Source organism: Populus alba, chromosome 18 (genome assembly GCF_005239225.2).
Source record: "Populus alba chromosome 18, ASM523922v2, whole genome shotgun sequence".
In the NCBI taxonomy this organism is placed as follows: Eukaryota; Viridiplantae; Streptophyta; class Magnoliopsida; order Malpighiales; family Salicaceae; genus Populus; species Populus alba.
In genome coordinates this window covers 2,838,003-2,954,926 of record NC_133301.1, presented here as the reverse complement: position 1 = coordinate 2,954,926, position 116,924 = coordinate 2,838,003, and the positions used below count along the sequence as shown (strand labels likewise).

Here is a 116,924-nt window from a genome sequence, read left to right as displayed (position 1 = left end):
AATATATTTTTTAAAAATTATAGGGATAGGCAATCTAATTACTTAAAAAGATGAAGGATGAAAATGGAATTTTCAAACAAATTACATCCCTGCCACTAATATTACCCTTTTTTGTCACTTTAGTCCCATCCCTTTTAATTTAATCCTCACTTCTAAAAAAAAATGCAATTAGAATCTAATTTAAACTTAAAAATGCTCAATTATATATATATATATATATATATATATATATATATATAAAATTCAATGATTAAATTTTAGCTTTATACTAGATGACGAGAGCCTCAACGGCACCATGGCCCTTGTACCTTTACCATATCTTTTAGTTTTATTGTGATGTAATTTGCATGGCAGGTGAACAGGTAAGCAAATAAAGTCGACAAGACATCTTGGGCACATTTTCATACAAGAAAAATCACTTTTCTTTAATCCAAATAGATTTATTTTCTTTAATTAAAATCAATTATATTTTAAATTTATTTTTTAAAAAATATTAATTCAAGCCTTACAAACTTTAAATTTATTAAAAATTTATGAAATTATCAACTACAGAATTTATAAAATTAATCAAATGCACGCATACAAAAATAAATATTAATAATAATATAAAAAAAACACTTTCTCTAGTCAATGACATGATTTTTGTGTTTGATATTGAAACCAGGTCATGATCTACGAGTGTCGACCAAAAAAAACAAAAAGATGCTATTAATCACATGAATGCAACGGCGCCACAAGAATATCACGGAGGGTAAAGAAAATAAAAATAAAAAAACAAAAGAAACGATTGATAAAGTTGAGCTGTCCAAACTTAATAATTAGCCTTTTAATTATTCAAAAAAAAAATGTCTAGTCAAAACACACAAGTTTTATCCTCTTGGCAAAGACAAAATCAATTCTTCCATCAACAATCTAGTACGAATTTCAAACTTGTCCAAACGGGCCGATTAACTGAACCTGCAACCTAGTTAACTCAGTACACTGACCGCAGGTAATGGCCGTGAGTCGTGACCGCTCGCCAGCCTTGTCGTTTGGTGACCACTCGCTCTAGATAGGGGTAAAGAAGTAACTGAACTATTTCCCCTTTTCCATGTTTCCCTTTTGTTTTTACTTCAATGTATGTTCTCTCCACTTGCTTACTTTTAATATTCCGGTACCATTTGTCAGTACCTCTTTATTTTTATTTTTATATTTTAAAAATATTTTTTTAAAATTTAAATATTTTTACCCACATCTGATCACCACAGTAGGAAATAAAAATTAACCACTGTACTACCTAACCTTTTATGGACTTTCAGCTTTATTTGAATCAATTTTTTTTAAGTTACTGTTTTGTTATCTTAAAATAAAAATAAAAATGATAAAAATATTTGGAGAAAAGAAATGAGATAGAGATATAGTTGTATTTAATAATATTATATAAAAATAGAATAAATACTTTTATATATTATTTAATTGATAAGAGATAGATTAAATAAAATATAAAAAACTGTTATATATCACTATCAAACTTGTAATGTTTGAAATAATAAATAGAAATTATTGTTTTTTGGTATATTTTTTTAACGAACTTAAAATAACAATTTCTTTACTCATAAAAATAATATTAACAATTTATAATAACCATGAAAGAAACAATTCATTGTCGAGAAGATAACATAATTAAATTACGATTCACTCAATTATTAAATATATTTAATGATAAAATAAGTCTCATATCAAATGAAATATTTGTAGCTATAATCTAAAATGGTTGAAAAGGTTACATAATAATTTCGTCACAAATACATGTTTTTGTTATCATTCAATCTCCACCTCTCCATTATTAAAACCAATTTATCCGAGAATATGACTAATTTATTCCTCTATATTATATATGTTTTTAATTATTATATTAATTTTTCAACAATGATATTGTTTTTTTTCTCTAGCGTTAAAAAACTCACTCATTTTAATACACGCACATCTAACAAAGCATATTTGAGAATGGGCAAAATAAAAGTATATAAAATATATAGGTTTAAGCATATGTAGAAGTGTGGTTATAATTGCTTTTTTAAAATGTTTTTTTATTTAAGAATACATCAAAATGATACATGTATATATTAAATTATTTTTTATATTAGTGTATCACAATAATCTAAAAAAATTAAAAAAATATATTAATTTAAAATAAATAAAAAAATTAAATTTTTTTTAAAATATTTTCGAAACGTACAACTTGATCTTAAAATTAAGCTCAAATGTATTTGTTAAAAATTAAATAAATGACGTGTTTTTTACTTGAATGATGCGTCGTTTATTACGGTCCTTTCATCCTCTCGTTAATTTTAGGTGTTTTTTTTTATAAAAAAAGACGTGAAAACATTTGTTGCAGAGGACATGTCGAACCTTAATAATGTGATGAGGTCTCCCTGCTGTTTTGTCATCGAGTAAAACGCGTTTTTCTGCATTGAATAACAATTCATATAGATTAATGTAAAAAATTGGAAAGTGGAAAGTGGAAAGTGGAAAGTTGAAAATTCAAAGTTGGGTTTTAGTTGACAAGTATAAGAAGGATGAGAAAATCTACATGATTGGGGAAAAAGAGGATAAATAAAAAGGACAGGGAGAGAAACCACCATAGGATTAAGGCCGTATGTTTTATGAAAAATTGTTTTTTAAATTTTTATTTGTTTGTTTAGTATTTAAAAAATTAATTAATGAAAAATACTTTTTAATTAAAGAAAAAATTAGTTTTATTTCTAAGAAAATACTTTCTAAAGGTTGTAAAATTTTTAGAAATATCATGTTATTTGTTGGTTATATCAAATTTAATCATCAAATTTTTGATGTATATTTATTTTATTTTTTAATTTTATCCTCTAGAATTTGATTTTTATATCAACTTTGATCCTTATTTTATGATTGTTATTTGTTTTTCTCTTATTATTTTTTTAATTAAAATTTTTTATCTATCAGATTCGGTTCTTATTTTTTTTTATTTAAAATAATTTATGAAGTTATATTTTTTTTTAATTTCATCATATTTCAACTTTTTTATCTGTTAGATTTTATCTTTGTTATTTTTATTATTATTTATTTTATTTGAGATAATTTATGAAATTATTTTTTTTCAATTTTATTCTCATTCGGCTTTTTAATTTATAAGATTTGTTCCTCATTATTTTAACAAAACTTGAAAAAAAATACTAACAATTTATTTTCTAGTTTATTTTCCATGATATAACCAGATACTATAAAGTATTTTCCAACTTATTTTCCACGATATTATCAAAAATCGAAAAATAATTCCCTTTCTAGGAATTTATTTTCTAATAAAATTATTTTTTAAAAATAAACTACTTTCCAGGAAACAAACAAGATCTAGATGATAAAGATTAAAGAGTTCAGAAGAAAAAAGAGTATTAATTGCTTAATTACAGTAATTATCTTGCATGTTGATATTGGCATTATGGTGTAATATATTTTTTTAAGTATTAAAATTTTTTTCTAGATAAAATATTAATTTGATATTTTTTAAAATAAAACATATTTTAATTTTTTTTTTCAAAAGTAAAAGTTCTCTCATTATCATTCTTTCATTAACCATACAAGATGAGTGTTAATGACTGTTGCTAAATGTGACTGCCACTAGCATTCCCATTAATAATTTGGAAATTTTTTCTTTTATTCTAGTTAATATCATTTTTTTAATTATCAGATATTTTTGTGTTTAATTGATAGGTCTATTTGGGATAAGTTTTGAAAATATTATTTACATCAAAACAGTATATTGAGAAAAAAAAATCATTCTTATTATTTTCTTTTAAAACATGATAACCCTTAAAAAAAAAAAGAGTAAATTTTTTATCCGAGCTTGTTCTATAACTTTTCAAATAATTTTTTATGTCAAAATATATATTAATGATATTTTTTTTATTTTTTTAAAATTATTTTTAACATTAGTATATCAAAATAATTTGAAAATACTCAAAACATATTAATTAAAAATAATAATTTTAATTTTTTTTAAATAATTTTAAAATATAAAAACAAACAGAAAAAAAAAATCAAACCTGTAAAAAATGTAACTATCAATGTACGCTTTCGAATTTACCGTGGTGACGAGATTTGTTTAGCATGGATGCATGAACCTTTCATTAATGGGATGAGATTTGGAGAGTAATTGATAATCTTTTTTTTTTTTTTTAATAAAGAACTGTATACATCAGTTGACTATTCATTCAAGGGGTAGGGGTGGGTATTAAAATATAATAAAAAAAACTAACTGTGATCAGATTTTTACTGTGCACACTCGGTTTAATTCATACAGTAAATTGATCGTTTTACCCTTGTCAGTCAAACCATTTACCTTAGTTAAGAGAGTAATTCAATTTTTTTTCTTGGAATGCAAATGTCACTATCAAATTGATATAACGGTAAGCTAATACACAGTAACATTACTAAATTGCTCTCGAAAGTTATTTTCAATTAACCAGCATTAGGGACTTTTTTAGCCTTTTACATTATTTTAAAATTTAAAATAACTAAATTGCCCCTAAAATTAAATTTTCTAAGTCTACCCTTTGTGCCCCCCTCTCTCTTCAAATAATACCATGTTCTCTTAATTGATATATTTTTTATTTGTTTATATAATTGATTTTTTATTTTATCATTCAATAATTAATTTATTATAATCTAATGTGCATGATTTTTTAAATAATTTTTAAATCTAATTTGAAAGTTGATCTAGAATAAATACCAGGTCATGGATCGAATGAATTGACCCGTGTTAACTAAGTGAACTAAATATTTTTATTTTATAAAAAAGTAAAAATTACATCATTGTAAAGGAAAAAATAAAACGAAGGAAATAGCCAGCTGGTTTTGAATTAGTTTGCCCCAAGTTTACTAGGACATGACTCAACCCCTGTTTTTAACTGTTTTATATTAAATTAATTTTTTTTAATGTTTTTTGAAATCTGATCTAGCCTAGGCTCTAAAAAACTTAGATAGTAGGTCAACCCATCAGGTCAATTAAATTTTTTAAAAAGATAGTTTTTTCAAATAAAATGCTTTGAGTTTAGTGATTAAATAGGATCATGATTTTAAAAAGTTAATATGAGTTGACATTGCATTGCCTTCCTAATCACATAATTGAAAGTTGTTTATTTTCTTTTAAAAAACAAACTTTGTTATTTTCTTCTATTTCCTTTTAATTAAAGTTATTTTCATATCATAATCCTGGTACGAGGTTTGATAGAGTGATCCAAGTTTTTTTTAGATCATCTTTTTTACTATTCTCTTTTATTTGTGCTTCAAAACTTCATTATTTTTAAAATTAAATTTTGTTTTTTCTTTTTAATTTTTTATTGAGTTATCCTGATCAAATAATTTTGTTTGTGAGTTTTAGCAACTTCATCTAGATTTGCTGATACTCTATTTTTAAAATTTTATTTATTTATTGATTTATTTTTCCTGATTTTATCTTTATATGTTTGAATCATTGAGGATTGATAATTGCTACTTCTTTCAATTCTCTTTCTCTGCTATCGAGTAATGAATTTTTTCTTCTTCTTTAAAATACACTAAGAGAGCTTGGGCATCAATTTTTTTTATGCTATAAAAAAATCATCCTGATATGTAAGAAAACACGGTTCACCTATTTAGTTTAGACTATAAATTATTATTTTAATTAACTATACACATTAGCTCGTTATCATCTAATTATTATCTTAGGATAAAAAAATAAAGACAACATATCTAATCTGTATTTCATGTTTTAAAAATATAAAAATTTAGTTTGAAATTGTCATCAGCCATGGCGGAGGTAGGGGGTTGATAAAGACCCCAGCCCCTGCAAAGTTTGTGTTTTTTCTTGCCTTTATATGAATGATTTTAACTTTTAACCCTAAAACTAGCAAGTTTTAACTCCCACCCCCTAGATTTTTTTTTTCTTAATTTGTTCCAAAAAACAAAATTTCTCAGCTTCACCCCTTTCAAAGAAACATTATTCTATATTTTTTGTCTGTTTTCTCAATAAAACATCTCTTTTCTTCCTATTACAAGACATTAACAGGCTATTTTTTTTTTTCATTTATTCAAATTCACTTTATCTATCAAACAACCAAGATGATTGGATTTTTTACCCTTTAATTCAGGAACTTGTTCCTAGAGCTCGGACTTAGCTTAACGTGACAAATTCATGACTTGACTTAACGTGACACCTTTATTTTCCAACATGTATTTCCCTTCACATGAAAAATGAAAGATACACTGGTTTAAATCACACATTTACATCTAACTTCATATATTTTTACACGTAGCAAGTCACGAGCGGTGATCCATCCATCTCTATAGAAAGGAAAAGATACCACTGGCTTGGTCTCGTTTGCCAAGACCAATACGAGATTACCCATTTATTACACTAATTACTCCTGCTTTATTAAAGTCAAAGACTGTCTAAAGGTTAATTACAATTCAATTCATAGCATCATTACAGTGAGAAAAGGTATTGATTTATTTAATGAAGCACAGAGAGAGGAGAATAATAAAAAAAAAAGAAACAAAATGGGGGTAAAATGGTGTAGAGGTGACAAAATGCGCATACCTACAAAAGTAGCTGGTAGGGTAGGTGTATTACGAGTAGAATTTAATGTTTTTATAATGTTTTAAGGTGTTATTATTAAAAATAATTTTTAAAAAATAAAAAATATTTTAAAATATACTTCGACCCTACCAATCAACTATAAAGAGAAAAAGAAACCCGTGGGCTAAAGACAGTATCTGCATACGTACTTCCTCTGGAGAGAGAAAGGAACAAAGAAAGAAAGGAGGTGGTATGTAATGTATATTAATGGAGAGAGAGTGTGAGTGTGAGTGTGTGAGTTAAGTGAGTGGAGTATTTCAGAAGCTCACTGCTTTGCTGATTTTGAGGGATAGAGATAGAGAGATAAAGGAGTACTGTGCAAGTTTCAACAACAGACACATAAACAGTCCAAGAAATTGACAAAAAACCATATTTTTCTTTACTGCATTTGTGTCTTTTTCCTTAAAACATCATCTCTCTCCGTGGTTTATTGAGGAAGAAAAGAAAAAGAAATCTGGTATGCTTTCTTTTCATTCTTTTGAAGATGGTGATGATCATGACGCATTGTGTTTTCTTTTTCTTGATTTAGTTTTATTGTTTTTTTGGTCAAAGTTGATGTCTTGATGATGTTCTTATGCACTGCTGGTATTTTTTTCTCGGAGGCTTTTCAATGGATTAACGAGGTTTTATCATCTGGGGTTTTTGTTTTTTGAGTGATTTTGATTGTGGGAGCACGGTTTTGCTTAGAAAATGTTGTGTGATCTTCAAGGTGGGATTTTGCTGTTCCTTCTTTACTTTTTTCGCAATTCTTGATGTGGGTATTTTGGGATTTTTGAGGTTTCTTAACTGGAAAGATCTTCCTTTGAAAGTTTTGATCCTTTTGTGTTTTCAAGCTTTCCTTTTCTGTTTCTTCAATGCAGTTTAATAAATGATCTTTGTTTAGTCAACAGTTTCATGTTGATTCTAATTTAGTTATGAATACAGTAGCAATTCATTGACAAACACTTGTTTGGGTGCAGATAAGGGGAATTTTGGTGTTTCCAAGAAGGGTTTTGTGGCAATGTTGAGGAAGAGAACGAGGTCACTCAAGAAAGATCAACAAACGGGTCAGTTGACAATGTCCGATTCTGGTTCCGAGTCATATTTCCAACCTGATAATCACATGGGGCAGAGTCACAAAGCTAACTCTTTTTTCACTGTCCCTGGCTTGTTTGTGGGGTTAAGCCATAAGGGCTTATCAGATTGTGACTCTGTTAGGAGCCCTACATCGCCCCTGGACAGTAGGATGTTTTCAAACACAGGGAACCCCCATAAGTCCCTAAGGTCATCCCATGGCGGGCAACAGAAGAGCTGGGATAGTAACAAAGTAGGTTTGAGCATTTTAGACTCACTTGACGACGACGACGACGACGACGATGGGAAAGGATATGGCAAAGTTCTCCAATCATCGGAGAGTAAGAACATTCTTTTTGGACCCCGAGTGCGAAGTAAAACCGCTAGTTTTCAATCCCATACCGATCCTTTTCAAGCACCAAAGTCATTGCCAAGAAATTTTGCAATTTTCCCTCGCACCCTCACCAAATCCCCCCTTCAAAAGGACAGCTCTGATGTTCTTTTTGAAATTGGAGAGGGTCCTTTTGAATCTGAGCCCTTTGGAAAGATTCGGTCATGTTCATTGGACTCATGCAGATCATTGTCATCCATGTCTCGATTGGCTGGCCAGAACTTGAAAGCAAGTTCTCTGAATTTTTCCTTGGATAACATAACTACCCAAGTTGATTGCCCTCCCCAGTTACTTGGAGGAAGCTCAAATACGAGCGACTTTTCAAACACAAATTTGACTTATACCCCCATGCCGGCGAGCTCTGGCAATGGATTTATCAGTTCTCTCTCTGCAAGTGAGATTGAGCTTTCTGAGGATTATACATGTGTAATTTCACATGGTCCCAACCCCAAAACAACTCATATCTATGGTGGCTGCATTTTGGAATGTCACTCTAATGACTCTAGTAATTTTGGCAAGAACAAAGAGAAGGAGATTGGATTGGCCCAGGCTGCTACTTGCTCAAAGATTCCAAGTTCATTTCCCTCTGAAGGTTTCTTGAGCTTCTGTTACTATTGCAACAAGAAACTGGACGAGGGAAAAGATATTTACATATACAGGTTCGTGCCAGTTATCTATAAACCATTTTATTTAGTCAATGGAGGATTTTGATTTTAAGATGCCAGGTTGAATTGATTTTATGCAGAGGCGAGAAAGCATTTTGCAGTTTGAGTTGCCGTTCAGAGGAGATTATGATTGATGAGGAGTTGGAGAATACCACCAGTAAATCCGCCGTGGATGCCCCCCCATCAAGCAACTGGAAGGGACTTTTCGAAACCGGCACCGTTGAAGCTCCATGACGGCAGTGGCAACAATTACCAGCTGCCGCCATGCCCGTGGTTGATGAAGCTAATGCGGAGGTAGGCACCCCTGATCATCTGTTTATAAAGAGCTGTTTATGTGCGTCTCTTGGCAGCCATGGATGGTCGTTTTGTACATTGTTCCCTTCGCAGTTTATGTTTCATCATTCATGGTTATGGCTTGTTTTTGCTTTCCATAATTCAGGCTTGTATTGCCTTGCAATTCATGTAAAACTGTTGCAGCCGATTACTATGGCTGCTCAAATTATTTATCCTTGACCTCCATTGCAGCATAAGTTACTGTATAAGTCTGCAAACTCAACATGTTTTTGACTGAATATATAAGATGCTACTTATTATATAATACTGCTCATTATTTCCTGTTAGCTTCATAATTTATCATTGTCGATTGTGGACGCTATTTAGCAATACTCTGTTCCTCAAAAAAAAAAAAAAAAGTACCTTCATTTTGTGGATTTCAAAAATATTTTTTTATTTTGAATTAATTTTTTTTAGTATTTTTATATTGATTTGATGGAAAAGTAAATTTTAAGAAATAAAAAGTATTATTTTAATATATTTTTAATTTTTTTTTTTAAAACAACATTGGACTATACACCAAAAGCGGCGGCTGATCGAGATTTACCAGCAATTTTATAAAAAAAAAAATAAAAAAAAATCACCAACAGGGGCAGTACCCACCTTGGAAAAGGTGGTACTAGATCTGTTTGATACCCTCCCTGTACGACAAGATTTCCCAAGGCTTCTGATGCAAGCTTTCATGGCTATGTGATTTGACCTTCTCCACGGATTTGAAGGTCATTTGCACCTGAACGGAACTTCTTGCTTGGCTGCTAGTGAGGTCCAAGAGCAGTGTGGGGATCTCTCATTGTTATGAGATTTTTCGGCCTTATTGATTTTATATTTTAAAAGTATTTTTTAAAAAATTTAAATTAATATTTTTTGATATTTTAAATTATTTTGATTTGTAAATATTAAAAATAATTTTTTTAAAATAAAAATATTATTTTGATATATTTTTTAAATAAAAAATATTTTAAAAAATAATTATAATAAAAAATCCTAAAGGGTTATATATATTGAAATTAAAGGTTTGAGGAGTAGGACTGTAAATAACATATTTAGTGCTGCGGTAAATGCTATTTTTTTATATATTTATTTTAAAAATATTTTAAAATAATATTTTTTATTTTTTAAAATTTATTTTTTGATACCAACATGTAAAACAATTAAAAAATACAAAAAATAATTTAAAATTTCATAAATGCACGGGCTCCATGTTTGATCTGGCAATAACCTGGTCGCTTGCCACTGGCATTCACTAGCTCCATGCTTACCAGGCTATAATCTTTCATTTCTTCCTCGCATCCTGCTGCTGCTGCTAACAGAGAGGAGCAAGAAACCCAATTGAATGTTGATGGTTCCGATGAACTCCCTCTTCCAAGCATCCAAATCGGAAGGCGCCGGAACCGCGGCAGATCATGTAAGCTTTTTATCACCCACCTCTCCACGGCTGCAAAAGAAGAGAGAGAGGAGAGCTGACAGTGACACAGCGAAAGATTAAATGTTCTCTGCAGAATCCCTAACTTCCATGTGCTGCTATTATTGTGGTCCTCCAATATATCACTACAGAAGACAATCTACAGGCTTTCCTTTTGGTGATTCCTCCCTTTGCATACAGTGTCGAGCAGGGCAGGTCCCAGCAATTCATCTCTTCTTTTTACCTGCTTTTATGAAGCTTGGACCCCAATCACATGGCTGTGGGGTTCTTATACTCGGGGGGGAGAAGGGAGCTAAGTTTCTGCAAATTAATAAAAAAGCTTAAAGAGGTTGAGAGTATAAGTTTACATAGATATGGATTCCTATTCACCCGATTATGATCATTAATTTTTTGAGTAATTTGAAAGTTTCCAAAAGATCCATCGGTAATTATCTGAATTTTTAGGATAATTCAGGCTTTTAACATTGTCTTAGCACATTATAAATACTATTATCCTTGAAAATACATAATGAGGATAACACCATAACAGTTTTAAATGTTAATATGAATTGATTTTTATATTTTTTAGATTTTATTTTAAAATTATTATATTTTTTAATTTTATTTTTAAATATTTGATTTATTAAAAATTAGTTTTTTTTTCTCACTTTTTTTTTGTGGTTAACAGGTTAACCCGAATTGATAAAATTTATTTTTTCATTTCTTCCCGATTTCACTCTTGAATATTTAATTGTTTTATAATTTATTTTCATGTTTTATTCCGTTTGTTTCTAATGAGATTATTTCAATATAACAACCAGATCGTGAATTTGACATACTAACCTAAATGAACTTGATTATATTTTTTGATCTTTTTTTTTTTTAATTTCTTCTATCAATTTATTTATTATTGTTATATTTTTTATTATTTAAATTAACCAAATTTATTAAACCAAATCAAATTAATAACAAAGTTTCGGGTTTTATTTTAGCTTCTTTTTAAACGCTTGCATTGCCTTTGTGTTTTTTTTGAACATCTAAAAACATTTAGGCTGCCGGCACCATAGCAGGGCCACAATTACAGAAATTAGCAATCTTCACCACCATTTATCAACCGACCTTTCCTCTGCTTCACCAGGGATGCGGTGTCTTCCCTGAGGCCAAGGTTTTAGAGATGCAATGCCAAACTCATGAACAGCTCCGTGATAAGGAAATTTATTAGAGTTGAAAATATTACTTCTCATTAACCTCACCACCTCAACCAGCCTCTAACTTGGCCGAGGAGATACTACCACGCACCTCATGGAGCTTTCATCAACCAGTTCTTCAAGCAAAGCTAAGAGTTTATTGAATTATTTCAAATCCTTGAAGGCACAGGGAAAAATCTCATAACAATTCTACAAGCTGCCGCTTATCCTTGACTTATTTTCCTCAATGCAAAGATGCACATTTTTTTTTTTTCATTTCCAAATCCCTCAACTTAGCACAAGCCGAAACCAAACTAACCATGGTTATCTCATCCGGTAAAACCCCACTAACCAACATTTCATCAAATAAATCCAACGCTTCTCTATACCTTCCCTTTAAAACATAACAAGAAATCATAGTATTAATAGAAACTAAGCCTAGGGAGAAAAATATTGTTGCTGAAATATTGATTGTAACAATGATTTTTTTTAAAAAATATTAATTTAATCCTATAAACGTTTTTTTTTAGTATAATTAAGTCATTTTGAACCAAAATTAGCACCCAATTACTTGTTTTTTTCAAGAGAGGATTAATTTGAAAGTAGGGGACCAAATATAAAAATACAAGTAAAATGAGTGCTGTCTTTTTAAAAATATCTCAATCCCTTATATTTTTCAATTTATAAATGTCTTTCTTTAGTTTTTAGAAATTTAATTTTGATATCCAAAATTCTTTTTCTTATTTTTAGTTCTTTTTTGTTAGAAAAAAGAGATAAAAGGTTTTTGAAATTCTCTAATAAAAAAGAGAGTGACAGTTGATGATAATTTTGGCCATAAAAATATTGAAATCGGTGTTAATGAATCTCATTTAAACGAGAGGAAAGTTTCACCTATGTGTTTTTTCATTTTCCTTGTCTAAGCAAGCAAATATGACCGTAAAAACTTTTTTGAATTTAGTTGATTTTAGTATTTTGGTTTTGAATAGATTTATCAAGATGTTTGGAGTATTTTTTTTTTAAAGTATTTAGATCAAATATATTGAAAATAAGTTTTAAGAAAAAAAAAAAAAAAAGACCATGTTTTTTACACGACCTCTCTGGTGTTTAGGATGGAACGACATGTTGTCTATTTTTTTTTAAAATAAAATACTTGATTTTTTTTTTTTTTTATAATTCACATGCTTTTTGCCTAGATCTTTTTGGGTGTTTTGTTTTTGCTATTTTATATTTGATTTACAAAAAAATTTGGAACCAATTGTTTTTTTTAGCAAGTTAATGCTTCACACTTTATTTATGACCCTTTATTTTAAGAAAAAAAATACAATTTTATTATTTGTTATTAATGATGTATTTTCACTATCTCGGCAACATGCCTATCATAATTTTTTTACATCTAAAAAAATATTCAAAAAAAATTATTATGTGTTTTATTGTAATGTAATTAAAAGAAAAATAATTTCTTGGATAAAAGATTTATTGAATTTGATAACGTACATGACTTGCATCATGATTTTGTTTGGTTGACTTGAGTTCAAGTTTTTTTTTTTTTTAAGTAGATACTATATTTTATCAATTTTGTTCTTTAACATTGAATTAATTCAAGATTGATTTCCAACATGTTTTTACAAGTAATTAAAATTGTATTTATATCCATAAAATTTAATCGATTTAAGTCAAGTAGTTCATAAGATTTAATTATTTAAAAAAAACCAAGTTTAGATAAAAAATTGAATCAGAGGTTATAAATTCATCTGTGCCAAATTTAACAATATTGTAAAAAATTTTCTGCATTCTTAACATTTTATTTTATGTATTAAAAAAATTTGGTCCACGGATTGCTTGCCAATGGACTAGTTCTAACTAATAACATTTCTATGAGTCCTTTTCTCCAACAATGACATACGTACAAACCCATCAAATTGTTGTTCAAAGACTTATTTCTGCCAAACCTACATTTTAAAATTCTCCCATGAACTTCACTTTCCAATTTAACATAAATATACTAACAGAAAGCAGGAATCAAGAAGTGAAAAGTGAAAATATATCTAGCAACACATCCCTTCAGTTAATAACCCTCAAAACACTTCTAGCAGACATCCTTCTTCGAAGCTTGTTTTCTAAAAGGGTACTCCAAATTATGGCTTCTGGTTCACGGGTAAAACCTAAAATTTGATGGGCAAGACTAGAAAGCCAAGAACTTGGCTTGGTGAAAATTCTCTAATATTCTAACAAGAGGGTTATAAATGAAATTTATGATTTCCATCTGGTTCTTGATATGTTCAAACTATATTTTTTAAAAAATAAAATTTTTATTTATTTATTTTTAAATTAATATTTTTTGATATTTTTAGATAATTATAAAACGTTTATTTCAAAAATAATTTTTTAAAAAATAAAAAAATATTATCTTGATATATTTATGAATGAAAAATACTTTAAAAAGCAACCATAACCACACTTTAGACAGGCTGGGATCTGAAATAATTAGGCTGAAAGAAACAACTTTTTTTTCTTTTCTTTTTCTAGTTTTTTTTAATAAAAAATGTTCATTTTTTAACTTTTAAAATAATTTTTAACCTTAGAAAAATAAAACTGTTTTTATTCAAATTAAATTTATTTTTATCAAATTCTCTATATTTCCTTTAAAAATTATCATTATTTATTTATTTACCAGAAATTCTTTTAACCATACTTATAAAAGACAATCAGGAATCCTGAAAAAACTAATCCACTCTTAAAAAAAAATGTAGTAATAAAAAAATGCAAGAATAAACAAAACAACTTTGTAACGATATTGTGGCGTTTGATGGTTAGCCGTCGGTCCCTCCTTTCGAGATTGGATTGTGCTGTTGAGTTTACAGTTGTGGCCCATTTAACTGTGAAAGAAGAGTATAAGCCCAATATATTGGGCCTCAGCCTTCTCATGGAGGCCCAAGAGAAGAGTTACTTGGCTGGGCTATAACGTTCAGTACTCTAGCAGTAAATCTTCGATTATTTTAAAAAACAAGGAAAACAAAAACTAGAAACGGAAGCAACAACTTTACTTGCATGACCACCTTGATTGGTGGTTTCTTGTACACAGGTCAATTGGAGAGAGGACAAAAAGGAAACAAAATGATCATGAAAATGAACGAAAAAATGAAAAGCAGAGGCAAGAACTCAGTGAAGTTTTCATATTGACAGCTCATTCAGCATAGAAGCTATCATCATCTTCATCATAGAAGTTATCTCGGCCTCTGGGCCAAAGATGACAGCATATTAAGGCCATAAATTGGGCCAGGCCCACAATTTAATAATCTCATAGCCTCACTCACACAGATATCTCCGAGCCCAAAACTATAAACGGATTCAGTGACCCAAGAGAGAGGAAGCAAATTGATGGCGTGGTCACGCGGGATGCGGTGAAGCAGAGGAAGGGGATCCGCTCAGCTCCGCTCTCTGTACAGGAAAGAAGAGGCGCCGACGATTCGGCGACGAGAGACGTGAAAGCTTTTGGGTCCAGACTTCACGGGTCCTTGTCTCTCTCATTACCATGTCCTTTTCTCGGACCCCGCTGCTATCAGTTCAGATGTCATGTCACTGGTTTGCTCCAGTGAGGGTACGGCTCAGCCCTGCAACTCAGCCAGTTTCTCTCGCGCTGTTCACGAGCCTGTTGAGCTCACAAGTTGTTATTAAAAATATGATTATGAGTTAAGGTATTTTTTGTTTAAAAAAATATTAAAAAATATTTTTTTATTTTTAAAAATTATTTTAATATTAGTAAATTAAATGATATAAAAATATATATAAAATAATTTAAAATTATAATTTTATCAGTGTTTTCATATCACTAATAAAAATATAACTCAAAGATGTTCATTCCATTTGTTTTTTGTGATATATATATATATTTTTTAAAAATTTGAATTATTTTTTTTTAAATTAATCTTTAATGTTATCAAATCATTTTAATGTGTTGATATTCAAAATAAATTTTAATTTTTTTTTAAAATATTATTTTTATACATTTCAGAACAAAAAAGTACTTTGAAAAAAAACCATTACCACACTTTCAAATACCTCTAAAAAAACATGATAAAACAAAAACTCTCAAGTAAAAAATTTATACAATGATTCATATTTGTATAATTCTTAAGTAAAATTTTATTATTCAAAATTTGTATTTTCTATCCTTTGCTCACGTACGTGCAGTAAAAATAAATAAATATGATTTTAGTTCATATAGAATAATTTCTTTGAGATAATTCAGCCATGGTCTGATTTATTAAAATCCCCCTGCCCTCGTCTTCCAGCACTCGTCATAATTTTGAATTGTTTTAATATATTAAAGTTAAAAAATTAAAAAATATTATTATGATATATTTTTAATTAAAAATAATATTTTAAAAAATAATTATTATCACATTAACAAACAAATAAAATCTAAATAAAGGTTAAAAAAGAGGTTGTTGAGTCCGGTAGATGAGGAGAGTAAGACGCTGCTACTGCCCATAAAAGAAGTTTTCCGGCAAATGCTGCTATCCCACCTCACTCGTCTGACTGAGAAATTGTAGCCTTATAAAGACAAGGGGATTTGCTTGCTTCTATCGGATGCCTACTCGTTTGATTCAAGAACCAAAAATAGAGTAGGGCCTACACGCAATATCTTTAGGGTAAAAACTGTGGATGGCCAATGTGAAATTGCTTTGTTCCAAATTGTAGGGTAAGCTACTCAGTTCACAGGTGAACATTTAAAGTCTGTTTTGAAGTCTAATTATAGTTATTTTTAAAATATTTTTAATTTAAAAATATATTTAAATATTTTTTAATTTTAAAAAAGTATTTTTAATATCAATACATTAAAATAATTTAAAAATATATAAAAAAATTATTATTTTTTTAAAACACTTTTTAAAACAAAAAAAACAAATAAAACCTTGTTCTGAAATGCAGTCAAGCGAGCTGTTTGTCAGGTCAATTTGATCTTAAAGCTTTTTTTTTCTTTTTAATAAAAGGACATGTTACATGTAAGCTGGTCAAAGAATACTATTATTTGTTTTGCAACGCTACCATGGTGTGTTTTTTATATTAATAATTTTTAAATTTTTTTTTTAAAATATATTAAAATTATTATTTTTAAAAAATATATTTTTAATATCAGTATAAAAAATATTAATTTAATATTTTTTTAAAATAAAATATATTTTTAAAACATAGATACAAAATAAAACGTTACACAATTTCAAGTTGTCACATTGATATACCCATCTTTTGTTTGCAATTGCATTCTAAATTAAAATTTATTTATATATATATTTTTAAATTATTTTGATAGATTAATGTTAAAAATAAATAAATAAAAATTTATTATATTTGATAAATAGTAACTCGAATCCTTATGTTTGACAACAGATTACAACAAAATACTGTACTTTACGAATATCTAGAAAGTAACCTTTTCATAGTCGTTCCCGTGTGCAAGAGCTTCAAGCTGTTAGGCTTTTGGTTTCTGTGGGGATTTTAGCCATGGGCAGAAAATAAAGCCGAGTTATTATGAGAAAGCAACACCAAAAAGTCTTCATTTTTATCTCACATTGGCTTTCTGTTGTGACTTAGCTGCAATTATTTATATTTCTCATTGCCTTCATAACTAATCTCAAATCCAACGCCATTTCTTCCGCCTCCAAAGTCTCCTCCTCCATCACCACCTCTCCTGCTCTCTGTCTATATCTTAAAAAAGCTGAAAAAGACAGAGAGGGTTCCGTTTGATATTGTATACAAACAAATCCATGCATGCTCACTGGTGTCTGATGAAGGAAAAGATTCACATTCTTCCATTCTTTACCACTCTCACTCTCATTGGCTTCACCGCTGCCCAACACCACTCTTTTTCTAGCAATGCTGGCCCTCGAGACATACGAACAACACATGTTGAACAAAACCAGAGACAGCTTTTATATTACAGAGGAGAGGAGCTTGATGGGGAAGATGAGTATCTGATGTTACCACCTTGCCTCAAATTTGACAACCCAAGACTCAGAAGTGCCTACATTGCACTCCAAGCATGGAAGCAAGCCATCATCTCGGATCCCTTGAACCTCACGTCCAACTGGGCGGGACCTGATGTTTGTAATTATACTGGTGTCTTCTGTGCCACAGCTCTTGATGATTCGTCGATCCAAACCGTTGCTGGGATTGATCTAAATCATGGCGACATGGCGGGCCACTTGGTTGAAGAGCTTGGACTCCTGACAGACATTGCCTTGTTTCACATCAACTCCAACAGATTCTGTGGGAGAGTACCGAAAACTCTCAAGAAACTAAAACTCCTCTACGAGTTGGATCTAAGCAACAATCGTTTTGCAGGCGGATTTCCTTGCGTTGTTCTTGATCTTCCAAAGCTCAAGTATCTTGACCTTCGATTTAATGAGTTTGAAGGTGATTTGCCGAAAGAGCTGTTTAATAAGGATCTCGACGCGATATTCGTAAACCACAACAGGTTTGCTCTTGAATTACCGAATAATTTTGGTAACTCACCTGTTTCTGTTATGGTTCTTGCGAATAATAAATTCCATGGATGTTTTCCGGCGAGTTTGGCTAACATGTCCGAGACCCTAAAGGAAGTGATTCTTATGAACAATGGCTTGCGCTCATGTTTGCCTAGGGAGATAGGATTGCTAAAGAAAGTTACGGTTTTTGATGCAAGCAATAACAAACTCGTCGGCTCTTTGCCTGACACTATCGGAGACATGGAGAGTCTAGAACAGCTAAATGTGGCACATAATATGCTGTCGGGAGAAATCCATGATAGCGTTTGTTTGCTTCCACATCTGAAGAACTTTAGTTATGCTTATAACTTCATCACTGGTGAGCCACCGGCATGTTTGGATTTGGAAGATTTTGATGATAGCAGGAATTGTTTCAGGGTAAGGCCCAAACAGAGATCAACACTGCAATGTAAAGTGTTCTTGTCTAGGCCAGTTCATTGTGAGGCTTTTAACTGTCACGAGTTTGATCCTTCTCCAACATCACAGCCGCCGCCGCCGCGCGTTACTTCACCTCCTCCACCGGTTTATTCTCCGCCGCCGCCACCCCCTTCACTATCATCGCCCCCGCCCCCACCACCACCTTCACTAGTTCCTCCATCAGCACTTCCCTCACCTCCCCCTCCATCATCAATGCTGCCGCCACCCCCAATACACTGTGTTCCATCTCCACCTTCACCTCCACCACCTCCTCCCTTCTACTCACCTCCACTACCCCCACCAAACTCACCTCCTAATTCACCTCCGCCGCCACCTATTCATCAATCACCACCTCCTCCCTTCTACTCACCTCCATCACCCCCACCAAACTCACCTCCACCGCCACCTATTTATCAATCACCACCTCCGCCAAACTCATCTCCACCACCTCCCTCATGTGCAGAACCTCCTCCACCTCCATCACCCCCGCCATGCCAGGCGCATCCGCCTCCAATCCAATACTTGCCACCTCCACCTCCTCCAGTTTATAATCCACCACCAGTGCCAGCTCCAGTGTATAATGGTCCATTGCCACCAATTACTGGCATATCTTACGCATCTCCACCACCTCCATCAATCAGCTAAACTGACAACTCTTTTGATAGATTTCTCCTTTCACCAGCCCTACAAAATCACAATTACTTCCCATGTATTCTTGTTAACAAGGGGCAAAGACCGGACCTATGTTATGGTAATCATTCAAGAATTGTTTCACACCATTCAACGCAGCAGAACTGATATTGAAAAAGACATTTGGAGATAGAGAAGAAAAGAAGGAAGAAAAGTGTGCAAGGAGATTAAGGCTTCCCGTGCTCTTATAATTGAATTGCCATGCTTGTTTTTGAGTAGTTAATAAGAGGAAAGATGTAGAGAGAAAGACAGATTGTAATTACAGATACGAGATTCATCTTAGCAATCTTTCTGTGCTTTTCAATGGAAGGATCCATTGTCCACTTCAACGTCACTGTTTATTATGTTCTTATATTTCTAGGATGCAGCAGCCTCATCACCCCGGGGTTTTTGCTTCTCTCTACTTCTGCACTCATTTCGCCATAAGGCGAAAGGGAGCAAGAAAACATCTCCCGAGTTGCAACCTTATAATATTAGGTTCGATTCCTATCAAATAACACTTAAAATATATTTCGATGCTCATTTGGCTTGTTAAATTGGTGTGACAGATTTCAGGTTCATCCTTTGAAACATGAGACCTAATCTAACGAAAATCAAAGCGCCCTCAGATTCTTCAGCTTTCGCCATTGAATCACTTCCAAGTTGAAATTCAGGTTTCTAGCACCAAGAGAGTGCTTCAAGCTCCTTTTCTACGGTAGCATATTTCACTTGAAATTTTGAGTGCACTAAAAATAAGATAGATCAAAACCATGAAAATAACATGACAAATGCAAGGCAGATTTTTCAGTTGATAGTCAAGAGTCTTCTCAGATATGGTCTCCTGCTGTATATTCATTTCTCAATAGATCGTCATATCTTTTACAGCTACCTGGAAGATGTTTCCCTTCAACGATGCATCAGATTTCAACGTTTCAATGTTAATCTAGTTTTAGGAATTATTATGTGAACTTATGGCAAGAAGTCACTTAGTTTTTGGAATTATTAAGGATGATTTGGTCACTTAGTAAATATTAATTGATTATAATTGTTTGTCCCTTATATGTGATTTCTTTACACTATTTGTGTGAGAAAATTTTGATTTGTTAGAAAAGTTTTCAGAGGAAGTGTTGCTAGTTTTTTGAAAGATTATACTGTTTTTTTGCCTTTATATTTTATATTTTAGTGAGGTCGAGGAATTAAGCATATTAACATAGTGTATTATAAGAGTGCTATAAATTATTTTTTAATAGTCACTTTTAGTTTATTTTTATTTTAAAAGTGTTTTTTAAAAAATTAAATTAAATTAAATTTTTTTTTTTTAAATTAACATTTTTTTTTGGTGTTTTTAGATTATTTTAATGCGCTGATATAAAAAATAATTTTTTTAAAAAATATAAAAGATATTATTTTGATAAATTTTTAAGTAAAAAATACTTTAAAAAACAACCGCAATTACATTTTTAAATAGACTTTTAAATTTAGAAAAACTCCTAAAAAATAACTCTAGCTTGAAACACATTGTTTTGCTTTATTTATAGCTTGTGAGTTTTCATTCAAGAAATAATGCATGGAAATTTATAGAAAGTTAAGTGCTATTGATTTCACTTGACGCATTTTTGAAGCAGATATAAACCTACAAATTGGTTTCATGGTCTCTTGAGGATGGGTTTATGAGTAACGACAAAACATGTATTAATTATTATGCAATTGAAAAAAAGAAGAAACCAATGAGGGAAAATAGAAGGAATGACTACATGAAAAAAACTCACTTTTTTTTTTTTATTAGATTAATATGATTGTTTGTGTTTAGCTTGCGACTACATTTTTAACTAATCTTTAAAATTAATGACCATATAAATTTTCTAGTGACTATTAATATTAACAATTAGAGCTTGATTCTAAGACTAAAAAACAAACTCCTTGAATTCAGAGCCTTTTTACTGGAGCAAAAAAAAACTCATTTTGATTATGTTACAACAATTACAGGAATCCATGTGAAAAATCCATAGGAGAAACCATGCTAACAAAGTTTGTATGGAGACAACAAAAAATAAGAGCTATAAATGGTCAACAATCTTTTACAAAAGTGATTTTAGGGAATTTTTTACCATATTGAATTATTTCAACAACAAATGTGTACTTAGCTAAGGAGCACAATAAAGTGAGAAACAATAATGTTGAGGAAATATGAAACACACAGTGGCCTGCACTTGTTATTTCATTTGCCCGTGTATAATTATTAGCTGAATTTGCTCCCAACACCTGAGTGGCTTCCATTGATTTGGAACTTTTATGTGCTGTGCGCACGCCTCTTGAAAAAGAAGAAGAAAGACTGGCCATGCTTAACATTTTAGCTTCATAGAATTCCATGGAAACCTCAAGATCCATGAGTGAGTTCTATGAATAATTAGAAGTGTATAGGAGTATTAGATCCCCAACAACTAGTTTTGGATCAAGGCTTTGTTGTTGTTAATTGGAGACTTGGATCTTTCTCGCTATGTGTTTCCAATATCCCTAAGGCAGAACATTTTCGGTTGCGAATCAAGAAACACAATATCAGTAACACCCTTTTACTCTCTTGTATGTAATTTATATTTTCTAACTTCAAATAGTACAAGATGTTCTGTATCAGATATTTGTTAGAACATAGACAAATGATTCGCTGCGAGTTCACATTTGTTAGATCCTTGCCATTATAGCTCTGCTCAACATTTGTCTTCGACAGGATCCAGAGTACAAGCACAAGCTGAAAGAGGCTTCTAACTCCATGTGTTATACATCACTGAAACGACATTCTCTTATTAGATTACGATTTCATGTTTTATCTTCATTGTATTTCATAATTAACGAAACATCTGAAAGGAACTCGCTCCAGTGGAGTACATAAACCATACCATCAAACTATGAGAGATGGCAGAATTCACCAGATGAGCAAAAAAGAAACAAAATAATAGGTCATTATATGATGACTACGGATAAGTACCGTGTGATTCGGGCAATATAACTTTGTCCAAAATGGTCAGATCTATGCTCTTTTGAAGCCGTTTATGATCATCCTCTTGGCCATTGGTACAGAAGACAAGACCTCATTCAGCCAGCTTGTTCCTGTTTGACAGCAAGGAAGGTAGATTTTTGTCCTGAAAATTTTGGGACTGTAATTGAATTTTGAATCTTATCTATCCAAATGGATTGCCTCCCCCTGAAGGAAGAGAACTTGAGGAGGTTGGGAGCAAGTATTCGTTGGTTGGTTGTTGAGCCATATCCAATGACCCAAAAGGAAATCCCTCACTGCCAAGGTCGCCTGGTCCTTGTGGCCTGAAAGGAAATTCAATAAAGTATGAATGATTTCTATTCCATGTGAGAGGAGTTATCATCGTGTGCCTTGGTGAACCTAGTCATGCAAGTATGGTGACTGCAGACAAAGCGTTATGCTTTCTTTCTATACATCAGCATAATGTGGTTTTGGATGTCCATGGTGTGGACAATGCATATGAAGAGAGCACCTTGTAGGATAATCCTTGGAAGAACATCACTGCGGTTTATACAGACCATGTAAATTCAAAACAGTGTGTGAATCCTATTTCTCACCGACTTTGACTCTCCCCCTCCTATCCTACCAGTCAATTGGGAAGTCAGATCCTTAAGACTCAATAGGCAAATTAAATCAAGCGACATGGTGAGATCTAGTGAACTGAATAATAAAGATGACCAAATGGTGAAAAGTACTTTGAAAGAAAATGATGAGACTGAGGATAAAGAATGTTACCTGGAATTAGGTAAATTCATGTATGCTTGTTGTCCCATGTATCCACCTAAGATATAGAAAACTGAATATGACGACCAGATAGGGATCATTTATCAGTAGGTATTGAAGATAGGCAGAAGTGGATTTACCATAAGGCATGGCTGATGCATAGGATGGGGACTGTGGAGGCAATGCGGAAGTATGCATTGGGAGACCACTGTGCATATTTCCCATGGAAGGAAACTACATCAAAAAGAGTATATATATTTAGAAATTTACACAACAGGCCTGGATTTAAAAAGTTTATTCAAGAGAAACAAAAGAGCCTTGCAACAGCTCTGAGCAAGAACAAAAATATTGCCTGCGGTAGATATGCTTTCTAATCTTGATATGTTTATGATAAAACACATCCAGGTCCTTGGCATGGCTATAAAGGTTATTATATGCAAATTGCTTCTTGTATATGTTAAGTATTGGTGAATTCAGCATGATCATACTAGTCATATCAGGATATAATGCGTCTTGTGGAATTTATTTGAGTTTCTGTTGGCTTCTTGAACCATCTTTTATAATCTGAAAACTTGTTTTAATGCCAATCTAAGAAAAACTCAAAGACACCATTACTTGGCCGTGGTGCAAGTTAGATACAGATCAAAAAAGTGTACAAAGACACATGATATGTCCAAGTAATTTAGAAGGAAGAAGAATTCGTACAGGCCGACATGACCAAAGTTTGATCTTATGAAGATGTGCCAAGAGCTCAACATCAGCATACCAGAAAAGAAAATAGGCAGGATAAGAAAGGTAAATGCATGATAATATCAGTTCGAGCGTTGTACATACAGGTGGGGCTTGTACCGAAGTGGATTCTCCATTAAGATTGAACGGGTTCGTTGATTTTGCTGTGTTGGGATATGCTGGCACGGGCTGTAAAAGAACCCGATAAACAGTCATCAGCATCTATATGTTTCACAGGTGAAAAATCGAATTCCTTCCCATTATCATTTGTTTAATAACATACCGTTGCATTAGGATAATATTGCATGTTAAATCCCATGCCATAAGATGGAGAAATTTGCCAGCCTGGAATTGGGCCTGGAGTGGGTATGGTTGTTGTAAAAAGGTCCTGCAGAAAATTGAATGTATACCATTAGAAGAATATGAGAAACAGGGGACACCATGTTAGGCAAGGCAATCACCACTGGAAGTTCCATTCTTCCACCAGATTTTGTTTCTGATGCAAGAGGCTTCGATTTGGCATCAGAATTGGATTCATGGGCTGGTGTCGAGACATCTTGAGAAGGGTATTCCCCGAGGAAATCTGGAGGTCCCTGAGCATGAGGAACATTTGATGAAGTCCAGATCTGCAAATTTTAAGAACAAGCACAAAAGTTATAAATAAAATTACCTGATATCAGCATCACCACGCAGGCATGGATGCATGTGAGACATAACAAAGGATTTTTTTTAAGACAAGAGAACATAACAAACTTGAAACTATAAAATTAAAAAACAAATGGTAACCATAGCGATTCCCACTCATTTTAGTATCTCTATCTGAGCCAAATTTTGGGGTTGTTATTTCATTAAACAATGGATCTGGAAAAAAATCATCAGGGGTCGCCTGCAGGGACAAAAGTGATATGACAATTCACATATTTAAGACATGGAAGTCCTTCTGTGGATGCTCCAGAACATGGTCTTATATCTTGTGGATAGAGTTAATAAAAACCTTGGACTCTGAAATAACATGGTTCTAGATATTCCTTAAACTCCTGAAGCTCAAACTAAGTCCAAAAACTAACCTGGTCATTTACCCCCCCAGCTGATGTATTAGTAGTCTGTTGTCCAGTAGAGCTTTTATTGGCAGGCAGTGCAGAAGACTGTTGTTGCATGGTGGATATCTGCTCCCCATCAAAAACCTTGAAAGTTGAGTCACCATTGTTATCAAGCGCAGCTTGTGGAGGAACTGCATTAGAAGGTTGCACTGGCAAAGAAGTATTTAAAGGGGCTATGTATGCATCAAAAGCATCGATTAGTGTCAATGTCTCCTCCAAGGGCACGGCTGGTACAGGGTCACCTTCAGGCAGGCTGATCCCAGATGCAGTTGCTGTCTGCACCACAGGTGCAGCTAGTGAAACACTTCCCACAGTCATGGTGCCTCTAGACACGGCTGTAGAAGCACCAGCGCTACTGGGCAGTGTTAACATCTGCTCCACAGGTAGTGAAACACTGCCAGCAAGCATGTTGTCTCCAGATGCAGTTGTAGAAGCATCAGTTGCAGAATCCACACCACTGCTTGGTAATGCAAACATCTGCCCTGAGGGCCCAGATGCTGAAGCACCACTACTCATGAGTATATTTTCTTCAGATGTAGCTGATGAAGGGTTATCATTAGTTGGTATTTCAGATGCATTATCAAAAGGAATAACTGAGGGAACTGACAACTCCATCAGTAAAAATTCCAACATATTTGGTTTTGGGACCGGAGGTGTGTTCTCCTTTCCAGAGGATTCATTTGAGCAGCTGCCTTCTTCACTGGATGGAAGATTCTCCAGTGCCACTGGTGCTGCCGCGGCATTGGAGGACTTGGAATCAGCATTTAAATCAACTGAGCTTTCTGAATTATGACTTTTCTGTTGCACAGGATTCCCATCAGCAGATGCCATAGGGCAGGAAGAAGTGGGCGTCTGCAGTGAGGAACACACAGAATTTCATAGGACTAGAAAGTAAATAGTCTACAAGAAGAACTGACTGTACATATCAAATTGTGATTTGCAGAAAACTACAAAATGCAAGTTTGTAAAACATCAGAGTCACACACGAGTTTTTATTCAAAATTGTATCTAGAGCTGATATATGGAATTTCAGATCGTTCCACCAGCATTCCTTGTCATTGGAAATAAGCCTTCAATACAGAAGGTGAGAGAATCCACGAAAGAAAAATGATGAGAGTCTAGCAACAATTGCAATGCTTCTATTCCATCTCAACAAGTCCTGCCAGTGCAGCTTGCATGTTCTATGCCACGTTACCTCAGTCCTCACTAGAATTGACTGGGATGGTTTTATACAGATTTTATTACGTAAAGTAAGTGTACTCGGCCATTCTATTGTTACCACATCAATTTAGATATTACCACACCTGACTGTGAACAGATGCATCCTTCCCGTTGGGTGCTTTAGAATGCTCAACAACCTGTAGAGGCGGAAGATTCTGCCCCAGAATATCTTTAAGAGGGCGCACCACAGGGGCATTATTCTTTTGAATGTCAGATGACCTGTTCCCAAACCTGGACCCTGTCGATGAAAACAGGTGGACATCAGTCTGCCTGACACTTCGTATTTTGTCATCTCGAAACCTGTCATCAACAACCTCAAAGCGAGCAGGACTTTTCTTAAAACCTCCATATCTTGTATTTTCTTGGGAATAACGAGGACTTCTTCTTTCATCATCATAATATCTGAAAGTCTTGTCATCAGTTCTTCCACTAAAACCACATCTTTCACTCTGCCCTTGTCTATCTTCATAGTTCAGAGTTCTAGATCCACCAGAATATAAAACAACCCTCCTGTTCTCACTAGACTCCTCCTTGTCAGTCTGCATAACAGCCACAATAACCTTTAACAAAATTTTGGTAGCTTTAATTGGAGCACACTCAACAGATTTCCCATTATTCCCAGGATTCCAATTCGTGTGGTCCAAATTGTTGAATTCACTACTTTCAATATTACATACTGATAAATGTTGCCCAAAATTTAACGAAACAAAGAAATTATGTATATGTAACCAGATCTATCTTTGGAGGGATTTACCAATCTCAGCCTTGAGAGTTTCTCTTCACTTTTCTCTCCAGTGTATCTTCTATCCACGTAAACATGCTTGATAAAATCTCGAAGCTTTTGTAGATTACTAGAAGAAGCAAACTATCAGAACACATTACTCAAAATTCCCACAATAAAAATATAAATCCAATTTCCAAGCACAGTCGCATGCACGAATGTGCAATCTTGTGATCCCCTTACACAACGCAAACCGCACAATCATGATTAACATTTCTCTTAAAAATAAACATATTGCACACCAACATATAAAACCACCTGCCATCAGGAAGCTGATTACGCTGCGGATCCCAATCCTTCAAATAAATCTGCCTCGCTCTCTATTGAGAAATAAAAATAAAAAAGTTGGACAAGGAAATTAAAAAATTTCCAATAAAAATACCGACATTGTTAGCTATAAAGTAGTATTCAATTTCATGCCTAACCTCATTCCCTCCTGCTTGGAGAGCACTAACTTCTTCCGCGTTAAATTTTGCCATCGAAACCGATTTAACTCTATGCGTAAATTCCCGACTAGAAAAATTTATCAAAATTAAATTCATCTCTCATGCTTAAATAACAGAAAATTCAACAAGAAATAAATAAATAAATAAACTTCGCCCAACAATTAATAAATAAATAAATAAATAATATAATACTCACTGAATTCCACTACAGCTTGTGCAAACAAATGTGAAGAAGGTTGTGCAAACATATTGTGGTCCCTGCAAAAAAAAACAAAAAATAATTAATTAAATGAGATTAAAAAAAGAAAAACAGAAAAGAAAGAGAGGGGGGAATTACCAAGCTATTGCAATTAATGCAACGACGATTTTCAGGGAGTTTAAGAAGACCGCGAATTATCTTCTCAATTCTCTCCTCTTCTTTGTCTTTCTTCGTCATTTTTTTCTCGTGATGACGCAGCAACAAGAATGATTGATCGATCGAAACCGAAGCGTTGTAAGGATTTGAGGGTCTGGAGATCGAAGTTGAAGAAGAGAAACCCTAGAAATTGAAAATGGGGATAGGAATACATAGGAGAATTTGGTGGAAAACAATGTCTTGCTCGAGCGAGGTTCATGGAGGGAAAATAGCCGAGAGAGACGCTTCGTTCGCTGTATTTTTCGCTGATTTAAATTTAAAAACCATGTTTTGGGCTTCATGGCCCTATCATGGATGGGCATTAGCCAGATCCAGAAAATAAACAGTAATCATTTTTTTTACTCCATAACCAGACTAATTGAGTTAGAAAACAAATCCCTTAGCACATAACTTTTAAACTTTAATATTAATAAGTTTGTTTGAAAAATGTAGTTGTAATTGATTTTTAAAGTATTTTTTATTTAAAAATATATTAAAATATATATTTTTTATTTTTTTAAAAATTATTTTTAATATCAGTGCATAAAAATGATCTAAAAACACTAAAAAAAATATTAATTTAAAACAAATAAAAAATTTTAAATTTTTTAAAAATACTTTTAAAATACAAAAATAAATTCAATCACTTGTTGTCAATCTATAACAGGCTGATTGAATATTTTAAATTAATTTAAGTTAAAAAAATAAAAAATTAAATTGGTTGGTAGCTCAAGTTGATTTGGTAAAACCAAATCAAAACTTGATGATATTACTTGTTAATTTAAAAAAAAAATTACAAAAAACTTTGTGTTGATATATTTGTTTTAAAAAAAATTATAGTTCATTCGGGTGAATGCAAATTTACCCTACCAACATGTAAACAAGTTCTCGCCCCAAGACAATCCCCTGTGTTTTTATAACTTTGCATGCAATAATTTCTTTTTAGGGGCGTTGTTTGAAGGCGTTGTAAAGAGAAATGCTATAAACAACCCACGTATTCCACCTTAATTCAATTCTCCATGAATACACAAAGTGATTCTACACAAATAAATGCAATCTTATGGTGTTTTATTTCTTTCTCTATTAGCAATTCATTTAATCTAAGGCCTTTGTTGATGAAAAGTAATTTTTTAGAAATTACTTGTAAAACTTTCATGTATTTATTTATTATTAGAAAAGTTGATTAATAAAAAAATTATTTTTCAATCAAAGAAAAACTTGGCTTAGTTTTTTAAAAAGTATTTTTCTTTTGTTTTAGACAAAATAAACTTTTCTAGAAGATGCGAAAAAATAAAAAATATATTATAATTTGTTGGTTATATCAAATTTTGATTGCTATATATTTTATTTCGAGTCTTTTTTTCCTTTTTAATTTTATTTTTTAGAATTTGATTTGATTTAATTTGATTTTTATAAAATTTTGGTTTTCATTCTTTTGATTGTTATTTGCTTTTCTCCTATTATTTTCTTAATTGAAATTTTTTATTTATCAAATTTGATACTTATTTTTTTGATTGCTATTTATTTTATTTGAAATAATTTTTTTAATTTAATTATTTTTTAATTTTTTTATCTGTTTAATTTTTTTATTATTTATTTTATTTAATATAATTTATTAAATTAGATTTTTTAAAAAAATTCATCTAACCTTACACACACACACAGTGTGCTAAAACCACCGCCTTTGTGCGACAACCAGGCTTCCAAATATTCTAACATCCTTGGTTACACCTTGCTTTCCATCTTTTCTTTTTCCTTTCCACCAATATTTTGCTATTCAATTCAATTGCTATTTTAGATGTTTTAGGGTTTTTTTTTTTTTTTTTTTTTTTTTTTTGTGTTAGCACGATCTTGATCTTGCCGCAAACGTTTTGTCACATGATGGTGCGTGGCAGCCGTTGGAATCTGATTTTTAAACTTAAATTGGCAAGGTTGGCAAAGATGGTGAGGTTTCAACACCAGATATTTGTGATGATTTACCGTGGTATTAATCCTTTATGTTTGTTTTCTGGGTTTCGGGTTTTGTTTGCTTAGTTTCAATGGAAGAGAGTGTTTGGGAACGCGGTGCAAACTACATTCCCACAAAATTCAATTTTTTTTTTGTTAAAATTTAATACGATTTGCTAATGTCAAAAATAATTTTTAAAAAATAAAAATATCATTAACATGCATTTCAGCATGAAAAGTTATTTGAAAAGAAACCGTTACCACATTACCAAACACGCTCGAAGACTGGCCGAATTCAGTGGTTGAAGGTACTACGATTCGACTTGCTAGCCAGCCTAAATGCCCCTAATCCGAAAAAGTCAAAATGGAAGCAGAGCTGAGGAATGAAAGCAGGAAAGCAGCCTCAATTGCTGTTCACTCTTAGGGCTAAAATTGAATCAAACACAGTCAACAACAGAGAGTCAAAATTGATCAACCAGACATAACCGCAGGCATGCATAATGCTAACTGATGTTATGGAAGTCGAAGATTTTGAATCAATTACATACTGATCCTGGCATTAAGTGACCATAGACTTGAACGGGTCACAAAGAACTTACATGAAACTGATCCCAGCTTCATATCCATGATATCCATGCATGTTATGGTTTCAGTTCACCCTAGTAGGCATACGAGGCCCCTGCTGCGGGGGAGGGTCCTGGCCGGACTCGTGCCGACATTACATCGCATTGCAGGCACCCTTCCCCTTTACCACAGAGACAATAACAAAATCTGGAATCTGGAATTGTTGAACTTGAGGATTTAGAAGTTGCAACATGGTTCAAATCGTGATCTAAAACAACAAATGACAATCAAAACATATTGACTGGTGAAGACAGAACTTCGAAAATGTGAAAGCAGCAATAAGTGACCGAGCTGCCAAGCATTATCACCCCAACAGACCACCACATACTCAGACAAACACTCCATATCACCATCAGATGTCACAAACACGCAACTACAAAGAAACTCACAATCACTACTCCCCCGACAGAACACTCGTGTCCACCACATTATAAAAATCAAAGTGCACTTGAAACGGGCCTGTACAAGTTTTAACAGTTCAATCACAAATTTGCAACCCATTTTCTGTAAGCTTAGGTCTCTCTGTTAGGTTTTGATTTGGTTTCTTTATATGCCAGAGGTAAAAAGGAAGCATGTGATTAGTGAGAGACCGCAAAGCTGAAGAGCCCATGAACTCTCCGTGATTAATTATTGCTTAAAATAACTAAATATTGACAAGAATATGAAAAGATATCAGAGAGGCAAAGGCCACAAACTTTCCAACTCTCTGGCATCTAACAAAATATTGACAAAGATATGAAACAAGGATCCAGAAACACATTCTAAACCTCTACCGAGTCTCTATGGAAGATTATGAGAGATTACTTACAGAATTTTTTCCTCTTCTATTTTCATGGATAATGTATTCCGCTGGCACATATCTATCTAGTGAATGCTCCAGTGTTGAATCAGATGGGAACTTGTAAGTCGAATCCCGGGGTGTCATATTATTTCGGCCAACTGCTACTTCGATATTCATGGTTAAGGGAGAAAACAAAAAGGAAAAGGAAACAAAGATCTGTACAAAGATCTGCAGCCAAAACTCCAGAAAAACCCCCTTCACAAGCAGGAACTGTGCAGGTGAACCAGTTACCAGGAAAAAAAAAAAAAACGAGTGGGTATAAGACCTGGCAAGTCCTAACCAAAACTGCCAGATTGATGGCAGATTAATGAGGCAGAGGCAAAAAAAAAACAAAAAAAAACCCTTCTCCCTTCTAAATGCCACAGCACCTGTTAGAAACCTGCTGGAAAGGCTAATGACAAAAGGCCACTGCCACGGATGATAGAAACACCAGAGTGTTCCGGCAAGAACAATGTAAAGTCTATAACTGGATTCTTTGGATGCAGACATGCAAGCTAAAGGGGCTGGCAAATTCCTATCATCTCATATATAGTTTTTCTCATTCTACCCATCAACATTCGTGTCCTCGGAAGAAGCTTTGATTGCTTCAGCATTCATTAGAGCAACCACAGCCTTGTGAATTGCAAGATCTGCCCTGTAAAGCAATCTCTGTGCCCTATCTCTCTTGAGCTTAGCCACATTAAGTGCATGCTTAGCCGCACCAGAAGCTTCACGCAACCTGAGCTCATCAAGACCTGAATCATTCAACTGTTCACGGCCATGCCTCGCATATCCATCTGTCCGTTGATGTCGCTGGCTAGGCCAGTCAGAAAACCCCAAATTCCAATGATGAAATCCATTTCTCTGATCCAACATTCTGTGATTATATGAAGTAGCCATCTGAACATCATAGGGAGACACAAAGGTACCAAGTTTCTTTGACTTGGTCCTGCAAAGTTTCTGGAGATTATTCCTATCATAACCATCACCAGTCAGTGAGACATATCCACGGCCATAAGCATCTCGTGGTGAAAACACCCTGGGTGATATCTGAGGCAACGGGGAATCATCAAAAGATTCATTGTTATGTACTGAATATATTGTCTTTTCATCCCCAGAAGCAAAGCCATTTATTCTTCTTCCTATGAAAACAAACGTAATATGATTAAGGTGAAAGTTGAGAAGCATATCAAGGATGGGAAAATGGGGGAAAGGAAAAGAAGAAAGAAAGAAAGAAAAGAAAAGAGGGGTCAAAATCTCAAAGGGTAAAAAACATTTACCATAAGGGTGCAAGCCGTCATGATTTCCTGCTAAGCCATTGCTTTGTCCAGCAACTGAAAATTTTTTATGCGACCTTTGTTTTGATCCCTTGTTAGGCACTTCCAAACCCCTTGGTTTCAAACAGAAAGCATACATGGGTGGCTTGTCAGAAAGTGCAAACTTCTCATGGCATCCATTAGGGATGCCTGTGTTACTTCTTGTCATTGCTTGCTCCCACTCCCTCAATTGCTGCTGATACCTTTCCCAAAGTGGCGGCTGCATATAACCCATAATTGCACATCAAGTTAGACCAAAAACTATGTTAAGAGAAAACAAATCAGCATACAAATGACATATACAGAAACAAAACATATTATTAAGATAAACCAAGTTCGATGAAGTTATATGCTGGAACACAAGATTAGAGAACTGCCTGGTCAAATTAAAGCATAATGATAGATCCTTTATTCCATTAATATAGATATGAATAGTGGTCATGCAACTGATGACAATTGAATAATTCAACAGAAAACTTGTAAGAGAATAAAATCATAAAAAAGCTACATCAGTAAAAACAGTGGCATAGTTTCCCTGCACCCTTCCCTTTGGTTCAACAGAAACCACAGCCTACTCATTGATTTTGCAGACCAAATATCCCAACATAAATCTATAGAAACTGTACTTCGTTCAACAAAACTAGAATATATGTTACTCAAATGACTGCAAAACAAAGAAGTGATATAAAAGAAATTTATTATATTCACGATGGATAGGGAGTCAAAAGAACATCCATAACCAGTGACAACACCTCCAGGTTAATGGAATGGCATCAGCTGGGTGTTTATTTTCCTTTTCTGTTTGGGGGAAGGGGGGTTTGCATTTCTGAGAATCAACAGACATCATTATTATGACCATCGCATCCACCATCAAACATTTTTACCAGTGTGATGGCCAGCAACAGAACAAACAGAAAATACATCCTCGTATATTCTAGAGGATAATTTTGCATAGGTTCTTTAACTATGATGCATTGTTTGCACTAATCTTTTTGAAGTATCCTTTTGAGTAAGAAGTCCATGTGTCGCCATGCCCTGAGACATTGGAGATTGAAATCAAAGTGTTCAAAAATAGCTGTACAATCACTGAAGGATAAAATCACGTCCATTACAATCTCAATTTAAACTTCTTGAAGGACTCCTAAATGTCACATCTACTACATATACCCCAATTAACCTTGACTTATACTGAGACTTCTTGACTGGGATTATTTAATCAACAAACTAGTCCATCTATTCCAATGAGTATTAAACCAACCAACTATAGCTCCAAAGGCTCCTTTTAGAGCAGAGTTGTCTTGCTTCCTACCTTTTAGAACCTTAAAACCATGACTTTTCTTCATGACTCAGTTTATTAAAATATAATCCTTTATTGTTAATAATCTCAAAATCATAACTATTTCATCAAAAACAAATATTTCTACCAAGAAAAATGGCAAATCTCAATAACCTTAAGTTGCACAGAAGACCAAAAATAGCTCAAGCACAATATAATAATGTAAAATAAGCAGAAAATATCAGAAGGTACCTGTAGATGACGGATTAAAGGCATTCTCTTCCTCTGCCTCTTATGCTGCCAATATTCATGGATGGTTTTGATGGCTTCTGTGGGCTCAATTCCAGTCATAAACTCGACCATTTCATTGAATGTAAACTGGTCCCGCTGTTGAGAATATGCAGCCTTCTCAAACCTGTCCATTGCCTTCTCAAACATTTCTTCTGAAATCTGCCATGAACTGCTATTGACTTCTGAAGAACTTTGATTTTTTCGCATCCACTGTTCATCATCACTGTCCATATCATATAACACCCTTGATGGATCCAAAGCCATCTCAACATCTGATTCAAGCTGCCGAAAGTACTTACAACCCCGAAAAAATGGTACTTCTACTCCATTATCATCATTTTCCTCTATCAGGCAAACCCCAGGAATCGGAATGTTTTTAACTGATGCAGCACGTATATTCCGATTATAGCATTCTTCATGCATCTCTTTAAAAAGAGCCCACTGACTCCTATCAGGAAATTCCAGTGTCCAATCTTTCCCTCCTTTCCACATCATAGCATGTGTAAACCGATTTGTTGACCCAGTTTGCAGAAACTGATGTGCCTTGTATGAATACTTTGTAGTTCCAGAAAGCTTAACACCAAGCCTCCACTCATTATGATCAAAAAGCTCTAGTACAACCTGCACCCCACATTCTCTCCATCCTTTATCACCATTTGTAATCAAAACATTTGCATCACATGACAACAACTCTAAGTTTCTTTCAGAACCTCTGGAAATGAATGAAGTCCTCTTCTCAGTGGCTGTCCTGATTCGTTTAGGTGGAAACCCTTTTTGCTGATATCCTTTATTCCTTGGGCTGTAATCAAAACCTCCAAAAGGCAATGCATAAGAAACCTGTGTCCGTGGCTTCTTCGGTCCATTACCAAAATTGTTTTGGAGAAAGTCAGCCCTTCCTTCAGACCATCCAAAAGATGCAAAATTACTTCTATTTCGATGCCAGGTACTTCGGCGAGCAGTAGGGTTTGGACTTGGAATAACACCACCATTCATATTCCAAGACAAATCAGAAGACTGCTGAACGCCTTGTAATTCCTTATTAACATGCTGGTCAAATTGATTAACTGATGGAATATCAACCGTGACACCATTTGAAAGAGCATGTGAACCAGCACCAGTCTCATCTTTGTTAACTGACAGCCTTGACAGCAAGTCACAGGGCTGTGACTCTGAATGGTTGCATTCCAAATTCTGCAACGGGACAATTGCACCACTTCCTGATTCTCCAAGATCTCTGTAGCTAGCAGAAATTTCAACGTTTACATCACCACTTTGGTTTGATAAGGATTTTTTCCAATCCCCGCCACTGCAAATGGAGCCATCAACACTTTGTGACTCTGGTTTGGCACAGGAAATGCATCCATCATAGTCAGCACCCCTTGTCAAAGCCTTGAAATCATTACCGCTTGTGCAATCTAAACATGCTTTGGAACAGTCCTCTATGCTAGTGCAGCTATCAGCCACTAAACCACTGGATTTTTCTGGATGTTCTATTGAATTGTGATCCTCAGTGTTAATATGCATCACACTATGTTCCACAAGCATCTTTAAATGCAAACCAAAAAAATAAGTAGGAGCGGCAGTAAAAGAAAGTGCAAATGAAGGTAAATATCTGTGATTCTTGTCAGACTTGAAAGAAGACTGGCTGCCATTAACACAAGTAGATTCTCTGGTGACCCCCGTGAGGCTAATACTCTGCCTAGATCTCCTATGCAGGACCTGGTTAACATTAAATACCACAGTAGTTAATAACAATCATGAAAAAAATATTGTGTAGCCATTCAGAACTATGGAGCAAAGGACAGCACAGCTGTCCCAAACAAGGGTAACTATGCTGCAGCTATTGGTTTCATCAGTTCAATAATTACAATGATGAAAACATGAATGAAGAAATAATGTAACAGGAAACAAATAAAAGCCACACAATGCATGTGTTAAGATATGGAAACCAGCAGACAGTTATATGGATAAATAGATAAAGAAAGGAGGGAAGAGCATTATGGAAAGGAATTTCTTTTCTAGGGAAAAAACTGGAAGCAAAAATAAAAGCTACAAGTCACCTTCAAAAGCATATTTAACCACATAATGTGAAAGTACCTTATTTAAGGTGGCATCACTGCAGACCAAAGGACTGAAAAGTTGATTATTTCCGCATTGCAATGCCTTAATGTTATCATAAGTGCATTCGGACAGAGATAGTTGTCTATAAGCCAGGCAATGCCTTTTGAGCTTATGGTCCAAGTACTTCCACTTTGAATTCTCCACTTCAGAGAAGTTGTAGAATGAAAAGGCGAAGTGCTTTCTCAGATCTCGAATGCAAGAGAATCTGTACCTGATTGAAGTTATTGGCAGCTGGAAGTCAGCACATTTCCCCTTCTCTCTAGGTTGATGAAATACTGTTAAGACCAGGAATACAAAAGCTACAGCCTGCATCAAGCAACCTTCAAACAAGAGAAACCTCAATCCAACCATATTATCCACAAAAAGCATCTCCAGATGAATTCTTGGCCATTTAGTCATAAGCATACCATACTGAAGCAGTAGCACAGCATGGATCAACCAAACATTTTCAGAGCCAAATGAGTAGTAATTCAAGAAAGAAGGCAATTGGAAGCTTAACTTGAACCTCAACCATCTTGGTTCTGTGGCAGAAATATTTAATCTCAACAACCCTGCATTACCGGTTGACCATAAAGGATCAGAAGAATCCAACCTATTCGAATCCAGGTCACGATCCAATCTTCCAAGAGAAGTATAATGCTCTTGCAAAGCCCAAAAAGCAACAGTAAGAGGCACAAAAGAACTATCAGTTTCAGGTGCACTGGCAGAAACACAAATGCCCTTGGATTCATGACACAACACATTGCTTGTCTTGCGAAACCGCTTCCTGTAATAAACAATAGGGAGCTTGCTATCTTTGGGGAAAACAGGGCTCTCCATCACAGGCAAATCACTCCTTCCATCAGTGGCTACACTGTCTGATGAAGCAGAATTATATGATAACTTGCATTTATCTCTTTTTAGGGAAGACAGTGGTGTCATAGTAGAAGATAGATAGGATGTTTTCTGTTTCTTCAAGGCATGAAGAGGAGACGATTTGACTCTATGAGTAGATCGAGCCAACCATGAGATGATAGGCTCCGACTCCATATATGCCCCTTCATAGCTATCATCCTCTGTCATCAAGTCCCTCTTTTCTTTTCTGGATGTCAGTTTTTCTTTCCACCCATCAGAGCTCTTGTTGCTTGTTATTGATCTTTTCCTTCGCATCTTACCTGGAACTTCACTAGGGAGCAGCAAGAGTTTAAATCTTTCATTTTGGAGATTAATCCATTCCTCATCCCGATCATCATATTTTATGTGATGAAGCTTCCTCTCTTTGTCATAGCCACCAACAAGACCATGATACCATCTCTGGTCCAGAGGCCAAAAGACCTTGATTCCCCGGTTCAACACCCAATGAGCATCCAAGTCCCCAGAGAAAACTTCATAATAATGGCGTCGTTTCCTGGTGCTACCCTTCTCTTTGTTTTGTTTCCTGGGTCGCAATACTCTACCATCGGTATCAACAGATGAAGATTCAGATCCAGAGACATAGCTTGACCCATGAGCAACAAATTCTTGGAAATCATTTTTAGATGGCGAGGCTGAGGCTTTGCTGTTTGAAGAAAAGCCCGTGCAGCTTGGATCGAATCGTGATGATAGCATCATTGCTGCATTCTCTTCAAGATTCTCCTCCTCATCATCATGCAAAACACCACTCATCTTCATAGAAGTATCAACTGTTGGGTCATCCTCCTTGGTTGTTTCCTTATCGAACACCATGTCCTTTTTCCTGCTCCGCTTCCTCAGTGACTTTTTCAAAGATAAATCACCATTGTTATCAACCAAAGGGCCATTGTGAGGCCTTTTTGATGATGAATCTCTTTTTGTTGCAACTGAATGGCCCTCATGCCCATGGCCCTCATGCCCATCGTCCTCCTCCAAATTTCTGCTTGCATTCAGTTCATCATTTCTATTTTCTTTCAAGTCATCAGAACCTTTCTTCTGTTTAGCCTTCAAAGGTTCAACCTGCTTGCCCTTATCTTCAACAGTTAACTTACTAGCCTGATCAACATCATCCACTTCACCACCAGATATCCCCACTGCTTTCAACTCTCGACCATCATTCTCAACCCATTTGCTATCATCTTCACCAGTTGGCTTATCAGCCTGATCGACATTGCCCGCTTCCCTGCCAAACCCTCCTGTCAGCTTGGAGCCTTCACTGCCATTATCCACTTTCCTTCGCCCCACAAAACCCCGTTTCCGCCTAGGGATTTTAACAACCCCACCATCCAGAGGTAAGGAAACACCACTAAATCCATTACTATCAGCCAATCTCTGAATCAACCCAGACTTCGATTCCTTCAAACCTGAACTCAAACTCCTATTATACACTTCCTTTAAACTCTTCCTATAGCTACTGTTAACATTCTTATTCTTAAAACTACTAATAGAAACCTCCTTTCTACTCTTCTTCTTCTCGTGTCCCTTCTCATCATCACCTGCACCACCACCCTTCCGCTTCAAATTATTACTATTTTGATCCCCTTTAGGATTTTTAGATTCATAGAGACTTTTATGATCCAAAGATCTTGAATTTTTAGGAATCTCCACTCCATGAGACTTTCCTACTCTATTTTCCATCAATCCAAACACCAAAACCCAAAACCCCTGATTTTCAAATCCCTATCATGCATTTTCAGATCTGGAAAAACACCAAAACGACACCAAATCACCAAAATTACCCCCCCTAAATTACCAAAATTCACAGATTAACCCACAAATCAAAGCAATCAAGCACTAACCATCACAACCAAACCCTGAATTGACCAAATAACATCAAAAGAGACAAAGTACAAAACGTACCTGGATTGAAATACCTCGAGCATTCGATTTATCGAGAGAAATATGAAGATCGCGTGCATGAAACATGGACCAGAATGTGAATCTATGGATTACGAATTAAAACCCTACAACAATTGTTGATTTTAGCAACTAATTTCCGGTAATTTGAGGAAATGTATTTTTTAACGTGGGAAACGGAGAGGAGCTAGGGTTTCTTTTGGTTTCACGAGAAGAGGGGTTTTGATCGAAAAAATTAACAAAATAAAATTAAAGTAGTTATAAAAATAAAGAAAATATTTCCGGTGCTTTCGGTTATGCTACGTGGAAAACCATAAACCGTCAGATATTAAACTGGTGGGGTGGGTTATTTATCCACCGTCAGATTAATAAATAAAATCAAGAATTTTGGTAGAATGGAGGAATACGATCAAGGTGCCTATAAGTTTCGTGACACGTGGAGATGTGGGATTAAAAATTGGTTAGAGAGATGAGTGGTAGTTATGCGACTCGATTTTTGCTAAATTTGTGTATTTCGTAAGGGAAAATTAAAAGTACTGGTTTTCTTTTCTTTTTTGCGTTTGGATAATTGGTCCTGATGATTCAAGCAATATCGAGAATGCCACCGGGCTTTTAATTTCTGAGGCGCCATAAAGGGAAACTGAAGAGCTAACGCGACGGAGAAAATTGGTAGAGATGTACTCGCTTTAAGGGAGTGAATCGTGGATTTGAGTGAGGAAGTGTTGCTCACGTGAGCTTGAAGCGATGATTGGATAGAGTAGATTAACAATGGTAGAAACTGGAAGAGACAGCGAACTGCAGAGTGCAGAGGATTATTAGAATTTGGTATTGATGGTTTTAAAGTATTTTTTATTTTGAAATAAATTAAAATAGTATTTTTTTGAGTTTTAAAATTTTATTTTTGATATTAATATATTAAAAAATTTATAATAAAAAATATTAATTATAAAAAAAATTAAAATTTTGGCAAATACACAATCAGTCGCATTGCCGAACGGGTTCTTACAAGATTATGAATGTAAAACTCAACTCGAGGTAAACTCAGGTCACGAATTAGAAAGGTTAACATAGGTTAACTCAACAAAAAAATATTATTTTTTTGAAGAAAAATATTCAAGAAATTCTTTATTAATCAAATATTAAAAAATAAAACTGAAAAAAAACACAATCATATAAAAGGATTAAAAAACAGTAATTAAAAGAACGAATATCAAAATTAAAATACAAATTAACTTTTATATTTGATTCGATGATTAAATTGAAAAGAAGATCGATTTAGAAAAAAAAACCCAAAAAATCAAAAGAATAACTATCAAAATTGACATGAAAAATAAAATAAAAATTGATTGCATGGTAGAATTGTAAAGAATAATGACTTTTCCAAAACAAGTCAAGAAAAAAAAAATAGAAATCAAAACAACAATGATCAAATTAGAAAACATGATATCATCAATTTAGATTGGATGATGAATTTTAAAACCAATAAAACTTTTACAAAAAAATCAAAAAAAAAATAGAAATTAAAAAATAATGATCAAATTATAAAATATTATATTCGGTAAATTGGGATTGAAGTATGCAATAGAAAACAATAAAACTTCTACAAAAAGGCCCATAAAATAAATTAGAAAACAAAGAATAATGATTGAAGTTGAAATATCAATAATAAAGTAGGTCAAATTGTAATTTTCAAGGGCGGAGATAAAAAATAAGAAAAAAAAATGTCTATAAGTAACAAACCAGACTATTAACACTGACACGCATTGCTCTAAATGGAAGAGGATATGACAATGTTTCTAACAATATTGTGGAAGGGCAATTTTTGATACCGGAAGACTTTGCACACTTCACAAAGAGTGCTTGGACACTTCCCATAAGCCTTCTAATGTTATATACGCACTTATCCTTTTTTATCTAGTCAAATATCAAATTGTGTTAGCTGATTTAACAAAAAAAAAAAAAACATTGAGCAAAGATGAAAAACCCTTTGACTCTAATTATAAATTTTTGCTTTTAATGATATTTTGGTAATTTTCACTATGTTTTTTATTTTTTACATGGTCAATATATCGAATTATTCATTAAGTGACATTAAAATAACAAAAAAAACCATAGTGAAAATACAAAATGCCCCTTGAAGCCACTTTCATTTTTTGCAAGGGCATTTTATTTATTTTATTTTATAATTAGAATGAAAAAAAAAACTTATTTACTCCTGGTTATTTTGATAATGACTAATAAGCCTTGATTTTTTTTTTTTTAATATCCTTGAAAACTAATATTAAAGTTTTTGGATGGAGAGACCTAGACCTATTATTATGTTGTTTCAATAAATAGTATAAATAAATCTACAGTTATAATATTCCCAAAGTTCAATTAGTTTTTTGAGTATGCTTATAAACATGGTTGTGATTGCTTTTCAAAATATTTTTTTATTCTAGAATATATTAAAATAATATATTATTTTATTTTTTAAAAATTATTTTTGATATCAGTACATCAAAAATATATTAATTTAAAATAAAAAAAAATTTAATTTTTTTTTAAAATACTTTAAAAACATAATGCCAAACAGTTATCTTACAAAATAGCAAAGGACTTTCCATGGTTAGCATGATGTGAACACAAGCAAAAACACAAAAAAAAAAATAATTAACTTTAAAAAATTTGGGAATGATAGATGATCTTTAGGTATTTTTTTTAAAATTATTTTTAAAGTATTTTTATTTAGAAAAATCTTAAAATATTTTTTTATTATTTTTTTTAAATTTATTTTTAACATGGTTTAAAAATATAAAAATCTAATTGAAAATAAAAAAATTCTAAATTTTTTAAAATTAAAATTGAAACACCATAACAAATACCTTTCGTAATCTAAAAAAGAAAGTTTAAGGATGCCAATTAAGGAGATTTGATTGATCGGTAAAAAAACTATCATGGTGGGGCGAAGATAAAGGGGCAAGTGGGTTGGCTCCTAATTTTTTAAAAAAATCTTGAAGGATAATATACATATTTTACATCCGTTGCCTAAAAAAAATAAAAATAAAATTTTAATCCTTTTAAAAAACTATCATAGTTTTAATCTTTCTATGGAAATATTATAATTTTTTTTAGAGATAATTATTTTTTATTTAATTCGATTTTTATCAAAAAAAAATTAATCAAACTGAAATTTTTTAAAAAAAAAAACCAAAACCAGCTTCAAACCGACCAGTTTTTGGTTCAGTTTTTTAGAACAAAAATCAGCTTGACTTAGTTTTTAGTTGGTTCTATTTTTTTGATTTGGCTTGATTTTTTTTCGGTTTGAGTTTGGATTGGTTCGGTTTTTATTTTTTATTTTAGACTTATAAAATCAAAACAGAACTGAATTAGTCAATTTTTTAAAAAAAAATTATTAGTTTTTTTCACGGTTCAATTTTTTCAATAATTTTTTTAAATTTTTTTTAATTAATTTTTCAGTTTTTTTCTCACTGCGGATCCTTTTCCTTATCATGAACAATCTTCAACCCCTTTTTATTTTTTACATGATTTTGGGACAATTGACTGATTGCTCATAAACCACTATCAACGAAAAATTACAGAAATATAAAAAAAAGGCATAAAAATTCTGTTATATTTTTCGTAAATTGCAAATCCTTAGCACGACGCCGTTTCTAGCAACTACTAACCGTAAATAAAAGATTTTAATAAGGGCAAGCGTTCAATAAAAAAACGAACCCTATAAATTTCACTCTCTCTCGCATTTCTTCCACCCTCTTATTACGTTATCCAATAATACCACAACAACAAGCAAGCCCTACAGCTTCGCTCTCTCCATCTGTCCCCCCCCCCCCCCTCTATCTCTCTTTTTATCTGTTAAAAAAGAAAAGAAAAGAAAATAAAAACATCCATTAAAACCCTAATTTTCCCAGTCACCGCCGCTCATCACCCACCATCGCCGTCTTTCATCGGAACTTAATCTCTCCCAATTACCACAAAAAACCCTCATTTTTGTATAGAAATCATCGAGAAGCTCTAGAAGTTAAATTTCATCGATTTGATTCTTAATCGATTCGTCAAGAAATACAAAATTACCACTTAATAATCTTGTTTACTAGAATTTTAATTCATATTTTTAATCGTAATTTCTCTGATCTTCGTTTCTTGAAATCCTAGGAACTTCTTGTTGTTTGTCGATAAGATTTTCCACAAATTCCGAATTTAGTCCCTGAGATTTCCTCGAAATTACAGTTTTGTCTCTAAGTTGGTAATCATGGCGGGTGGAGGAAGCAGGAGAGATGAGGGATCGTTGGTGATTAACAACACGAACGTGTTTGCTGCGCTTGAGACGTTGAGGAAGAAGAAGAAATCTGATAAGGAGCGTGGGGGTTCCAAGAGTGGAAAAGGGGGTTCTAAGAGTGGGAAAGAGCAGCAGTCGAAGGAGCCTGAGCCGGAAGTTTTTTGGGCTCCGGCGAAACTTACTGCTAAATCCTGGGCTGATGTTGATGATGAAGATGACGATGATTATTATGCAACGACGGCTCCGCCTCCTTCTGTCTGGGGGTCCTCGCAGCAGCAGAAGAGTGAGGAGAAATCTGCCCATGTAGAGGTGAGAGGATGATTTGAACGATTAGAGTATATATAAGTGTGCGTATTTATAGAAACGGATTCAAGAGTTCTTCAAAGTTGATGTATGATTATTATGGCGTGGATGACGATTTTATTATGTTTTGGAGTTTGATGTTTGACTGGCATATGCTATATGTGATTGATTGATGTGTTATATTGTTAGGTATAAGTATTTTTTTTGTTAATCCAATCAGATTTGCCATACTTGTTTGTGTCTGCCTGTTTTAGTTTCATGTGCAATGCTCAAGGTTTTTGTTTTTGCATCTTTTTAATAATTGGATTTTTGGTGCTGTCCTATTATATACTGTGATTACATGGTGATACATATGGACTGTTATGATTGCCTTTCCAAATTGGTGGTATGCTATTTCACTATTTTTATCCTTGAAATGAATAGAAAAGGTACATCTACAGAGAAAACAATAAGCTGTGCATCATTATATCCTAAATACAAGCTCAACCTGAGGCCAAAGAGAAGTTCTGGATGATTATAGGAAGGCTCAATTATTGTGACAGCACATTATTGTCATAAAAGATTTTGATTTTGTGCTTCTATAACCGTGAATAGTTATTATGACACATTTGTTTCCTACTCGCTTCATGCATGTACTATTTTTGTGTTAGAGGCTTAATATTTATTTGTCTTTCACTACCCCATGCAGACAGATAGAACTTTGAAATGGTTGATAAAGACTTTATTGTTCATTGGCATTCACTGATTGCTCTCTTTTTTCTGTGGGGTTGCAGGAAAGTGAGAGTGAAGAAGATATTTTGGATGAAGGTGATGATGATGTAGAGGAAGAAAATGACCATGAACCAGAGGCTCCGGCGCAACCTGAGCCAGTGGTGAAGAAGGTCCTGGAAGTTCCTGTGCTGCCTAAGGAGACAGAAAGACAACTTTCAAAGAAGGAAAGAAAGAAGAAGGAACTTGAAGAGCTAGAGGCCCTTCTTGCTGATTTTGGAGTTGCTCAAAAAGATAGCAATGGCCAAGATGAGTCTCGTGGTAATTCCAGTTATATGATAAAAGCTCGAAAGTATCTGCTGTGCTTTCTAATTTTTGCTCTTAAAATTGACCCAAATTATGGATAAGTGTAATTGGCACAGTTTAAAATCTGTCAATGCATCATATTTGTTTTAGATAAGTTTTTATTAACAATGACCTGGATGAGTACATGGCTAGTGCCAATGAAACATCATCCAGGGTCTCTGATTGTTTGCAACTAAAAAATGTTTCTTAAATACTATCTTGTTGTTTGAGCATTATACTTTGTTCATTCATTGATAATCTTCATTACTTAACAATGCATATTGAAATTGTAACTTGGATAATTGGATCATATTTGTTATAGGCGAGTCAAAATGTATATTCTAACCATTTTGTGCATCATCAGGTTATTTGCAAATTAGTAGATAATCTGTGTGCACATTCACCTGTTTTGTGCATCATCATGTTAGTTGCAATTTAGCAGATAATGTGCGTGTGTGTGTGCATCGACCTGTTTCTATGTCCCATGACTCCGAAGTGTTTCATAATTTCTCTTTTGCACCTTACTGGTATAGAAAGGGGTATTTTTCTTGTTTTGTTCAGTTTTTGCTTGGACAGTGGAAGTGTAAAGTGCAGTTGTTCCCTATTATTTTTTTAGCCAAGCGTTTAGCTTTAGATATGCATCTGGTGGTGAATCTCTTCTGAGCCAGAGTTTTTTTGACTTGCGACTGCAGAGGCTGCACAGGAGAAGAAAGATGGGGAGACTAATGAAGAGGGAGATAAGAAGGAAAATGTCGCCGGGGAGTCCAAAAGTGCTAAGAAGAAGAAAAAGAAGGAAAAGTCAGCAAAGGAGCCCCAAGATCATCCCGCCAGTTCAGAAGCTGATAACGGGCCAGAAGAAGCTGCTAGAGCGGAACAGGCTGAGGAGGATGCTTCTGCTGTTGACGTGAAAGAACGACTAAAGAGGATGGCATCTGCAAAGAAGAAGAAGTCTAGTAAAGAGATGGATGGTGCTGCAAAAGCCGCTGCTCAAGAGGCTGCTGCAAGAAGTGCAAGGCTGGCCGCAGCCAAGAAGAAAGAGAAGAATCATTACAATCAGCAGCCAGTACGGTAAAAGGCCCTTTTCATTTGGCACACATGTATGAACATGTGTTTCTTGTTGTTCATATACCAATGCAGAATAAACAGTGGGCTCTTGGCTCTGGCTTCATGAAAGATGACGTTCTAGTTGTATTGCTGTCGACTGAAAAAAAAAAAAAAAAAAAAAAAGTTTCCCCTTTGGCGTTTTGGATCTTATCTTTGGTCGGTTGTCATGGAAAACATAGTTTTGGCAGTTTTGTTAATTGCAATTCTTCCCAGGACAGTAGTTGAACTTGAATTCTGTGTAATGATGTAGCCCTTTGAACCTCAAGTCTTTTCCTTTTAATGGATGAGCGCTAAGTGAACCTCTTACAGTTTATTTAAAAATATATGTTGGAAAGAGCAATTGAAGGTTTTAAGCTGGTGAGACAAACTTGATAGCGCTTGTAAGTTGCTTTAGGTCCTGTCGTTTACTTAGATAACGTGACTCTTTGTGATCACATTTTTGCTTCCTTCTTTTGGGTTATGTATCATGTATATGCATTTGTCAAAGCTTAAAAGGCTGGACTCAGGTTTCCGATGGAAGGTCTGCCAAAATGTGTTGGACTGTGTGGCTAATCTCATTTGAAGTTGGTTGGAAAGAGAGCATTAATTTTTTTTTTAAAAAAAAAACACTAAAACATGAAGGGTTTTCACTGCTTTTGAGTGAAATCACTGCTCAGTGATTTTATGGTTTTGCTTCTCTATTAAGAGAACTTAATACTAGCTATTGGAGTATATAGGATTTTTAACATAAGCCAAAAAAACATTAAAACTTGTGTCAAGGGTAATTTCACAAAGGTTATTTTTCCAGATGCAGTATGATATTTGATCCAATATATATATATAAAAAAATAGGGAAATAGCTAAAATATTTTTAAAAACAAAAGTTTTTAAGGTAGTGTTAAGGGGTTTATTTGTCTTTATGTAATTTTTTTTTTTGTTATTTGGTATGTTGGGAGTGCTTGGAAGGTATTTGCGCTCTTTGAGCAATGTCTTGCAATGTTAAAAAATATCCTTTTATAATATCGTTGGAAGTGCTGTTGCGTTTTTTTTTTAGTGGCAAAAAATAAAAAAATAATGGTAAAAAAGCCTAGGTATGCAAGGTTGGCTTGGGTGACCTAGCGTATTTATGCTTAGAAAAGCCGAGGCCTGTGGCCTTCTCACGCACTTGAGTTAACTTTATTTTTTTACTATACAGAGGGTGGTTTGTCCCTAATTTTTTTGAAAAAAATTATGTAATTATGACAAACAAACTAGTCTCACGTGACTAAAAGGTTGGCGGAAATTCAAGCGAAGGGTTTTTTATCCAATAAACTCGATTTCAACCTATTTTTCACCTAAAACACCTAAAAACCACCATATACATCTTGACAAACCTATCCATGACCCTAAATCACTCAAAAAACAAATAGAAATCTACTTAAAACCAAAACACTTTCCAAGCTTAAATTTACCATCTCAAGTAAGGTGAAGAACAAAAAAGACCTAGGATAAACTTCTCTCGTCGAATATAACCTACTGACATCAAAATTAACATTTTTCGTAGCCAAAACGATGTCAATCAAGGCTTTTTCTTTCTATCACTAGAATTTAGCCAGTTTGTCTCTTATCTCTCAACTCAGGATTAAAAAAATAAGAAAAATAAAATCTTGTACCAAAATTATTTTTTAAAAAATCAAGGAACTTAAAGGTTTAAATTTGAAAAGTAGGAGGACCTAAGTGAATATTTTGACCCAAATTACAAAACAAACAGTATTTTCTGTCTTTTTCATTCCGACCCTTTTTCTTTCAATCTTGCCCTTCCTCGATAAATTTGAAGCATTGGCCTTCAATTTGCTATAAAAGGAAAATATTGTCCAAAAATAAAAGTTCAATGACTAAAATGAAAAAAAAAAAAAACAACGAAGTATGAGAGCATGTCCATCGTTTTTGTTTACAGTACTTTCCCACAACATTTAATGTTTCTTATAATTATAATAATGTGTTTTGGAAAGAAAAAGACCACAGAAAATCATTTAATGATAATTTATTTCTTGATTTATTTTATTTTTTAATTTAGTCCCTCATTGTTTTTAGTTTTTATACAAGATTGGTCCTCATTGGTTTTATTGCTATTTTAAAAAAAAAAAAATAGATGACTAGGAGTTTTGCTTTGGGGTTTTTTCATGTTTGTCTTTTATAGAGTAATCAACTCAAGTCTATTTTTTAGGTTTATTTTTTTAATTTTATTCTTCGACATTAGGTTATTTGGCCTTGAATTTCATAAATTTTTATGTTTTTTTTTTCTATAAGATTATTTAAATTTTATATTTCGAGTAATGACTTAGTCGAATTAACTTGAATTAACTTTTAAAAAAATTATATTAAAACAAAATCAACCTAATCCGTGGCGTAACGTTAGTCACTTATCTGGTGAAATATAATTTTGCACGTCTGTATCTTAATGCAACAATTTGGACATGCGATATCCTCCTGAGCTTTTGGATGTCTCTAATCCAGCGAGTAAAGTGAACCAAATTTTCTAAGACTCTGTTTGTTTACGTGGTTGCGTCCACATTTAGTTGCGTTCACAATTAACAATGTGTTTGATTAACAACGGGCCACACTTTTTGATGCATGGGTCCCACATAAATATGCATTCCAAACACAGGAATGCAGAAGCAAGTCTGTCTTGCTTTTAATGTGGTTACTGATTAGGAAACGTGGAAAATAGAGAATGAGAATAAAGAAAGAGAAGCTTGAATGCAGAGATTCCAGATTAGTTGATGTCATTATTTTCTTATGATATTTTTATATTAAATAAGTATATTACTATTTTAGAAAAAATTATGATAGCTTTGGAAAAGAGATATATTTCTCGTATAAAATTTATTTAAAAAATTAATTTATTTTGTGTATTATTTATAATATTTTTTAATTTTTTAATTCATCTCCAAAAAAATACTTAGAGAATAAATAAATAATTTGTAAAATAAAAAGGTATTAATAATTAATTAGTTTTATTATATATATATATATATATATATATATATAAAATAATCGATTTTGGATTATATGTGTGGACCTAACACTTTGATTTATGTTTTGAAATTAGGCGGTAAAATACTTTATATAAAGTATTATTTATTTCATGATATAATAGGAATAATTAATTCTACAATATTTAAATTTAAAACCATCAATATTAATATATATTTTTTAAAATTATTTTATAACCTTAATTTCAAAAGCATTCTTAACTAAACACATTAAACTACTTTTTATTTAACCTCAATTTCAACCACAATTTTAACCAAACACCTATTTTTTCAAACCAACCTCAACTAAAAGTACTTTTTATAAAACAATTTTTTTTAAACCACAACCATAACCGCTACCGCAATACCAAACACACTCTAAAAAAAAAGAATTGTCTGATCATATAGTAGAACTTGGTCTAACTATTTCTCTTAAACACATTTCCTTCTTCAATTATCGTCTTCTTTTTAGGCTATCGTAAACTCACACATGTATTTAATTAAATAAATTGAAAACTATTTATACCAATAAATATAAAAAAAGTGCTAACACGTCTACGTGGCTTGTTTTACCGCAAGTTGAATAATTTTTTTTCTAAAGCAAAAAATTTGAAAAGTTGATGCTTATATATAATGAAATAAAGTGAGGATCATATGCATTAATAAATACAAAAAAGAGTTATCGCAACACTACATGTAGGATCTCAAGTTAATTTTAACGTAGTAGGAAAATTGAATAATGTTATAAGGCATTTTACTTTATCATAAATCTCTTAATTGAGAAACATAAAGACATTGTTTACACTAAACAAAACATATCATAGAATCTACGAACTGATAAACTGAGAAAGAAATGTTAATACTAATCAAATTCTAAAATAAAAAAGATAATCATTCATGTAAAAGTAAAAGATAGATAAGTATGATATTTAACCCAAAAATTTCCCTTTAATGCACATGTTTTTTTTTTTCTTTTTATATAAAATGCACATTGTTTTTACCAAGTACATATAATTTTTATTTTTATAAACACATAATGAAAATAAACTTTATTTATATAGAACATAAAAAAATTATAGATGAGTTAGAATAATCTCTTTGAATCATTAAATACATACAAAATAATTAAAAAAACAATTGCTATATTAAAAAATGCTAAATAAAAAATCTAAAAAAATAGAGAGAAAGGGTGTTATTTTAGATATAAATTATATAAAAAAAACAAATATAAAAATGTGTCAATTAAAAAAATTAGAAAAGAAAGAGGTCATGCGTTGTTTAGTTAGGCACACGTGATTAACTCATTTTCAAAAGGGTTTGTGTTCGGGGTCTTTGTTTTTTTTTTTTTTTGCTCAGGGGACCTTAATATGTGTCACTTGTTTGTTCCCAAAATTTGGCCAAGATGATGATTGGAAAATTAAGGTTTTTATTTTCTTGACCTAAATTTGAACTGATTTATTTTTACCAAAACACTTATAAAACTTTATATATACCTTGATAAACTCATATATGACCTCAAATAATTTAAAAAACCACTTCATAAACCCAAAATCAATATAAAATAATAAAAAAATTCGAGCTTAAATTTACCATTATAGGCGATGAAAGGGCAAGATGACACCTAAGTGGGACTCTTCTTATTGAATGGAATCCATTGATGTCAAGATCAACCTTTTTCATGTTCTAAATTGATGTCAACTAATACTTTTTTTCTATCACTGGAAATATGATGACTTTCTTTTCCTCTCTCAAACCAATAACTAAAAATAAAAATAAAAATAAAAAAGTTTTAGACCTAAATTGAAATCTAAACAAACAAAGTGATCGAAAAAAAATTGGATAGTATAAGGGCTGAGCTGAGCTTATTTTACAAACTTTGAGGCGCCACCTATTTTTGTTGTCCTTTTCAATTTGGCCCTTTATATTTTAAATTTGATATTCCATAATAATTTAACTTAAATTAGTGACACAACCAAAAAATTGATGTCTTTTCTCAAGTACAGGAGTGTCAAAGTAATAAATAACCCGTCAAGACCGGGGTCGAACCACATAGAGGTTAATTGTATAAATTATAAATAACAAGACAACAACAACAACAACAACAACAGTAGTAGTAGTAGTAGTAGTAGTAAAGAAGAAGATGAAGAAATTAATGAGAACTTTGAGATAAAAGATTAATGTAAGGATTAAACAATGATAAAAACAAATGTCAAGGTTAGAGGAGGTTCCAATCAGATGATTTCTCATTAATAGCTCATTATAAATTATTAACATGATCATATTAATTATCTTATTTACATAATACCAAACTTTTAAATATTGTCAGGAATTCATGATATTAACTGATGTTAACAACAAATTAAGTTCCTTTCATAGCCCAAGTGTAGGTAATACCATACGGTTGGGCTATGAGAGTGCCAAACATTTGTTGTACCAAGTATTATACAACACAAATCTAGATTAACCATTTAACAAGCAAGGTATTAAGAATTAGTAAGATAAAAAGATAAGACATGTTAATATTAAACATTAAGGTCCATGTTGAGTTTACACCATACTTGTTTTTACATCATTAATGTAACCTTTTCACCTTGACATAATAAACTTAGCTAAACATAATAAAGAAGAGAAACATAAATAAACAAAACAAGAACATAAATAAGATACAAGTTAATTAAGGAAATGAAAAGTATAAACAAGATATTAATGAAAGCAAAACTTAAGAATTACAAAAAAATATAAAGAGAGAAATAAAGAGCATGAACTTGATTTGAACAATCAAACCCCCAAATGCATATCAAATGCCTCTTTTTATAGGCCAAAATTCAGAATTATTGATTTGATGACTAATTGTTGAGTGGGTGGCTAACTTTTGACTTGGTGAAAATCCTTATCTTCTTGTCTGAATAAAACAAAAATGCTAATATCCGAACTGGGTCCACTGGAAAACATGAAAGTTGTAGGAAATTGACTCAGCTTTCCAGAAAAAAAATAGAGGTCATTTGGACTTCTAAAATTCTAGATATGGGCCAAACACTGAACAGTGTTCGGGTTGCAGGACAGATTCAGACTTCTCCGTTGTTGCTATAATTTGGACTTGAAAACGGCTTTCTTAGATCTTGATGAAAACATGAAAGTTGTAGGCCTATGTCTTACTGAATCTGTGTAAAAATTGAAGGTCATTTGGACATTTAGAACTCGAGATATGACCCAATTACCGAACAGTGTTCCAGTTTGGACTGCACCAACATCTCTTTTCTAAGTTTCACGCTCTCTTTATCTTCACAAATTTCAGTAGTTGAATTCATCAATTAATCCTTTGATTTATGTGATAGGCTTGCATTTAAGATGAACATTTACCATATATTAGGGCATTTTATAGTATTAGACTTGTTATTATAAAACATGCTTTAATTAAGGAGTTATTGATACTTTAAGTGAAAAATGATGATATAAAACCTTGATAAATATGCACTTTTAAGTACTAATGAATTAACAATAGTTTTTTTTTTTAAACTAAATTGAAAAAAGAAGAAGAAATAGGAATGAAAATAAAATAACATTAAGTGCATAGTCAATCTGTAGTGCATTAAATGTGTATTTGAGAATAAGATGTTGTGAGGTGAGATTGAGTTTTTTTTACGGACATAATTTCCTTAAAGCATTAACTACGACTCACTAAAAGCTAAGATACATGTTTTTTATTACTTTTTTTTTTTTGATAAATCCTAAAAAAAAAAAAACCCTTCACTACACCTCAATGATAAACATACCTTGAATGGGTATTCATACTACAACTCCATAGCAATTTTCTACAAGGAAAATTCCACAACTTTTATATTTTTCTTTAATTTAACGTCTTAGTCAACGCATCAATTATTATTTCTTGTGGGCTCATTGAAACAATCAGCATCAATCAAGAAAAAATTAAACATTTGGAATTGACGGTGTTGGTTGTGCTTATTTAACATCTCAAAATGAATAATTTAAAAAACTATCACATCATCAATTCATTATATACATGCATCTTCTAGAATATTGAAATTATTTGAATAAGCTCACTTTTACATTTTTCTAAACTTCACAATTAATTCCAAATACCCTTTTCATCTTCGCCTGGGTCATTTTCCTCCTGTAAGATATTATAGCATGGTGCAAACTATATTTTTAAAAAAATTATTTTTTTAATATATTTTAGATTGTTTTAATACACTGATCTCAAAAATAATTTTTTAAAAATAAAAAAAATATTATTTTAATATATTTTGATATAAAAAACACTCTAAAAAACAACCAGAATCATACTTCCTAAATAAACATTGTAGAGTCCTTCCTCGTCTAGATTGTTGCCCTCTTTTTCAACTTCAATTTCTTTTTTTTGGATCATGACTCTTTGCCATTTTTCTTTATGCAAGAAGCTGGAATGTGAGCATGTTGTTTATTTTACTCTATACATCAATCTTTTTGCTAATTCAACAAATACAAGACTTTGCAATAACCTAACACAAAATACATGCATCATGCATGCAATCATTGAGTTCATCAGCATGAATTATGGGAGTTGAACTGTTAAGTTGTCTTACCGATAAGAAAAATAGTAATACATGCCCGTTGACACCATGGTAATTTATAATTTTTAAAGTGTTTTTAAAATTATTTTTCATTTAAAAATACATCAAATTAATCTTTAAAGTTTTTTTTTTAATGATTTTAATATATTAATATAAAAAATTAAAAAAAATCATATTAATATATTTTTATTTGAAAATCACCGTGAATAACATTACCAAGCACACTACACTTTCAAATTTCATAGAACAAATTATAGAAAAGTCACAAATGTTAAATTTCACATCTATACTGCTGGTCTTGTAACTCAAAAAAAAAAAAAAAAAACTTTTAACACATGATAATGAATCTATTAATTTAAAAAGTTAATGCTCAATTCTTTTATATCTTATATAATTACTATATTTATTGGCTCTGTAGTGAAAAAAAACCCTTCTTACATACAATGATTCTATTAATTTTAAAATTCATGTTGAATTCTTTGTTATGCTGCATCTATATACCTGGATTCATTGATATCTAAAATCAAGGTGTTTTTCACATATAATGAATCTATTAATTTTATTCAAAGCTTGTGTTTAATTCTTTGTTAAGTTGATCCATACAAAATAAAGTATCAATCACAGTTTTATTGACCATAAACAAATACTATTCAATACAAATCCCTCATTCTCTCTTTCCCATTATTTTTTTTTTTCAAAAAACTCGGCTGGTGAGGCTCAACCGAGGCTCACACCAAACTTTGTTAACTTAGGTTTATAATTTGTCAGTGTAATTATTATTATTTTTGAAAGTATTTTTTTTATGTTAAAATGTATTAAAATAATTTTTTTTATTTTTTAAATATTATTTTTTAAGATTAGATATCAAAATAATAAAAAACATACAAAAAAATTAATTTTTAACTAAAAAACATAATTTTTAAAATTTTTAAAAACACGAGTACAATCTTCTCCTCTCCTCATTCACCTTTTTCTTTTTAATATCACAACTACAATAACACTACATGAAAAAATAACAGAGAATATTACTACTCTTAAGAAGTTAGATGATTTTTTTTTAATAAATTATCTAGATTTTTTTAATTTTTTTTAGCTATAAATATCAGATTTTAGTAAAAGAGAAAAATGATTCTCTCAATAATACAACAAAGAGGAAAAATATATTACTCTCTCTTTACCTATAGTTTTTATATAATATATATCTAAAAAAAATCTAAACTGAATTTGGCATCAAATAACTTTTTTTCTCCCTTCCAACCAACTAAAAATAATTCAAAGGTTCGTGCTTTCACAACAAAAGAAAATTAAAATCTCATGCATAATTTAAAAAAAAATCTCAGAAAAAAGAAAAACAAATGGAATGATTTTCGAAAACACTGAGTTCATTCTGTTTTTTTTTTAAAATTATATAAAAAGTGTTTTTTGTTTAAAATAAAAAAAATATTTTTTTTAAAAACTAAGTTTTTAACTGAAAAATATTTTTTATTCATAAATTTTTTTAATAATAAATAAACATAAAAAATTTAAAAAAATAATTTCTCAAAAACTAAACACACCTGAGTTCATTCTATTTTCCTTTATTTATTTATTTTAAATAACGACAGGGCGACATTGTTGTATTGAAATAGCACCAAAATAGAAAAACAAAAAAAAAAAAAGGTATTTCATGGTCTGGAGATAAGGTTATTATCGGTATTTAAAAAATTCCTAGGCAAGTAGCATTTGCGTAAAGCTAACCTCAAGCTTTCCGCTCTTTCTCGTCTCGTCTCGCCAAGACAGACAAAAACACCAGTCAGAAATTGCAAGCAAAGCCAAGAAAGCAAGAAAGCCACAATCTCCCTCTTATCTTTCTCTTTACGTAACTGAAGCCAATCATCAATCTCTCTTACAAACGGCTGGATTGATACGCTTCAGGTCATCGTGTTTCTCTCTGTTACGATCTGTGTATTCATCTGTGTGAAAACAGTAGAATAACTTAGAGCTCGAAACTGTTTTTTGATTTTCTAGAAGCGGGATTTGATTTTATGGTTTGTTTTTAGGATTGGGATGCTTGGTCACACTGCGCTATTTTGAATTTTATTAGGGGACTAAGAGAGAAGCTTCTTGGTCCCCATCAAATGAGCTACAGCTGTGTTAAGAAATTGTGTAAAGGACTATAATGAGCTTAAAACTGAACAGCCCATTTCTTGGGATTCCGGTTAATGTTCGAAACCGGACCCATTCTCTGTGTTCGGGAAGAGGGCACTTATCGAAAAGGGGTTTTGGGAAATGCGTGTGTGTGAAAAAGTATAGTGATTGGGTTGCTCAAGCGATTAGGTTCTCGCATTTCTTTGGAAAGAATGTGGAGTTATTAAGGAATGCTATTGGATTGAGAAATGGGCTGAGGGTGGAATGTGTGAAAGAGCCGTTTGTGCAAAGTAAGGCTCTTGTGAGGTCATTGGCTCCCGTGTGGAAAGAAGGGTTGTTGATAGTGAGATGCTCGGTTTTTGGGGCTGTGATATCTGGGGTGTGTTTGTTGGTTTGGTATGGGCAGAACAGAGCTAAGTGTTATATAGAAGCAAAGCTTTTGCCTTCTGTTTGTTCAGTGCTTAGTGATTATGTTCAGCGGGAAATTGATTTTGGTAAGGTTAGGAATGTGTCGCCTTTAAGTGTTACTTTGGAGTCATGCTCAATTGGGCCTCATGGCGAGGAATTTTCTTGTGGGGAGGTGCCTACAATGAAGCTTAAACTTCGTCCTTTTGCAAGTTTGAGGAGGGGGAAGATTGTGATTGATGCTATTTTGTCTCATCCAAGTGTCATGGTTGTGCAAAAGAAGGATTATACTTGGTTGGGGATACCCTCATCTGAAGGTGGTCTCCAAAGGCACTTGTCCAATGAAGAAGGGATTGACTATCGTACAAAAACAAGGAGGCTTGCGCGGGAGGAATCAGCTGCTCGCTGGGACATAGAAAGGGATGATGGTGCTAAGGAGGCTGCAGAGAAGGGTTATACTGTTCCGGAAAGAGATCCTGATATAGCTGGATATGATGTTCCAAAGAAAGATGCAACCCATTCGACAGATCTAACAAACTATGAGTTTTTCCCATTCATGGATGATAAGATGCATTGGAAGGACCATCATTGCATGGACACAGGTCTTGACTATGATAAGAGGCATGCTCATTTGGAGAAATCTTTTGGTGTAAAATTTCCTGGTTCAGGCCTTAAATTATGGTCCAGTGTGATTAGAGGACCCAAAAAGCTCAAATTTAAGAAGAAGGCTAATGGGAGTGATATCTCAGCAGCCAGCATTAATGCCAAAAGACGAATCCTTGAGCGTAGTGCCACAGCAGCAGTTGCATATTTCCAGGGTTTATACAGTGAAAAGTCTGATGAGCCTTCTCAGTCACCTGGTGGTTATGATGTTATGAACCTTGACTCCCTTTTGGCTCAAAGTGGAGGTGATTATAGTCTGGACATATCTATTGATGCAAGTACTGGTGATGAAGACTCAACAGCTAAAAGCCAGAATAAAGACTCAGTAAACCAGCCACTGGAAGCAGGTCAAAATGTTCACGGTCATATTGACAAGTTTAATATTATACGTGATACCTTTCTTGCGACTGTTGTTCATCTCGTTGAAGTTCAAAAAGTCATTGAAAATTATCCGTCCATCAGAAATCTATCAGGAGATGCTAAAACAAACAATATAAACGATGTGGATTTAGCAGTTGATGCTGTAAATAGACGAATAGGTGCTAGTGACTCGGGCACTCAAAGCCACCATGCATCTCAAAGTTTGAGTTCTGTAAAGCTGGAGCGTGGTCCTGCAACATACCTTCCAGTTCCTGGTTGGTCCTTGAGTTTGGCATCTGGCTTACCCTCTTTTTCAAGAAGGCTCAGCAATCTGCTATCTCATCTCCTTGCTGGGCCATTTCAAGAGATTAAGTCAGGTGTCGGTCCTAAAGTTGAAGATATTGTTGCAGAACTTGTTGATGGGGTAGATGTAGTGCAGTCTGAAGGAATTGAGAAAATGCTTCCTGTTTCACTGGATTCTGTACATTTCAAAGGTGGAACACTGATGCTGCTTGCATATGGTGACAGAGAACCTAGGTGAGTGCCACTTTTAGTCTACACCTATTTATTAGTTGTATAAAATCATGTTTTATTTATTACATTGTTTATGTGGAGTGGAGTGGCCTTAGTGGTTTCTAATTTTCTTTTTCTTACTATTCACGGAGCAATAAGTAATGAGGTTTTCTTGTTACTACCTTCAAGGTAAATTTGAGGTTTTCTGTTCTTCTGGTCTTAGACATGAGAAAAATTAATAGAAGTCTTTCATTGTTGCAAGATTCTATAAAAAACAGATATCATTTAGAGCATGGCCTTGCAATGGATTTCCCTGACATGTTATATTTTGCTTGAATAGTTGTATAATAAGGCACCTTTATTCTCCTGGCTAGTGTGAGTGGGATTGAACATTGCATAGTTCCATCTGCTTTCCTCAGTTAAAGGATTATTTCTTACCTTTCCAATTCCTATCATTCTTAAAAACTGCCCAGTCTGTGATTGCACTCATAAAAACTGAAAACTTCTTCATAACATCAATCATAGAATAGACTCGGAAGCTTAACTACACACACACACACACATTTATGTTCACACACACACATATATATGAGTGCATGTGTCTAAATTGGCTGTTCTTCATTATTGCTTAGTGTTCTAATTCATGGCTAATAGACGTTTTGGCAAAGATTTTTGTGTGTTTTGTTTGTACATGTACTTGTGCTCCGCTGATGTTAATAAGCAATGATGGTCCTTGAATCAAGCTAGAAGAACTGGCTTTCTAATATTGACATATTTTTTTTTAAAATTGATCAGTGTGCTAATCTAAACAAGTGAAGTGTCTAAAATATAAAATCTTTGATAAAGTTACAGATTGTCCGGTTATTATTAAGGGATAACTGATTCAGCAGTGTCTTTGCTGGGATCTTCAAAAAGTTGGATTGCCTTGTTACATCGTGTTTGTTTAGTATTGTGTTTACTTCCTGTTCTTCCTTTGAGAGGATATTTTTGTCATCTATGTAACTCTTTCTTCTCTTGCTCTTTGTCAATCCAAAAATGAAGTGGTTTCTGCTGAAACATTGGATAGAAGTGTCCTTTTATGAAGACACATTCTCCTGTGCATGACATTAATTTCTTTACCAAGTGATTTATGCATACCATTTATGCTTTCTACTATACTGTGTATAGGGAAATGGGAAATGTTAATGGACATCTGAAGTTTCAAAATCATTATGGTCGTGTGCATGTTCAGTTGAGCGGCAACTGTAGGATGTGGAGATCTGATGCAGTGTCTGAAGATGGTGGCTGGTTGTCTGCAGATGTTTTTGTTGATGTTGTTGAGCAGACATGGCATGCCAATTTAAAAATCATCAACCTCTTTGCTCCGGTAAGGTACACACTGAATTTGGTATTTATGTTTGAAAATTGTAAAGAACCTTTTTATCTGCTATCTGAGTGAGAGAAATTGTAACTGAATTGTATCAATTTGTCTTTGCAGCTTTTTGAAAGAATTTTAGAAATTCCAATCACATGGTCTAAAGGGAGAGCCACTGGTGAGGTGCTTTTCTAACTCCAATTCAATTTGTATTTTATCCAATCCTTCTCCCCGAATATATAAGAATGTTCCTCAATTTCCGACCAACTGGACATGTCCATATTGATATTACCATTTAATCTTTTATTTTCATGTTATAGTTATTAAAAGGAAATATCTCTTATTATTTTCACAAGAAATTTCTTAACTGCTCCCAAGCTCTTTTTGATGATTTTTCTGGTAAAAATGCATGGTGGTTGGGGCACATGTTATTAATTTGTGAAGCATGGCAGATTAAATTGTCTGATGTCAGAAACTAGCATGGTTATACTTCTGAGTGCTTAGATTTATTATCATTACAAAAATTATATTTTTTTAGCTCTGCTTTCATGATTAGATTTATCTTTTATTTTTCCGAGTGAACTGCAGATATTTATCTCCTGCTTTAAGCATATTTTCATATGGTAGTGAATTTGGCTTTGCTTTGTACTTAAATCAAGTTGCTTGTTTCAATTTACTTTGTTATTTGAGTTTGCATCTACCATCAGATGTTTTCTAGTTTAGCTGTATGGCATCAGAATTGTCTGCCTTGACAAGTAGTAACATTGTTGTTTAAGGTTCCTGAGACTCCGCCCTTCCATTAAACAAAGATTTAAATGTTTCATTTCCACAGATAATCTTTTGGATTCCGAATGTTTGTTTTCTCAAAAGTTGTTAAAAGGACAATTTTTTGTTTTTTTTTTATATTTAATAAATGTCCTAGACAATTTTATTTGCATCCTTCTCCTTTTGCAGGTTCACATGTGTATGTCTAGAGGGGAAACATTTCCTAATCTTCACGGGCAACTTGATGTTACAGGATTGTCCTTTCAGATAAATGATGCTCCATCATGGTTTTCTGTATGTCCTTGTTTCATGTGTTCTTAAATGCTTGCTTTCTCTATCTTCTCTTTATGGAGATTTTTATTTCAGCATATCTCATATTTTAGGATAAGTTGTAGCTGGCAGAAACATGTAATTTTGTCTGGCATATGGTTCATGGCCTGCATATCTCATTTACAGATCTCTTTACTTTATTGTCACTTTCTTTGTGATCTATATATAGGTATATTTTATGCCCAGGCGAGTATGAGTTATTTGTTGATGATGTTGTGATTTTTATTAGATGGTATGATGCCTTGGAAGTTCTTTTGATGCTTGTCATGTATGTTAATTAAGGGAGGAGCTAGATGACATCTTTCTCCATCAAGAGATGGGTCAGGTGGAGGTCAACAGTTGAATCTTTTTTGAGTGTCAAGTTGCTGAAGAAAAAGAAAAACAAAATGTTTCTTTCTTCCAGTACTTACAAATTTCTTGTCTTTATCTCTAATAATTTGAGGAGACAAGTAGAGACAAAAGCAATTGTTTTGTATTGAGGGAAGGAAAGGAATGGATTAGAAAAGTAAATCTTTTGTTGGAAAATTTATAAAGGAGGAAAAGGAGACGAGGGAAATGCATTCTCAAGGTCTGCATTTTATTTCCTGCAACAAATGCCATTATTCAGATATATGTAAGAGAACCTATTTACTATTTAGTTATGTGGAAAATAAAAGAAAGAAAAGCATGATGGCATCATATCTTAGTGAGTGATGAACCTAGGGGGACACAGTAGTTATGAGGTTAATTTATCTGCCCTCTGCCACCAGATGAACCTTTATAAAACTGATTAGTAGTTTAGGACTATAACTGATTTCAGAATAATCGTAACAAGGCTGTGTTGAATTGGTTTAATATATCATGGACATTTTACATATCAACAGCAATCTGATTTTCTATGAATTTTCCCAATTAATATACTTCTCATTGTATATTTATGTTACTACTTGTAATGTGTCAAAATAGTATATGCAAAATTTATGCACGCTTATCTTATGTGGTGTTTCAGGTGTATACTGAAAAAGTTGAAATCATCATTTACAGTTCATTTTTTTAAATAAAAAAAAAATAAGGAAACTAATTCTTTTCAGTAGGCTGGAAATCTTACATTGACTGCATTTGACAGGATATTTCAGCAAGTTTATGTTTCCGTGGACAACGAATATTCTTGCATAATGCAAGTGGCTGGTTTGGCAATGTTCCTTTAGAAGCTTCTGGAGATTTTGGCATTCATCCAGAGGAAGGTGAATTTCATCTAATGTGTCAGGTATGGTCTTATATACAACTGCCTCACACTTGAGAAGATGCATGTATTTCTTGACTTCAGCATCACTCCATTTTGTCAGATGTGACATGACATTTTACTTGGGACTGGAAGGTTGATACTTCCTATGTGTGCTAAAGTGAATGTTTGATGGTTATATTGCGGGAGTTATCTTATTCCATAAGAGATGTCCAGGTAGAATTGATGCAACATTCTTCTCATGATGGAGAATGGTTCAGTCATGACATTGAAAATATAGTTGCTTGCCTACAAAATTTTCCTTAAAACATAAAATTCAACTGCAAAAAAGGTCATAGAATAAAATAGAGATCCATGTGGAAGTCCTACTTAATCTCTCACAGAGGAGTTCTTTATCTTGTGTTCTGATGAGGAATTGATCAAGGAGAATGTTTATCCTGCAAAGTGGTGGCTCCTCACTTGGAGGGTGGGTATGAAATCTGTTATAATGCAAGCATGTCATGTGATCCTTCAAAGATGGTTCACATTAGATAATGTAATTTCAAATGACAGAAATTCTCATTTTTGACATTGATCATATAAACAACTGCAGTCTGTTAGAACTTTGGTTACAACCCATTCAGTATGTTTTTGTTCTGTCATTGCTTTCTTTTATAATAAGAACCTAAACTCTGTAGTCTAATACCTTTTTAATCTTGCTAATAACTAGTTGTTGAATACATTATGTATGTTGTATATATGTCTGAATGTTTTTATAGTTACAATACAGTTGGAATTTTTCTGACCTCGAACTGGCAGGTTGCAGTGGCATGTTACTTGTTTTAATTTTGTTGTATTATTTCCTATCAAACCAATAATATGTGCATTATCAATTGATTTAGGTCCCTTGTGTCGAAGTAAATGCTCTGATGAAAACTTTTAAGATGAGACCTTTATTGTTCCCGGTAAGTGTGTCTGTATTTCATTGAATTCTTTATTGAGTATGCACTCAAAAGTTCAATTTTTTTTTCTGGCCGGTTAATTCCTATAATATTGTCAAATTGATCTGGGTAATCACTATATTTTATAACAAAGCAAGAATGAATTCATACTGACTACTTTGATTTTTTCTCCATCTTCTTTCTCCACTGGCTTCAGTTAGCTGGTTCTGTAACTGCTGTATTTAACTGTCAAGGTCCACTGGATGCTCCTATATTTGTGGGAAGTGGAGTGGTTTCGAGGAAGATATCTCATTCATTTTCAGATGTCCCTGCATCTGTTGCACTGGAAGCAATGTTAAAAAGCAAAGAGGCTGGTGCTGTGGCAGCCTTTGATCGCATTCCCTTTTCATATTTATCAGCCAATTTCACATTTAACACTGATAACTGTGTAAGTTTGTTTTGAATATTTGATCACACAAGTCCTAAGCTAGAATGGCAACTTTTTTTCAATTTCGGTACAGATTTAATTATTGTGCTATATATTTTCACGACATAGGTTGCTGACTTGTATGGAATTAGAGCTAGCCTTGTAGATGGTGGTGAAATTAGAGGAGCAGGGAATGCATGGATTTGCCCAGAGGTAAACTGCTTGTGCTATAACCTCTCTTTCTTTCCTTCTCTGTCTTTCTCGACACGCACAGATACACAGTCAGCTAGGAGGTGAGCTGACATGTTTCGTTGCATTGTGAACTAGGATTGGGCTTTCTAGATTCTCCTGTGGTGTTTTGTGTCTCATATTTTATACCAAATTTCACTCTGAAGAGTAAATGATTACAGTTGGATTATCTTATGCACTTTCTTTCTAGTTGGATCTTCGCCTAGACAAGTGTTGATAAAACTCTGAAATAGCATTTCCTTTGAACCATATTTTTATCAGGAAAGACAAGAAAATCCAGGGTAGCATAATTTTTAGACTTTGTCTTGGATTTGAAATCATAGCAGATGATTGGATACAATTGATATTTTCTGTTTTCCGCCGACATGCATGAGTTTCCTTTTTTTTTTTTTTTTTCAATTGATCTCGAGCATATTCGTATCTTAACATGTGAATGTAAGAGCTAACATTTTTGTTAACACTAGAGGGCGTAGCGAAGAAAACAGACCTTTGATTTTCTAACTCCACGCTGTTGCCAGTACAATTCTATTTTAGCAAGTTGCTCTTGGTCTTTTATGATCCTACCATGCCATGCTTTTTATGGATTCCTTCGAACTTCTGATCTGAATCGAGCATGTAATTAAGTTTCTACCATTTAGGCTGTCATCTTTGATGTCTTTCATTTGCCATGTTACCTGATCAGTGGTTTGATGCATGGAATGCTTGTCCCTAAGTTTATTTTATTTTTCCATTCCATTCTGATATGGAACACTTTGTCACAGGGTGAAGTGGATGATGCAGCAATAGACGTTAATTTTTCTGGAAACTTTTCCTCTGATAAGATTATACATCGATATATTCCAGAGTACCTACAGTCGATGCCTCTAAAATTAGGGGACCTAACTGGAGAAACAAAACTTTCTGGATCCCTCTTAAGACCGTGAGCTCCATAAGCTTATCCTTGTCATTGCGCATTAGTTGTTCATTCTATGATTTTGTTTGCATGTACTGTACTGTGGTTGATTGGCAATTCCTTCTGGACATAGGAGGTTTGACATCAAGTGGATTGCGCCAAAAGCTGAGGGGTCATTTAGTGATGCTCGGGGAGATATAGTGATCTCACATGATTATATTACAATTAAATCTTCATCTGTTGCTTTTGAGTTAGACACAAAAGTTCAAACGTCTTATCCTGATGAATACTTCCCAGACAGAAAGGAGTTTGATGGAAATAAAATTTTGCCATTTACTGTTGAAGGAGTTGAGTTGGATCTACGAATGCGTGGTTTCGAGTTTTTCAGCTTGGTATCTTTTTATCCTTTTGATTCTCCAAGACCCACACATTTGAAAGCAACAGGAAAAATCAAATTTCAGGGAAAGGTGCTAAAACCTTCCAGTATTGTTAATGAGCAAGATCTTGCTTCTGGGAGGGACATGCAACATGTGAAAGTAGAAGGGACTGCGCAAGGTACACAAAGTCTTGTTGGTGAGGTTTCGGTCACAGGTCTTAGGCTGAACCAGTTGATGCTTGCACCTCAGTTGGCTGGACAGTTGAGCATTTCACGCGATCGAATCAAGGTAGTGGCTTTCTTTCACCTCAATGTATGTGTCTATGTGTGTGTGTGTGTGTTTTGATATTGTGCATTTATTTTTAAATATGCCATTCTATGTGCTTATATTCACCTCGAGGAAGTTGTAAGACCTGGATTGCTTTGTTAATGTAGGAGTCAGAGTTAATGTTTTTGCATGAGATATCCTATTTTGATCTGTGAGTTATGTGAATACTTGCTATTTTGATATGGTTAAAACGAACATGAAAACAGAGGTTGTGGGTATCTTCTTCCTACACTTGCCTTTTACCTCATCTTGTTTTACATGGCAATCTATTCTGGTGGCGCAGGTGGATGCCATGGGTAGGCCAGACGAAAGTCTTGCTGTGGAGGTTTTGGGCCCATTACAACCTGGTTATGATGAGAGCTCACCAAACAGAAAATTCTTGTCTTTTAACCTTCAAAAGGGACAACTAAAAGCTAACGTCTCTTTCCAACCTCAGCATTCTGCTACTTTGGAGGTATCTGTAGGTCCCATGATTTGGGGGAAAAAAGAGAGAAGAAAAGGAAAATTTTTGCATTTTTACTTGGAATTTTATTCATTCTGTGTTATATTGAAAATGATTTTCTTTTGCAGAACATGGATAATTGATTTTTTCTGCCTTTTATGAGGTTGTTGTAGGTACGAAATTTGCCGCTGGATGAGTTGGAGTTGGCTTCTCTTCGTGGAACAATACAAAGGGTAAGCCTTGTTGGTATATCCTGTTAAGTTGGAATGCAGTTATCAATAAGAATGAATCTGTTTTGTTTTTCTTCAACATTTCAGCTGCTTACTCGGGCTTCTTTTATTTTACATGCTGACCTTTATGGCTGAACCTGATATTTTCTTGTGATTTAGTTGTTTCTAAGATATAAACGTTGTCAAGAACCGTTTCAACCCAAAAGTATAAGTTTCAAGGCGATACTTTAAGAATGGTTTTATATATTCTTAAACACACTCCTTAAAGTGAAAGCCTTTTGAGTTTGAAACTTGTATAAGTTCACTCAATTTAAACACATAAGCTGTTTGGTAAAGCTTCAAGGATGGTTTTATAAATTCTCTCAAACCCCTTCTCAACTGAAAGTCATTTAGGTTTTAAACTTGCACAAGTCCATCATATATTGTGTTTAATTTTTTTTAATTTTAATTAGAGCGGGGGTGGTGAAACTAAAACTCGTGATGATCGTTTGATCATCTAGACTCTAGTATCATATCAAAGAACTATTGTAAGCTCTTAAGTGAGGTCCTAATAATGATTCTATATATTCTTTAATATACTCTCTCAAGTGAATTTGCATAGGTCCCCCACTACCTTGTACTTAGTTTTTTTTTTATTTCAATTACAGAGAATGATCATTTTTAATCTTAGAGAATGGAATGTTGAGGCTTAAACTCATAACTGTTTGGTCATTTAACGTGTTTTATTTTAGTTTATTTTTTTGTATCTAGTCAATGTGGGATATGTCCACCAACAAACCCTTTTATTTGCAGCCCATCTTTTGGGGCCTGTCAAGTGGTGTGGGCTCCAGTACCTTTACTGGATTGTTGGGCCTTTTTGAGGCTCTAACACCATATAAAACTTGATATTTAAGTTTGGATTCCATAAAAAAACTTAAGCCTTGTGGTGGTTGACTCATTCTTAATTTTTTATTTTGTTAAATGAAACTATTCAATATCTAATAAATAAAAGAAATCAAAACAGTATAAAAGATTGAGAATGAGCGTCACCACAAGAATGAAGTCTTTTGGATTGAACCTAAACTCAACTATTAAATTTAATATGGTGGCGGAGCCATTTTGTTACAATGATCTAGCAAAGGTCTTGGAGCCCAAACCACTTGACAACACCAAGATCCAAGTCTTTTGGATGGAACTAAACTATCAAATTCTATATAGTCTCTGAGCCTCAAAGAGGCCCAACGATTCGGCAAAGATCTTAGAGACCAAGCCACTTGATAGACCCTAAAAGATGGGTTGCAAGTGAGTGGGAGTGTTGGTGAATATATCCCACATTGATTAAATACAAAAATATAAACTAATACAAAGGATGTTGAATGGACCAACCATCACAAGGCTTAAGTCTTTTGTATGGAGCCCAAACTTAATCATCAAACTCTATAGACATATATAACCGAGTGTTATAGGCTTTCAAGTTTAGCAGGAATGTTCCACAATCTGTTTTACATGTCTCAATTAAATGTTGAGCTTGATCATGGTCTGTAGAAATCCCTTCACAGGTCTTCCTAAACAAACAAATGATATGGACCTTCATTTATTTCAATTATACCCATAAATACCAGATCATTTGACTGCTAGATGCTGTCTTTCTGAGCTGTCAAAAAGATAGTAAAGTGTTTTGAGTTTTCTACTCCCTATAATAATGTTCATGGCCAGCGTATCATGACCGTGATAATCTAGGAAGTGGATGCAATTTCTTTATAGTGGGCATTGTTGTGTGAGAAGATCTGTTACTTGAATTTACTATCAGAACACATTGTAACTTCTGACAGTAATGAGGTACGTGATCCTGCTTTTCTCTAGACAGTAAGCTTATGAAGAAAAGTTAAAAAATGTGACAAAAACTTGTAAGGAAATCCCAAATAATAAGTGAGGTGGATTTTGTTTGGGTATAGGGGCAAAATTCTTCTCTTTGAAAGAATCCTAAATCTTGATGGAAGTTAGTTGAGGAAAATGTGACAACCATCTTAATCACTTTTGATGCATCTTTCGCTGGAAATTTAGTTCATCAATATTTTTGTGAAGTCTGATAGAAGTATCTACTCTTTATGCTCCTCCTATTTTTTTCCGAAAACAATTCAAATAATTTCCTGCTATTGGAATTGTGATTCACTAGACTTTTCTTGATGATGATTGTATCAGTTACCATTTTGGACTTGAAAATTTTATGTCCTTGGCTGCTTGTTTACGTGCAGGCAGAAATTCAGCTCAATCTTCAGAAAAGAAGGGGTCATGGTGTGTTATCTGTTCTTCATCCAAAATTTAGTGGTGTGCTTGGTGAAGCCCTAGATGTGGCTGCTAGATGGAGTGGCGATGTTGTGAGTAATTGATCTAAAGTTTTTGTACCATGAAGTTGACCATGTTGGTACAAATGCGCAGTCTAATAGTTTGAGAATTCTTTATATCTACTTGTTGAACTTTAATAAAATAATAATCTTAACTTTGGCATGTCCTCTTTGATTTTGCGTTAAAGATTGATTGGTTCCATGGGTGGATAGTGAAGCAAGCAATGTCTTGCATGCTTCTGTTGATGCCCTTTTATAACTTAGTATTTGACATTCAGGTTGAATTAGAGTGTGCTTACCAAACATCTTAGAATCAAAGTCAAAACTATCTTATGAAAAGTATATTTTTAATTCTGTCTCAAAGTAAAGCGTAATTTTTCATGTCAAATGGGATTTTTTTTTTAAATTCATGTTTGGATCATGTATGCGATTCCCAGTGTCCCCCCCCCCCCCTAATTATGTCTTCAGTGGTTTTCTATTGCTGGAACTTGTGTTTTCCTGTTAGTATGTTAGTGTTTCTCATTATAGTTAAAAACAACAAATCAACTAAACTTAGACTCATCCGATGTGAATTCATGTCATGAGAGTAGTTTTCTATTATCTCTCAAATAGCATCCATATGACATAATCACATTGGTACTTCTGAATTTTTTTGGGCAAGGAGGAGATGTTTACAATATTAATTGGCTGTTCTCTGACCTGATCATTTCTGAAAAAACTGTTTTGGATTAAGAGTACAAGTTCTAATGTAGCATGATTGCAACAATTATCACTTCTTTATATAGCTCATGCTCCAATAGCTATCTCCTGAAATTATCATATGGATATGCATGCTCGCATGTGTGGAGAGATAGATAGATTGATAGATATTCTTTTTTTTCCCTTTTGCTACTGCATGGTTAATGATTTTGTTACTGAATGATATGCTATTGTTTAGATCACTCTCGAAAAAACTGTTTTGGAACAAATCAATAGCTGTTATGAGCTTCAAGGTGAATATGTGTTGCCTGGCACTCGGGACAGAAACCTTGCTGGAAAGGAAAATGGTGGCCTGTTCAAAATGGCAATGACTGGACATCTAGGTAGTGTCATATCTTCTATGGGAAGATGGAGAATGAGACTTGAAGTTCCTCGAGCTGAGGTTGCTGAGATGCTTCCGCTAGCAAGGCTTCTTTCTAGAAGTACAGATCCTGCTGTTCGATCTAGATCAAAGGTTGTATTCACTTAAGTAATTGAAATGGACATATACCGTGACAATCATCTTACTGTGGATTGAATCATATCACTTCTTATTAGTTTACAGTTTGAGATGTTTACAGTACTTGGATCTTTCAATTAGAGATCCCTGATAGGTGTGCCACTTCTTTGCAGGATCTTTTCATGCAAAGTTTGCAGTCCGTAGGGTTGTATCCAGAATGTTCTCAAGACTTGCTTGAGGTAGTTTGTTGATAAACTACAACATGTTTGATGTCTTCATAACTTATTAAAAAGCTTCATGTTCATAGTAACAGCCAAGTTCATGTGTCTGGTAGATTTAACAGCTCAAAAAAAAATTTCAGGTAATGCGAGGGCATTATACACCATCAAATGAAGTTATTCTTGAAGACATAAGTCTTCCAGGTTTAGCTGAACTTAAAGGCCGCTGGCATGGCTCTCTTGATGCAAGTGGTGGAGGCAATGGAGACACAATGGTATAGTTTTTGATCTTTTCATGATTCCTAAAAAATTCTGGCCCTCTTCCTTTAGATGGCTCTTTCTCGTTTCTCTTTTTATTTCCCTTGTGCTTTTGTTTTTCCAGGCTGAGTTTGACTTTCATGGGGAGGATTGGGAGTGGGGCACCTACAAAACTCAGCGTGTTGTGGCAGTTGGTGCGTACAGCAACAATGATGGTTTGCGGCTTGAGAGGATCTTTATTCAAAAGGATAATGCCACAATACATGCCGATGGAACTTTGTTAGGGCCCAAAACCAATCTTCATTTTGCTGTTCTGAATTTTCCTGTTAGTCTAGTTCCGACAGTAGTTCAGGTCATTGAATCTTCAGCTGCTGATATTGTTCATTCTTTACGGCAACTGTTAGCCCCAATTCGGGGTATATTACACATGGAAGGAGATCTTAGAGGAAGTCTTGCAAAACCAGAATGTGACGTTCAAGTAAGGCTCTTGGATGGTGCTATCGGGGGCATTGATCTTGGACGAGCTGAAGTTGTTGCTTCCCTTACCTCGACCAGTCGTTTTCTATTTAATGCCAAGTTTGAACCAATCATCCAAAATGGCCATGTACACATACAAGGAAGTGTTCCTATTAATTTTGTCCAAAATACTTCATTGGAGGAAGAAGATCAAGAAACAGATAAAAGTAGAGCAAAATGGGTGCCTGGCTGGGAGAAGGAAAGGGATAAAGGGTATGCTGACGAAGCCAGGGAGAAGGTTTATAGAGAGAGGGTTGAAGATGGTAGGAATAATCAACTAGCTGAAAGTCTCAAAGTTTTGAACTGGAACTTTTTAGATGTAGGAGAAGTTAGGGTTGATGCTGATATCAAGGATGGGGGAATGATGCTATTGACAGCTTTATCTCCTTATGTCAACTGGCTTCATGGCAATGCTGACATTATGCTTCAGGTAGGCTAGTCAAGATATAGTACTTGTGGGCTCTCTCAATCTTATATATCTAAATTTTCTCTGATATCCCTGATTTTTTATTTATTGGAATTTTCTTTCTAATCAAACAGGTCAGAGGTACTGTTGATCAACCTGTGCTTGATGGATTTGCGACATTCCACAGGGCTTCTATATTATCACCAGTACTCCGAAAACCACTCACAAACTTTGGTGGTACTGTCCATGTAAAATCAAATAGGCTATGCATCACTTCATTGGAGAGCCGGGTAAGCAGAAGGGGTAAGCTGCTCATAAAAGGCAATCTGCCTCTCAGAACAAGTGAAGCATCTCTTGGTGATAAAATTGATTTGAAATGTGAAGTTCTGGAAGTGCGGGCTAAAAATATACTGAGGTATGCCATGCAATTTATAACAGATGCATTTTTTTATAAAATATGCGCCTTGGGTTGTTGAGAATATATTTTCCATTTAAAATTTGATTCCATGTGGTACATGCCTTTTGAAATTTTATACATTGATAATTATGTTGCTGAATGCATGATCATTCTTAGTTTCTAGAGTACTAATGTCTTGCCCAAATCAGTGGTCAGGTTGACACCCAGATGCAAGTAACTGGTTCGATATTACAACCAAACATATCAGGGAATATTAAATTGAGCCACGGAGAAGCATATCTACCACATGATAGAGGTAGTGGAGCTTCTCCTTTCAATAGGTTGTCATCCAGTCAGTCCAGGCTTCCAGCTGGGGGTGTCAACCACGCAGTTGCATCTAGATATGTTTCACGGTTTTTCAGTTCAGAACCTGCTGCTTCAAAGACCAAGTTCCCTCAACCTGCTGGTAACATGTTAAATTGTTGGTTTCTTATAATGGGGTACTAAATATGTCTGAGAAATGAAATGAAATTAAATATCAACTCTTTGAAATATTTGTTTAAAACTTTAAATGAAGGACCTGGTCAACCTTCAGGCTGACATGAAAGGATCCTCACTGACAAAATGCCTTGCATTTAAAGCTGTTAAATTTTTAGGTTTCTTTTGTTAGCAAATTCTTTGAACTTTTTTTCTGATGCTTATTTTGTGCACATGCAGTTAAATCAAATAAAGTTGAAAAGGATTTGGAGCAAGTAAACATTAAACCAAAAATAGATATACGCCTTAGTGATTTGAAGCTTGTTTTAGGACCAGAGTTGAGGGTAGTGTATCCTTTGATTCTCAATTTTGCTGTTAGTGGAGGGATTGAGCTCAATGGCTTGGCTCACCCCAAACAGATAAAACCAAAAGGTGTTCTCACATTTGAAAATGGTGATGTGAATCTAGTTGCAACTCAAGTGAGTAACTATCTTCTTCTTAAATATTTTTCCATGCAGCATTTGTGCTCTTTGTTTTATTTAAGTTTAATTTTTCCAAATTCAGGTGAGGCTTAAGCGGGAGCATTTAAATATAGCAAAATTTGAGCCTGAGTATGGACTCGATCCCATGTTAGACTTAGTTTTGGTTGGATCGGAGTGGCAATTTAAGATTCAAAGCCGTGCCAGCAATTGGCAGGACAAACTGGTGGTAACCTCAAGTTCTGTGGAACAAGATGCCCTCTCACCAACTGAGGTAACATGAGAATTTTCTCATCCACCCTGTCAACTACTAGAGATGAGCTTTAATGTATCAGAATGTCTCATGGTTGAGAGGTCTGGAAACTGTAGTTGTGAATGGATATGTATACAGTACAGCACATGTTCTCCATTGTATTTTTCGTGTATTTTTATCTAGCAAGGTAGAAAGAGATCAGGGATATCAAGCATTTTTTTATGTTATCTATGCATGCATGCATGCATGCATGCATTCGCGTGCACTTATCATGTTTGTGATTCAGGGTCTTGTTTGCTGTTGCCAAATTTGGATTAACATATTTTCTCAAGGCAATCTAATGTTAATTTTCCTTTCATGCAGGCTGCTAGAGTATTTGAGAGTCAATTGGCAGAGTCCATATTGGAGGGTGATGGCCAGCTTGCATTTAAAAAGCTTGCAACTGCAACACTTGAACAATTGATGCCAAGATTAGAAGGGAAGGGAGAGTTTTTGCATGCTAGATGGAGGCTAGTCTACGCTCCACAGATTCCTAGTTTACTTTCTGTTGATCCTACAGTTGATCCTCTAAAATCTCTGGCAAATAATATTTCATGCGGTACGGAGGTCGAGGTCCAGCTTGGGAAACGCCTTCAGGTTATCTCAGTCCTTCACTTACCCCTCTAATAATCTTTTTTTTTTTGAAGTCTCTTCTGGATAATGTAACTGATGATGAGAATGAAAGAGGCTGAAAAGGGTTTGCTGTTCATTTAGATGTGGGTTCAAGATGCTCCAGCTTGGTCCTTGTTTTGAAGACTGGTGTCATGATCCTTTGTATTAGGTCATCTAAAATCCATTTGTCATCTAAAGCATTTGTTTTTTTCGTTCTACTGTTTTCAGGCCTCCATTGTAAGGCAGATGAAGGACTCAGAAATGGCTATGCAATGGACCTTGATCTACCAGCTCACAAGCCGTTTGCGAGTGCTCCTACAATCTGCTCCCTCCAAACGGCTCCTTTTTGAATATTCTGCTACATCACAGGATTGATTCACTGTCATATTTCTTGCTTGCTGTTTTTCTTTGGAGCAGACGAATCGATTCTCTGGAGTGCAGGGTTGTCCTTGGTGAATGTTGTAGCATATAGATTGTCGATATTGAATATAGCTTGATAGAACTTGAAACGAAAACCAAATTGAAATGAAGGTAGATGCTAAAGTAGATGTAGGAGAATGCCGTTATTCTTTGCTCAGAAATGAATGAGCTTGTTCATATGTTAAACAGTTAATAGAAAATCAATGAAAACAAATTTAGCCACGATCGGGATTCATGACAGATACATGCTATGCTGGTGCACAAGAGCATTTGGCCTCAGTCGTCACAACAATCTTCAAAAGCCTCTTCAGCAGATGCATTAGCCTTATCTCTGTTTTGAGTGGTCAAGGTAATATTTAATGTAGCAAAACTTAAACTTGCATTGCTAATCGTTCCTGAGAATGATATGTTCTTGGGATGCCTGACTCGAAGCAACTGACTTGCATCAATGGCATGCGTACGGCTCTTGTTCCGGGGCACTAAAATGTCATTTTCCCTTCTTCTTCTTGTTTGTGGAGACCGTTGTGGTTTTTCCCCGTTTTGATGATCTGCCATGGTGTTTTTCTTATTCTTATTCCTCGTTACAAAAACCGATGTTCTAGTTATTTGAGTTCTATTTGATTTCTTTTTGTCATTTGCCTTGTTTTTTTTTTAAAATCATTCCTCTTGAAAAAAAGTGAGAAAATAAAACTCATAAAGAATAATTTATTTGAAGGGCAATAAAGAGAAATGTTAAGCCAAGAAATCAGATACAATCTAAAGGTTTTATAAACTAATTATGAAAGAAAAATAATATTTCTCAGTTTTTTGGAAGGTAAAATTGACTTTATATGTCACTGAATAAATTGTATCATAAATTGAAAGTTAATATAAAATGCTATTTAGAAAAGTTAAATTTAACTAATGTAGGATTAAATTCAGCTAATGTTTATATGATGATTTTTCAATATTTGAAATACTAAAAAAGGGACAAAATTCAATTATATATTAAGATGGGATATTACTTTTTAAGTATGTTTTTTATTTTTTTATTAGTTGAAGTTGATGATGTATCATTATTTGGAGGTGATGATGTATCAATTATCTACGATTTACTATTTTTGTCTCAAATTTTTATATATACACGGGATAACATGCCTGCATGTTGCTACGAGTTTATAAAACAAATGCACTTAATAGTATTATAATTGTGAATCAACGCTACATAAGTAATAGAAACTAAATGTATGATTGAGTAAATATTTCATGACAGAAAAAAAAATTATGTTGGTAATCAAAAACTTAAAGACTGAACAAAATAATTTGTAGCAATCTAGAATATTTTGTGAGGAAAGATATAATGCTTTCGCCACATGATTTAGCTTTTTCTGTTAATAAAAAGCAAAAAAAATTACAAAACTAAATTCTCTACCAACTTAATATTAAAAAAAAAACCAACAAAGATAATTTTGGAAGTAAAAAAACCCATGAGGAAAAACATTGTAGCAATTCACAATGTTTTGTGAAGAAAACTATAGTGTTTTCCCCAATAAAATAAAATAAAAAACCATTTAGAGAAATAATGTAGCAATCCACAGTTTTTTGTGAGAAAAACTACAACTCTTTCCTCATATGATTTAGCTTTATTGTAATTATAATTCTTAACTAACTCAATATTAAAAAAAATAAAAATCGACAAAGATAATTTTTTTAAAAAATCGTATGGGAAAACACGACAACAATTCATATTGTTTAAAAAAAAATTACAAAGCTAAATTTTTAATCAGCACAATATTAAAAAAATCAACAGAGACAATTTTAGAAAAAAAAAAAACAAAACAAACACAAAAAAAAAAAAGAAAAAGAATCATGCTGGAAACACTATACCAATTTACAGTGTTTTGTGATGAAAGCTACAGTGTTTCCCCACATGATTTAGCATTATTTGTAATGATTTGTAATTGTAATTCTCAAACAACTCAATATTAAAAAAATAAAATTGACAAAGATAATTTGAAAAAAATTATAAGAAAAAAAAACCATGCGGAGAGACACTATAGTAATCCACAATGTTTTGTGAGGAAAGTTACAGTACTTTCCCCACATGATTAAGCTTTATTACAAAGTTAAATTCTAATCAACTCAATATTAAAAAAAAATAAAATCGACGAAGATAATTTTGAAAAAAAATATTACAAAAAAAATACTAAAGAAACTGGAAAAAAACCACGTGAGGAAAAACTGTATCAATTCCATAGTGTCTTGTGAGGAAAAAACTTGTATTTACTTATAATTGCAATTTTTAACCAGTTTAATATTTAAAAAATAAAATTAACAAAGACAATTTAAAAAAAAAAACATAAAAAAACAGAAAAAAATCATGTGGAAAAAAACATTATAGCAATCAACAATAATTTTTGAGGAAAGTTACAGTGATTTTCTCACATATTGTAACTATAATTTTTAACCAGTTCAATATTAAAAAATAAAATAAAATAAAAAGGATAATTTCAGAGAAAATTATAAAAAAAACCATGCAAAGAAATATTTTAGTAATCAACAATGTTTTAAAGAAAAAAAATTACAAAACTAAATTCTCAATTAGCTCAATATTAAAAAAAATCGACAAATATAATTTTAAAAAATAAAAAAATTATGTGGGAAAATACCGCAACAATCCACAGTATTTTACAGAAAAAAATTACGAATAGAAATTTTTTAATCGGGTCAATATTTAAAAAGTAAAATCAACAAAAATAATTTTGAAAAAAAAAAAAATAAATGCAACAAAAAAGAAAAAATAGGAAAGTTGAAAAAAAAAAGTAATTTAAAAAAAAAAAAAAAAAAACAAAAGAAAAAAGAGAAAAGAGAAAAGTTAGAAAAAAAATGCAAAAAAAAAGAAAAGAAGATGAATGTACTGTGGATTACTGTTGTAATCCACAATACATTGTGTGTCAAGGAATAATGATTCCCCAACACCATTTAGTGTTATGTATAATAGTAGATAACAAACTCTATATCAACATTTAACTATATGTTGTATAATCATTCCTCCACTAACTAGCAAAAAGAAACCTGAAAGAACATAATTTAGCAATATTTTCTAAATAATTTTTGGTTGGCCTAAAGTCCATTTTAATGATGCCCAGGCCTTGAAGGATCTTCAAAAATTATTTTGGCGTAGACCATTGACCTTGGTTTGGACGTCATTGGACCTAAGAATGCATTTATCATCTTTAGACCTAGGGCTAGCGTGTCCCTATCGCGTGTGGGCCCATGCACTAGGTCTGGCCCCAAACATCAGGTGCAAACCTGGCACCTCTCTAGTTCAGGCCACACATGTCAGTTTAGTGCACATCCTAGTGTCTCATAGGTTTTATTTTGTGGCTTGGACTCAACACCTGGTTCATTGAGATTTTTTATCTACATCTCTGAATGTACAAGAGTCTTTTATGGCTTACCACATTTTCATATCATATCATATATATATATATATATATATATATATATATATATATATATATATATAAGATGTTTGTCCCATATTAATATTTATGTTAATAATATTTATCTCTTATTAATACTACAAGGATAAAATGACTTTTCAACCCTCTTCTTTAAATATTAAAAAGAGGTTTATAAGGTATAAATATGTCATAAATCACCCAGATAAGAGGTTCACAACTTTTATTCTTAACATATACATACTATTTTTTCACAGAGTATTCATTTTATATCAAAAGAAGAACAAAAAACCTTCTTCTTATAATTTAATGCTCTTTTACATATATATTGCACATTTTCTCAACAATAATACTGACTTAAGTATTTGAAAGTCCTAAAATCAACCAAAAGATGACTGTTTTTAGAGGTATTAAGATTCTTACATTAAGAGATCACATTCCTTTGCTATAAATAATGAATTTAATTGAATGAACTCTTCATTAACCTATAGTCCAACCACCAAAAAACTTTATTTCTAAGCATCATAGATTTTGAAACATCATCTATTGATGTTGTCTGTGAGAAACTGATAAAAAAATCCCTCATTACTTTGAGAACTTATTCTCGACATTTTTAAGCCACTTCATGGAAGACACCTTAAGGCTAGGAAACGTGACGGTTGTTCCTGCCATCGCGGACACTTTTACACAACTTATCAATTAATTACAACTCTTCTCTCAGGCAGCATTAGCAACCCAATGAAAAAAAATCAAGTCTTAACATCCCAACAAGTCTTGACACCTTTGGCACCACCTGGTACCCTATTGCCATCATTACTGATAGCTCCTAATGCCTATAGATAGTTATTTGAAAGTCCTAAAATCAACCAAAAGATGACTGTTTTTAGAGGTATTAGGATTCTTACATGAAGAGATCACATTCCTTTGCTATAAAGAATGAATTTAATTGAATGAACTCTTCATTAACCTATAGTCCAACCACCAAAAAACTTTATTTCTAAGCATCATGGATTTTGAAACATCATCTATTGATGTTGTCCGTGAGAAACTGAAAAAAAAATCCCTCATTACTTTGAGAACTTATTCTTGACATTTCTAAGCTACTTCATGGAAGACACCTTAAAGCTAGGAAACGTGACGGTTGTTCCCGCCATCACGGGCACTTTTACACAACTTATCAATTAATTGTAACTCTTCTCTCAGACAACATTAGCAACCCAATGAAAAAAAATCAAGACTTGACATCCCAACAAGGCTTGACACCCTTGGCACCACCTGGTACCTTAACGCCATTATCACTGATAGCTCCTAATGCTTATAGGTAGTTACACTACCCAAGGGGTCTAGACAAAAAAAACATTAGGAAATTGTTTTGCCTCGTGTTCACCAAGTATCTTAAGGGATAGCTCGCTTTGTTTAATACCCATGTATAGAACGGGTACTCAAAGCACGCTTTTTCTCATTATCACAAGATGAATGATAGTTACCAATTACATTGTTCTGCATCAGACTTCTCAAGCTTCCTAGATCCTAATAGATAAAAGACTAAGACACTTGGTCTTTTAGTATATCTAGAAAAATATCTATAACCCCGACCAAGTGTGGGGCTTTTCCTTGTCCATATGAATTTTGGATACTCGAATTCTTCGGGACAAACTCTATAAAAATATGCTTGAACTACTATGATGGTCTTGTCGACCCAAGAGAACACATGTAAAACATGTGGAGTAGCTTGGAGCTAGTCATCTAGGATAATGATACGATGTGCAAGATCCTCTTGATAACCTTCTGTTGGTCTGTGTGTGCCTGATATAATAATTTGGACTCAAACTTTATTGGAGGTTTCAATGACCTCTTTGCCAAACTATTGTTGTGTTTCAATACAAGTACGCCAAACAAAGTTCCATGAGGTTTTTTAAGGTTACCCAACTAGATGATAAATCCATGTGGACATAGTTGAAGATGTTTAATAAGGAGATGCTAAAGATGAAAGAGTTTTTTAAGCCATTAGCCTTAAAGGCCTTAATAATTGGGGTAAGAAAGAGTGCTCTCTTGAGAGAGCTTTACACCTTGCCAAATATAAGCTTGTTTAAGATGAAACAAGTTATGAAGAATCATATACGGGTAGAAAATATAAGTGTATTATAGAATCGACCTCTTTATTTTAATAAGAAGGGCCAATCAGAAAGATTTTCCAAGCAAATTCATTCACCTATTAGGAACTTAAACTCAAGGAAGAACAAGAATGGATCATCCAATTGGCACTTGGTATATCCCGAGAGGTTTCCCACTCCTCTAAACACCATTATCACCAGAGATTCATTATGCGCATGAGCGTTTTTTTTTTTCATCCTTTTTTTTAATGTATCATCCAATTGGCACTTGGTATATCCCGAGAGGTTTCCCACTCCTCTAAACACCATTATCACCAGAGATTCATTATGCGCATGAGTGTTTTTTTTTTTTCATCCTTTTTTTTTTTTTTTTGCTTTTTAAAGGTTTAATTGGAGGTTAATTTAGCCAAAACAGTTGAAGAATGATAAAATCGAAAGATAGGTGACTAAAATAAAACACACGAAGACAATGGTTGGTGTTTTTGAAATTTTTTGTGAAATGTTCAATTTAGTCTTTATTATTTACTAATTATAACAATGGGTTCCTTTAATTTTTGAAGTTTCAACAAAAATTATTTTTGTTCAAAACTTCATTTTGCTTATTTTGTAGTCCCTAGTTTGAAAGAAGAGAGATAAAGTTGCTGAATTCTAGTGGATAGGTTTTAGAATGTTATATATATATATATATATATATATATATATATATAAGGCCATAAACATGTTTATCAAAGGTTTTATGGTCTTTTCTAGATGTTTTGGGTAAAAAAAAATGCTTTTAGGTAAAACAATTTCAACCTTGATTTTACAGTCACCACAATGACTGTAATATAGACAAAATCAAATGACGTTTTATTTGACTTAATTTAAAAAAAAAAAAAAACAAATTGGGGCATTTTCAATAAAAAAAAATTAAAGGCCCAAGTGTTTGGACCCTTACTACATGCGTCAGGCGTGTTGGCTTTGCTTGCTAGGCCCAACGACACTTGATCTTTTTCTCATTTTTTTTAAAATTTATTTTTATGCCTTTTGATATGAATTGTTTTTCAAAATAAATTTTTAATTTATGTTTAAATTAATACGCCTTCTATCTTTTTTTTTTTTTTAGCATCTTTTAAATTACAAAAAATATTTTTTAGTTATTTTGTATGCATTTAATTTTAAAAGATGTTATTCTAATTCATCTATATTTATTTTATGTTTTATATAAATAAAAAATATTTATTTTTGGATAATATTTCTAATATGTATAGCCTTACATAATATTTTTTTTTTATTTTACTCAATCAATTTTACGTGTGTCTATTTCTATTATAGCTTCTTTATTTATTATTAATGATTTTTTTTAACATAATTAGTTCTTGATTTATTTAATTATATATATATATATATATATATATATAACTTTTAATTTACATTTTAAAAAATTTTATATACAAACATACATCAAAAAACTATATATGTAAATCTTTTTATAAAAACAATATCTGACATCGTAACGTAACAAATAACATGGTAAGCAGATAACAAATAGAGAGATGGCAAAGCATGTTTCTTGCATATGTATTTTATTAATAGAGGTATTCAGGTTAATTTGTATGTATCTCAACTAATTTTATATGTTTTAAAATTAACGGTTATATAAACCTTTAATGACCTTAAAATTTATAAAATTTAAATTAATAATTTTTTAAAAATAAATTTATAACATTATCAATTAAGCTCCATGTTTCGTTTTATTTTATATCGACAGCAAAGGTGGCAGCCTGTACCGGTGGATCGCGGAGAAGCCCGGCAGCTTCAACGAATAATGGAGATGGCAAGCAGGACCACCACACCCTGACAAACTTTTAGGTTAGGACTGGGGCGGTAATGAGCAGAGTGCATGCTTTATAAAGCTAAATATCTCCAAACCCTTTATGTATATTTCCTGGGTGCAGGCTTCAAAGTATCCACTAGGTTTTCGATTCGTTGGATTAAAAGAATTTTTGAAAAGAAAAATTAATAAGAATATTGGGTCATTAATATATTAAATTGATCTTGATCAACTCGAATTAATTTGTCAAACCTATAATTATAATTATAAAAATATGACAATCCAATAAATACAAAAAAAAAAAAAACAACAAATATCATAACATTCATTCAAGATCATGATAACCTTATATAAATAAAAACTAAAACATATTAAAAGTGACAATTCAAAATAAATAAAATACTGAAATATAGAATTAGAATTTTTTATTATTAAAAAACTGATATTGAAAAATAAACTTATATAAAAAAAATGAATATATCTTTAATTGTTATATATATATATATATATATATATATACATAGGTTGTGTATTTTGTTATAGATTTTTTTTTAAGAAACTAAAGATAAATTTTGATTAGCAATGTGAATATCTAATGAAATAAAATAAATTCTTTTAAATCTCCTTGTTCTCAAACATTGACCTTTTTTTTATATGCCATTTTTTATTTCGATGAAAATGTCCCTCGAGTTACCAAAAGAAAAATTAAATTTTAAGAAAATAAACATAAAAAACTAACAAACTTGAAAACCTATATATTTTTTTTTAAAAAAAAACGTCAAAGTAAAAAAAACAAAGAGAAAAAGCAAATAAACTATGAAGGAAAACAATTAGCCAAATGTTGTCTTAAAATCGAACCTTCTTAAATACCTCCCGAAATTGCCATTTTGACCACTCGACTACCAATTTCTATTTATCATTCCAAATTTTTATTTTAAAAAACATCTTTGGTTTCTAAAATTAGATGATGATCGTGTAGTCTACTATTGTTCAGAATCTAATTGCTATTATGGTGGCTGAAAATCATGAAAGAAGATTTTTGGATTTTATAACTTATTTTCTCAATTAATTTTACCTGAAATACATAGAAACTTCATAAAAACCCAAATAAATTTATTTGTGGCCAAAAACACCCATAAAATTGGTGTGAAAAACAAAACTCAACATGATTCTCAACACATAAAGGCTAAATAATATTTTAATGGGACTCCCCTCATAAAAAAAAATCCTTTAATACCAAAATCAATTGGTTTCAATCAATAACCTTTTCTCTCTAATATTATTTTCGAGTGAATTTCTCTTATCTAGGAAAAAAAAGTATAAAAAAAAATAATTTTTATACCAAAATAAACTTTGCCTCATAAATATTAGATTGGTCATTATATGTCAATGTGCTTTTAACTTTTATATCCTATCATTGATTTTTTCAACTCTTAACAAAGTTTGACAAATTAATCACCAATTTGATAGGATGTAATTAAAAAAAATGAGTATGAAAAAACAGTGCTACATTGATTTTAACATGGATAAAATTATTAATTAATGAAAAAAAAAAAAAAATATGGAGATAAAAATTGAAAAGATGTTTATATGTAGTTGATGTCTTTCTCTCGTCCATCTTCCAACTTTCTTCTAGTTTAATTCATCTATAGTTTACAGGCCACACTACACTGGCGCAAAAAAAAAAAAAAAAAAAAATTAAATGTAAAAAAATGTAGTCATGACATATGACATAGAAAAATATTTAGTATTGTTATTAAATTCGGACTTGTTCAATAAATTAACCCTGAAATCTCTCAACTTAATTCCTTATTTAATTCATGTTTAAAATTAAACAATGTAAAAATTACTGATGTGATCCAACCGACTTGACTAGTCTAAAACAACTCGAACGACATGTAAAAATAGTGATTTGGATTAAAAAAATATTTAAGATGATTTTATTTTTTTTAATATTAAGATGTCGATATATTGGATCGACCTGTGTTTTACAACTAACCCTTCAAATTAACAATCCGTGTGATGGAATCCACTAGATTTAAAAACTATTTATTTTAAAGAAATTATTTTTACTTAATTATTTGATAACAAAAATAAATATTTGTAAAATTAAATACAAATCAAATATTAGAATATTTTTTTGAAACTATGATAATTTCATAGAAAACAAATTGAAATGATTTTTGAAGATAAATTTAAAATTAAGCAAATATAAAAAAAAATAAAATTAAAAATAAAATAAAATAAAGGGGAAATACAAGGAAAAAAAAAAAAAACAACCGCCTTCATTGTTTGCATAGACAATCATGAAGAAAGTGATGTGGACTTTTAGAACTTAATTGATCCTAGACAACATATAAGGAACACGCCATATACCAATAATTAATAGAAATTAGATGAAAACATCATATTAGAATAAATTTGTCAATGTTAAGAGTGTGTTTGACTTTGTTATATATGAGCTGTTTTTTATTTAAAAATACATCAAATGATTTCTTTTTTAATTATTTTCCAAGGCAAAGGAGACGATTTGCTTGTTGAAGGAGAGATTTTCAGCTGCATTTCGTCGTTTACAACTGAGTGGTGTTCATTTCAGAGGATGACTCTTGAATTTGAATCGTGGAGGTGTCAAAGGGCCATGGCAGAGCACCTAATCATTGAATGGAAGAAAATTCAACTCTGAAAGGCTGTCCTATTGATCATTGTCGTGTTTAAATTTTTTTTTATTTAAAAATATATAAAAAAATAATATTTTTAAAATTATTTTTAATATCAATATATTAAAAATAATTTTAAAAAAAATATAATTTCAACTATATTCTCAACACAGAAAGCTAAATTAATTCAATTGTGGACTCCTCCTGGTTTATAAATAGGCTCATGTCCTTAGAGATCACAATTAAATAAACATGAAGGTTTTAGAAAAGTGTGTTTAGTAACATGATGTTTTTTAAAAATATTTTAAGAATTGTTTTTAAAATTTTTAACATTGATACATAAAATCATAAAAAATACTAAAAAAATATTCATCTATTTAATACTTTTCTAAATAAAACTACCGCATTGGAAGAAAAGAGGTGAAAGGAGCTCTCAATATCTACCTAATAAAAGTATGGCAAGAAATGGTCATCGTGTGCAAGCCGTTCGAAACAGGAGGAGAAGAGAAAATTCATAAATTATATTTTACTTCACGTATACTCAACAATATTCAATTTCGGCACTTTATAGATTTAAGTTTATTAATATTTATCCTATAAATTGCAAAAGTTTCAATTTGGCCCTTATCTTTCAATAGTTACGGTAGCTAATTGAATGTTCTCTTTTTCCAACATTTTCTTATTTTCTCTAATCATTTCCTACCAAAACTTCCTACTAACATGATAATTTCTTATATTGAATAACAAGTAGATATATATGATTCATATATCACTATTAGACCATCTCCAGGATGTTTATATAACGAGCTTTTTGTTAAGAAAACTCAGTGTGAATTTGAGGCTGTGTTTTGTACTGGAGTTTTAACAAATTTAAATTTTTTTTTCAAATTAAATTTTGTGTTTTTGAATCATTTGACTTGGTGATGTCAAAATAAATTTAAAAAATAAAAAAAATCATCATTTTAATATATTTTTTCACGAGTGAAAAATAATCTTAATTATATTCCCAAACATACATTTATTTTTTAATAGAAGTTTTAACTTTACGACCTTTTTTTGGTACATACAACAATATTATAAAATAACATTGAAAATCCAAAACTAACCTGCAAAAAATAAAATAAAATTGATATCACATCTTTTATCTATTTAATAAAGAAAGGATTACATCAAATTCTTAAAAATAAAAATTGATAATAGAAAATCCAAACTAAAAGAAGAGGAATGGAATATTATGGAATAACAAGGATTGGAATATATATAGCCTACCAAAGGAAAGAAAAAAACAAAAAAAGGAAAGGAGAAAATTCTAAGACCAAACACAACCGTCATTTATTACACATATTCCCGTTGCTTTCGGTATTAAAATCGTCGATAACCATCAGACACGAGACATGGTTTTTAGACCATTCTCAAACAGATTCAGCTCCTTCTTCTTCGTATCCACAAAGACACAAATCTAAAATCATGCTACACAATCTTTCATAAGCAAATAATTTCAGGGTTCTTTTACCAATGTTGTTGTTAATATAGCTCAAAGACGAAAGATTTCTTGTTTTTTTAATGAAATTTAGATGGATATATAGTTGATTAAAAGGAAAGGTTTTGATGATCTGGGCTTGGAGCAAAAAGATTGCTAATTAGATCTAATAGGAGATATAGGTAGATTCTTGGATTCTTTTGAGAAAAGATTGGTGGGTTATTAAAATAAGAAGATGGGGGTTGATTACTATAACATATTGAAGGTGAACAGGAATGCAACAGATGGTGATCTAAAGAAGTCGTATAGAAGATTGGCTATGAAATGGCATCCTGATAAGAACCCCACTAACAAGAAAGAAGCTGAAGCCAAATTCAAGGAGATCTCTGAGGCATATGAGGCATGTTTGATTTTGCTTTCCCTTAAAAGATTTCAATCTGTTCTATTAATTCTGCTGGTTTTTTTCTTTCTTCCTTTTCATTTCTGGTATCTTTTTGCTTTTTTTTTTTTTAAAAAAAATCTGGAATATACAAATGTACCCAAGAAAACAAATCTGGAATATATACAATGTGAAATGGAGGTGCGTGTAAACTGATCTTTTGAGATTTATAATTATGTATTTTATTGTTATTCTTCACGATATTGGAAAGAAATTAGACTCACTAAATGTGTTAAATGTAGAAGAAGAAATAAATGTGTATGGATATTGATTTTGAGCTTTGTATAATATGCATTTGCTTATTACAATTTCTGGTGAAGAAATTAGGCTCTATGAAATATATGAAGAACTTTATGGTTCCATTTACTTGGAAAATTATAGCATTGAAAAGTCAGTTCTTTTAGATGGAGGTAAAATAATTGTTTTTGTTTATCGCAGTGAATTTCTTTTCCACTGATAATAGGACTTTTCTTTTTCGCGTCAAGGACAGTGAATTGTTGTTGTGGTTACATTGCCTGTGATTTTGATCAATTTTGTGAATCCAGGTCTTGAGTGATCCACAAAAAAGAGCAATTTATGATCAGTACGGTGAAGAAGGATTGAAAGAAGCGCCACCGTCTGGCAGTGGCGGCTTCCCTTTTGGCAACGGTAGTGGGTCAAATGGTTTCAATCCTAGGAATGCAGAGGATATCTTCGCAGAATTCTTTGGGAGCAGTCCTTTTGGATTTGGATCAACAGCAGCTGGTAGATCCTCGAGGTTCCAATCAGATGGAGGGTCGTTTGGTGCATTTGGCTGTACTGATAATCTTTTCCGAACGTATAGCGAGGGAACTACACTAAGGAAACCACCACCTGTAGAGAGCAAATTGCCTTGTAGCCTCGAGGAACTATACTCTGGATCAACAAGGAAAATGAAGATATCGAGAACTGTAGTTGATGCCCGTGGGTATGTTTATTTATTTCTCTAACTAAGTTTATTCAGTTTCCTCCCTTTTTGGTGTCTTGATATGGTTGTTCAAAATCAATGCTGCAAGAAAAGCCACCATTTCTTGGACCCGGAGGATCATGTTCCTTGTGTGCTAAATGGTGGTAGATGGTCTTACGATCGATTATTTACTTGGCTAGGAACCTTGCCAAACCCTTTGATCATCGTTTACATACAATTATATGCAAATTCTTGTGCCATGAAATACACTGTCATAATTTTCCTGGTATACATGAGAACAAGCTTCATCAGATTCTTCTAAATGTCTCCGTCGATTCCTGACTTCTTGATCACTCAAGTTTGCTTTATGCGCGTGCTACCTTGTCTTTGCATGTGCTGCTGATGTCTAAATTACAGGGGTGACATTTTCAGATATCAATCTCCTTCATAGAGCTAGAAGGGAAACAGTTCCTTTTCTAATTGTAATTGAATATGAAACTGTGCAGGCGACAAATACAAGAAACAGAAATATTAACCATTGATGTGAAGCCAGGGTGGAAGAAGGGAACAAAGATTACATTCCCGGATAAAGGAAATGAGCAGCAGAATCAGCTTCCAGCAGACCTTGTGTTTATTATTGATGAGAAGCCCCATACCACATACAAGAGAGATGGAAATGACCTTATCATCAACCACAAGGTGACACTGGCCGAGGCCCTAGGAGGAACAACAGTAAATCTCACCACACTTGACTGCCGTAATCTATCAATTCCTGTACATGATATAGTGAGCCCTGGTTACGAGCTTGTTGTGGCCATGGAGGGTATGCCAATAGCGAAGGAGCCAGGTAATAGGGGCAATATGAGGATCACATTTGAAGTGAAGTTCCCAACAAGATTGACACCAGAGCAGCGAGCAGGGCTCAAGCGCGCATTAGGGGGTTAAAGATTGATCAAATTGTTACACACACACACACATATATAAGAGCTAAATTCTGAAGCCAATGCTGTTTTCCGTTCTTTCAATTTGCAAAGGTTGTCTTTTGTTGTCCTTGTATTTATAGACCCTTTAAACAAACACTTATAGGAAAAGTACTGTAATTATTAAAGACCCTCACAGCCATTACTGGCTGGTTCATGTAACTGGTTTTCATTTTTTTTTTCCTTTAGGATAGGAGGAGGGATATACAGGGCTGCATTCATCATATTGTTTTTGTCCTTGTATTCCTTTGCCGGACGACTCGATTGTGTATCTTTCTTTTGCAGTGTCGTCTGGATGATTCTCTTCCAACAAGGAGAATGCCAAAGTGGTTCCTATAGTATGTTGGTTTTATGGTTTAGTTTTTGATGTTGGAAAACTAGTGGTATCTTCCTAAGCTTTCCAAGAAGACTAGCAGTTTCACTGTTGTCCCTTCGTTTATTTTCCCAAATCTTTCAGAAGCATGTGTGATGCCTCTGCACCGCCATCTCCTCCTTGAAGCAGCGTGCACGTACGGAATTATCCTCCACGTGCACTGATAACCTTATGGACGCTGATCACCTTTTCAATCAACATCTACTAAAAAGTTCACTTTCCAGGGATCCACATGGAATCTCGCTCATCTTCTCGTACTGGGTTTTCGTGGGTTCTCAAGATTTACATTATTGCATAGCCAAGAAACACTTTTTGCGCACAAGATGGAAAGAACATAAACAAGAAGACTAGCAAGAATCACGCCTCCCATCGATTGGCCAAAAAGAAGAGGAAGGACTTGTAAAATAACCATTTCTCGAGTACAGTTTGCCTCATTTGACTTGCAAAGAAGCCCCCCCATCCCTTCCACGGTAGAGAAAATCATGCACGAGGTTGGTTTACTTGTCGGCAGAGAGAGAGAGAGAGAGAGGAGAGGAGTTCACTTCGCCTAAATAGTACTGGTAGAAAATGGAGTCTGGGTGTATGACCAGAAGAAGACTGAAACGCTAGTCTTTGATCAAATGAGAAGGCGGCGGCGGGGCGGCGCGGCGGACGGCCTGAAACATAAGAGGTATAGAGTAGAAACAGGGGCATCTTGATACCTCTTATCACATTAAACATCTGGGTCCATTTATTAATTTTTCATTTTAGAGCAAGTTTAGTACTTGGAAAAGCTCAATCACACCCAAAAGAGGACCATTTAGAAGGTGCAATACAAGCCGGTATACATCGTTCTTCCCTTGATCTAATTCACGGCCACTTTTGCATGACTAGTATTCTAACTTTTGATTGGCTCTAGAAAATCTAATTACAGTAACAATGAATTGAAGCTAATCATGGTTACAGAACCATAAAGATGGAATACAGAAAGAAAACTAACATAATCAAAAGCCTCTACTTGTAGGAGCATCTCTACGCCAAGCCAAGCCCTGCAGCCCGGGCGAGCCATTGACTTGCCCTCCACCAGATTGATAAGCAGGATAACCATGGGGTCCAGGCTGAGGAGCTGCCCAAGCGCCTTGCTGCCAAGAAGGGGCACCGTTTTGTTGACCATGTATCAGATTCACTTGAGGCATGGCTGGAGATCTTCCTAATGGTGCCCTTGTCTGGTGTACACTTTGCTGCACCATGTGGGCTCTTAGAATTGGCTGCCGTACACCATGCACGTGCATTGGCTGAGGATGAGCGCGCTGCTTTGGGGTTTCTTCTGGGTGCCACTCTGGCATGTCGTCGTCGTCGTCGTCGTCATCATTATTCCATGGCTGCACTGGTAGAACATCGGTTTTAGGTTGTCCATATCTGTGTACAAGTTCTCTCAAATCTAGAGGACGAGATGGGATTTGGGGATATGAATTGTGAGGGGCCATTCCCTGTCTCCTAGGAGGGTTTTGGTTCGAAAACTCTGATCTTGATGCAATAGAGCCACTAGAAAAATTGAACTCGGGTAAGTCATCCTCATCCCGGCCAGCCGGTGGGCCAAACCCGGGAGGCACATCATCATCGTCTTCATCAGGTTGGGGGTTGAGATGGGCAGAAGTTCCACTACGAGGTGGTGGCAGCGGATGTTTTGATGCAATATTCTCATTCATATTAGTATCCTTATCATGGTGTCTCCTAGAAGTAAGGTGGTGTTGCTTTTTTGAGTTGAGTTTATGGTGTGATGCAGCGGTGGGTGATATTATTGACGTTACTTGAGCTCTTCTCCACACAATAACACCAATTAGACCATTATCAATAGCATTAGGGGCCTCAAGTTGGTCCGTTGGAAGGACCTTGATGAGCATTTCACGTGTCTTTGAACGAGATGGGCATAAATAAAGTTCCACTCCATGAGCAGGCTCAGCAAAACCCACTCTCTCATCCAAAACATAGGAATCGGCAACCTGCAGCAGGCGTTTCAGTCACAGCTGACAAAGAAAACTGACAAAGCCTAAAGAGTGATGAAAAGCAGCAGAGTTTTTCATGTTTCTTACCCCTCTAAGACTTGCCCTCTCACTCTCCGTGGACCCCTCCTTGCAAACAAAGTGCACTACCTGCAAAAGCAGAAGTCAATTACGTTAGCAACATGGAAAGCAAATGGGGCCTTTTCAAGTTATGCTTTAAAGGAAAAAAGGATACAGATCCTCCCTATGACATATCAGATTTTATGGGAAAAAGAGCCAGAAACTGGCAAGATCGAACCATGCTGTGTGTTATATAAAACTAAGATATTTTATCTTCCATCAATATATTCTGGGTACGCGGGTACTTTAAATCTGCTCAGATTTCTGGGAAGATATCCCAACCAAACAATGGCATCCGTTAAATAAATATTCCAGGCTGATTTAGTATCTTTGTACACCTCTTTCCATTGGAAAGGGAAATAAAATGTATCCCTGTTCGTTCCCATTCAGAAGGCAAGAAATGAAAGCAACTATCTTTACTCGGACGCCCTACACACCAAAACCAGTTACTGTTTGCTCTTGAGAGCCAACAACATGTGGCGTTTCACAGATTCCGCAACAAATTCCTTGCACGTTTTATTTTATTCCTCTCAGTAACCAACTTTCCCTCAGCAACCAAAAAATCAAATCATTGGAGGCCAAATATTGTTTTTCCTTTATATGAACTTTATCAAGCCATTCATTCACACAAATCTTTAGTAAGATGTCATTCACCAAAAATAAAAAGACCCTAATTCTGCAGCAGCAGAAGAGTGGGATTAATAAGCAGGGATAGCAAATTATCCCCCTTTTCTGGACAAAAGTAGCATAACTGAAATTTAGTACAGAGAAATAAACTTGAGATACCATAACAGCACGACTTCGGGACATCAAGAGCTCCTGGAGAAACTTCTCAAACGCATCAAGTCTGACTCTCCCTTTGACCTCAACAACGCCAGACCACTCTTTTGCAGACGTTCTGTCACCACTGCAGCAAGAAAAACAGATCAGCAAAAAGTAACAAGTTTCACAGTGACAACCACCTAATTCATCATAAACGAATTAGAAAACTATAGAGCACTGCTCATCCAGTGTAATGTATGCTTGGATGGCAGGCAACTAAAGGTTCTAATTCTTAGCAAGAGACCCCATAAAACATCAGATGAAAGACAAGTACAATACTATCTGTTTCCCGTGCAAAAAACTATTTGACAACGTATATGCTTTTAATGCTAGGTGACAAAAACACATACCTTTTAAAGATGCCAACAACTGAGGTCATGGTGGAAATACTCAGCTGAAGTAAGCCTTCCCAGACATGTTCACCCTTGGATGCACCGGTAGAGGGTGTCATTTTGGATTCTACGCGAATGCTGGCATATCTCCCATCAGTTTCAGATGATGTGCTAGTTTCCTCAACGTTTTTAGATTTTTCTGGGATGCTACCAACAGCATCTTTTGTAGCTACCACATGAGACTTGGCTTCTGGCCGAAGCTGTGAATCATCATTGTCAAGGGTGGGTGTTGTTTTTCCAGCATCCTCTGGTAAATTTTCAAATGGTGGTTCTGAATCAAGGGATTCCATGAATTCATCCAGAGAGACAATTGGAGGAAGATATTCTGCATCTTTCAATTCATCGTCCACCATGAGTCCTTGCATCAAATCATTTCCTTCACTTGAAGGAATTGTAAGCGTATAAGACGCTGCCCTGTCTTCTAAATCACTCTTGTCATCAGTAGCATTCACTTTGTCTTTCATTTGATCAGGTTTAGAACCCAGAGAACCTTCCTTCTCATCTGATTTTGGTCGTGTAATGAATGAATTCATCCCAACAGCAACCTCCATTGCTACACTATCCTGTTCAACTTCAACTTGAAACTCACCCTTGTGAGTTTTCTTCACCAAACGTCTAATATCAACATCCAAATCAGGCAAAACCACCATTTGAGCAAGTTCCTCGGCTTTTGCCATCCGCCATTCCGAAAGCTCCTTAGATGCAAGTTCCTCTGCAGTCATAGAGCAGAGTCGCCCTGGGGGAATCTCTCCGGACATAACTTTTTCTCTTAGTTCAGGATTATTACGATCTTTCAAATTGAACAAAAGAGACCTGCCCTTCTCCTTGTACTTCTTGTTTACCCCTCCAAATAATTTGAAGAGTTCTGCTTCAATTTCAGAGGCCAAAACTTGCGGATCCCTGACTACTTCTTTTCCAACATATTCATCGATATGCTCCTGGCCATGCAATGTTTGGGCAGCTTCAATCTCCTTTTTCTCTGCTATCTCTGCATCAGGTTCCAGAATCCAGGACAATCCATTACCCTGCAACAATTCATCTTTAACCAAAAAACTGTCACTAAATGAAATATCCTCATCACGGAAAATATTACTGGATGGTAATTCCTGCCCGTCATTGTTTGATGTCTCAGTTGCATAAGCATTTCCTTGAGTATTGGAAGTTTCCTGAGATGTCTTATGGCTGTCAGAATGGTTTTGGGTAAAAGAATTGTCCTTGGTGGACAAGGATTCCTTGGGCTCATGAGACAAGTGGTGAAAACCAGCTGCACCAGAAGTTTGTCCCATAGGTTGAGTCTCTTTGTGTTTCTGCACCTGAGCATTTGCATTCTCACCTTCAGAGTACTTTCCAGAACTCGAAGTTTTATCGTGCTGCTGAGAAACCAGAGCCAGCGCATCTGCCAGTGATTGTCTTAGCTTGGACCTCACAGAATCAGACTCACTGTTAGCCTTCGAAGATGACTTCATCTGTCCAGTTTGATTTTTCTGAACTGACGATTGCTGCAGTCCAGTTTTACTAGAAGCTGACCTCTTAGATGGTGCTTGTGGACGATTTGATCCTGACGAATTTAAAATAGACTGGATCTGTACAGGTAGTTTATTTGGTGTCAGGGTTGGCTGTAGCCATGGCCTAAGTTCCATTTGCGCAACCTGGTTGTGAGACATTAATAACTTCCGTGACAAAGAATTGTTGGAAGAAAGTTCCTCAGGGGCCTTTCGCTTGTTCAATAGTGATGACTGCTGTGATCCAGTATTATGAAACACAGTTTCCACGTCTCCCAGCTGCCTCCTAGATAAGAATTTCTCTGGAATCATATTATAGGCACGGGGTTCCATGTGTCCTGCTTGTATACTTGATAACGAGAAGTTCTGCAGAACATGATCATTAGGCAATGGTTCTGACAACTGTACTTGGATGTTTGATATCGACATCTGCTGTGATAAAGAATGGGTTGAAATTGGTCCCATCTGTCCCATTTGCATGTTCGACATGGACATCTGTTGTAATGCAGGATCATGGATTGCAGGTTCCATCAAACCCATTTGCATCGACGAGTCCAGTTCGTTTGAAATGTCTTCCGACTGACCCAATTTGATGTTCTGCACTAATGATTGCTGTGATACAAGATTGTTGGACATGCTGGGCAATCAACATGAAAGGAACGCAAAAGCCACTACAAAACAAAACATTCTTTGTTAGTTCCTCAACTCAAGACTGAAAAAGTCAAGGTTGCATGTCTAGATTATTCAGAATAGTGACATCAAAATTCGAAGGAAAAAAATCACACATGACCAAGTTACATCCATATCTTCTAATAAAATAAAATGTCACTCTAACAGGCACGAGTAACAAAAACTCATATGGTTTGTTTATGGTGACAGCTATAAGAGCTGTAAGGCATCTTCAAATTTGTTTTCTTCACTTGCCGGTGGAATACCATTAACAGATAATTACTCCGACCATGAAGAGCACAAGACACCGAGAATCAGATGGAATTCCATGGTGAAAAAAGATGGGAGTCATGTGTGCATTCCAGGTTCAGTATTTTAAATATGTGTGTATTCACTTATAAATCAACTTTTAATCTCAAGGCATTGCCATCAGTGCTGACAATTTTACATAATTTACCAAGATTTATTGTCCCAATTTGACTTCGTCCAACTTTTTATCTGATGAAATTATCTTGCCTTCGCACTTTACTACACTTAAATGAAACAGGTGTTGCACAGGAAGCCTGTCAGCTGGCACGATAAGATTTCCTTCTTTGAAGTCCATGGTAATCGGCAATCAATAACTGATGAATTTTTAACGCATACCATTTTTTGTACCGTATATTCTTGCCATGGCACAAAGCACCGGCTTAGCTTGAAGGAATTAATAGTTCAAAAATCAAGATAGATCAGCTGCATTAAGATGCTTATATAGAGTCACTGTAACCAGTAAAATAGGCACCAGAAATCACAGTAAAATGCAGTCTCCCTTTTCAGAACTTATAAGCTCTAATCTGCTTTTTTTTTAATTTATTTGACAAATCTATCCACAATGCTGAAGAGCAACTCAATGCTATATATGATTTAATTTTAAACAAACGATGGCAAAAAATCAATTTCATCTTTTGATCACCAACCATAGCTTGTCCATTCATTCATATCAAAGAAATTACGTGAACGTATATACACCTATTGGGACAAACACCTGAAGGGTAGCAGTTGACAATCTGTCGTGACTTATCTATTACTAGTTGATGATTCCACGGTATATTGGACACAATCAAAACTTATCTAGCCACACGCGCAAACCCGTTTGTTGGCTTCCAAATTTTTACAATCAATAATCTATTGAGAGGTAAAACTGCACCTAAAAAAAACCCCAAGAAAATTCTTGAAATACAGATGGAGGCATTCAAAATGAGACGCCATCACCAAGTGCAAATCCCATCTAAGCGGGGTTCCAAGAGGGTGCTCTTGATACAGTCACAGACTTCAGCACTTTTGCATGAAGTGGCTGCTCTCAAGACCTCACCCATGAACGCGCACACTTAGAATTGGCATCCCAATGCTTTTACCACTGCACCACACAAAGATTCCTATATCATGCAAACATAACAGGAACAAAACAACATTTCACTAATAAAAAAATAATCCCAGATAACGGGCATGTTTAGGGTACTTTCTTTTAAAAGGAGATGCCCACCCACAAGTTATAAGACAGCTTGCAACACATATTACAACTACGAGGATGATTTGCCAATAAATTACAACTAAAAAATTTTCAAAAATTATCGTGAAAAACTTGCCACAATTACTGATGAATATTGCAATAGGAGAGACGCCAGAAAAAAACACAAATACACAAAAGTCTCTACATCCATAGGAGTGAGGAGCTTTTATTTTTCACTATGTCAAAATAGAATTACATCGAATGTATATATTTATGGTAAATCATAAACTGCTCAAAAAATACTAACCCTCCAAGTATTAATAATTTTTTTCTAATACCCTTTTATACCACTGGGAATGCCCTCGCACCCCAATAATATTAATAAATTTTTCTAATAATTTTAATTGTACCGCGAGGAAAGCCCCGTATCCTCAACCTATTAATCACCCTAACAATAAAACAAAAAAATAGTTTCTTCTGCTCCGCTCCACAGCATCTGCCTCTGAGATACAAACTACAACAAAAAAAACCTAATCATATCTAAATACCCTCAAAAACAATATATTTCAACTATAGCTAAACAATTATCCAGAAAAATTCAAATTCACAAAACCAGAAAAACTGATCAAAAATGAAATCAACTGTCTCAAAACTTCAAATCACAAAAAAGGAATGTAATCATAAACAAGTCCGATTCGTAATCCCTGATTAAATTCACGCATCCACAAAAGAACGCAATCAAATTCAAATCAAGCTAACAATACACTTCTACTATAAAAACAAAACCCTAATTTCACATCATAGGCACCGATTCGACTCTCGAGAAGCACAAGACAACGCGAACAGGATATCGAGTTTCGGTAAAAGTAATATAGCGGTGAGTTGTACCTGATAAAGAGAATCGAGCAGACTCTGAGCCAGATAGAGATAGAGAGAAGGGCAGCAATAGAGAGGTAGAGCCTTTGGCTTTTAGAGAGAGAGAGACGAATAGAAAACCTAGAAAGCCAATCTGAAGAGGACTATGGAAGGCATGCGTTTGGCAGGGACTTTTTTCGTATTTAATGGAAAGAGCTAGGGGTGACACGTGGAAGATTTTTTTCTTGTAATGTGGGACCTACTTAGTACTTGTATGTTTTTGCTGTGGAAACGAGTTATATAAAATTTTGAAATTTTGTTTGGTTTTTATTTGTTTTTATATATTATTAAAAATAAATTTTAAAAAATAAAAATATATTATTTTTATTTATTTAAAAAAATATTTTAGAAAATAACAGTATCACAATATCTATATTACTCACGTTATAAGGACCCACGTTTGTTTATTTTTTTGGTAAATTATGTTACCATTTTGGTTTTTATTAGTAATTATAATAATTATTGTTTTTTTTCTTTTAATTGTGCAGGCAAGCCATTACTTAAAAAGTGATATGCATTTATACACTCACCAATTTTATTTTTATTTTTTATAAGAAATAAAAAAATTTTCATCTATCAAAAAATAATTTCACATAGGTAACGTTATGAAATAGAAACAATTAAAAAAAAAAAAACAGGAATATATTTAGTTAAAAAAAATAAAAATAAATTTATACATGTGATAATTTTAGAGTTTATTTTTATAATTTAAACAAAAGAAATATTTTTTTAATATAATATTTATTATTTTTTAATTCTACAATATTATTGTAATAAACTCATAATTATAAAATTATCCAACTAAAATAAGTAAGGATAAAATTTATTATTATTATAGTTTTAAAACCCAACTTGGAGTAAGGATTGGGTCATCAGTTGGAAAAATCAACCCGGGTTAACCTATATTTTTTTAAAGGATCAAACGACATTGTTTTTAACTAAGGTTATTGTACTATTAATTTCGACATTCAATATAAACTAAAAAAATAATGTTTAATAATTTTTTAAAAATAGATGAACTCGACACTAATATAAATTAATAATAAAATAGATATTTTTATAATTTATTATGTTATGTCTATCATCAATCAAATATAATACAAAGATAATTACTATATCTTATATATCATTGTCAAGCACAATTTTATTTTCATCTCTTATTCTATCTTCTTTATTTTTATCCTTTTTGTATCATATATCTATAACCAAGATATTACCCTAGAATAGTTTGTCTCTTCTCGTTAATTGCATCCAGCAATGAAGCATGTAAAGTATAGATATAAATTTTAATAGATTTTTTAATAGAAAATGCAGTTTAACAATATTCTTATCCAATTAATTAATTGGAATTATTTTTTTACTTCTATCTATAAAATACTTACAAATGTTTTTAAAATTTGATTCTAAATGGTGATTAAAAGCTTTATAGCTTTAATTATCTATGTGACTTGTGATTTATTAAAAAAACAAACAAACAAACATTTTTTGCCAAATGTATTGCAATGATAAATCAAATTGAATCTCTTAGCATTTTTAGATGATGATGCTCCAAAAATCCAGAATACTAGGGAAATTACTTTTTGTTGCGTTTGGATAATATAGGAATATAAGTTCATATCAATCTTTTATTTTTTATATCTAAAGGTTTCAAATGTTGGTGACAAATTCTGGATTTCCTACAAAAACAATCTCTTTTTAGGGATTTTAGGGGCCTTTCAATGATTAAATCGATGACTTAATTATGAAGATTTGTAGTAAATAAGCATTAAATTCCAAGAATAAGAATGTTTGTTCTTCGTTTATATATGATAAATACTAAGAATAAGTTGTAAGAGAGTGAAAGTTATGAACCCTACTTGAGTTGTTCAAAGTGCATTTATAACCTTTTTCCTTTTCTCTTCGAGAGGTTGAAAATGTTTTCTTCTTCATCCAAATGGGAGGAAGACCCTTACAATCAACATTAATATTTATGACCAGTGTCTCCTTACATAAATTTAATATTGAGAATATCATGTGCTTTATAAAAAATGGTTTTATGTCAATTTGTACACAATATTAATGTCAATGAGATCATCCCTTATAATAATATTGATTTGATACAGGGTTGACCCTTAGAATACTTTTTGACTTGCTAGGGAGTAGAGACATGATGACCCTAGATTCACACTTTAAGCACTTGTCCCTGAAGAAAGACTTGGCTTAGAGGGGGTTGGGTCTAGCAAGGTGAGATATCCACATGCGCTTGGGCCTGGTGTGTAAAGCCCAAGATGGTTAAGTTTGGTAAGGTGTTAGACTCACAGGTGCTTTAGGCACTTAACCAAAAAAGAAAGGTGATGTCTTTGCCTGAACTTTTTATCTTGGGCCCTAACTTTTGTTGAGCTTCTCATTTATCTTGGTTTCTTTTGGTCATGGGTTTTTATAAATGAAGGACTTTTAGTATGAAATACGTTGATCCATCACCTTAATATTTAGAATCTTTCATGAATGTTGAGTTCTTTTTATCAACAACAAAGATTGACTCAATCCCAACAAAGCCTCCTAACATTGTTAATGGATTTGGGACATCTTCCTCAATGTTGCATGGGAAAATCTCTTTCATGTATAAGGCTATGAGGATTAGAGCACCACTTATAAGAGCTAAAGTGAATCTATATAAAACAATTTAGTGCAAATTGAGAATGAGAACGGAAATAGATTGTTGCCTAAAATCTTTATTAATGATAGATATCATTACTCATTTTTTACCAAAATCTTCATAAGTTTTAATCTTAGGGTTTTGATTTTGAATTGAAATCAATTTTGAAAAAATCACGATTTTTAAATGATACTTGAAATACATGAATGCTAGATTATTAATTTTTGAGTCAACCAATAGACTTTAGTTCTATTTATGGTTGAACCAAAAGTTTTGGGTCAACCCAATCGGGTTAAAGGATAAAAACGAGGTAGGAGATGATGTGTGGAGGCTTGTGCAGGCAACCTTTGTGAATGGAAATTTTAGTAAGGATATCGCTCAAACTCTCATCATTTTAATTCCTAAAGAGGACAGGCCCACCAGTTTTAAACAGTTTTGTCCAATTAGTCTCTATAATGTTACTTACAAGCTAATTACATTCGAGTAGTTTTATTCTACTTAATATTAGTCTCTATAGATAATATTCTCTATATGATTGTGGATGGTTGCACCCATATCTTGACCACTCATTGTTCCCTTCAGAGCAGTTTTATTCCAGACATAGTACTTTATATGCGAATAATGCTATCTAAGCCTCTAACTGCTCAAAAAGTGATGAACTTGTATGCAGAAGACAAGAAATAAGCATTGGATGTGCTTTTTTGCGGCAAAAAATCGACCTAGAGAAAGCTTATATGATAGAGTTGGGATTTTCAGATTACCATTGATTTCCTTTCAGCAACTCATTAATCTGACCATTCTGCGTAAAGTCATCTTCCCATGCTCTCCTTTTGGAAATGGTTTGAAGCTCCCTCCTTCACTCATAATCATGGAAGAATCTGCGTCAAGGTGACCCTCTTTCTTTTTATTTGTTTGTTTTGTGCATGGAGAAGTTAGCTTGCCTGATTAGCAAGAAGGTTTCGGGCAAGTCCAGACACCCTATACATTGAGGGAAAATGGAGAAAAGAAAAAGGGAGAAGCGATAGCAGAAGTATACCCGATGACAATTGTTTCAACTCTTTTGGTGAGCAAACGGGAAAGTTGGTAGAGCACTACACCAATTCTTAATTAATTTTTTGGTCCATGAGATTCATAGAAAGAGAAGAATGAAGTGCTTTTTACAGCATAGTCAAAATCGTAATTATTTATGTATGATATTACTATTTTGTATGATATAGAGGATCAAGACATGGTGCTGGTGATGCCATTGCCGGCCCCATTTTCAACCCGTCTCTGGCTAGAATTTAACCCGGGGAGTGAACCTAAAGTACTTTCACCGACCTCACTCTTGCAAAGAGGACATGATGCATTGATCTTCAGCCACTTGTCTACACAATCCTTATGGAAGAAATGAGAACATGGTAGCTCCCTCAGCTCATCATTGTTTGCATATTTTGCCAAACAAATGCAGCAAACCTGTACCGGTTAGAACATTAGATCATCAGTGATAATGCCAATAACAAGACTCGAGACCATGCATCGTGAATATGACAAGTATATCTCAAATGATCATGACAAGGAACATCCAAGAATTTGGAGGTAGGCACTTACTGCATCTTCTCCTGAGATCACACGTTCCTTTTCTGTCCCTGCAGCCACGATCCCACCATCAGCAGCACCAGAGCTGCTATCCTCACCATTTCTATTTTTAATCAGCTTAAACTTGTGCGTTGGCAAGGCATCAATTGATTCAGGTGTGGCTCCCCTTGTCTGTGTCAGATCCTCTCTAAACCCGAGAATAGAAATTATACAAGGCAAGCAACAGCAGATTGTGGCACACAGAATAAAGGGCATAGCATATCCGATACAGCTAAATGTAAGAAACACTATACATAACCTGCAATGTAAGAGGATGTAAAATAAGGGTGAGCTCTCTCAAATGGCAGGTACCAAAAGGAACATTGTGGTGAATATACCACATAGCAATACCTGTACAAGTTTGGAGCCTCCTCAGCAGATGAGTGGCTTCCAAATATCCACACATTGCCAACCACAAACCAAACTGCGAAAAAGCAATCCAAAGCCATTTTGAAGTACTCCAACAAAACCTTGAGTCTGCACGTGAAAACAATATTTTTAGAACAAGATATTTATATGTTCAAAATAATTAAAGAATTTGCTTTTTATTTGACAGATTTCAATGGCTAAAAAAAATACCAATGTCAAGAGACACTAAAGCATATCATGCGATAAAATAACACAAGCAATTCAAAACCCACTTCTTAAATAGTTGGTGACACTTAAATAAAAGACAAACTAACGTTCAACCTGAAGAGGGTAATCATTTTGAACATAAAACAATGATTGCCATCAAAGAAGTACATGATAATCAGAAAAGGAAAGAAAAGAAGCTGAAATGCACATTCCCCAGACAAAATTTCAACACAGTTGAGCTCCCAATCTACACTCTGTGAGTAGAGCCCCCCCAAGGCCCAAACACACACACTGAATATGAATCCAGTGCCAGCCCCAAACCAGCTGCTTTTGAAAAATTGACTTAAAAACTATGTGTAAACAGTTTTGAAATAAAAGTATCAACCCTGGAACCATCTAAAAACAATGAAAAGGAGATGCTAGCATAATAAGATTTGGGAAAATATTTCATGTACTTGTGTCCATTTTATAAGGGTAAATGCTAAAGGATGACACTGTCTTTATATTCTCTTTCCCAGGACCCACTTTGGTGCGACCATAACCAGATTCTTCCCATTAACTTAGAAGTATCATCTAGGGGTGGGCTAGTGGGGATGGGAGATCAAAACCAGCTACATCATATCCAGCGCATTAGCTAGTCATCCAAACATTAAGTTAGCTTTGATACCAAATAACGCCCATACCCCTTCAAAGAAACAAAGAACCTAGCATCTACTCCCAGCCAGTGTAATGCAGCTATTTACTGGATTTTCATGAAGCTTCAACTTTGAAGTAGTAAAGAAAATATCATTAAACCAGATGAATTGGACAACCTTCGTACATGCAATTGGACAGGACACGTTAATTTATATGATGAAAACAATAAAGAATATCTAACCAATATAAGTTTAGAAAAGAAAAATGACAATTACAACCGGAAGTCATGCACTCGTACCTTGCATTCAGTACTGCATTTTGGCCACCTCTAGGAGATGTAGTAGCAGATCGGCGATCCTCCCCTTCTGAATTCCTACTAACTGAAAGAGAAAAGGGTCCTGCAGGAACGTTAATATGTGCAGAACCCTGATGATTTTGAGCTGAGTCTTGCTCCAAAGCCTGGTTACGACGACTATAACGCCAGTAAAGAAGAGGGAGGGTTGCCACACAGCCTGATGCATAACCAACAATCCATGCAAACAATGGTGCACGTGGATGTTCCTTCCTCGACACAGACAAAACAACAATAGATGCAATAATCTGGCTCAACGTGAGAACCAATTCAACAGAAATCCATAAACCAGAGTTCAAAGGACTCCTGCGTCGACGAGCTTCCCCTCTCCTTATTAATGAGGAGCTCCGAGAGCTTGTTCCATTAGACAAAGATGTCGGAGGCGGAGAACTGGGTGCTCTCACGCCACTCAAAGGTCTGTCCTCATGCAATGACGCTTCCAAACCAGTTGAAATTCTATTGTGAGATGGTGATACTGAGACCTCATTACGTATGTCAATAATATGCTCACTACTGCTAAGATTCTCTTGCCGCTCCATTAACAATGGGAAAGTGTCAGTCTGACTTTCAGAATGTAGTTCCGTTGAGGCAACATCCATTTAAGTCCAACAAGACAACCGAAAATGATGAAAGCATAGAATCGCTGGAAAAAGATCACAGCTTCAATGTCCACTCCGTCCCACAAAAACTTATATTACTAGACACCACAAGCAGCGGAACAATCCCAATTCTGTTCAACAAGAAAATCACAAAAAACAAGGACAAATTTGTCGCTGAGAAGGTGTATTAATTCATCATTCAACATTCTGGAAATCCAAGCCACCGCCAAATATACTAATAAAACCGCTTGGCTCAGCTAAATAACTTAAATAATGAAAAATCAAATGATAAAAAAAAAAACCCAAAATTCTAAACTTTTATTTTCATGGGCTTTCTTCAAAACCCAAAATACTAAATATCAAAAACTTGTCCTTTAGACCACCAAAAAAGTAATGCCGATCCTCCTCTTCCAAGAAATGAAAAATCAAAATTTTCTATCACTTATCAACTCAAGGACATAAAACAAACATCAACCCCACATTTAACAAAACAAGAGATTCAGCTAGATTTAATCATTTTCTTAAGCGTAAAGATTCCATCAATTCAGTTTATTCAAGTAATCACACAATTTTCTTGGTAACCAAACAAATTAATCAATATCATTAACCAATAATTACTCCAAAACAAGACAGATTTTACCGTTCCCAAACAAATGACTCGAGTTCCCCAAATAAGACAAGAAGAACCCTAATCTACGAGGAGTGATCAGGTGAATTTGAAACGGCGTCGCTTTTTAGAGGAAGAGAGAGAAGAACGAAACGTACCAGATTGAATTGGAGCTAAAGAGGAGAAGAAAGAGAAAACGGTGTCGCTTTGGCGCGGAGAGTGCAAGAAAGCTGGTCGCTTTGATAATTTTATTTCTTGTTTTAAAGGGAGAGAAAAACAGAAAGGAAGAGTCAGCTTTGGACCTCCATTGCTTCCCTACCTGGTCAGGGAATATTTATATTTTTATTTATTTTATTTTTTACGAGCAAAGGAATTTCTTCACTTTCGTTCCTTTCTTTTTTAAAGGATATTTGTCTAGTCAATGATGTAAGGAATGGGAAACTTCGAATTGAGTAAAGTATTCCTTTTGCCCTTATAGTTTACCAAGTGTTTCATTTAGACCCCTATGTTTTAAAAATGATTGCTAAATGGTCCTCTAGCCGGTGAAGACGGATATTAGCGTGTCTATATGCTTGGAATATCACGTACATGGTAGCAAAATCTTCATTTTTATAATTAATTTTCTATATTTTTCAAAGCACTTGTTTTTATTAGAGCTCTTGTATATTTCAGTATGGTTAATTTCTACATGAATAAATCAGATGTTGTTGGATCATGCGGCGTACATAGTTGAATGGTTGTGATTTAAATTTGTTTTGTTATTTTTCTTAATTATTTATGTTTGAAAGTGTGATTGTAGTTACTTTTTTAAAGTTTTTTTTTATTAAAATGTATTAAAATATTTTTTATTTTTAAAAAAATTATTTTTTAAGATCAGTGCATAAAACGATTCAAACATATAAAAAAATTATAATTTTTAAAAATAATTAAATTTTTTTAGACATGATTTACACCATGTTTCCAAACAATATTAATATAGATATCAATTAAAAAAAGCTTTTTAAAAGAGATTAAAATAATTTATCTTGTGGCATGAAAGCATAATATGGGTTTTCTAAGAAAAGCAAGAAACTTAAATACAGAATATCTTCTAGGATTTTATTAGTAAAGATAATTTTTAGCTAACTTTCAAGTGTAAAGATTAAATATATTTAATTAGTTTTTAAGTAAACTATCTATTTCCAAACTAGCGTATTGATGGAAAAAAAAAAAAAACAAATCACGGTCTTCTCTACTATTCAAGTATGTGATAAAGGGATATTTATTGTTATTCAGTAAAGTTCTATCTTCATCAATATTTATTTAAATAATTGATGAGGTTGGTATTTCAGATATTTTTAAATTATAATATTCAAAGTGAAACATTTGTCAAGCTAGCTATTAGGTGTAAAGTTACTCTTGGCCTTTTTATGTGTGTTGTTCTTTAAAGTATTTTTCACTTGAAAATATATTAAAAATAATATTTTTTTATTTTTATTCTTAACATCGGCACATAATAAAAAAAAAAATTAAAAATGTATATATTAATTTAAGGTTTTTTTAAAAAATTAAAAATGTGGTTGATCAAACATCAATTTAAAATCCAAGTGTCCAACTTTGTGCTGTGCCATGGTCCTTTACGGTTTGATTCCTTCTTGATGAATAATATTTGGAGTATAATACTGCTTTACACTTTTATCCGTATTATTTTCATTTTGTTGCTTTTTAGACTCACTTGTTTTGGATTTTGATAAACTCGTGTTCCTTTCTTTCTTTTCTCTTGTGCACTTACCGCATTCATGGAATTGATCATTGATTTTACCTTTATATTTGCGAACTAGCACATGAAATTAGAATAACCCATAAAAAAACGAAAAAAAAAAAAACGAAGCCTAATCCTCCAACAAAAGAATAAAATCAATTGCAAAAAAAAAATCTAAAAAAAAAACTTAAGTCAACCATACCTAACTTTTCAAACATGTGACTTAGATATAAGGTTAGGATTATCTCATAAAAGAAAAACTTTAAAAAATCATGAAGTCAAAATCTTGATCAATAAAATATTGAAGATAAAATTCAAAAGGAAAGTCTCAATAAAAAAAAGATCTAAAAAAAATAGCAATCAAGAAAATAAGAATAAAATTTGAATATAAACAAAATGAAATCAAAGGTTGAGGGATTAAATTGAAAAATAAATCCAATTAAGAAAAAGATTAAAAACAACATATAGCAATCAAAAGAATAAGAACCAAATTAATAAGTGAAAAAAAATCAAAAGATGATGAAATTAAAAAAAATATATAATTTCATAAAGTATTTCAAATAAAATAAATAGGAATAAAAAATAAACTAAATTTGAAGGAAAACAAATTGAATAGTTGCTTTGAAAATGTAAAAGGTTGGGTAAGGGTGATTATTTTCGGTTTAATTCAATTATAAAGTAAAAAAGATAACTAAACTAGAAAAAAAAATTCAAAATCAAACCAAACCAAGAATTAGTTTAAACCGATCAATTTTGGTTCAGTTTGTTTTTGTATCAAATTGGCAAACCCTATGTATAATTATTGGGCTTTTTGGGATTTTTATTAATTAAAAAAACCAATTAAAATTGCCCTATTTTTTTAGGGGGGTTAATTTTTTTTTTTTAATTTCTTTCTAATCCTTATCCACCTAACCTTACAAAATGCAAGCCCATATATAAACATATAGTCACAATTCAAATTGCAACATCTTTAATCAAATTTTAACCTATTCTCTCAAATCTTAATAACCTTTAAAATTATTGCATTGCTAAAAAGTTAAAATATATGGCAATTTAAAGATGTATGATTATGCAGCCATAACATTACTTATGTGAAAAAAGAACAACTTAACATCTTTTTCACAAGAATAAAAAATGCAACATATATATATATATATATATTATCATCATTTTTTGTTTTTTCCATATATATTATCCTTTTAATTTATTGTAACTCCATCTTGCTAATAAAAAGGTTTAAGAAACTTTAAAAGTTGCCAAAGTTTTCCACTATAAGCATCTCTTTTGAGGATCTAGCCTAGCACAATAATAACATAGATTAAATTGCAAAGTTTAAAAATTGAGATGAGAAAAGTGTTGTTCAAGGATTAAAGCAATTATAACACCTAAAAGTGGATGAATGTGTCACTAATATTGATAAATAATGCAAATTACGTCAAATAAACACAATAACCAATAATATAATTAAAGTGCTTAAAGTAAAGAGAGAGAATTTGTAAACTCTTTTGTAACATGGTTTGGCATGCCTACATCCACAACTCAATTACTAAACTATACTTGAATATTGCATTTTGTCACTAGTCCAAGTTTAAGAGTACAATAGTATTTGATGAATCCACATCAAGATTTTTCCACTTTAAGATATGCTATTTTTAAGATTTTTTTCACCACTTGATGAATCCTTTACCAAGATTTTTCCATATAAAGATATTTTCTTTTCAAAAAATATCTCACTTGAAGATATACCCTTTTCAATATTTTTTCTAAATGAAATTACCTCAACAATACCAAAAGTTTTTACATAAATCTTAAAAGTTTAAAAGAGTGGTTTTGTTATCACAAATAACTCTCTTAATAAAGTAAATAATACAACCGAAAGATTTGATATCTTTATACATCACAAGATAATACTTATAGGATTTGAAGATGTTTAAGTGTAATGAGAATGAGATTGAATACTATTGTGCTAGATTATGAATGTTTAATAGCAACAATTAGAGTATAATCATGGATTAATGATTTTGTAATTATTTTTCTTTTACAATACCTTGTATATGATATATATTTGGAATCTCTCGCTAGTTTTGCAACTAGATAAGCAGTGTGTGTGTGTTTCTAGCAAGAACTAGTTGTTTATTGTCACAATTTTATTGACGACTCAAACGGTTGACTGATTCAGATTGGTCAAGCTAATCAGTTGATCAATTCCTGCAGAATTCTTAGGTGTTCATCATGGATGAATAAGAGATCGACCAATTCATATAGAATTTTAATTTTGATAGATCAACCTAGGTGAATGCTTAGAAACATCTATCTTAGATTATTTCATATTATTTATCAATCATTTAATGCATGTAAAGTGAAGTGTGAGTGTTCATTTTAGTTGTGCTATCAAGTAGTATATAAAGATTTACATCGATCACTTAAAATGAATACTTAATCTAAGTCTTCATTTTGCTTTCTTCTTAGGCTTCTTAATGAATTTCTTCACGAAATCCATTGAGTTTGTTGATGTATTCTTTGAATAAACTTTTTTAAAACTTATTCTCAACAAGACATATTATTAGTCCATTTTTTATTTTATTATTATCATCAAAATATATAAAAACATGAATATTTGACCTAAAGGTGAACAATCTCCCTTTTTAATGATGACAATATATAGCTTAGATATGAAAATGTGTCTCCCCTTATCTTTTGTAATGCAATATATAAGAGACTTTAACAAATCAATATAATTTAAGTAATGTCACAACAATTGCACGTTCAATTATAACTTATGCATTTATAAAAACTTATCTCTCCTACTAAATGTAATAAATTATATACTTTAGAAAATATATTTCTCCTCTTAAATGTACACATATGTTATTAATCACATTTTTATTTTTTGTGATAGAATTCATATCTCATATCTTTTCTTTCACATCTAATATCTTTTCTCTCCTTATTTGTCGTCAACAAAAACACATAAAATAAAGAGAGAGAAAATAACTAATATATTATGGGAATCATAAATAAGAAAATTTATTGTATAATCTTCAAAATACATTACCATTACAATTAAAAAGGAATAAAGCATAAAAACAATGCATATGTTAGTACAAGATCTAAGGTGATGGAAAACATGAGAGTAGATTAGCTATCATCGTCTTAATATCTATTAAATTGTCGATAATATATGATTGCATCTCTCTAATATGATGTACATTCATCTCTAACCATGTAGACGGCTCTTAATACTAGTCAACCAAGTACTAGTTGAAGCATTTTCAAGTGAGGAAACAAGCGGTGGTATCTCAAACATAGCTTCAAATCCATTGTCAATACTTATATTTTGTTTTTCTTTCTCATTATGTTCTTCCTAAACACGTGTACCCATTTGTTCTTAAGAACCTAAGCATCATCCTTGCATAACACATACTTCATCTTTGTAAGAGTCCTATTATATGTCTCTGTCTCATGTGCACACATGGCATGATAGGCAATCATACCGCACTCGTACATGCGATAATCTCTATTTACTTGGAATGTAGTGTTCTTTTCGTACCTATTAGAAATATCTTAAAGTGCTAAAAAATAGAGGTTAAAGCTTTGACCATAAAGTAAAGACTTCTGCTTTTGATCATACGTCATGATCATGTTTTTCATCCTAATATAGAGAAGATTAATTAGACAACCTCTAGTCATGCAATCAATCATGCACTTATCCATAAATATGACCTTATCATAATGCCCTTTCTTCAGTAAAATATTATGTACAATGATCTTATAAAGTATTCTAGGTCATATAAACAAGTTTTAGATCCTAATCTTTGCTCCATGAGCTAAGTCATGCCTATTAGTATGCAAGTTTATTGTTTTATCATACACAAAACCATCAATAGTGGGCATTGATTTCATCTCAATAACTTTAGGTCTTTTATTTGAAATACCTAATATATTAGTTAAAGTTTGACAACCAAATTCAACGTGTTTATCTTACAAGCTATTTACAGTTTTAGGTTCAACATTTATCCCCATATTAGCAAACAACATTTTAATCAATTTAGGATAGGTAGCTTTTTTCAAATAAAACAAAGTGTTTTTTTCCCATATCCTCAAAAATAGAATCTATCTCAAAAGCACATAGATCATTTCCTAGTCCACTTTCTATAGCAAAAGACCTGTTAAAGAAAGAGCTTAAAAACCTTTAAATGTTTTCTCTTCGATATAAGGTTGGATGATTGGCCTTTTGCTCCTTAATTCGATCTTTCTTTGTTGTTTTCTAAGTGCCATGTCTCTTTAATCTTAAAACATTACCTAAAAATATAATTAATTTGGTGGGATTTATTCACTCTTTTAGAGAGAATTGGGTTAAGTTTTAGGATTTTAAAATGGAGGTTTTTTTTGTCCCTGTTGAAAACTTATATATATAATGTCGAGAAACCAGTCAATTGGCTACTATGGGTTAAGTTCTACCAGTCAATCAATTGAAACCCAAGTTGAGAATTTCAAAAATTCTCTTTTAATCCTTTGCAATCAAAATATAAGTTTACAAGTAAAAATTTTGTCTAGAAAGCAAAGAAAACAAGGGGTTAAAATCTTAAAATCTGGGCAGTAGTCACATTAACAGTTCTCCGGCTCAACCGATTGGCCGATTGATCCAGATGTATGAATCAATCGATTAATTCACATAAAAAATATAATTTTCTAATTTTTTTCTTCCAAATGTGTTTTGTGAATCAAAATATACATCTTTGTAAAACTTATAAACTGTCTCCAACTAAAATCTCAAAAAGTTATTGTTCATCTAATAGTTGTTCTTTGTTTCTGTGGCTTAATTGGTCAACCAGTTCATCTCAGACCTAGACAGTCAATAAAAATTTTAGTTGAACAGATATTACAAGGTTTTCATGCTTAGGGGTATACATTAGATCACTAAAACATATCCAACTTATATCGATTAATGTATACATGTAAAAAGAACATCCCAAACATCTTTAGTATCATTAAAGCCTAAAATACTTTTTATTTTGCAAAAGTGATTCTTACTTTAAAATTTTACATACTCAACTCGTTTATCAATGTTTGCGTCTAAATAGATCATTCAACTCAACTCGCATATATATATATATATATATATATATATATATATATATATAGCACTAGCATGTAGTTATATATGGCAAGGTTGTAAAACATACACATAGATGTATACAAAACATGATATCGTGTCTACTGAAGTTTAAGTATATGAGTGAACCAATCATAAATTGATATTTACATTTTTGTTCATATTAAGTTTCGTTGATGTTTTTATAGGTGTATCGGCTACTTTGTTGGGTTCCGTCCAAAATCTTTAGAAGATTTTTAATGCACTAACTTTGGTGGATGAAGATACCATCTATTACTTGTAGAGCAATCACTATTATAAAGCTCTTCTTCATACTTTCTTGATCCCTACACACAAAGATCAAGATGAGGTTTTCTGTACCTATACCTTCTTGAGTTCTTTGTTGTTAGGAATGGTTTCCTTTGGAACCCAAGTCATATTATAAACCTTTATCATTTTTAACAGGACATGCATAAATCAAAAGATCTATAGCTCTACAATAATTGCATTTATGATTAGGGTTATAAGATTATTTAACTTTAACAAAATAATTTTTTAAATACTTTTAATTCTTTTTAGGTTGGTAACCTACACCTTTTTTATGTTAAACATATATGTTTGGCTTGAAAGCATAGTTTATAGTATTTTAGAGCCTTATGTGAATTTAGTTAATGTTGTGGTCAACTTTTCTACCTTTACTTTTAAGGATTTGTTTTCACTTTCAAGTTAAATCGACTTATGATTATCATCAATTACAATGCAAGCTTTCTTTTCAAAAGATTTTTTTTTTCTACAAGTAAACATGCATAGTTCTTTTTCAACGTGTTATATCTTAAACCTAACTTTTTAAATTCATCATATAAAGATTCTAGAGTATAATACAACTCATCATAGGTAAGGTTGAATTCATCATCCAAAGATTGTAACTCATTTTTATTTTTAATTGTCATGAAGCACATGTTTACCATATGCTCTTCTTCATCGCTTTAACTTGAGTCCATATCATAACTCCATGTAGCTCTCATTGTCCTGTTATAGTGATGATTTTTCTTTTTATTTTGAAGAAGTGGATAAACTATTTTGGTGTGACCCATTTTATTGCATTTATAGCATCTTGAAAGTTTCTTGTTCCAATCTTTCTTGTAGTTTGAGAAAAGTTTCTTACCATGATTAATTGATTATTGCTTATGAAACTTTGAAAATGCTTTATGATTGAAGCAATGTCCTCTTCAATACCTTTATCATTTTTGTGTCATGCACGAGGTCAGACGATGAGTATGGCTCCTACGTTAAAGGGGTTTTTAAAAGTGTTGGGAAACAATCATAAAAATATAATTAATAAGATTCAAGAGTTGTCAATTAGTATTACGGTCATTAGAAAACCTAATGGTTCATGAGAGTTTGGGTAAGGAGACTAGTTATGCATAGAGAAGACGCATCACTCCTAGTATACCTTACTTTAGATAAATTGTTTTGTTGATTGATTGTTCTAATTTGTGTTTATATTCGCTGGTCTGTCTAAGATTTAAGAAAAATTATCATCAATAAAGAGGTGTTTATCTACTTAAAACCTAACAATTCTAAAGTCTAAAAATTATGTAAAATACATATATAAAAAATGAACAAGCTAATTTTTGTGGTATTTTTAAAATTTTAGTCAAATCTTAATGAATAATTATGAACTTGTTATGATACTTATTAACTATTTTTTTTTTTTTTTTGTATTTTTCAAAGTATGATAAAGATGTAATTCTTTTATATATATATATAAAGACATGCATGCAAAATTTTTAGAATTTAAGAAATGCACATAAATGAAAACATATTTTTTTTTTCAAATAAGGATTTTTTTTACCCAGGCATACATGCTACGCTTCTAGGCTGCACCTAGGAGGGCTCCAAAAAATTACAAAGATATAAGTCCACACAATATTTATAAACCCATAACACACATATTTAATCCCATAGAAATGAGTGAGCAGGCTTCAGCAAAAATAACCCATGAAATTTATCAAGCTAGGCCCAAGGTTAAACCTATCTACACCAATCCATTACCATGGCAAGAATGAAACGTTTGCTGGATATAATTCTTCAACGTGAAGAGTGAAGACCGTAAGAGAAACTTTCCTGTACCTGGGTTGTCAAAATGGTTGTTGCCGGATTGAAAGCTGGAGGCTCACGGTGTTGCACTATTGGACCGTCGCTGGTGAAGAGGAGGTGCTGCCTAGGCTGGTGCTGCTAGTGCTGTGTTCAGCTGGAACAAGAGAAGCGATGAAGTGCTGATGGATGCTGAGGACTCTGCAATTGCTGGACTGCTGCCGGAGGCTCACGATGCTGCGTTGTTGTACTATCGCTGGTGTAGAGGAGGAGCTGGCTGAAACGCTGGTGCAAAGAGGTTCGCTGCTCACGTGCTGGGCTGACAGTTGCTGGTCTGCTTGACAGAGAAACAACACAGGCTGCACTGTTGCCACCGGTAAAGTCTGCTCACGGGTTGTATCCAAGGACTGAAGGGATGAAGGCTGTGCTGCTGTTAGAAAATCCTTCACTACTACTTTAATGGAGAAAAGGAAGCCACAGTTTAGCTGGAGAGGTCCACGATGGTGCTCAGGAGTGCACTGTTGGAGCTGCTTGAGAAGGAGGAAGCTGCTGGCGATAAAGATCTTCCACTACTGCTCACGGTGCAGAAATCAATGCTGCTGCTGTGAAATGGTGTGACTGTGGAAGAACTCTGCCGCTACTCTCGGTGGAATCAGCAACTGCTGGCCTTGCTGATGAGCTGTGAGAGAGACGCTGGTGAAGTCTAATGAAGCTCGAGGTGCTAGTCTGCCATGGACAGTGGAGGAAACAAAAATGGTGGTTCTTTGTTTTGGTCTTTTAAAAGAGAGGGAGGGGTGCTTTTTTTATTTTATTTTTTCTTTTCCAGAGAATGTTTTAGTGTAGGGTAGATGTTAGAGCTCGTTTGGCCGTGGAGCTGCGGTTGCATTTTAATTAAAACATACATGGATCCACATAAATTTTGAGTTCAAAACGCAATTAATAAAAAGCAAAAAAATCATGATTTTAACGCATTGTGCAGCTAATTGCACTGTTCATTGAACAATGCAATTAGCGTGAACAGTGTACATGGATACACTGTTCACTTTAAAAAATAATGAACTTCGTCCATTTTTTTTTTATTTTTTTTTATTTGCAATGTGTTAATTTTATTAAAAAAAATTAAAAAAAAACTAGTTTAGAATGAATTAAATTCAATCGCACTGTGATGTGAATAATATTTTTTTTCTCGAAAAAGTAGTATAGAGTGAATTAAATTCACTCGCATTATAATATCAATTTTATATCTGATAATATTTTATCTAATTTTATAACACGCTCAAAAAATTATGAAAACTGTAGTTCTTATCGAATGAATTTTGTACGTAATAGAATTATACATAGTTTAATGGAATAATTAAAAAATATTTTATATAAAGTATTATTTATTCCGTGATGTAACAGGAGTAATTAAATCTACAATATTTAAATTTAAAACCATCAATATTAATATATATTTCTTAAAATTATTTTATAACCTCAATTTTAAAAGCATTCTTAACCAAACACATTAAATTACTTTTTCTTCAATCTCAATTTCAACCACAGTTTTAACCAAACACTTATTTTTTCAAACCAACCTTAATTAAAAGTATTTTTTATAAAACAACTTTTTTCAAACCACAACCACAACAGCTACCGCAATACCAAACACACCGCAATAATTAGTGTGTGTGTGGGAGAGGATAAAAAAATGTGTTTAGTGTGGATCTTTTTTTTTTTTATGGTTATTCTGCCTTCTTGGATTTTTTTTTTACATCCATTTATTTATAAACAAAAAAAAATGTTATTTTTCTTTTAATTATTGGTTCTTAGAAAACTAAAAAATTATTTCGATTACTCTTTTTTTTTTCTTTCGTATTTTTGGTTCCCTTGTTTCTATTTTTTTTATTTTGACAATTTCTTTAAAAAACCAATGTCAAGAATGACTTGATGAGATTTGAATTAGACATTTTAATAGTTGAACATGTTAAAAATAAATTTTAATTTTTTTTTAAAAGACACTGAAAAATACCAAAAAATGATACAAATACATTAAAAAATATATTTTTTAACCTTTTGTTGTGTTTTCACTATTTTTTTATTTTGTAAAAAACTATTAATAAAATAAAGTAAAGATCTGGTTACAACAATAACAACAACAATCATCACCATCATCATCATCAATGTGATGAGAGATTTTGAATGCCAAATTATTCTTTAGTTTTTCTTATTGTTCTTGATTATCCTTGGCAATCTTATGAGTCATTAGGGAATAAATAAACTCCTTCAATTGAAATTTTATGAGATCTTTGGCTTCTTAAATTGCCGTCATTTTTGCTTTTTAAGTTTTTAGTAGTGATCTAAGAATTTTGCTCACAGTTTTTGCATTAATATAACTTCTACCAAGTGCATCTAAACTATTAATAATGATAATTATTCTTGTAAACATGCTTAGTTATGGATTCAATAAGGAGCATTTTTAATAATTCACATTGATGAACTAGCATGTTAATTTTAGACTCTTTAACTTGGTTAGTTTCTTTATGAGTTCCTTCTAAAATGTTTTTAGCATTTTTTATATGATAATTTTATTTAATGCACAAAATATAATGTTCATAGCTTTAGTATCTATAGAAAGCATTTTTTTATTTATTATTATCATTATCATTATATTCACTTTTAGCTTTAAGAATCTCAATGCCATCTTCAACTTTAATAGGTTTATGAGGTCTATTATCTATAAATATCCACAAATAATAATTAATAGATTAAATATAGATAATTATTCTAACTTTTTAATATGTATAATCATGCATTACCATAAAAAAAAAAAAAAAAAAAGTGGCATGGATGTAGTAGATTAGATTTTATTTTGGATATTATAAATGAGAACTAAACTCTTATATCAATTGTTTTTTAAGAATTAAGGCAATTATAACATTTAAGGGGAGTGAATTAGATGTATCACTAATATTGACAAATAATGCAAATTACTTTAAATAAACACAATAACCAACAATATAATTAAAGTGATTAAAATAAATAGATAAAAGAGAGATTTTGCAAACTTGTTTTTTAAGATAGTTCGGCAAGCTTCTATCCACACCTCAAGTACCAAATTGTATTTGACTATTGTATTTCTTTACTAGTCCAAGTTCAAGAGTACACTACTTGATGAATCCACTCCATGATTTTTCACCACTTGGAAAATATTCTCTCTTTAAGATTTTTTCATTACTTGATGAATTCACACCAAGATTTTTTCCACTCAAAGATATACTCTTTCAAGATTTTTTCTTAATAAAATTACCTCATCAATACCAAGAGTTTTTACTTAACTCTCAAAAGTTTACATAAGTGGTTTTATTATCACAATCAACTCTCTCAATAGATTAGAATAATATAATTAAAAGATATAATATCTCACGAGATAGCACTTATAGGATTTGAAGGTGTTTTAAATATAGTGAAAATGAGATTTAATACCCCTATGCTACATTATAAAAGTTTAATAACATCAATTAGATTATAACTAAGAATTGATAATTTTATAGTTATTTTTCTCAATAAACCTAAATCTAGGCTTCTTCTTCTTCTTCTTTTCATCTACTTCATTGTTGGTTTTAAGATTGCTATCTCAAGAGTTCGCATAATTTTCTTTTTTAAATTCTTATTTATTTTTTGCGTTTTAGCTATAGAAATAAAATAAAGAAATAAATTTCAACTCTTTAAATATTTTTCAATTTAAAAAAAATGTTATCTCTTTATATATTTTTGTTGTTTTTTTGTGTGTGTGTATTTTGGTTGATAATTCACACCAAGATATTAGTTCTAGCATCTTTATAATCTCACAAGCTAAATTCGCATGCATTTGTACTTCATCTATCTTGGTATATATCAGCTCCTTAGGATATATATATATATCAGTTGTTGAGTTGTCAGGTCATGTTTTTAGAAAGATGGATATAACACGAGCCTGTGGTTAAAAACTTTGCATGCCCAGTAGAGGTTGGCTTGCCCATAGTGCGAGTACAAGGGAGATATGACTCACTTTTAAACTCAGATGCAAGTAACATGTTCAGCTAGCGGGAGACGTGGATCGAGCAATGGAGTGTGCGTGTTTTCTGCCTTTCACTCACACAGTGGGTTTCTTAAAGTTTGCGCTTAGTCTACAGTATTTTCCAAAACTCATGCATATTTAAGTATGTTTACTGTTATTTTTTTAAATTATTTTTTATTTATAAAAATATATAAATAATATTTTTTTATTTTTTAAAAAAATATTTTTAAAAGAAATTGTTAAAACATCATTGTGGTTGCAGATTGTAGCCTGCTACATCCAGCATCTCTTTTGCTATTAAACGCCCCTATATATAAGTATATAACCATCTTGGTTTTCATGGATTTCTTTTTTTTTTTTACTCCAATCCATTTCATGTTTGTGCTTGCCGAAGCATGCCATGCTTCTTTTTCTGCCATTGTTGTTGTTTCTTGTCAGTTATGGCTGTTATTGTGCTGAAGGTTTGATCTTGAACCCTGCTGGGGGTCGGGGGAGTAATCAATCCATTAAGCTTAGGCACGAGAAGCATGGCTTTTGTACCGGGCTATATGGAAAAGACCCAATTGACCCTAACTGCTGTTTTTATTATTTAAAATGCAAGGGCAATATGGTCATTTAAATGTGCATTAAGGTTAAAAATACCAAAAAAAACTTCGTGTATGAAAATATTTATTTAATCCCAATTAATATAATAATAACAAATAAATCCATTGAAAGTAACTACATACCCCTAAGACCATATTATTTGAGTTTTTTAAATAAGGATAAAATGGTATTTTTAATGCTTCAATGTATAATAAAATGTATCTTGGTGCAAAATAGATATATGAAGCCTCTTGGGTTTTTTTTTTTTTTTTTTTTAATGAGGTGAGCATGTCGAATTATGGAATCTTAAGTTTGTTGATGTTGAGATCGGTTCAACTTCTTCAGATCACAAATGAATCTCCCAAGCTGCCATTGAATCTTATGAATTTCCTAAATCACCCCAAGACGTCGTCGTTTAAACCATATCTGAATTCTACAAATTCTTGTGCTTTTCGGACCAAAACTTAGCTAGTGGTTTCCAGTTGGAAAACAAAAAACACAAACAGAAACAGAAACAAAAATCAAATCAAATCTATGTCCTGATAGCTTCAGTTAATCAAACGGTCCAAATATCACATGAAGCCTCCATCTTGTCCGAAAATCCATCAAAATCCAATTATTAAATTTCTACAAAGTACTTGCATTTTCGGAGAAAATGCCGGAATTGTCTCATCAACCGAGAATTTCTTTTTTTCCACCAAAATAATTGAAAACAATTGCAATATTGTATTGCCTCTTGCTTTTGTTTTGCTTTCACTTGCAGAAAGAGAAAAGATCAGACATTAACATCATCAACCAACACAAGGTTGCTCTTCCTTCCTCCCTCCTTTAGATCTCCCTCCCTCCCTCTTCCTCTCCCTCTCTCTCTCTCCACTAAAACCTCACATTTGATGTCTTCTGTCATCATCATTACATGAATCTTTCTCAAATTGAGGTAGACTATCAATGGATGTTATCATTGTTTGATTTACTAAAAAACCCAGTTTTCTTCTTCTAGTTTTATTTGCCAAGATCTGACCTTTCACCAAAAATGTACCTTAAAGTTTCAAACTTTTCACCTCCTATTAACAACCCTCAAAGCCTTAGAATTGGATCTACTCACATTCTCTCAAAACCCTTTTGATCCGTGACCAAAATCTAGCAGAAATATTAGCCCTTGTTTGTAAACCTACTTATTTACAAAACATACCCTCCAATGGCCGTGCTCTGGTAGCCAATTTGTTAGATTCATGTGTTGTGTGGCTTAAAATTTGAGTCTTTCTCATAATGTTGAGGCAAATCTTGAGTAAGCTCCCAAGAAAATCTTCAAAAACTGACTCAGCTGAGTCAGCTCGGCCTGAGTCTCCATCAACTCAGCAGATATCCAATGGCTCAAGTGCAGGTTCGGGGAAGTCATCCAATGGTCCGAAAAGAACGTCTTCTGTTGTATTTCCAGCTAGTGTGGTTGCTGGGATTGAGCCACTCGTGCCCTTCAAAGATGTGCCTAGTGCAGAGAAGATGAATCTCTTTGTGAGCAAAGTAAGCCTGTGTTGCGTAACTTTTGATTTCAGTGACTCAAGTAAGAATACACTTGAAAAGGATGTGAAGAGACAGACTTTGCTTGAACTTGTTGATTTTGTGGCTGCTGGGTCTATGAAATTTAGTGAACCTGCCATTTTAGCTATGTGTAGAATGTGCGCTGTTAATTTGTTTAGGGTGTTTCCTCCGAATTATAGGTCTAATTCGAGTGGCATTGGCGAGAATGATGATAATGATGACCCAATGTTCGATCCTGCGTGGCCTCATCTGCAAATTGTGTATGATTTGTTGCTTAGATTCATCAATTCTACGTGCTTAGATGCGAAA

At 33.1% G+C, this 116,924-nt stretch overlaps 10 protein-coding genes across 16 annotated transcripts in view; 6 read left to right on the top strand and 4 right to left on the bottom strand.

The window, feature by feature from the left end:
* Nucleotides 1–6,765: 6,765 nt before the first annotated feature.
* Nucleotides 6,766–9,338, top strand: LOC118051069 (FCS-Like Zinc finger 10). 2 transcript variants are annotated; one of them, XM_035061603.2, is made up of 3 exons: nucleotides 6,766–7,088; nucleotides 7,591–8,734; nucleotides 8,821–9,338. In XM_035061603.2, exons 2-3 carry the CDS (start codon nucleotides 7,632–7,634, stop codon nucleotides 8,972–8,974), a joined length of 1,257 nt encoding a protein of 418 aa, XP_034917494.1. In that variant the 5' UTR covers nucleotides 6,766–7,088; nucleotides 7,591–7,631; the 3' UTR covers nucleotides 8,975–9,338. The 2 variants fall into 2 exon arrangements, with proteins under 2 accessions (XP_034917494.1, XP_034917493.1); XM_035061602.2 differs by lacking the exon at nucleotides 6,766–7,088 and adding an exon at nucleotides 7,099–7,340.
* A 7,940-nt stretch (nucleotides 9,339–17,278) lies between these two features.
* LOC118051070 (leucine-rich repeat extensin-like protein 7) lies at nucleotides 17,279–20,022 on the top strand. The gene has a single exon (XM_035061604.2). It carries the CDS (start codon nucleotides 17,431–17,433, stop codon nucleotides 19,249–19,251), a length of 1,821 nt encoding a protein of 606 aa, XP_034917495.1. The 5' UTR covers nucleotides 17,279–17,430; the 3' UTR covers nucleotides 19,252–20,022.
* A 2,065-nt stretch (nucleotides 20,023–22,087) lies between these two features.
* LOC118051071 (uncharacterized) lies at nucleotides 22,088–28,019 on the bottom strand. The gene is made up of 13 exons (XM_035061606.2): nucleotides 27,644–28,019; nucleotides 27,503–27,564; nucleotides 27,286–27,373; nucleotides 27,119–27,180; nucleotides 26,834–26,930; nucleotides 26,163–26,618; nucleotides 24,826–25,710; nucleotides 24,220–24,384; nucleotides 24,042–24,146; nucleotides 23,864–23,947; nucleotides 23,170–23,263; nucleotides 23,042–23,087; nucleotides 22,088–22,590 (listed from the first exon to the last, which is right to left on the bottom strand). The coding sequence occupies exons 1-13, from the start codon at nucleotides 27,740–27,742 to the stop codon at nucleotides 22,452–22,454; spliced, it is 2,382 nt and encodes a 793-aa protein (XP_034917497.1). The 5' UTR covers nucleotides 27,743–28,019; the 3' UTR covers nucleotides 22,088–22,451.
* A 2,012-nt stretch (nucleotides 28,020–30,031) lies between these two features.
* Nucleotides 30,032–39,293, bottom strand: LOC118051072 (uncharacterized). 4 transcript variants are annotated; one of them, XR_012168659.1, is made up of 5 exons: nucleotides 36,072–39,293; nucleotides 33,936–35,693; nucleotides 32,372–32,627; nucleotides 31,080–32,233; nucleotides 30,032–30,479 (listed from the first exon to the last, which is right to left on the bottom strand). XR_012168659.1 is itself a non-coding variant. In XM_073406224.1 (5 exons), the coding sequence occupies exons 2-5, from the start codon at nucleotides 38,661–38,663 to the stop codon at nucleotides 31,656–31,658; spliced, it is 5,184 nt and encodes a 1,727-aa protein (XP_073262325.1). In that variant the 5' UTR covers nucleotides 38,664–38,769; nucleotides 38,886–39,293; the 3' UTR covers nucleotides 30,850–31,655. The 4 variants fall into 4 exon arrangements, 2 of the variants coding, with proteins under 2 accessions (XP_073262325.1, XP_034917498.1); XR_012168658.1 differs by having other exon boundaries at nucleotides 30,032–30,425; XM_073406224.1 differs by lacking the exon at nucleotides 30,032–30,479 and having other exon boundaries at nucleotides 30,850–32,233; nucleotides 36,072–38,769; nucleotides 38,886–39,293.
* A 3,368-nt stretch (nucleotides 39,294–42,661) lies between these two features.
* On the top strand, nucleotides 42,662–45,974 carry LOC118051073 (uncharacterized). The gene is made up of 3 exons (XM_035061608.2): nucleotides 42,662–43,470; nucleotides 44,238–44,493; nucleotides 45,210–45,974. Exons 1-3 carry the CDS (start codon nucleotides 43,135–43,137, stop codon nucleotides 45,587–45,589), a joined length of 972 nt encoding a protein of 323 aa, XP_034917499.1. The 5' UTR covers nucleotides 42,662–43,134; the 3' UTR covers nucleotides 45,590–45,974.
* An 8,958-nt stretch (nucleotides 45,975–54,932) lies between these two features.
* Nucleotides 54,933–72,607, top strand: LOC118051075 (protein TIC236, chloroplastic). 2 transcript variants are annotated; one of them, XM_035061609.2, is made up of 24 exons: nucleotides 54,936–55,099; nucleotides 55,225–57,277; nucleotides 58,421–58,619; nucleotides 58,731–58,790; nucleotides 59,562–59,666; nucleotides 60,808–60,948; nucleotides 61,806–61,868; nucleotides 62,062–62,292; nucleotides 62,401–62,484; nucleotides 63,282–63,439; nucleotides 63,546–64,077; nucleotides 64,400–64,570; nucleotides 64,732–64,791; nucleotides 67,023–67,145; nucleotides 68,050–68,325; nucleotides 68,484–68,549; nucleotides 68,672–68,803; nucleotides 68,911–69,732; nucleotides 69,843–70,123; nucleotides 70,315–70,571; nucleotides 70,823–71,061; nucleotides 71,147–71,335; nucleotides 71,678–71,950; nucleotides 72,194–72,607. In XM_035061609.2, exons 2-24 carry the CDS (start codon nucleotides 55,344–55,346, stop codon nucleotides 72,338–72,340), a joined length of 6,543 nt encoding a protein of 2,180 aa, XP_034917500.1. In that variant the 5' UTR covers nucleotides 54,936–55,099; nucleotides 55,225–55,343; the 3' UTR covers nucleotides 72,341–72,607. The 2 variants fall into 2 exon arrangements, with proteins under 2 accessions (XP_034917501.1, XP_034917500.1); XM_035061610.2 differs by lacking the exons at nucleotides 70,315–70,571; nucleotides 71,147–71,335; nucleotides 71,678–71,950; nucleotides 72,194–72,607 and having other exon boundaries at nucleotides 54,933–57,277; nucleotides 70,823–70,957.
* An 11,149-nt stretch (nucleotides 72,608–83,756) lies between these two features.
* Nucleotides 83,757–86,475, top strand: LOC118051077 (uncharacterized). The gene is made up of 3 exons (XM_035061613.2): nucleotides 83,757–84,292; nucleotides 84,877–85,277; nucleotides 85,763–86,475. Exons 1-3 carry the CDS (start codon nucleotides 84,128–84,130, stop codon nucleotides 86,199–86,201), a joined length of 1,005 nt encoding a protein of 334 aa, XP_034917504.1. The 5' UTR covers nucleotides 83,757–84,127; the 3' UTR covers nucleotides 86,202–86,475.
* An 838-nt stretch (nucleotides 86,476–87,313) lies between these two features.
* LOC118051076 (uncharacterized) lies at nucleotides 87,314–94,611 on the bottom strand. 2 transcript variants are annotated; one of them, XM_035061611.2, is made up of 6 exons: nucleotides 94,474–94,611; nucleotides 93,330–93,492; nucleotides 89,884–92,098; nucleotides 89,498–89,618; nucleotides 88,682–88,741; nucleotides 87,314–88,591 (listed from the first exon to the last, which is right to left on the bottom strand). In XM_035061611.2, exons 3-6 carry the CDS (start codon nucleotides 92,061–92,063, stop codon nucleotides 87,593–87,595), a joined length of 3,360 nt encoding a protein of 1,119 aa, XP_034917502.1. In that variant the 5' UTR covers nucleotides 92,064–92,098; nucleotides 93,330–93,492; nucleotides 94,474–94,611; the 3' UTR covers nucleotides 87,314–87,592. The 2 variants fall into 2 exon arrangements, with proteins under 2 accessions (XP_034917502.1, XP_034917503.1); XM_035061612.2 differs by lacking the exon at nucleotides 93,330–93,492.
* Nucleotides 94,612–98,157: 3,546 nt separating this feature from the next.
* On the bottom strand, nucleotides 98,158–101,892 carry LOC118051078 (E3 ubiquitin-protein ligase At1g12760). The gene is made up of 5 exons (XM_035061614.2): nucleotides 101,681–101,892; nucleotides 100,263–101,046; nucleotides 99,104–99,229; nucleotides 98,726–99,011; nucleotides 98,158–98,590 (listed from the first exon to the last, which is right to left on the bottom strand). The coding sequence occupies exons 2-5, from the start codon at nucleotides 100,913–100,915 to the stop codon at nucleotides 98,357–98,359; spliced, it is 1,299 nt and encodes a 432-aa protein (XP_034917505.1). The 5' UTR covers nucleotides 100,916–101,046; nucleotides 101,681–101,892; the 3' UTR covers nucleotides 98,158–98,356.
* A 13,663-nt stretch (nucleotides 101,893–115,555) lies between these two features.
* LOC118051079 (serine/threonine protein phosphatase 2A 57 kDa regulatory subunit B' kappa isoform) overlaps nucleotides 115,556–116,924 on the top strand; it is a 4,224-nt gene continuing 2,855 nt past the window's right edge. The window contains exon 1 of the mRNA XM_035061615.2: nucleotides 115,556–116,924. This exon is cut by the window's right edge and continues 564 nt beyond it. Coding sequence (XP_034917506.1) covers nucleotides 116,346–116,924 — 579 coding nt within the window. The 5' untranslated portion in view covers nucleotides 115,556–116,345.

What these genes read in the sequence shown, in the direction of transcription:
- LOC118051069 (XM_035061602.2), top strand. An exon ending in AAAGATATTTACATATACAG is followed by an intron (nt 8,735 to 8,820) that starts GTTCGTGCCAGT and finishes GATTTTATGCAG; the next exon opens with AGGCGAGAAAGCATTTTGCA.
- LOC118051070 (XM_035061604.2), top strand. Translation starts at nt 17,431, where the DNA reads ATGCATGCTCACTGGTGTCTGATGAAGGAAAAGATTCACATTCTTCCA.
- LOC118051071 (XM_035061606.2), bottom strand. Translation starts at nt 27,742, where the DNA reads ATGACGAAGAAAGACAAAGAAGAGGAGAGAATTGAGAAGATAATTCGC. An exon ending in ACAAGCTGTAGTGGAATTCA is followed by an intron (nt 27,374 to 27,502) that starts GTGAGTATTATA and finishes AAATTTTTCTAG; the next exon opens with TCGGGAATTTACGCATAGAG. An exon ending in ATGAATTTACCTAATTCCAG is followed by an intron (nt 22,591 to 23,041) that starts GTAACATTCTTT and finishes ATTTCCTTTCAG; the next exon opens with GCCACAAGGACCAGGCGACC.
- LOC118051072 (XM_073406224.1), bottom strand. Translation starts at nt 38,663, where the DNA reads ATGGAAAATAGAGTAGGAAAGTCTCATGGAGTGGAGATTCCTAAAAAT. An exon ending in CTTTAATCCGTCATCTACAG is followed by an intron (nt 32,628 to 33,935) that starts GTACCTTCTGAT and finishes GGTTATATGCAG; the next exon opens with CCGCCACTTTGGGAAAGGTA. An exon ending in TGACGGCTTGCACCCTTATG is followed by an intron (nt 32,234 to 32,371) that starts GTAAATGTTTTT and finishes TTGTTTTCATAG; the next exon opens with GAAGAAGAATAAATGGCTTT.
- LOC118051073 (XM_035061608.2), top strand. Translation starts at nt 43,135, where the DNA reads ATGGCGGGTGGAGGAAGCAGGAGAGATGAGGGATCGTTGGTGATTAAC. An exon ending in AGAAATCTGCCCATGTAGAG is followed by an intron (nt 43,471 to 44,237) that starts GTGAGAGGATGA and finishes GTGGGGTTGCAG; the next exon opens with GAAAGTGAGAGTGAAGAAGA. An exon ending in TGGCCAAGATGAGTCTCGTG is followed by an intron (nt 44,494 to 45,209) that starts GTAATTCCAGTT and finishes TTGCGACTGCAG; the next exon opens with AGGCTGCACAGGAGAAGAAA.
- LOC118051075 (XM_035061609.2), top strand. Translation starts at nt 55,344, where the DNA reads ATGAGCTTAAAACTGAACAGCCCATTTCTTGGGATTCCGGTTAATGTT. An exon ending in AAGGGAGAGCCACTGGTGAG is followed by an intron (nt 58,791 to 59,561) that starts GTGCTTTTCTAA and finishes CTCCTTTTGCAG; the next exon opens with GTTCACATGTGTATGTCTAG. An exon ending in CGGGCTAAAAATATACTGAG is followed by an intron (nt 70,124 to 70,314) that starts GTATGCCATGCA and finishes TGCCCAAATCAG; the next exon opens with TGGTCAGGTTGACACCCAGA.
- LOC118051077 (XM_035061613.2), top strand. Translation starts at nt 84,128, where the DNA reads ATGGGGGTTGATTACTATAACATATTGAAGGTGAACAGGAATGCAACA. An exon ending in AGATCTCTGAGGCATATGAG is followed by an intron (nt 84,293 to 84,876) that starts GCATGTTTGATT and finishes TTGTGAATCCAG; the next exon opens with GTCTTGAGTGATCCACAAAA. An exon ending in ACTGTAGTTGATGCCCGTGG is followed by an intron (nt 85,278 to 85,762) that starts GTATGTTTATTT and finishes GAAACTGTGCAG; the next exon opens with GCGACAAATACAAGAAACAG.
- LOC118051076 (XM_035061611.2), bottom strand. Translation starts at nt 92,063, where the DNA reads ATGTCCAACAATCTTGTATCACAGCAATCATTAGTGCAGAACATCAAA. An exon ending in GTTGTTGGCATCTTTAAAAG is followed by an intron (nt 89,619 to 89,883) that starts GTATGTGTTTTT and finishes TTCTTGCTGCAG; the next exon opens with TGGTGACAGAACGTCTGCAA. An exon ending in CCCGAAGTCGTGCTGTTATG is followed by an intron (nt 88,742 to 89,497) that starts GTATCTCAAGTT and finishes CTGCTTTTGCAG; the next exon opens with GTAGTGCACTTTGTTTGCAA.
- LOC118051078 (XM_035061614.2), bottom strand. Translation starts at nt 100,915, where the DNA reads ATGGATGTTGCCTCAACGGAACTACATTCTGAAAGTCAGACTGACACT. An exon ending in AATGCAGTACTGAATGCAAG is followed by an intron (nt 99,230 to 100,262) that starts GTACGAGTGCAT and finishes TTTCACGTGCAG; the next exon opens with ACTCAAGGTTTTGTTGGAGT. An exon ending in TGATCTCAGGAGAAGATGCA is followed by an intron (nt 98,591 to 98,725) that starts GTAAGTGCCTAC and finishes TAACCGGTACAG; the next exon opens with GTTTGCTGCATTTGTTTGGC.